The sequence below is a fragment of the Larimichthys crocea genome, chromosome VIII (assembly GCF_000972845.2).
Source record: "Larimichthys crocea isolate SSNF chromosome VIII, L_crocea_2.0, whole genome shotgun sequence".
Taxonomy (NCBI): Eukaryota; Metazoa; Chordata; class Actinopteri; family Sciaenidae; genus Larimichthys; species Larimichthys crocea.
In genome coordinates, this window is record NC_040018.1 from 13,084,181 (window position 1) to 13,206,076 (window position 121,896).

The 121,896-nt window shown below is 38.9% G+C and overlaps 4 protein-coding genes and 1 long non-coding RNA gene across 20 annotated transcripts; 2 read left to right on the forward strand and 3 right to left on the reverse strand.

The window, feature by feature from the left end:
• Positions 1-30,300: 30,300 nt before the first annotated feature.
• Positions 30,301-36,964, forward strand: btbd10b (BTB (POZ) domain containing 10b). 7 transcript variants are annotated; one of them, XM_027281709.1, is made up of 9 exons: positions 30,301-30,504; positions 30,936-31,087; positions 32,556-32,752; positions 33,916-34,231; positions 34,356-34,458; positions 34,615-34,735; positions 35,013-35,210; positions 35,299-35,409; positions 35,926-36,964. In XM_027281709.1, exons 2-9 carry the CDS (start codon positions 30,987-30,989, stop codon positions 36,255-36,257), a joined length of 1,479 nt encoding a protein of 492 aa, XP_027137510.1. In that variant the 5' UTR covers positions 30,301-30,504; positions 30,936-30,986; the 3' UTR covers positions 36,258-36,964. The 7 variants fall into 7 exon arrangements, with proteins under 7 accessions (XP_027137510.1, XP_019133076.1, XP_010743107.1 ...); XM_010744802.3 differs by having other exon boundaries at positions 30,489-30,582; XM_019277530.2 differs by having other exon boundaries at positions 30,489-30,582; positions 32,559-32,752.
• A 1,373-nt stretch (positions 36,965-38,337) lies between these two features.
• Positions 38,338-45,417, reverse strand: bmal1b (basic helix-loop-helix ARNT like 1b). The gene is made up of 11 exons (XM_019277514.2): positions 45,305-45,417; positions 44,024-44,175; positions 43,848-43,930; positions 41,854-41,946; positions 41,529-41,646; positions 41,071-41,211; positions 40,739-40,985; positions 40,465-40,571; positions 40,057-40,207; positions 38,859-38,878; positions 38,338-38,567 (listed from the first exon to the last, which is right to left on the reverse strand). The coding sequence occupies exons 1-11, from the start codon at positions 45,415-45,417 to the stop codon at positions 38,338-38,340; spliced, it is 1,455 nt and encodes a 484-aa protein (XP_019133059.2).
• Positions 45,418-50,465: 5,048 nt separating this feature from the next.
• LOC113746320 (uncharacterized) lies at positions 50,466-75,081 on the forward strand. 2 transcript variants are annotated; one of them, XR_003462740.1, is made up of 4 exons: positions 50,466-50,677; positions 74,256-74,314; positions 74,531-74,727; positions 74,967-75,081. It is a non-coding gene; the product is annotated as an uncharacterized LOC113746320 (long non-coding RNA). The 2 variants fall into 2 exon arrangements; XR_003462741.1 differs by having other exon boundaries at positions 74,531-74,718; positions 74,967-75,080.
• Positions 66,416-68,275, reverse strand: rassf10b (Ras association domain family member 10b). The gene has a single exon (XM_010744800.3). It carries the CDS (start codon positions 68,021-68,023, stop codon positions 66,638-66,640), a length of 1,386 nt encoding a protein of 461 aa, XP_010743102.3. The 5' UTR covers positions 68,024-68,275; the 3' UTR covers positions 66,416-66,637.
• On the reverse strand, positions 70,844-117,064 carry tead1b (TEA domain family member 1b). Of its 9 annotated transcripts, XM_027281394.1 has the most exons (15): positions 116,673-117,063; positions 116,061-116,212; positions 101,970-102,222; positions 85,302-85,366; positions 83,326-83,388; positions 83,173-83,235; positions 81,408-81,419; positions 80,385-80,516; positions 80,070-80,116; positions 79,905-79,966; positions 78,819-78,943; positions 77,317-77,490; positions 74,990-75,130; positions 74,736-74,888; positions 70,844-73,686 (listed from the first exon to the last, which is right to left on the reverse strand). In XM_027281394.1, exons 3-15 carry the CDS (start codon positions 102,124-102,126, stop codon positions 73,573-73,575), a joined length of 1,308 nt encoding a protein of 435 aa, XP_027137195.1. In that variant the 5' UTR covers positions 102,127-102,222; positions 116,061-116,212; positions 116,673-117,063; the 3' UTR covers positions 70,844-73,572. The 9 variants fall into 9 exon arrangements, with proteins under 9 accessions (XP_027137195.1, XP_019133070.1, XP_027137196.1 ...); XM_019277525.2 differs by having other exon boundaries at positions 83,173-83,388; positions 116,673-117,064; XM_027281395.1 differs by lacking the exon at positions 81,408-81,419.
• Positions 117,065-121,896: the final 4,832 nt, after the last annotated feature.

Below are 121,896 nucleotides of genomic sequence, written 5' to 3' on the forward strand. Positions count from 1 at the left end.
TGTATGAAGATAATAACAAATATGTAACCGTTGTGTGATTTAATAAAACTAGCTGGAGCCAGAGAGAGCTCAGAACTCAGCTGGGTGTGATGGTGAACAGACTGCGGAGTCTGTCAAAGCTGTGTTCTCCCTCTTGCAACAGGTGAAACTGGAGTACTTGTCTTTGTCTTCTTTAAACTCAATATCTCTCTGCTCTACATCAGGTCTACAGAATTCGGGGTGGTTTGAATCACCACAACATGATTCTGTGTCGGATTTCCTGTCTGGTGCGATCTGCTCTGTTGAAATTTATGAGGTTTAGCAGCGGCTCGCGTCAAAAATACAAATGCTACGGAATGCTTGCGCCGTGGCGTGGAGAGACGCTTCTGGGACGCTCCGCGGCGCGCCATGTGTGAGAGCTCTTATTGACTAGACTGGCAGCCATCTGCTCCGGTGACCGCGGCGCAGTGGTTTTAAGGTTGAAATTTGCAGAATTTTATTTCAAAAGTTACCAAAATAGTTGTGTGGGACATTTCTTTTACTAGAGGAGGTCTAGATGAGTTTATTTATGCTTAACTTAATCCATATAAAACAATTAGAAAATAACGTTGTATTTCTTCCTCTACAAATAACACCGGGAAGCGTCCCAGAAGCGGGGCTCCGCATGAAATACGAAATCTCTGCAGCACTCTGCCCGTGGATCTGACTGCACCTTTGTAGACATAAAAAAAAAAAAAACATATCTGTTAAGCCTGACTTTTATTTATGTCTTGATAATTCTATCATCTATCTTTTTTGGATTATAGGTTTTAATTTACAGTTGTCCCTCACTATAATGTGGTTCACCTTTTGCGGCCTCGCTGTTTAGCAGATATTTTTTTTTGTGTGTGTGATTTTGCATGCTTTTTTTTTTTTTCCGGATACTGTACAGTATGAACACGCATTGTGTTCGGCGTCCTGATTAGCTAAGGGAGTACTGTACAAAATGCGTTGTATGTTCTGCACTCGGAAAAAAACACCTGCACCAAGGCCTTCAGAGGAAAAAGCTGTTACAGCGGAGCGGCGCCAGGACAAAGAGGCACCGTCAGAAGAACTGTGAAATACAGTTTCATTTACTAATACAGTATTGTGTAAAAAAGTGTGTGGTTAGGGATTTTATGACCTTTAAACATGTATAATAATTGTAAAAAACAAAGCTGATAACTTTGCGGATTTCGTCTATTGCGGTAGTAGTAGTTTTATGTTTGCTTAATTGGTCCTTAATTATTATGTAATTGTTCTTAAACTTCTTTTGAGTTTTTTTTTTTTTTTTTTTTTTTCATCGTGGCTTTTATGTTTTATATTTGTATAGCCTAACTTTATGTATGTATTATCTATTCTGCTGGATTCTTCCTACCTGGATGATTATTTTATCTGGCTCTGTGAAGCACTTTGAGCTGCATGTTTGCATGAAAGGTGCTAAATAAATAAATAAATAAATAAGTTTTGTCTCAGGGTCAGACTGACTTTTGGACCATCTATGCAATTTCCTATCTGTCTGTTTTTACAGGAAATGTGTAAATAGAAGGAAGCAAATAGCAGTCTGCTTTAATGTTGTATCACTCTGCTGTTTCTGTTTAAACAGTGCATCTAGCTACACAAAATGTATTATTAAAATATCTATAAAAAAATATCTATACTTATTTTTGTATGTACAGTCTGAAACTGAAATATGCTTGTTTCAAAAACAAGTTTTTTTTCATTGGTTTATTAATTTTCATGTAAACTTTCATCCTTATCGGTGTCATCTTATGGCAATGTAAATGTTTCCAGGTCCTTGCACACAAACCATTCATCCATCCATCCATCCATTATTTTTAACTGCTAATCAGGGTCACAGTGGGGCTGGAGCCTATCCCAGCTGACTTTGGGCGAGAGGCACGGTAAACCCTGGACAAGTCGCCAGCATATCACACGGCACATAGAGACAAGCAACCATTCACACTCACGTTTACACATACGGACAATTTAGAGTCACCAGTTAACCTATTAAGTGAATTTCTTTGGACTGTGGGAGGAAACCAGAGCACCGGTAGTAAACCCACACAGACACGGGGACAACATGCAAACTCCACACAGAAAGGCCCCAGCCTGGTTCAGAGCCAGGAACCTTCTTTCTGTGAAGAGAAAGAGGTAACCACTGCACCACATGCTGCCCTTTAGCAACAAGTGGATTAATACTCTAGCTTTAGTGCAGGAAGAAGAAGTTAAGCTGATCAGGTATTATTGGATGCCAGGGATGTGGACGGATGTGGATGGAGTGGAGGGGGTGTTACAGTCAGACAGTAATTGATAGAGTTACCGTCTTCCTCATCTCTCTCCATCTTCCTGCTTGCTTCAGAAGGTGGTGGATCCACTTCTTTTTCAAGCATATCATCCTCACTTTCATACAAATCGGCCTCGCTGTCTGCCAGTTCATTCCACATGAACTTATCCTCTTCCTTCTCTTGACATGGGTCATTGTCTTCACGTCTGGATTTTTTGGCGCTTATATCATTTTTATCTTCCTCATCTCTCTCCATCTTCCTGCTTGCTTCAGGAAGTGGTGGATCCACTTCTTCTTCAAGTGCATTATCCTCACTTTCACTTAAATACAAAACGCTATCATCGCCACTGTCTGCCAATTTATTGCACCTGAATTCATCCCCATTGTCATGGGCTTACGTTTCCAATCAGTTTAAACACTCCCAGAAAACTCCAGGACACAGGTGATTCACTTCCACGAAGTTAACTCGGAATTTTGTGAAACACAGTACAATGAGATATTTATAATCATTAAGGAAGCTAAACACACAGTATCAAGGTAAATAGCACCGCTTAACTAACATAGCTGTGTAGCTTATATGAAACAAAAACGAGCTAGTAAAGACAAGCAGCAGCAAACATAAAGCTAACTTAGTTTAGCATAAACCAATTAGCGTCTTAACCAAAACAGACTGACAAACACATTTCCTAGGGGCATAACACCCGTCCTCACTCTTATCCTCATTCTCATCCTGATTCACATACTCAGACTCCGTAGACTCAGGTTCCCAGATTCAGGCTCACCTAGAAGTGGTTTGTCCATTTCTTCACAAATAAAAAAATAAAAAATATCCGCAAGCTCCGCAGTGAAATCCCCAGCACATTACAAACATTGATACAGACAGTAAATCTAAAATACATGAACACATCCTTTAAACAAAAGTACAAAATGTGTTTTTAATGCTCAACGTCAAAATAACGGCTAACGCTATGGACCTGTATGTACGCACACACACTCGACAAAACTTGACTAAACCTACTCAAAAACTAGCAGAAACTAAATATAAGTACTTTAAAATATGTAATCTAGTTAATACAAATAAAACAATTTACTTTAACTGTACAACATACCTATATTGAAGAGAAATAAATTACAACTGTAACAGTTGGTATTTCACTCGCGAGCGTTTTACTCGAATGAATGAGTACCGGCTTCCTATATGGAATATATATAAATATTATATATTTTATATATCGCAATATGTGGGCGGAGACCAAAGCAATCGATCCCGGAATGCAGATCCCAGATGATCCCGCCGATGACCGGTTACACTACAACCACGGTAATTATTAATGTATTAAACCGTGAAAGTAAAATAACAAGGGAAAACACTCTTTTATACTCTTTTTAACCATTTGACGATATTTTACTTAAATATTATTTTGACCATTACTAATCACAAATTCTGCTATATCTTGTTTTGTTTTTTTAACTTATAACATAGAGTACATATTTCAACTTGTCACACTTTCAATAAATTATCAGTGTGTGTCAGTTGTCGAAAGTAGTTACATACGTTGTTCACTGAAGACCGGTTGTTGCGGGGGTCCTAGTCCTGGGGGCGCTTGGCTGCCGCTGAGGAAGCCACCTGCACCATTAAATCAGAATCAGAAATACTTTAATAATCCCAGGGGGAAATTATTTTTGTTACAATACTCCAGAAAAAAAAATATAAAAGGTATATAAAAGATCAAATTTACAGTTAAATAATGTGCAACAATTGCAAATGTAATTGTCCGTGTTTGTGTCAGATTACAGAAGGGGGTGTATCTGACTCACTGACGGAGGCATTAAAGAGTTTAATGATTTCCTGTGTTGCTCTGTGGTGCATTTAAGAGAGAGGAGACTTCTGCTGAAGGAGCTCCTCTGCAGAGCCAGTGTGTCGTAGAGAGGGTGTGAAACATTGTCCAATATGGACGGAAACCTGGACAGCATCCTCCTCCCCCACGACATCACCAGCTCTCCTGATCAGTTTGCTTAGTCTGTTGGTGTCTGTGACCTTCAGCCCACTGCCCCAACATGTGACAGTGTAGAAGATCGCACTGGCCACAACAGACTCATAAAATATCCTCAGCATTGTCCGGCTGATGTTAAAGGACCTCAGCCTCCTTAGGAAGAAGAGCTTTGGCCCTTTTTGTAGACAGCATCTGTGTTTCTTGTCCAGTCCAATTTGTAATTCAAGGAAGAGCAGCAACACGGTGGAACTCCTGGCAAAGAAGGTCTTGGTATGACACCTCGACGTTCAGGCGGGGAGGGAAATCAACAACAAAGACCTGTAGAGAACAAAACACGTCAATTACCAAATTACATTTTCATTTAAAATCACGTGTTATAATTAATATACATTGTTAATTAAAAGCTCATACATTTAATCTTATTAGAGTAGCCGATGTACTATTACTAGTGCAAATACTAATATGACCAAAGAACAAGCAAGACATGAAATAAAGCGTACCTTGGGCCAGCGGTTCCTCACCGTAGTGGGGAACTTGGCAAAGTCGACGGCAGCTTCATCGGCCAGCAGACAAACTGCCTCAGGGATCCGAGGAAACACAGCATGTTGCACCTCCGTCCGCAGCTCAGAGGCAGAGGCCCCGGGTTTGACATGAAACCAAAGGAAAGGCATCTTTCTGGCATGTCGACCAAACCATCTACAAGGGCACGTAGATGGGAGTCTCCGACAATCAGAACAAACTGCAAAAACAAAGATAATTTATTTAGCATTTCTTAACCATTAATCCCTCTCATGATCAACAATTTCCTCATAAACTGGAAAATAATAATACCTTCTTGTCAGGAGACTGGGTCAACACGACCAATTTGTGCTGCCGCCCAGTGAAGGGTGAAGTTGACCATGTCCTGGCTGAGTGGTGGTTACCGGTGACGTAGCCTGTTTAGAAAAAGACAAAACCAGGAAATATCAAACAAGAATAACTCTTTTCTACAAGTACAAAAGGGCATGAAAGTAAAGTAATTGAAAAGGTTTTCACAAAGGTTTTCACAAATATATGAATTAATCAATAAATGTATTTATCATTGAAGGATAAAACAGGGAAATACTCAATTGCACCAAGGGTGGCACGCACATCATCCGGTCCCCACAGCAGTCTGGCTGGCAGCGACCATTCAACCAACTGATCACAGATAATTAACAAATTAAACAGTGACAGTGATGGAGACAGTGTGTCTCAGTAGAAACACTAGCGTGTTGTTTAAAATCAGTTTGTGTGTTTGTCAGTTGTGGTAGGAACATGCGTTGCTGACAGGAGATCGGGGGGCGGGGGGTGGTGTGTCCATGGTCCTGGACCGTCTCACCACTGGGATGGGCTCCTTCCTGGGCTCCTCGGCCTGGGGGGACACCGTCTGGATCGCCTAATGAAACATTAACACCAAAAAAAAAGGTCATAGCAGTTAGATCATGAACACCATAGTTAAAATGTAAAACACAAAATTTCAACATTTCCATGCAGACAGTTGTCACTGCAACATAGAAGTGCGTCTTCTGCGGAGGGGAACTGGATGGACTTGGCTCCTGCTGGTTGAGCTTCCTCCATCTCAGCTTCGCTGCCTCGGACCGCCTTCCCTTTCTGGGCGTCCCACTGGAGAGATTGCAAAGACAAAAGGCAAATCCTACAACTACAACCTAACCTAACCTAAAATACTGAATCTAAATCTACCTAAACTGTAAGGTGTAACTGAATGTACTCTAATCTAAATTAAACTAAAATAAACCTGAAATAACCTAGTCTTATTATATATAATATGTGGGAGAAAATAGAATAGTAATGTGACAGTGATGAATAGGAGTGATGTGTGCCTTTGATGAGACTGCTGTCAATGAGCGCTTTGAAAACCTTTGACCGTGACCAAAGAGAACCTGCAATAAAATTGATACACATCACCTTCGCACCCGAGGTAGAAGTGGACTGGTTGGAGTGTCTTTGAGGCTTCACTTTTTATTTGGCTTCAGGTTTGAGGAACAATCCGGCTACATTCATGATTTTATTGAGAATTATTTTCAGGGCATCCCCGTAACCATAGTAACTCATTGCACCAGAGAGGGAGAGATGCTGAATGAAGCCGTTTACACAGATATAATCGAGACAAAGTTCAGACCAGAGTCCCTTTTTTCACACATGTAGCACACATTTCTTCTTGTCAGATGTGTTCTCACGTGTTGACAAAACTTAACAAATCAAGTCTCAAAGAGACAAGCAGCACCATCCAGCATTTCAGACTATCAGAAGGAAAATGTATGTATGTTAATGGAATCATAGTGAGTTGTGACAGAGAAAAGGTTCAAATTATTGTGAAAGTTTGAGTTCAGTTGTTATAGATTATCTTTTCAAGAGAAATCTTCTGGCTGTGAAACCTGACCTCCAGTCCTACAAAGCCTGTTTGATAGAAGCATCCATCTCCTCTCAGCTGGAGGAGAAGGCCTGGGGACAAATGAAAATCTGTACCCCCTCCCAGTTTTGACCCCAGGTATTGTGACAGCAGGGTACATGGAAAAATGAAAGCTTACGTGTTTCTCTTCTGTGTGTTTCTGCCTGCGGCTGTGTGTTTTACATATTCCATCTTTAAGTCCAGGCAGAACACACTCAGCACATTAGATCATTCAAAACATTATTTGTTAAAAAGGGGTTGATTAGCAGTGATTTGTACAACAACACCACATAGCTACAAAATCAAAAATTAAAGTCTAAAGATAACATTTGCAACAGGGCGCGGGACCAGTAGTGTGTCCATGAGAGTAGTGGGAGACAATGTTCAGGTAAAATTATCAAGGAACAAATCTGAGTCCAACATTCCTCCATCCATCATTTTCCTTTCATCCTACCGGCCTTGCCTTGTGTGTGTTTGTCCCCCATTTATTGCTAGAATTACATAGGACTGGTGAGTAGATATGTATGTGGTAGCAGACCAAAAAAAATTAATTTCAGTTGGACATCGATCAATAGCTCTGACAGTCTCAACGAAAAGGTTTCATAAAGACTGTATTTATGCTATCCCAGAGCTATTGTACCATATCCAATGATACCCGTGTTCATGTTATTGTGTCCACCCTCTGTAGACATGACCATCAGCTACACGCTATACAAGATGAACAACAATTACTGAAAAAAATCCATGAAGCAGGACTCAGTCTCTACCTTTATCTGCAGTGATTTAAGCTTGTATGTCATTTTACAGCTGTCATCTTTAGCTCACGTTATACGTGAGCCATGCAGTGTTTACCTGCAAGCATGTCTCAGTGGCTGACAGTGATTAAAAATGTCTCTTTTATTTTGCTTCATGTGTTTTCTTTCAGATGTTTTCATCTTAAGCTCTAAAACCTCTGCTCCCTCCACACTTCATGCTCCAAATGACTGAAACTGTGAGTATGGTGCTAAATTACAAGCAGGGCTGTATCTGAAGAGTAGGTGATGGTGCCAAAAACACAAAAGCTAAATTATAATGTGTTGAAATGCTCAAACATGAGCTGCAGACAGAGGGGATGCGGATCGCTTACCCTTTTTTCACATTGCCACTGCACACACGTAATAATAATAATAATAATAATAATAATAATGATAATAATAATAATATTAATAAAAGGTGCATGGAGACATCCACAGACACCGACCACCTTGCGTTTGGCATATATTATTCAAAGGGTGCAAAATATTAAACTGAGGGTGCAATGCTTTTGCATCCTTATAGAAACAGGCCTATAATAACTGCACATTATGAAAAAAAATAGTATTAAAATAAAACATTCATATCAAAATGTAAAGTCTGAGCTCTTTGCTAGTTTGATAACATAATAGGAATACCATGTTGCTTTTCAGCTATTAGGAGCTCAAATCCTATGGCTGGTCAGGCAAACAATAATGTTATGTCGTTGCCAGTTGTCAATCAGTGTCATATTGAATCTCCAGGTAATGACTTTCTGACATCTGTCACTTTTAATGTCATTGAGACACTTGTTGACATGCTGTTTTGGTCTGTCCACTGTGACATTTCTGTGAATTTATGACATCATTCTGGCAAAGTGAAACCGAGCTCTCTATTGTGATAAATTATTGCATTTGGTTTGGTGAACAGTAAACTTTAAATTATCAGCAAGTCAAAACTGTTTATACAACTAGAGTATATGTTTGCATTTCTTTTGTAAGGAACTATTAAATTTTAAAATAGATTTGTTAAAGTAGAGACTAGGGCATGAGTACTCGAGTACTCATTTGAAAATTTACATTTTCTCATGTCGGCTACTCTCTACAATCCATGGAAGGAAAACCTAACCGCACCAACATCTTCGTCACGACTTTATTCTTATGTTAGATTTTATTTTTTATTTTATTTTTTCTGGCAAGTAATTCAATGAGTATGAGTACTCAAATATGGAAATTACTTAAAATGCACATCCTGGCAGAGACTTGAAAACTTTCCGGGGTTGCAGGGCTACAATGAATCTTTTTATTTGCACATGTCTGTTATGTTTCATGTGTAGCTTTCTCACATTATGCAAAATAAGTAAAACTTTCACTATGATGGATATTAAAGTCAGTTTAATACATTGCTATGCAAAGCAGTGTTCGATCCCCTTAAATCAATTCCTCTCATTAATGCATTATTTTTCTGCTCAGGTGGAAATAATGATTTTTTTTTTTCTGAGGATCGACTGAGATCTGTGAGAAAAGTGTTTGATTCCCAACATGGAATACAGGGTTGATCCTTCTCAGACATTTAAGTAATGATTTAAATGTAAAATGCATCATTATATTTAAGCAAGTGAAGGTGGAGTGTAGGTATATTATATATTTTTTATTATTTTTTTTCCCCCTAAAAGCCTTTGCACACACCACCTTTGAACAAAACTTTAAATCATGTCTTTCTTGACTTGAGGTCTGGAGGAAAGTTGTGGCCTCAGCTCAGACACCTTTGAGAACAAAGCTATTCACTGACAGCAGTGTGTGTGGGAGGCTGCAGTCACTTTGTGCATGCAAGTTTCTCAGATTTAATTCTTTTGGAGCAGTAAGGAGGCTAATCTCAAAAGCCAGGGTTCCCAGCAAAGAGAATTATTCACGTACACCTCTTAAAGATTAAAAAACTGTAAAGACATGCATAATGAATTTTATTTTATAGTCCAAGTGTGTGGTTGTCAAACCATAGGCTGTGACAAATTGGTGGGTCTCAGCAGATAACTTAGTGGTTCAAGCCATGAGTGTATAATGTATCTAATGCTGCATGAGCCAAGTGAATGACACTTTATGGAGTACTTATGAAATCAGGCCTGCTAGTATTACAAATGTATGCACAGAACATACTCTCGAGGTAGACAGGCATTTCTTATTTTGTGTCTTTCTGACTTTTGCAACCATCGCATGAGCATTACTGAACACCTACATCACATCTCCAGCTGCTGTAACAGTGTGTGTGGTCTTGTTCACTGCTCAATTTAGCTCTCATTATGTGAAGTCAAGCAGTGTTCAGCTGAAGTTGTTGGTGCAAGGACAAAACCTCTTACTTGAATGTCAGTAACACCGAAGAGATGGATGTGGATTTGGAGATGTCTGTGTTCCACCCACTCAGACGCTTTGGTGATAAACGGCTTTTCCACCTCCAGACAACTTAATGGGGGTCCTAAAGACTTTCCACTCTGGTGCTGTGGTCCGAGAACTGTTCTGCTCAGGGCTGTATAACAGGACAGATAGTGGTGCAGTCAGCTGAGAGACCATCAGACCTATGCTTCTCACTCTGCTTTTACGCCAGAGCTGGTAGGATTATGAAGGATCCTCGCCACTTCAGCGTTAGACTATTCTAGCTTCTATGTTCAGTCAAACGCTTCTGTAGAAAAAGAAAAAAACTTAGATGTCAGATCATCAGGATGGTGAACTCTGACCTCTGTACATGCTGAACCTTGTTGTCCTTTGCAATAATGTGCATTGCACTGCACAATGACCTTTTTTGCATAAGCATCTACAAAGGTTTATTATGATGTTCTTTGTCTTCTAATCTGTGACATATGTAAAAAAGAAAAAAAAAATGTATGTATTGAAAATGTGTTATGTTATATTTTTCCCCTTTGAAATCTATTCTTTATATTTTATTTCTTTAATTCTTAAGTCTGATTTTATTCATTTTCCTCAGGGGTATGCCACCCTGCATTCCACTACACATATTATATGTTCACGCAAGTGACATACATTTAGACATATATACATGTACATATGATTCTCAGATCTTGAATTTATGTAGTTCACGTTCTTCCATTTCATTTTTAAAATAACATTTTTATGGGTTATATTGCACTCACACACCAAAATAAAAATAAGCAGCCATGCTGTGTCCCTATATGCTCTCCAAGCTGTGAAATTGTCAGATCGTTATAAAGAGATACTTAAGTCTGCAAAAACTGTGCTTCTCCATGGTGAAGCTCAATTCTTTTATTCCTGTGTTTATGTTTTGGTCATTCTTTACCCCTCTAACTCTATAGACTACAATCTATCAAAACAATCTGATACAAACCTTTTTTTCACAGTTTCCAACAAAGAAAAACACTTTCAAACTCCACTTTAGACTGCAATTTTGTTGTAATTTACAGGTGAATTACTGTGTTACACCAAATGTGAGTGGCTTTCATCTACTTCTATTAAAGGCTGTTCAACTTTCAGCTGTCTAGTAAGAAAAGGATACTTTCTTAAAATACTTTAATTACTGGTATGTATATTCGGTATTGAAAAATCTTGGAAATCTTGGAAGTTCTCTATTAGAAGCAGACACTGAAACATATTTCTGAAAAATACTTTTGCATCAGACAGACTTAGTGGCATTATCTCGGGAGAACTCCAGGAAAGACATTTTATATTTTCATCCATGGTGATGTAAGTCTTATGCACAGAGCTCCTTCTGTACTCAAACTGTTGGGGACAGTTTGCCAGTAAGCTCTGTGGTTTATTCTAGTTGACAGTTCTGCAATTTATTTCAGCCTCAGCACTCATCTCTGTCACCTGCTCGAGTCTGCAGGTTGGGAATCACTACTTGTTAGAGCAGTATAGCATTGCCAGCTTTTTTTTTCTTTTTGGCTAAGCTCTCAAACATAAACTGCAAATAACCTCTCATCATTCTTTATTTCTGCTTCACCTATAAAAAAAAGACCAAACTGAAATCCCTGCAGCAGAACTGACCTGCACAGTTAGAGGCTAATTTCCTTCCAATACAGAGAAATGCTCTTTTAGTGGTAGTTGTTTTCTTTGTAGTGTGCACTTTATACAAGAAATATAACTGTAAAGGTTTGTTTCAATCTTGCTCACAATTTAGATAATTAAAGGCTTGTTACAGAGCTCTTATGGTAACCATAGAGACAGTTAGCAGTTTTTCATCATGGTTATTCTTAGCTATATTTGTACTATGAGGGAAACGTGTCGGTCACTGCTGAAACAATGGCAACCGAATGTTATAAATCACTTTCAGAGTCAGAGTCTGATTTACAGTATCGGTAACACTTGAAAACCGATGATTACAGTCCTTGACTCTGATTGGCTGAGCTGCGCTGGAAGCTGTTAAGATTAAGCAATGAACTCCAAAAGGGCGTGGTTTACAGTGGCTTCAGAACAGCTAAGGGTTAAAACCCAGTCTGTTTTATGTTCCAGTCACCAATGATGATTTACTAAGCTGCATTCAAAGCCATTGTACTTGGTGGACTAAGCATGGATGGGTGGTTGAAAGAGGGCAGGGTGAATTAGGAAGATGATACATAATAATGATAATAATAATAATCATAATAATTCATATCATAATAATAATAATAAAGAAACACTGAAATTAATGACAGAAACTGAAGAGTTGGAAAAATCAAGAAACACAACATGTGGCCAACATGTGATATCAGTTCCACATCAAGCTCAACAGGGAGCAGCAGCACGCAAGATACAAGTGAGTTTTAAAAAGACCCTCAAGAGAGCTCAAGAGCTGTGCTTGCTTTGTGTAGGAAATAGTAGAAGCTACAGGCCTACTATAAAAACTACAAAGGTAGATGTGATTTCTTTCTAAATACAATGGTGTTCGGTAAAGTACAGTATGCGGGTGTGTAGTGGCTTGGCTCAAAAGTAAATTTCATTGAGATAATGTCTATTCCATGGTGAAACCAAGTGAACTGATATCTAAGAGCTGTTGAAACTATGTGGGTTGAAAGACCAACATCAGAGAAAAATGTCAGTCCCTCCATTAGATGTTGTGTTAAGCTCAAGGACCAGCTTGGATTAGATGTCTGATTCCCCAGTAATACCAGAGGGTTTAATAGCAGGATTCATACCTGAAACACTCGTTATCATCACATATGAAAATGAAATGTTGTTCAAGAAACAAAAAAACACTTGACCTCTAATATCTGATGTGTACATGACAAAACATTTCTAATTCAGCCTAACATTTATATCTGTTATGATCACTCTACCCTTATGGAAATTAAACTCTTCACAACTCTGCCAGCATTTGTCTCATTTGAATGTTTAGTAATATCGTTGACTGACCTCCTCAAATTAATTTGGCAATGGATATAATTCCCTTTAAAACATTCTATGTGGTGAATTATGTGCCTCACAATCACACTGACACTAATAACTGTACTCGCAGTTTTTCATTTTTACACCCACACAATTGGTTCTTTTTGGCAGAAACGTGGGTGTAAGCATAGTAGAGTAGGCGAACAGAAAGATAATATGAATGACTTTAAATCACAATAATTTCAAAAACTATTTATATAAGTTGGATTTTAAAGATACTGAAACCATAGAAACCATGCTCATGTTTGTTTGGTAAATATGAAGCTAGTCATGGCTGTGTTTAAAGGCCATGTATTATACATTATTTAATCCAAGTAAAAAACAAAAAAGTTTATTGATACTGAAATACACAATACACTAGAGTAATTCTTGGCCAGACGCAGTAACTTTCTAGCACAACTTTATGTACTTAACCACTGGAAAAGGTGTTGTTTGTAATTTGTTTAATGTTCATGTTGGACTAACAATAAAGTTATTCAATAGACTACAAGTGTTGCTCAAGATTTGACCTAGTCAAAATGTGGTTGCCAGGCAACCAACCCGTTCAGCTCATTCAACTCCAACACTACATGACACAGTTTAAAGTGCAAAAGGTTTTGGTATCTGTAAATACAAAAAATATGTCACTTCAATTTATCTTTCTCCTCACTGAGTTTTTTAATTTCTTCAGTAAGAGACTGTGAGGTTAGTTTTATTTGAAGTGTAAAATGAATTCCGATTTATTGTGTGTCAGACGTCATTATTGAATTCAAGCACTCATCTTCTCTGGTATGAATAGAAGAATGGTCAGAGGTCTAAATGCATCTAGAAACGAAGAAATCTGATTTTATTTTATAGCTGACAATATGTATTAATTTGTAATGCAAGAAACATTTGCCCTTACATGTTTATATTTATTTATACAGACATACATATTTCTGATGACTATTAAGAAATTACACATATAGTTATTCAATCATATGCAGTACAATGGGGGAGTGTAAGCATCACATACATGTGCAGCGTAAGACAGGTTTTCCTTTTCTTGTTTTGTACTGGTTTGCACTTTTGTGGATGAACTGGGTAGTAAGAGTAAGAAAAGATCACAATGAACAGACATTGTTCTAAACTGCCCATAGCTCCAAGAATAACTAAAGTTTTGTTGTTTCCAAGTGAAAATAAATCACTTCTTCCCAAATATTTTTCAAACACCACAGTTCAAAATGGTCTGCTGCACAGAGAACCTTGGTGAATGAAACGTCTCTAAATTAGGCTGCCGTCGGTCCTTCACAGACCTTCAGAAGGTTATCCAGTCCATTCATGCATTTCATCTTGTCTCGACTATCACATAACTCCCTCTGCTCTGGCCAAAGCAGCTGCTGCAGGGCTCTGAGCAAACTCCAAAATACATGAGACAATTACTGCAGCCATTCTTCTCATATTAGTCTTAGGGTTAAATTCATGATTTAACTTTTTTGCATTATGTTCTGTTATATTTATGTAATTTTCAGGGCTTTGTGAATTCAACTTTTATCCTTGATCCATAATTGCTCTGTTCCTCGCCTCCTATTGTTGACTTGAAATTTTATTCAGAAAGTAAATAATTGCTTGATTCCTGCTTTAATTTGCCTTTTGTGTTCCATTCTTTTTCGACTATTTTGTCCTCTTGTTAGTCTGTGAAACAATTTATTGACCCTGCAAAGTACCTGGCAACTTTGAAACGTCTTTTAAAAAAGTGCTACAGAAAGAATGGTCTTATTTTTAGATATAAGTAAGATGCTAGTAGGTGAAAACCATTTAGTGCTACACTATTTAATGGAGTGTAATTGTAAAGCACCTTTCAACAACAAGTCAGTTCGAAGTGCTTTGTATAGGACAGAAAAGACACACAAGGGAAATTAAGGCACATTAAAAAGTCCAATGTGCACAATTTACAGGGCTGCGTCAGTATATGGCAGAAATATAATATAATATGCATAAGTATGTTTTATTAATGCATTACCACCTTTAATTATGATTCAAACAAATAAAATAGAACATAAAATAGGCCAAAACAGATAAAATAGGAGAATAAAAATGTCAGTGCCGTTGTAGTGATGTCAGTGCAAGATATGAGTAGTCCCAAATTAAAGAAAGACAGAAAATTCTGAAGCCCAGATTGTAAAAGAACTAGAGAGTTGCAACAGACCTCAAGTTTTCTAGTGTTTCCAGACATGTGTTGCATAAAAAATGAATGTTTCTTCTCAATGTTTAGTTTCTACTTTGGACAGACAGATCAAAAATGCACTTCACTTGGTAATTTAAAGTCAGCCTGTGTAAAAATTTATGACATGGACTTTGTGAGGACTCTAGCGGTTGTTCTATAAGTAACTGCAGTTGTCTGATCCACCTTTTGGTGACAACTGTAAAGAAAGTGTTATAGTAGTGACATCTTGGTCAATGCAATTTTTGGCACAGGGAGGATTACTCCCACTACTACTCTTGTAGTCACATAATTTGAATACTAAAATGCCAGAGGTGTCACAGTTGTCAGAAATTCCCAATATTTCTAATGTCTTGGAGGCTGAAGTGAATGGTGTTTTTCCCAACTTGTCTGCTCTGCCTGAATGATATGATGTGAAGGCAGCATGAGGCCCAGTGTACATACTGTATATAACAGTCATTTCTTGCCTGTTGCCCGTGGTATGACCTCTGTTTGTGTTCACACATATGGATTGTTGGATGATGTGTGTAAAAAAAACAGCTTCAATTTGGCAGTTAATGTGTTCTGGTACTGCAATACTGATACACAGGCAAGTGATTAATTTACAAAGCAATGTGTTTTCATAGATTGGTTCTCTTTTTCAAGTCCCAGTAAGCCTTAGACATTTTGAGGGGCAGTTGCTTTAACCTGAAATAAAAAAGCAACCCGGATAATGGAGCTTTGGTATAATTTCATTAAAAGTATCTCACACTTGGCCTTGAGCTTGTCGTTGCACCTCATCTTAAAGCACTTCTTCTACCATAAAATAACAGATTTTAAATCATGTCAACGCTACACTGATGTGTAACCAGGTAAAAGGTGCCTCTGTCATCCCCACTCTGTGATTCCTGGTGAAGACCAGGAATTAGACTGATGTTATATTTGTTTTGCATGTGCTACAGTAGAGACGTTTTTGAAGTTTTGTAGTTGATCTTTTCTGTCATTGTTTCCTTACAGTATTAAGGCGACTGTGATTGGTTGCCTACATCTAATCACACTCAGTCATCTGCATAAAGTTAAACTTTTATTAACATCTACAGGTGGAGCTCCTCAAAGTCTTTTTAAGATTTTTCTTTTGGCCTTTTGAGCCTTTATTTGATAGAGGCAGCTCAAAGGTGACAGGAAGGATGTGGTATCATTACCTGCAGTAAGGACTGAGCCTTTGAACATGGGGCTACAAGGATGACCTTTAAGTCTTGAGCCACACTAGGTAGTGTCAGGGTGTTATTTTAACTTTACCTGAATCTTTGAAAATTTTGTATGCATTATGTAGCTCAACTCTCTCTTGTGGCTTATAGTGCAGTGTTGTGCAGAGACTGAAACAAGGCTGCTGACCGCATTTGAATAGCTCATTGCTCATTTTTATGACATGACAGTAAAGTAGCCGCAGACTGTTGTGGGCCACACATTGTAACAAATGAGAAAATCATAGCTGCTTAACTCACAGACACAACTGTGGGTGAATCTTCTACCACGGATGTATTACAGAAAACAAAATTAGCAGCTTTCAAAAACGATTTTACTTCAAAACTTTCCACATAAATATGCAAATACATCTCTCCTTCTCCCTGTCTTTCTCGCCGCTTTGTTATTGTCCCTTTTAGTATTCACAGGCTGATATTTTTTCTTTCACAGAAGCAACAGAAGCTCCCCCAAGACACTCTTGGTTCAACATGTCTTTGACTGGCCTGCACACTATTTTATTAAAGCAACCTCTCTCTGCATTAAATATTCATTGGCAAGAAAGAAAAAGTTTCCATTCCCATTGAAAAGGATGTGTCAGGACTTTATATATGTAATTTTTGCACAGAGGAAATTTAGAAAAATTGTGCTTTGGAAAAAATGACACAAACATTTGTAAGTGAGGTGTGCTCCCCAAGCCATTTGAGAGGGATGCTCTGTATATTTAAGCTTGAAACACATCAAATGTGTGCACGTTAAAATTCAGAAATGTTCAAATGATTGAAACCTCAAGGCTCTAAATGATGAATCACACACTATGTGCTCTCAGCTTTGTTCAGTGTTGGAGAGGCCAACCAGACATTGCCAAACAGCTGTAATAAATTGGAACAAATCAAATATTTTTACATAGCAGTCATTATTTTCTGAATTTAAACATGTATACAGGCAACAAACTAGCTGCATTATTTATGTTTGACACAGTAGATTGTGATGTTGATTTCTTAAAATTTCTGAGGAAGTTACTGTGCATGAGAGGATGGAAAATCAATCTCATTTTAAATTGTTTTCCAACATTAAACACACTGATCAGAACCAATTACATTCTGGAAACAGTGTTATTCCATGAATTTCATTTGGACTCCCATGAATGTTATTTTGGGCTGTGAACAGTTTTTGTAAAAGATTTGATATGAAAATCAATATTTGATGCAGAGCACCAACGAAAACAGCCTAGATGTTTTTTCTCTCAAATAATGCAATCTGCTTTTGCTGTTGTTTTATTTATTTATTTATTTTGGAATATTTTATGATTAAATTGTGCTACTGTGACGCTGATACAGGTTTAATAACAGCACTTAAGGAAAGGCTGTAGGTAAGAGTGTGTGTGTGTGCATTTACCACACTGAAAATATATAATGTAATATATATTATAGATATGATATCATAATATCATATATATATTATATATATAGATTATATATATATAATTGCGATGTCAAGTGGTAAAATGTTACTGTACATAGTCCATACGTCCTTGGTGCAGACAATATATGTTAATCTAAACTTAAAATTGAAAAATTCTGATAAGGTGTGCCTCTTTTAACACCACCTCCAATTCACTCTAAGACTAAACTCACAACAGACGTCAACTTTTTCAGGAACACTTATTTGACACAGTGGTATCAACCTTCGCATCTAACTCTCAACAAGAAAGCAAAACACCTCCTCTGTTAACCAGACTTAATATGTGTCAGTAACACTATGAAGCACGTTATCCTTTAACAAACTCCTAAAAAGCCAGCATTTATGATTAGTCATTGCATAAGCCTGGAAATAGTAATTTAAATAAAAGTAATATATTTGCCTACCATATAGTCCTGGTTGTTATAGCTCAGTGTTGACAGTAAGAGGAATGGTGCCCCAAAAAATATATGAATAATAAAATAAAATTCTAATAACAAAATGTTTTATTATAACAAAATGACAAGAGACAGTGTGAAAGGAGTTGTTTGTAGTCATGAACCTACATGAACAATCACCTGACTGTGAAGCTCCACTTCGGCTTTACTGAGCTTTAGTTTCAGCTCATCTGCTGCAGCAGTTTTTGGTTCACTGTCATCAGATTTTCAGCTGTTTTCAGTGGAAAAGCTCTAAGGACCAACTAAACACGCTACCTGCTCAGTACCAAACAGCAGACAGACACAGTTAGTTACTAGTGGAGCATTAGCAGCTAAAGAGTCAGATATTGCCCTCAGGAGTTGGTAAAGAAAAATGATATTGGACTTAAAGTTCTTCAGGGGACTAGAGACACGACTTTAAATGAATGATAATGTTGCTCAGTGACTCTTGATAAGCGACTGTTAACAACTTTGCCCCATTGACACAACTTATTTCCAGTGCCCCAAGTGCAGATTTAAAAAAGAATTATAGAAAGGGTAGTTTTGCATCAATTTACTTTACATACATGCCCGTGATTTTTCCACAATCATTCTAGTCCATGATCAGCTATCTGTTATGCAAAACACACAAAGGTCATGGGATGTGGCATAATCAACAACAAGAGTACTTACATCCCACGAGCATCGCATAATTGATATATTTATGTTTTATCCCAAAGTATGAACTGTTGACTCTGTAATTAGTAGCTGCCTCAACAGGTATTTTCTCCAACAGTGATCAGTGTGCAACATCTGCAGCCTTCATCGCACACAGTAGGAAAAGGTGGGTAGGTGAGCCAACTCTGGCATTTTGCTTTCACAGCAGTGGCTCAGTTTGAGTCAGTATACATTATATCATTATTAACATTTAGGTGGCACAGATCCCAAAAAATATATGAAAGGCCTTTATTGGCGGCTGTCAGACCAACTTTGTGTTCATTAAATCAAGACTAAACTGCCAACTATATCAATCACCAGGCAGTTTATAATAGTCGGGTGTATTAATATTGAAGGAGGTTTATTTACACATTACATCCATTCAGATTATTTAAAAAGACTCCAGATTGAGTGATTCAATAAGTTGCACCAGCATTACTGCAAGAAAATAAACTCGACTTTGTAAATAGAGTTTTCACAGCTTCCTGGAAATGAAAGAATCCTGCATCGGTGTTGTCACCTGTAACCCAATGAAGAGGCATTTTAAGTGCATTTTTCTTTCAACAATCCTCATGGCCTTGGCAGCAAAAGCAGTGTTGTATTTAGCTGTTAAAGTGATTTGTTGTTGTTGTTGTTGCTGATACGTATGCAATACAATAGTTTGTATAGTAGAAAAATCAACCTCAATGTTTTTCTTTCCCACAAATGCATTCCAATGTGTCTGAGTATAACAAAAACATGCCACTGTTTATTACTTGAGAATCCAAAGCTATCAACACCAAATATGAGACTGGTACAATATCGCATGTATCGCACAAAATACGAAAATGTGTAGTCCAAAGACAGAGACAGCTAAAATTCACCACTCATATATTTATACACCTGGAAACACCTCTTCTACTTTCAATTCCATTTGCTCTAAAACCGTCTCCTTTCCTTTGTATTTCGTTCATATCAAACCACATGGGAACCTCCCGCCGAGTACCGGTACCTGGAAATGCTGGAGAAGCCCAGCAGGAGATGTTTTTCATCTAAAAGTAGATGCCAATATAGAAATATATTTGTATTCTCTATCCTGTTTATTTCCTGTTTTTACCCAAGACAATGCTGCTGTGACATATTTTTTCATGTCAAAGCTAACACATGCTTAACCCACATGACTCACTCTGACACTGACACTGTTTATCCTGTCCTACCTGGCCATATAGACCCAAAGTGAACTGGGGTATTTTAACTGAGCAAAAAAGAAGATGGTTATTTAGTTTTATATTATCAAGTACATTGGCTTTAAAGGAAAATACTGATAAATCTGCCAGTTTTTTATTTTTGCTAAATACAATGTACATAAATGTAAATCACATGTAAATCTGCACATTTTTATCATAACATGTAGAAGCCGATATTGCATGTACTTTACCAACTGGTTGCTTTTGTGCAAACATCCCTTGCTAGTTGGAGCATTTTCTGATTGGTTGTTGTGACTTATCTTTGTGTACACACATGTTCTGAAATCATCATAAATGTTATAACACCTAAAAAAGCACAAGTGAATTATTCCTTCGGGCGTTCTTTTCTACACCTGCCCCTGCTTGATATTCAGTCAATGATCTTGTAGATGATTCAGTTCTAAAATATTATGAATGTTATGTCAGTGCTCCTGCTAAGGTAAAGGTAATCCCTGGTATAATAAAAAAGCATCGTGGACAAATGTCACGCTGGTAAAAAGAGAGGGTCAAAAGGTTAAACACAGGTGGTGAAATACTAAGCCCCATGTTCATCATGACATCTATAAAGAGAGCATTTATGAACTGACAAACGCAGGGCAGTCTATCTTCTCTGATACTGTTGCCAAAAACAATAATGCATAATGTCTTATTTGCTCCTGCTGACAGGCTGACAAACCCTCCTGAGTCAGTCGCTTTTATCCACTAAATCACACATTGAACGCTCTCACTGACAAAATTGTAAAAAATTAGACAAGCTGTCAGTTCCTCCATATCAGGCATTGGGTCTGTATTGTCTTTCCATCCACTTGTAACTGATTCAATTAGCATGACACAATTTGATCCTGTCAACCACATAACCTTGGAGGAAAATATATTCGACTACAGGCCTTTTCTGAAGTATGTTTCACTATATGGCATCAGATCTCCTGTGAATACACAGCACAAAACACTTATCTCCTCTCAGGCTGTTTCCAACAGGTCTTGCAGTTATTAAGCTACTCGTAAAAAATAACAATCTAGACAACTCAGTAAGGCTTTTATCAAGGCCTCTCATTTTTAAGTAAGAACATTGAAAAGGCTGATTTCAACAGCGTTAACAACAAGCAGCAACCTCTGTGGCTGTGAAAAGAAGCCAAAGCGAAGTGCCAAAAAACGCAGTTCCTCGAATGGCTACTTGAGGCTTTGCACTTGGGTCTGAACCTCAGCAGTTAAGACCAATCACTGTCCAATGAATAACTACGGGCAGCTGTGGCATGAGCTATGGATTTGCTCGAAAACAACAATGGTAGCTGCTAAAGAGTTATATCAGTTATATCAGAATTGGAATCAGAGTATTTCTTCTTTGAAAGCAGCAGAGAACGACACTGAAGGCTTTTCTCGTTCTACTCCAAACTGGCTGATACGAGTTTGACTACATTGATCTGCCTACCATTTTCCAAACAGTTTCCAAAGTTGAGTTCCCAGATGACACCTCCTTCCTAATTTTTCTCTGGAATCCGGCAGAGGCATTGGCCAGAAGCACTAAACTTTAAACGTCACACTGGCTCTTCAGAAACCTATATGAAACATACATTATTCTTTGCTTTGCACCTTATCAGCCTTGAACAATATAAGTAGATCTCAGTGTTGCATTCATAACAGTTGACCAAGACATTACTAGACTGACTGGAAAACTGGGCTGGACTTTCTGTACTAAACAGAGTACTGAACTGGTGTGAATCACATTTGAAGTGACTACTTTATGTTGATCACCTCTGATCTTTAAAACTTAAAACTTTAAACAACCAGGCCAGACTCAATTTTAACACCTAATTACAAACCTTTGCCTTAAGAATATGTCAAGAATTAAAGGACTTGTGTCTCAGGGGGCTTTAGAAAAACTTTGCAGGTCTCTCTTAAAACTGGATCAGACTGCTGTAGCTGAATCAGAACGCTGCTGCTAGAGTCCTCAGTAAGACAAGGACAGTGGATATCACATCACTTCAGGTCTCAGATCTTTACACTGGATTCCTGTTAAAATGTTTGTTCATGAAGCAATGAATGGCTTAGGGCCAAACTCAATCTGATCTGCTGCTTTATTATGAAAGATCCAAATGTCTCAGATGGTTAGGTCTGCTTAATGACTCTAGTCAACACTAAACATTAAGAAGCAACATTCATTTTTTATGCACCACATATCTGGGACAAAACTTGAGATCTGCTCCAACTCTCGGTCGGCTTAAATCCAGGCCTTTGCTTCAGCATTTTATTAAGTTTGTACTGTACTGTAGCTGTACAGTAATTCTTTATTATAGTCTTTTATTTGTCTTTGTCTGTTGTTTACCTTTTTAAAATCCTATTCATGTCTGCATTTTTGTACTTGCTTCTTTTTGTTTCTTTTACGTCTTTTCTTAATGCCTTTCTGTCTGTTTTTTTCTGTCCTTGTTGTTTGAAGTGCTGCCTATTACAAAGGACAAATTAAATGTAGAAAATACAAATGTATGACCACTGAATGCACAAAGCTATTTCTGCACATTTATAGAACACAGCACTAATATAGAGCCCAGTGATCAAAAAGATAGGACTGACTTGAGGTGTCTTCACATAATTGCCATGGGTGTTAAATTTAGCCTCTGTAGATGACCTGGCTCTCCTGGATCTGCATGTGTCTTAATTCATAAAGTTTTTGATTGTTATTCTGTGTTTCAGCCTTTGGTTTTATCGTTATTACACTGTCGAACTAGAGCCTCCTGTTCTCATTATACAAACACCATTTTCTGTGTTTTTATTTCATTCTACCTTCTCACCTTTTAATCACCTATTTTAATCGAGCATAAACTCAGTATTGTTGTAGACATATTGATTAGAAGTAGTAAAGAACAAAGGCTTTGCCTGTTGAGGATTTACAGTTGATTTGGTCTGTGTAACTGAACTGGTGGATCACAGCGACCTCTTGTGGATCAAACCTATAATTATCATGTGCAGTTGTGGGAAAATATGACAACTGAGTATGTTGTTGACAGAAACATAGAACATAAACCCATTATCAAGACAATTGATGTGATGAATGTTTGACATCTCATACAGGTTGAGATCATTTTATACTCTAGGTTGCATGTACCCTGCATGAACAGTTACCATTGCATTGCTATTGTTAACAATGCTGGTCTTCTAAAGCTGTGTTATGAACAATAGAAGAAGCCAGATCTGAGAAGCTTCCGGGTGTGAAATAGATCTCTGTGAATGTCCAGCAGAGCATAACCAGAAAAGCATGTGTGCACGCTTAACTTCCACTTGATAAATAAAGCTGTTACAAAAACTAGAGCAGAAACGGTCCCTCTCATCTCCTGCACAGAGTTGCCACTGGCCAGCTTTTACCCTTTAAATCTCATTAACACGTGCTGTTCACCTCACAAAACCAAGCATGTGGAACTTTATTTTCAATTCTAACAGAAATCCTAAACTTTCTAAAGACACCAACTGAGTTTTTCCATCTGTCAGACAGTGCAGCGTAAGATGAAGATGAATGTGCTTTATCCAAATTCCAAGGATACTTAAATTAATATTTCACCAGTTTGGAACTGCACTACATCCACCAGATTTTTTCATCAGTCTCCGTCTTCAGTCTTCTGTAAACTTACTGTGACCTCACCCATTGGTTTGTGGACAGTTATTTTAAGGCCTTAAATTTGTCATTATGGTCACTGTCATCTTGGTTTTGCAGACCATATTTGGACAAGGGCATTCAGCTGGCGGTTGAAGTACTGCAAGTACTTAACTGAAAGTTAAACAATGCACTAAAATATGTTTCTGGAAACGTGAGAAACTTGTGATTATGACCATAAACTCATGAGGGAACTGTTTACTGAGGTAATAAATCAAGCGAGAATCAGGGTCATTTTCTCATAGGTTCACATACAATCTGCCTTTTTTGTTGCACCGAAGTTTGCAGCCCCCTGCTGGTCATTGGGAAAAAAATGCAGATTTAAAATATTTCTACATTTTCAGATACAGAAGCCTTGAACTGATGACACTGCCAATGCTTTAGCCTGATTGATGACGATCCGATGTCACATAAATTAAGGACATTTATCAGACTTTATGCGTCTCCTCACATATGCAGTCGTACTCCATAAGACCCGTGAACAGACTTGGATGTATAAAATTAGTGTTGTTCACCTTTAAGGGAGAGATGTTTGCTTAGTAGTTAATCAGAGATCACTTATCATGTAGTTTGAGGATGATGTTATGGAATTTTTTATCCTTAGGTTACACTGGGTCACATGTGGGCCTTGAGGTCCTCGGCAGTAGTAGTTGCTTGGCTTTGCTTTGAGAACAGCAGGTGCTATCTCAACACTGTGGTGGCCAGGGATGAAGGAACTTAATGTTGCCTTCCTAGACATAATAAATAGCTAACTGTTAATGTTCCATTAACATAAACATATAACAGTGGACCCAGACTAGAATGTGCTGAAGGTGAACACTAACAGGGGTAAAAACATTCCCTTTGACTATTTTTGGGCGTATAGTATTTGTGGTGTTATCTGTATGCACCAGCATGAGTTTGGCAGAATGTGAGACCAACTCAGGCACTTCTGATGAACTTCTGAGTGTCTCCAATTCTCCTCGGCCAAGCGTCAATAAATATTACAGCATAAGACATCGGAGGCTCCTGAACACTTTCTTCCCTCCTGACCTCGCCTTTGACCACTGATTTCAGCAATTCTCCTCAACAGATGAGGATGACAGTGATGATTATAATGATAATGAAAAAAACTGACCGGAGTTGGCTCCTGGCCCTGTGTTAGCACGATCTTTCTTTGTAGTCTGTGGACTCAATACTCTATGTGCACAACAGTGAAGGGATACTAACTACTAACTTGACACCACTACCACCTGTGCCGGGTAGTCAGCTGGACATTGCAAAAGTATGTGATAGATTGATGTGAGTGTGGGTACCCACATAAAATGACACTGACAAGACTGGCATAGAGTAACCCTGCAAACTTGTTTCATGGAGGAATAAAAAAATTTGGTTTGGCATAGAAACTGTTGAGTAGCTCCAAGGACTTGGATGTGCACACGTCTGAATAATTTATTGCTTCACACGCAATAAATTATTATCCAAACGGTATGATTTAGATATGTATTCTATGTGTTCGTTTGGTTTCACAGGCAAAGATGGGATGATGTTGACAATCTAAATATATCCTATTTCGTTACATGATATCTTCAAGTGAGGTGACCTCATTTCATGAAAAAAGTAACTCCATTTATAGATTTCTGGGAAAGTATTATATGGTCCTGGTGCCCTTTCATACCTTCAAACATACAATACAGAGATGAAATGGATCTGTCACTTGCTGGATGTACAGAAAAAAAACATACAAACATTACGGAATCATTATTAAAATGAATTAAACTGCTATTATTAACTCGACAGGTACGACAAACCAATGAATGAACAGGAAGTATCCGAAAATAAATTAAAGCGCTTTCAAAACCTGCATATGTATAGAGGCAGCCTATTTACAGCCCATAGACATATATAGTTCAAAGAGATGAGTCATTTTTATGTGCATTACTTTCTTTGTGACATGGGGGTGACCCAAGTTAATGATTTGCGTGCAATTCTTCCCATCAATCCCTGTCAAGTCCTCTTGCACACCAGCTGCATACCATTACTGAGATGGCTCACATTGTGACTGCATGAGGTAATGAGAGCAACTCGGTTGAGTATACTACACATGTACAAAAAATCTAGCCTAGTTGAAACCACGGGTGGTGCTGAGTGCTGTTTTCGTGCATGATGGAGAGAGCTGATAAAGACACAGGTCAGCATCAACCATATGGCCCTACAAGTACTCTACCCTTTTGTTTCTCCCAGAGGAGGACTAGCCTGTTATAACAACCGTACAGCCTTATATGGATTTCTGTGGAAGATCAGTGATGGTTCTGACACACACAGAAAATGCTGTTAAACTTATTTACTCAATATGTCTAACACTACTACTACTACTACTACCTATGGATGGAGCCACTTCAAGCTCTGTAACACAACCATCGAAATAAGTAATAACGTTTGAAAAAATGAAGGTGGACTGCTACAGTATATTCACGTGGGGACAGCTTAGTGTGCAGGAACCCTTAATGACAGAAAGATATAGGTCCTTCTGGGGCACCTATTCCTTCAGTCATAGCATAGCCATTCCTTTGCCACATTTAGAAAATGTCTTTCATGGTTACCTAATGCACCTTGTGACACTGTGACAAGGTGATCTTCTACCCATACATCATACAATTGCAATGCTACTCATTTAAAAAGAATAGGTTAACCGTATGTTTTTCAATGTACAGCCCTCTCATTCTCACTGATATAATGCCTGACTCTACAGACGGGGCCACTCATACTGCAATGTGTTTCGTACAGATGATTTATTTTAGAAGAAGAAACATGTACAGATTCAAAGTTGGCTCCATTTTCAGTACCAGAAAAACAATGCTTTATTTTAATTCAAATGTGAGCAATTACCTCATCCTTACATTTGATAATGACCAGATGCCTGTGAAGGTTCCACAGACAATGCAAGATATACAATCAACAGGTTCTACATTAGGACATTCAGTGACTGATCATTTGGAAAGTGTGGGAGAACTGTACGATAATCTTCAGAAATCCAATCAATGAGCAGGTGCAGTCTGACTATGAACATCCTGCACTGAATAGCAGTATCTATTTCTTCTTCTCTGGTTGAGAACAGCACTGGACTGGTCTCTGCTTCATACCCTTCGGGCTGGCCCAGTTGCACCTCTTCACGACCTTTAGATTCTTGCATGAGGTGAACCATAAAATAAATTGCTAATAAATTAAGTTTGACAGTCATTGCCATTTCAAAGAGTATATGTTTTCACGGCAGTCCCTGTGCATGAGACATATCTAATTAGAGCTATCCCGACCAATGTCTGTTTCACAGAGAGCAACATACAAAATCACATTATTCAGCATGAAGAATAAAATGTGACAAGTTCAAAAACAGTGTGACAAACAGGTCACTTTGCAGAGGTGTTGAAAGATGAGTTAGTAGTGAGTGGTGGTGGAGGTGGTGTCATGCAGATGCCTGTCCCCATCGATGCATTGGAAAAGTGACATCAACATCAACAGTGAAAATTGCTCATTGATGACTAGGGGAGGGCTACCCTGTATATAAAGGAGAGAACCTTCCTTGCCCGAAAGACTGATCAACAAGTTTGACTTCTTTGCCGCACTGACACAGTACTATCTCAAGAAAACCTGTCATACTTTTTCTTGGATATAAGGACAGAAAATCGGGTAAGAATGGCATGACAGTGGATGAGTATTTCAATACCATTGGATATGATCAAAGAAACACAAGTTTCATATTAGGAGGTGCTGAAATACAATTTCTAACCACTATTTGATTTCATTTGTTTCAGTTACTCAACATGTTTTCATTGAGGCACTTGGAAACATTGGTTCTGGTACTCTTCCTAGCCAGTTTACACATAGAGGCTAAACCACTGAGGTAGATTTTCTTTTTAGTTTGTAAAAGAGTGAACATAAATCGTTGATAATGACCAATTTATCCTATTCACTGTTGATTAAATTGTTTCTTGAGTTAAAAGTGGTATCTTCTACTTCTACAGAAAGAGAACCATCAGTGAGGTACAACTCATGCACAACGTTCGAGAACACAAGCAAGTAGGAGAAAGACAGGACTGGCTTCAAGGGAAGTTGAAGGACATAATTGTTGCCAGTGCTAAACCACAACATGGACAATCCGGGAATCTTAAAAATCTTTTCCCAAATGATGTTCTTGGAATAAACATGTGGAAGAGCTGAATACAACCTATCCTAACCTACTCTATACTGTCCTGTATCTTACCAAACAGAAGCCCCACTGAAGATCTGACAGTGAAGCAATTTTTTTCTAGCTGCTATTTTTTGTCTTTTTTAATTGTTTATTTATTTATTTATTTATTTAATTTTTTATGTATGTTTTTATTTATTATTTTATTTATGTTTTTTGTCAAGTTATTTTGTTTTTATTTATTACATGTATGTTAAATATTTAAAATATCTTTCATTTAATTGATTTGTTTACAGTCTTTTGCCATAAATAACATTCAGTAAAATTTTAGATTAAAGTCAAACTTGGCCTTCATACATGACGCTTTATAAAAAGTTAAGTATCATCTTCTTGTCTCCTGTTCAGGTGTCAACATCCATTATTTAAAATAAATGTTGTTTACTGTATTTTATAATGTGCAAATAAGGACCAACTAACCACCTAGTGTATATATTGTTTCCCTTGCAAAATATAAACATCCTTTTGTGTACTTACTTATAGGAAGAGGAATGATTTGTTTGCATTTTGGTTTTGATTGCCATGATCTCTTTTGCTTGTCCTTTGCTGGAACATGAGTCAGGTTGTCCTTCTCTGCTGCTCCTGATTTAAACAACAAACTTTACAAACTTATTTCTACATAACATCTTCTCAAAACTTCCGCACCTCACTATTTTCTGATTATCACATAAAAAGCTTACAGTTGTCTGTCCCTAACACTGCAACCTTTTTGTTTTTCTGTGTCCCTTTATGAGGCAAAGCCTGAAAAATGTCAACTCAGATGATTATTAAGTCAGTTATAAATAATTTCCTGTTAGTTTACAACATTTGATTTCCACATTAATTAATTAAATGACAATAATGTAGCCACTAATGTCCACTAAAATCCATTATGCTTATAATAATCCATAGTTCTCATTTTTTTAATATATACAACCATGTATATTGTGTATATATACATATATAATACAATATACATATATTTTTTTCATCCACATCTCTTTGCATGCCCTCAGCTTAACCCTTGCCCTCATAGATGGGCCTTCCCTATAATAAAGACAAGAAACTATAATATTTAATGGTAGTAGATCATTCTGTCTCTCTTTGAAACAAACTCTTAGTTGCCATTAGGGCTTTATTACTTGCTGGCTTCTTAATATCCATAACCTTATTTTGGTAGAATTCAAAATAGTCTTACTACAAAAGGTAAAATGTCATACTATTATATGCAGAGAGGGTGAGGCACAGCATGTGTTAGGAGGCCTCTCAGCATCAGATGGAGTTCAATTATGCATGAATTTTACCCCACCAACATCTATAATGTCCATCATTGTTAGCGGTATGCCTTCCTGGACACACCCACACAAAGAGCTTTGTTGTCTCCTGCCTCCCAACACGACATCATGCTCTGCTCACCTGCAGATGTCTTAAAGGGTTTGGCCTGTTTCACCTGCAAGCTTCCACAGTATTACCCTGCAACCCACTGACCAGGTCTTTGAATAACTGATGTTGGACTAATACAAGCCTATTGTTGGACTTGTCTATTATTTCCTATGTATGGCTCTTGCTTTTTTCTCTTCAAAGGTTTCTTCTAGGTGCTAGAGTTAATGTGGAGGTTTTTCTCATCAGAGGCCTGCGGCTGAGTTGGACACAACAACAACACTGGATGTGGTATTCAGCTTATTGCTTTAAAGTAAACCAGGCTTTCTATCATATTTTCTAATCAGCTGTGTGTCTATAGCATGAATGCAGACTGAAACCAGCCTGCTAAAAAGGTTTATATATATAATATATAATCAGCCCCACCATGACCCTGATGAGGATGATGAATGGATGGATGTACTACTATATTATGTCCCATTCAGATAACATAATTCAGAATCAGAAATACTTTAATAATCCCAGGGGGATTTTTTTTGTTTTGTTACAATACTCCAGGTATAGAAACAAACAAAAACAACATATATACAAGTAACCATCTATTAAGAACAAAATATAAATATATATATATGTAAAAACAATAATAAAATTGTCACTAGGTCTAAAGAAAAAAAATATTATTTCCTTGTAAAGGTAGTTATAATTTATAATTTGATTTCCCACAAGGAATAAGAACATAACTGTTCAATCTTTTTAGAATAAAATGATATATTATATTGAACTTTAACTCTTGTAATATGATAATTATTTTTTTTCTAATTTATATCAAGTTTATTTTCTTCATGGCTGTTTATATTCTATGTTGTTTGTGTGTTCATCATGTTTCATGTTTTTGGACTTACAAAGTGAGAGAAAAAAAAAAAAAAAAAAAGCAGACATATCGCGAGATCTGCCAGAGCCAGTCAACTCTCGATTCCCTTTTAAGGAAAACGTCAAACTCGTTCTACCAGCTGTTGAAAACAAATTCATTAGCTTCAGAAAGTCTTACATTTACAAACACAGTCCACTTTACAGAAAAAAATAAATAAGATAAAGTCTTTGGAAAGTTTAGCGACGGTTACATTTTTTCCAGCTCTGTTGCGTCAGCACGTAAGCCACCAACGGTCGTCACGTCGGACGTCAGCCGGGTGAGTGTTTTGAACGGAGATGGCTGGTTAGCTGGGCAGCGATTGGGATTACAGTACAACGGAAACGTAGCCGACTGGGTAGATATTTCTTTATATTTCGCCATATCTGCCTAGAATATGACAGCCCATATATCAGCGCTACGTTAGCTGTTCTCAGAGCGCTGTGTTAACGCTGTTTTTATCGTACCGCTAGCGACGTGTTAGCCAGCTAGGTAGGCTAACACAGCTAGCTGCCCTGCTCGTAAGCTGACTCAGTCAGACAGCAGCAGGATTTGGTCGGGAGGTGTGTGTGCACTGTCCGTCTCCTGCTTCGTTTGAGTCGACGGCACACTTGACAACACATGACAAACTATTGTGTAAGCTGACAACGAGCTAGCCCGTGGTTTGCTCAGGGGAGGGGGATCGCACTGACTTGTTGATTTCGCCATTAGCCAGATTATGAACGGTGAAAGATCCAGACCGGACTCCCCCCTGTACGGGTGATGGCAGCACGTCTGCAGTCATATGACAGTAACTCCAGTGACACCGAAAACTGGGAACGAAACGCAACAAGCCGACCTCGCAAACTCTGCAAGCACTCGAGGTGAGCCATCTGACATCTGTCTGTCAGACCTCATGAGACAAGTCCACAGCAGACACGTAGAGACACTCACTGTGAGGACACGACTGATGTCACGCATTTGGTACTCCCAATATGAGATTGTAACATGCATTGCTCAAAGGGATTTCAGATACATTCATGATCTGGTCTGTGTATTTATCTGTATGTTATGATGGGTAACCCTAAATAAGGTCAAGTATGTTTACTAATTGTAACAATCTATTTTAATACGACTGGTTATGAGTCAATTAGCACTGTTTTGTGGCAGTATCTGTGCTGTTTGTTCATCTGATTAAGCTCCAGGTGTCTTATTCACCGGATTAGCCAAAAACAGAGCTTCACATTTGGTTATTTCATCTGCACATTGTGTATTAGATACGTCACCCTGCCCGCCCTCACCGACCATATTGACAGCATCGTCGTGATTCAGGCGGTTCTGTAACAGGAAATGTATCGCAGCTCATCTGAAACACCACAGGTTTGAAATTTGACACAGGAGATGAAACAATGTGCAGAATACGTGACGTCTTGCCGCCTCTGACACACACAGGATGGCGGAGAAGAATAGGCAGGAAGAGCAGAGACGTGTGCGTTTGGTCTCAGGCCAAAGTTGGGGTGTACCTGTGTGCCTGTCATGTTTGCCTGTGGTCGGTGGCTCTGGTTTGTGCTGACTACTGTACACATCATAACACGGTAGCTGTGCCTCTCACCTCTTCCTTTTATCCCTTTTCGTGCAATGAATAATAGAGCAGCCCGACCAGTATACCGGTAGGCAGCTCATATTTGCCTACCACAGATATATCAGTATCAATGTTATCTGATATATAACCTATATAAAGCAGAAGCAGATGCTAGTTTTCATTTAGATCGATCACTCATGTTCTGTTTGTGTTTCCGATGTACAATTATTTCTAATTATTACGTTTTAAATTTACAAAGTATATCCCATATAGGTCAGGCTCTAATTAATAACTTGTCTGGTGCATTTGTTTTGCACTTGACTCAAAGTGCACTTCCTGCTATGACTCTGCTAACAGTGAGTCAGATTAAACATCAAAGGTGAGAGCCACGTGGCTGCATTCTTAAAGAGTCATTCTCTTATTTTCAGTTTACAAAATGTTGTCGGTCTGGTTGTTACAAAACTGTTTAGTCCCTTTTGGAGTTACAGTTGTATATTAATCATAATGTTTTATATTTCTCTAAATATTTTGTGTAATCCAGATGATGAAGATAAACAGTCTGACAAAGAGTCTATACCCATATGTTCTGGTAGATGTGTTAACAATCATACAGTTGTGTAAACATGTTTTTTTTATCAACATCTGCTCCTGTCTGTCCACAAGGAACTGATTTGCATGTGTGTCATAATAACTTTGCATCTACGAAATAAAAATATCCTGTGGCCTTGAGGAAGAGAAAGGAATGCTAAGTATGCTTTTGTCTTGAAAAGCAGCAGCCAGGCCCGAACATCTCGACTGGAGGCCGAACAGAGGAAGATGAGCCTGCATGGTGCCAGTGGAGGCTGTGACCGCTCACGTGACCGCCGCCGCTCCAGCGATCGCTCCAGGGACTCCTCACATGAGAGAGAAGGCCAGCTCACCCCCTGCATTCGCAACGTCACCTCACCCACCCGCCAACACAACAGCGGTGAGTGTGCGTGGAAAGAATAGAGGGCTTATATGGATGTCATGTTAGAGGTCCACAGCTCTTGGCAGCTACTGTTGAGAACAGCTGACTGCTTTTGTCAACCTACAGCGCAGACATGGTTTATATCTCTGCTGTTTTTGGCTGTGAATGGATCAAGTCAGCACTAATCCACCTGTTTGTGTTTAGTACATGACGGCTTGTAGTTGGATTGTATAACTACAAGACATGTTCTGAGTAGGGCCCTTTCCAGTTGGGTTGTTTTAAAATGTATATTACTAATAATGGGTAGTTACTCTGATGAATATGGTATGGTATCAAATTTGTTTGGTCAAAAATGTTTCCCATGAATACAAAAACCATCAAATCAAACTTAAAAATGATTGAAATGTTTAATTAAAGTGACATTACATAGAAATCGGTATTTTTGTAATTTTGTGTCCCCAATTTCAGAGTACAATACCACTGGCCTGAAAGTGGACAGTTGTACATGCGCATTTGTCATGATTACATTACTTATGATCAAAAACTAGCGAGTGGACAACTTGCAGCCACAGCAGCCAGCCGACAGCAGGAAGCCTCGGCATCTGTCTTTCAGTGTTTCATTTCACAGAGCTCTTGCCAGTGACATAAAAAAGTCAGTCCCAGATTTACTCTTGTCTGGCAGCCTCTTGCTTGGTCACGCTCTCCTCTTTTTCTTTTTTTTTCCTTAGCTCCTTGGCGTCTATGTCATTATCCAAGGCTGTTGTGCCTGGTTGCATTGTCAACTTGCCCAGCTCCACTTTTGACATGATACAGGTTCTGTCCCCCATCAACAATCACTTGCCACCAGGCATGGAAATCTGGTTAACTGGTTAACATATTGAGCTAACAGCAGCTACGTTTGCCTGCAGTTTACTTTACTGTCGATTAGAAAAGTCTGTAAATCACACAGTTGATGCACAGCTGAAGGACATCAGAGGGAAAACCATAAAAAAACATAAAATGTGATCCAGTTTCATCAAAATAAGTAAAATAGTGTTTTATAGTGTGAGAACAGAGACAGAGACCTGATTACATAGAACATGATTTTTTAAAATCAGTTTTTTCATGATAGAAAAGTTACACAATGGGGCTTTAGGTTGTTACGTGTTTCCAATTCAGATGTTCTGTGTGTCTGTCTGCAGACCGTGATCGAGATGGTGCCCCGTCTTCGAGGCCCAGTAGTCCACGGCCTCAGAGAGTGTCTCCTAGCGGCTCCAGCAGCAGCGGGGTGGTGAGCAGTCGCAACAGCAGTCTGTCCAGCACTGAAGGCACCTTCAAAGGCTTAGGAGTTGGAGAAATGGTCTTTGTCTACGAGAATCCCAAGGAAGGAGGAGCGACTGCCACTGTGGGAAACCGAAACATGAGGACCTCAGAAAGAGTTACTCTGATTGTTGACAACACGCGCTTCGTAGTAGATCCTTCCATCTTCACTGCACAACCCAATACCATGCTGGGCAGGTACAGTATACTTTGTCCATCATTATTATGTCTTACACCTTGTACCAACAATAAGGATTAAGTAATGTATGGATATGCATATAAATGTAGCTATATAAGCACTATGGAAATCCTCTTATTTCAGAATGTTTGGATCTGGAAGAGAACATAATTTCACACGGCCCAACGAGAAGGGAGAGTACGAGGTGGCAGAGGGCATTAGCTCCACAGTTTTCCGAGCAATTCTGGTCAGTCTCTCTGTCATTTAACATTTTCTCTCTTTATATCAATGATGGTAGACCTACCATCTTGTTTACTGAGAGATGTTTTAATGCACATTTCATCTTATGAGTTTAATGGAAGAGCACAGTGTTTGAAATGACTGCCTTCTGTCTAATTGACAGGATTACTATAAATCTGGGATAATCCGCTGTCCTGATGGAATCTCCATCCCTGAGTTACGGGAGGCGTGTGACTATCTATGCATCTCCTTCGACTACAGCACCATCAAATGCAGAGACCTTAGTGAGTATTTTCTGTGAAGCATTGAAGTAGTCAGTGTTATCCATTAAAAGTGTCCGTGTCCCTCAGCGTAACTTCATAAGAGACCTCGTCACTTTCACCCTCTGTAGTGTGACACAAGCTGAAAACATGTCACGCAGCAAAGGAATCATTATTATGTTATCTTATATGTGCTTGTCTGTTAAAGTACTTGTTTGTAAAGGGTGCTATATAAATAAAGCTGAGCCATTATGAATTTGTTCACATCTCCTAACTGATCATCTCAACCTCCACCTGATAGGTGCCCTGATGCATGAGCTGTCCAATGATGGAGCTCGGCGACAATTTGAGTTTTACTTGGAGGAAATGGTTCTGCCTTTGATGGTGGCCAGTGCCCAGAGTGGAGAGAGGGAATGTCACATTGTAGTCCTTACCGATGATGATGTGGTCGACTGGGATGAAGAATATCCACCACAAATGGGAGAAGAGTATTCGCAAAGTAAGTACACATTGTTATATAAAATACAGACACTTCCAACAAAGATAGATATGTGATTTAAGAAATGTTGTTTTGGTTGTTTTTGCAGTCATCTACAGCACAAAACTGTATAGATTTTTCAAGTATATCGAGAACCGAGATGTTGCCAAATCAGTTTTAAAGGAGAGAGGATTGAAGAAAATCAGACTGGGAATTGAAGGTAAGTTAAACACTTTTAATGATGAATGTGTTTTTAATCTCTCTGTCAGTGGAGCAAGCTTTTAGTGAAATGTTTATTATTCAGACAAGTCACAGCGTAAGGGGCTGACAGGAAAACTCCAGACACTGAAATCAAGCCAGAGCTTTCATTAAAGCAGTGCATAATGTATGAGCGAAATACTACACTGGAAGTAGTGTTTATTTTGAGCAGCAAGGTTTTTATGATAACTATCATCCAGACACGCTAATAGAGGCAAAGGAAAAACGCATAAACATGAGAGATCTGCTAGTTTGCTGCAAATTGGCTATGGCAGGAAAACTGTTAATATGTATTAAAAAAGCATCGGTTTGTTGGTGTCTGATCCAAACAATGAAATATACAGTGATGCTAAGGGAGTCAATTCAAAGCAAGTCAAATGTTTATGAGAACTACTTGAAATATCATGAGTACTTAATATTCTAGGTGAATTTGCTAACAACCTGAGCTAATGATTTGTCCACACTGTTCTTCTGCCAGGCTACCCTACATACAAAGAGAAGGTGAAAAAACGACCAGGTGGCCGTCCAGAGGTCATTTACAACTACGTCCAGAGGCCCTTCATCCGCATGTCCTGGGAAAAAGAAGAGGGTAAAAGTCGCCATGTGGATTTCCAGTGCGTCAAGTCCAAGTCCATCACTAACCTGGCAGCAGCAGCAGCAGACATCCCCCAGGACCAGCTGGTGGTGATGCACCCTGGCCCCCAAGTGGATGAACTGGACATCCTGCCTAATCACCCACCTAGTGGGAATCACTACAGCAACAACTACAGCAACGAGCCTGACCCTGATGCACCATCACCTGCTGTCTGAGGATACACTGATCCTCTTTCAATGCCTCTGCCCCTCTCTTACTCCTCTAGCCCTATTCCCAGCATGCTGCAGCATGGAGCGCCAGGGGCACCATAACCATATTGCCTTGACACCTCCTTTGCAGCCTTAGAGCCTCAAGAACCTGGTTGACTGTAGAGAAAGGAACGTGAGGGACATAAGACTGGTGAAAAGAAGTGTTCACTATTGTTTTCATTTTGTTTTTTACTTGACCAAAGGAATTTATTTTTCTGTTCGGGGGGGATCAGTAAAACACTTATTATTAACATTATTATTTACAATGTTATCGTACCTTAATTTGATGGTTTGGCCGAGCACTCTTATAGTGTTACTGTTTTCTCACAGGATTTATTTCACTGATAAGTTTGATTTTGATTCTCTTGGGTGGCCTAACTACTAAACGTGCTTTGGGGTGGGGGGGGATACAAAACTTGACGTTCTGGTCATGGAGAAAATCAGTCATCACCACTTAGTGTCATGATCTCCAGTTGAACTTCTCTCAGATGTCTTCGAATCTTGTAATTGGGTATGTAGTCATTGGCTGGATCTGATATGTGATGTTATGCTCCTCCCGCTGCCAAGATATTAAGCAGAGCACAGGCTGTTGTGGTAAGAATCTTTTTGTGCAAAGCTTGAAATTGTTGTTTAAAAATAAAACGTAAAATCATCAAATAAAGACATCAAAATAATTCGTTTGTGTATTGGTCCCTTTGATTGTAAAGCCTGTTGTCGTCTCAATAAGAAAGTGAGTGAGCAGTAATATATACTCAAGAGGGACATCTTAACCAGAATGGATCATTTCTTCACTCCACAATCCTTTATAATTTGTTTTGCATAATGATCAAAAGGGAGAGAATACCTGTGCTGCCAGTATGCATTTGCAGAGTCCACAAGCAATCTACACAAACAAGTTTTATATATGGTCAGGCCTTTACTTAGACTAAACAAATTAAAACCAAGCGATTTAACCCTAATAAAACTTGGCTTTTACTTTAAAAGATACAGATTATATCCTTTATTCAGTTAACGTGGAAGCAAAAACTAAAAACAGATTAGATGCTAAATAAAAAATTCAGTAATACAAGAATCAAAGATTTTAAATCCCTACACAAGCCCTGTCATACATTGAATAAATCAAGACACAGTAAAACATATAGAGGATCCTTGGGGGTAAATATTAAATGAAATAGTTTTAACATAACTCTTTGAGTTTTTATCTCCTCCAAACATTTATTATATTAGTATTTTTTCCTTTTTTACCTCGTCCTTATGGCAGAGAAGAAAATCGTTGTTCAAAATGTCTTGTAACAGTCAATCTCTGCATTTTCTAATGCACCGGGTACCAGAACACTTTCTTTCAAAGGTTGATTATTGACTTTTTAGTCATTATGATGGAATAGAGAATCTGCTCCAAGTTGCCCAATCCACTGGAATCATATGCCTCAGACATGATTTCTTTTTTTTACTATTGCCAGCCTGTTTATGACGTCAAACTACCCTGTGTGCCTACCCTGCTGGAAACTTGGAACAGGAACGAGTGATAGCACAGAGGAAGAAATGGTCTGAAGCTTTCTTTCAATGCCTGTAAAATTCTCAGTTTCATGTTGAAGCATCTTTCTACACAACATGGACTTAAATTCCATAAACACCATGACACTGCCTCCTAACCGAGCAGTACGTCTGTTACAGAGGATAAATATCCTGTTATAATAAATTTAGCCCCACATAGGCGGGCTTAGCAGATTCTTTCTTTGACTAAGAAACCTCAAAAAAACAAACACCTGTGTAGGCCAACTTTTTCCATAGAAGATATTGCTCAGGAATTAATAATTGATCAAGAATCGTCAGATATTGTCAGTTATAGAGTCCCGTGTCTTTGGTGCTTGAGGAGCAGAGCTGTCATCTGATGGTGCTGAATCGGAGCAGGTGTGGAGAAAAGTTATGACTTGCTGTTCCAGTGAAAACACTTCCCTCCCTCTTTGAGCCATGTCCTCCTCTCTTGGGCTTCCTGCTCCTCTGCTGCAGGTGTGTATGCAGGTATCCTAAGATGATGGCATACACGCTAGGCACAACTCTCAGCATAAACATCTTGTCCAGCCACCAGTGCTTCAAGAACATCCTCCGCAGCCTGAGCTGATGTTGTCACGTCCTGCGTCGTCCTGTAGTCATGTGCTTGGTTGTCTCTGTCCTTCTCCGTCCATACGTCCACCTGGCTGCCCAGAGCTGCAGATGCCACGGATGAAACTGCCTTCTGGCCCTCTGAGATCATGGTGGACATGTCCGTCCTTATCACTAGGGGGAGGTAAACATGGAGTTATTTATGAAAGCAACCAATCTGCAATATTTGATTTCACAGTTTTCATTTTTTATGCTCATATAATGAGCATTGCTAAGAGAAAAACATTTAAAATTTTACACTTCCCTCTGACCCTGAATTCTCACTCTCAGTTTGTTAAAACAATGAATTGAAACTCTATTTTTGCGCTGTTGCTTTAACTGTTTGACAACAAATCAAATAAAATTTTATTTGTATAGCCCAAAGTCACAAAACGCATTTGCCTCGGAGGGCTTTACAGTCTGTACAGGGAGTGACACCATCTGTCCTAAGAGAGAAAGAGAGACAGAGAGAGAGATAAAGAGAGAGTCCCCTGGCAGTCTAGTCCTATGGCAGCATAACTAAGGGATGCCCTGAGCCAGCCCTAACTATAAGCTCTATCAAAAAGGAAAGTCTTAAGTCTACTCTTAAAGGGGTTGACCATGTCTGCCTCCCAAACTCAGAATGGTAGTTTGTTCCATAGAAGATGTGTTTGATAGCTGAAAGCTCTGGCTCCCAATCTACTTTTGGAAACTATAGGAACCACAAGGAACCCAGCATCCTGAGAGCGCAGTCTTCTAGACAACAGCCAGGTAATTGAAATATGGGAAATAGTTATACCTCCGGATTTCCAAAAGTTCCTCTGCAATCATTCGCCCAATCTTCCCAGCGCCTGCCTTTGTACCACCAGAAATTCCAGGCACTGTTTGGAGACCTGGCTTCCCATCACCTGCAATAAGACATGGCTGTAAGATATCTTTATCTTCTGCTTTTGCTTTGGTGAATGAACACATATACTAAAGGGCTGTGTCATTATCACCTGGCATCAGTACAGTGGCCATTGTGCGAGGTGAGTCAGCAGACAGATAACTGCTTTCAGGTCTGTCTTCTGAAGGACTGCTTTGTCAATAAAAAGAAAGAGCAAAGAGGCATGTCTGTGTATCATGTCATAGCTAAACATATTTACTGGACTACTTAACCTATAGCTGTCAAACAGCATCTGCAGATATCCTGCTTGTATTCTGCACTCTGTCAGCCAGCAGATACTGAAGCTCTCTCTTCTTTATGTTAAGCCATGCTAGCCACTAGTGACTCTAAGGATGACATTGAAGGTCTGCTGGTTGGTCAGTCCACCATTTTTGCCCAAACTGAAATGTGGCATTCATGCTCCCCAGAGGATGAATCTCCACAGACTTAGATATCTCAACAATTATTTGATTGATTGCCATGAAATGTACAAAAGATATTTAAGGTCACTAGCAGATACACTGTACATCAATATAGTAACATGCTAACAAATAAAAAATAAACTTTATAATGTAAGACTGTGTGGCAATCTAATGCATCGTAAAAAAGTTACAACACAAAATGTAACACTAGAAACAGCAAATCAAAAGAGAATATTAAATAATAGGATGAAAAAACACAATATTATATTATAAGCTAGAAAAGGACAGTTTTACTTACCTGACTACAGTGTTGGTAGAGACAATGTACTCCACTTCTTTGGTCCAAGGGTTTGTGAAACTGAACCAGCGGCTTCTTAGTGTGATGAATGAGCCATCTTTTATTTTTAACCTGTAGCAATTCGTATTGATCTTCTCTCTCATCTTCAGCACTTACAGCAGACAGCGACAGAGGGGGACAAGGACAGGTAATGGATGAACCGTCCACAGGTAAGATGAATTACAACACGATTTTCACCCATTGCTCCATTCTGCTACAGAAATGGCAGCAAAGCACTGTAATTCCACCAGAGCAGATCAGACTGCCATATAATTACTCTACATGGACAGCAGTCCTATATTAATACTGTAGCTGTGTGCAACATACAGTTAATAAAGTGTAGTGTTGTCCCTTCTGTAAGATAAATACCTTGCCTGTGGCATTCTGCTAAATGAGCAATGTCATCTTCATGAAAGTATTCATAAAATGAAGTTCCCAGCAGCTCTTGAGGTAAATAGGCCAAAATGGCAGTGGCCCTAAGAAGAAAAAGAGCATGTTCACTGAGAATGGAATCTTATTTTATTTGAGTTATATTAGATTACTAATCTGAAACAGGACTGATAAAGTGTGTGCACATAAACATTAAATACAAGTTTATTCAAATCTATTGATATGAAACCAGATTTTGTGGTAAAAGTCTCACCTTTGATCTACAAAGACAAACTTCCCGTCGATAGCATGACGTGAAACAAACTCCATGGGTTTGACCTTGACGTGACTCTGCACTGGCTGTGAAACAGTGTGAGGATGCAACCGACCAACAGCCACCAGACAGCTTAAGTTACATCCCTCATTGTCCGGCTCATTATTTTCATCCAGATCCACCTCAGTGGGGGACCAACTTTTTAAGTAACCAGTGCTGTGAATGGTGCAGAAGCCCTTACGATCAGCTGTGAAGAAAGGAGAAGTGTTCAGGTGTCTTCTAAGATGATAATGCTACTGTGTGTGCACCAGAAATTCAGTAAAATGTACTACCATTTTTCTTCAAGCAGCTGGACAAAAAAGCTTCATCTTCCATACTGCGATTGCACTTCATCCTGCAGAAAAAGGAGCGTCTCACCCCAGAACAAAGTCTTAAAGAGTGTGCGTTGCCATCTGTCTTCACTAAAGAACCACCTGAAAAGGAAACATTTAAAAAGTTAACAGAGATGGCAGCCTGTAAATTATAGTTTAATTTTATAATGCTATGCAACACCAGTAAACTACAAGTACCAAAATATAGGTACAATGTCAAAAATATAAGATGGATATGGGAGCTGAAATATGTTGTTTAGGAGAAATATAAAAATAAATGACACTCTGGCTACATCTTTAAATATTTACAAGTACAGGTTTCTAACTGGGGTGTTTTATTCAGTGCTTATGTTGGCATATTAACAGAAATCATTTTCATTATTCCTCTAGTTCATGCTCATGCATTTACTGTAGATTACTTTTTGCATCAATGATTTTCTCTCGTAGTATGGTAACCACTGAGGACAGCTGCTCTTTGACTTTGCCAATGTCTTTAGGATGCAGGTAATCAAACAGACTCTGTCCAATCAGGTCATTCTGGGGACAAACAAACAAAATGCAGGAGGAGTAATCAGGGTTCAAGATGCAACATTATTATCTTGGGCCATAATACACAATTCAGTATCCACAATTTAGTTTAAAAATCATCACTAGTGAAGTCAAATGCGTAGCATGGTAATGTAAGATATACAACACTTTTCATGTATCATTCAACATAAAGGATTGATTCTCAACAGCACCTACCTGGCTGTAGTTTAGGATCTTGTACACTGATTCAGAAACAAACAATATTTTTCCTCGATCACAGTCAACAACAAACAGAAAGCCATCAGCTGCCTGTGGACAATAGAGGAGATTAGATAGAGAACTGGACAGACCAACACAAAGAGGGTTTTCATAGATTCTAACATCTAAATGAGCAAATCTGTAAAACATGAGGCTAGAGCTGACCTAAGGCTCGTAGTGGCACAAAACAAGATTGAATTTGTTGTGCGAATACACCTCCCTCTGATCCACTGATTTCCTAGCCTTGCATTGACAGTGTGAGTAGAGTAGTTCAGAGACTTTGACTGCAACTTTCTCCACCTTGTCTGAAAACAGATGCCTGTGTATGGAAATGTCATTTTGCAGTGTTTTTCTGGGTCTGCCCTTTGCTGTTTCACTCCATCCTCCAGACCTGGAACAAGTTCATAGTGCCCAGGGACATCCTTAAACACCAGCTAACCTGCAGAATGATCACATCTCAGCTACCTTTATCTGCAGTCTCAATCTTTTAGTCATTACCCAGAGCTGATGACCATAGCTGAGGGGGTGTTGTTGTTGTTGTGGGCTGCTCTGGTCCAAAAATGCCAGGACCGATTTTTTGTCCCAGTCCGCCCATGATTGCAGGTAGGTAGTCAAGTGTTTATAGGACACTCTGTGTTAACTTGCTTTCATGGCGCACTTTTCTGTTCTCACCAGCACCACCATTTCTCCACTGGAGCTGAGGTCTCTGGCAAATGAACTGTACACTACTACAGTTTTCTTCTCACCAGAACGTTTATTTGGCTTCGAAGTGTCATACCCTGCAGCTTCTCCGACCAAGTAAGGGGCTAAACACACAACACAACATTTCTAAGACAACATTGATTATTTCCAGTACATTTGGTCATTTGAATCAGTTTCCAGGTTTTTTCATGACTGGAAAAATAGTCTTGAAATTCACAGGTTTTCCAGGATGCAAGGAACCCTGATTACTTTAGGTGCTAAAGACTAATCCCTAGAATAATTGATACCTACATCAAGTGACTTTTCGCCACTTGGGGGCAGTGTAACAATATGTAAACAAAACACTAACACATTATTACATAAAGGTTAGCACATCAGCATAACATTAGCAACCATTTGGAGTCTTTAAGTGTTTAAGTCCACCTGATGAATGTAAGTCTAATATCTTATCCTTGTCCTCTGATTTTGGTCTCCACCAACTCCTGAGTGAATTATCCACCATGCTCTCCACGCACACATAAAAGGATTACCTCTGGCCACCATCTGCTGCCTCCTCACTTTAACTGACTAATCAACAAACCCTTCTCCTGAGAGAGAACCGCATCCAGACCAGCCTCTGTGATCCTCCCCATCTGTCCTACAAACCACTCCACCAAACATATTGGTCATGGTCCAATGATGGCTCTAAATTTAACCATCAAATTACTCTGACCATAAAAACTACATTACAAATAACCACTTGATTATGTGGCTTCCCTCTGCAGTTGTGGCCCTGCCTGACCTTACAGAATGTTTGAGCCATGGGTAACTATTATTCATTAACTGTGACAAGTAGAAAAGTAACAGCACCGCTCAGACAATGAAGTATCTGTGAGGATGCCAATGTCTGCTCTAATTGACTGTACATGGCAGTTATTTGTGGGCAAAGCAATATTGAAAAATTAAATTGCACACGCACATTGCACCAGAAACTAACCATTACTGATCAAGCCAAGCAAACAAGGGAGGGGTTCTCATCCCAACTCAAATAAAACAGATTCAGATTATGAGATGTGCTCTCAGGGTGTTTTTGAGCATACAAATGGCTCCTGTAGTTAGCAGTGAAGTGGGTGCTGTCTTCCACAGGGCTGTTTCTAATGGCTTTTTGTAGTACAACTAGATTTGCATGAATTAATAAATACTGTAAAAGAAAAGATTACACTCTTAGTAATACATACATTTTTCATTTTCATCCACGAAGGTAGACCTACCCTCTGTAATAAGTGTTTAAGCTCCTCATCTGGTAAGAATGCAGGTTTGTGATTAACTTCTGCGTAACGGTTGCCAGCAGAACCTGCTTTTCATGAGACAGAATGTTAATCATGTATTTAAACACAGATCATCTTCAGTCTTTAACTCTAACAATCATCAGTCATCATCCTCTCACCTCGTAACATCTTTATGTGCTGGACTGCCATACGCAGGACTGAGAGTTTGTCCAGTTTGCGTGATTTAGCGTAGGGCACTAATGATGCCAACTCATCTATGAAGCTGTTCATCTTGTCCCTACGTCTCTTCTCTGTCTGACTGTGAGTCCTCCTGTGACACACGAACAGTAAGGAGATCATTTCAATTCTTGTTTTCATCCTGTAAAGGTTCATGTGAAAACAAAAGCAGCTGTGGTCACCTGGGATTCTTATTGCAGCCTTGCTGGTTGCCACAGTCCCTGTAGAAAGGATTGATTAAGCTTGTTAGGGCTTGTATATAATTAGAATATTAAGTGACATTTTTTAGAGATCCAGCTCAATGTTTGACACAAAATAAAATGATAAAGTGGTGGATGTTAGTATCAAAGTCTATGACCCAAATGCACTTTTTCATTAGATGCCATTCATCCATTCACCCATCATGCATTATTAGATTATATACTATTTATAGTATACAGTGCTTTACATTTACATTTTCTCTGTGTGACTATGAAACACAGAGCAAATATACTAAATACTGTATTCTGATGTCTAACTGGTAATGTATGGTAATAAAACATGTTTATTCTGTTTGTCTTAAAGAAGATACAGCACGATTAAACTGATCATGATTGCAGATATTATTATTATTGCACAGTGGACAGATACTATAGCACACTACAGGGCTGACAGACTAACACATTCATGCCTATGGGCAATTTAGAATCAAATGATCTGAATATCTTTTGACTGTAGAAGGAAAATTAACTGAACATACAGACAAATAGAAAAGAACAGAGCTGAGATTTAAACCCAAAACCACATGCCATAAGAACATGCATTGTTTAAGTTGCATACTGTACATACCAACAACCACAGCTGAAGAACAAAAGATTTATATCTAACAAAATGTCTAAGGGAATGTGTTGTTCAAATCAGTTTAATGTACCTAAAAACCTCTTTGTTGACATGGTACAAGATCAGACATACTAAAAATAAATCTGTAAAACCTATATTCATCATTCAGTGTTACTTTTTAAGCACATTATCTTTAACTTTCAATGCACTGTAACTCTGTATAGTGTTGCAGCTTTGTGTGTGTCAGATGGATAGCAGATCTATAAACAAAGGTCATCTTACAACATTTATCCAAACAAGGTAACACTGAAACATCTAGAATAAATATGCAAACAGAAAGGAAACAAAAGCAACACTTTTGTACAGTCTTCGGGAGTAATGTGTGTGTCAGTAGACTGACTTACGGGTATATAGTGGAGCTTCCTTTGATTTTGAGAGTGAAGTTCTTGCTGGTTGCATCAGTGGAGCTGCTGATCTGGTTGGACACGAACCTGCTCGTCGAAGATGAAACATCCATGCTTTGATCTGTCCATATGGAGACGACTTCATAGAAGTACTGAAGGTGTTACATAGAACACAGTCATCAGGTCATTATAAAACTTGCCTCAATGTGAAAACAGCTGAGCACAATAATGGGATTTAGTTATCAAACTTAAAGCAGCATTAACAGCTGCAGCTCGCAGCATATGAGGCCTAGAGGAGGCAGACTCTCTCCACACATCTTATTCACCTGCTTGATAGTCAGTGCTCACACCTGAACAAGGTGGAATCAGGTGTGACATATATAAGAGGAAGCTGAACTTCAATCAAGATATGGTAAAACCCTTTAAGCTGAGTAATCTTAACTTTGTTGACTAAATAACGTCAAAAACACAATCAGACAGGGTGCTTACGTGTGTTTTTTTTAACTGATCAAAATCTGCCTTGCATAAAACATGATACATTTGATAATGACATTTAAGCAGTCTGATGTAACTGTCCTGTGAAAGGATCCTTATCGGTTATGTAAAAGTCTGCTGTTTTGTAGCGTATGTAGTAACAAGCTCAGTCTACAACTGAGTTGTCACTTACAATCAGTTTTTTTAAGGTAGAAGATATTGATTTAAAAAGTTCTTTTAGAAATACTTTTTCAAATATATTATAGTGGCATCCAGAAATAGTGAAATGGAGCATAACGTCAGCCTTAAAATAAACAAAACAAAGATGAGCAGAATGAACAGATGGCAGGAGTAATCACACACCTGTTTTCACATTATCAGAGTCAGTCATATGAGCTTTGTGTTGGCTCCGGGGATTAAAGCATAATTTTGTCCACCCAGTTTCCAACGAAAAATCCTCATATTACTAAACATTATAATCCCTCTTTTTATATCCCATCACTACATTGTTATTAGCCTGGTTCTTTTATTATTATATAACATCATCTCTGGTTTCGTCAGATCAAACTAAATGCGTTTTTAAGATATTCTTCTTCTCCATGCACTGCAAATGCGGGAAACACAAGCAAACCTAACAAAAGAGAACAAAATAGAGCTGAGACAAAAGTTTCTAGGGGAAATAAAAAGCCTCATGGGAACTGTTCTTGAATGCTAACAAAGTAATTGTTGTTTTATCTTTGTTAAAATTGCTCATGCAACGCGGTCCAGTACAGAGGTAGGTAGCATTTCTTTAGTGTTTAAACTGTTTGGCAGGAATGATTGAAGAGATCATCTATGAAAAACCTCATAGAAACTAGTCTAACAGAAACTAAAAGAGGAGATGATTAGGACTTTGGCTCCTGATACATTATATCATCATCTATTCCACACCTGGATGTTCTTCTCCCCACCCGCAGTAAGAAAATGGAAAAAGACGTATTTTTTAAATTGAGTACAATTGAGTACTCTGCTAAAAGAAGTTTAAATGATAAAAAAAAATAAAAATGCAATACTTGTATTAGGATGCAACACAGCTTTCTCCTCACCACCGGCAGCTCCTACAGTTTGACATTATTCAAAATCCCTATACTGTGTTTAACTGAAAATGTCATTGGTGTTGATATACCTTGTACATTAACTGTTATGGGACTCACCTACTCTGCACAATGTGGTTTAATAAAATTGTATTGATTGATGAAAAAGAAATGTCCCAGAAGAATGAACAGTCTCCATTTACTTTGATTTGACTCAAGGAAATTGCTTCATAAATGACATTTGAAGAAAAAAAAAAACAATCTCCAAAGAAAACAGCCCATCTTTGATAAGAAACAGAGCAGCTAATGCTGCAAGATCTCGGTTTAACTGGCCATCATGACTATTCGTTATTACTGTTTGTAGCAGCAGCAACAGTAACTTTTGTTTTTGCTGTTTTTGTTGTTGCTGAAAGAAGAAAAGAGAAAAAAGAACAAAAGAACACATTTTCAGCACCTTGATAATAGAGGTGACATAAGACAGTAATTCAACCGTCAAAAGGTCTGTATTGCCTTTCAAACATTGCTTAATAATCTCTTTTGGGCCATCGCCTCTTCTCACCACATGCTGGCAGTAGAACACAACTAAAAATCTCCACACTAACTAACTTACTATAAATTCTATTTATCCAAGAGGTTTAAAATGTGTAAACAAAGTATTGCTGGTAAAAAAGTGCTGATAAAAAAGTGTTAGTCAAACATACAATTAATATTTGAATAGGTTGGTAAGATATTGGGTTGTGCAAGGAACAGACATCAGACCTAACATAAACTGTTCTGATGTTCTGCTGCAGAAGATGCTGGAAAAGTTGTCACCTTATTTATTTATTTATTTATTTATTTATAATTTATAGAGTATCAACAGTGAAAACTGGTGTGTTAGCCCAAATCACGGACACAACTGAATATTTATGTCCTGTCCTCTTTACTAACAGTGATTAACAGCAATTCACAATATGCAATGATTTGCTTACTGTACATGTTTAAATGTATGATGCAAATAATTATGGGTTTGGAAACCGAAGTGAAAGAGCTGGACGATCATCCTCATGCACAGTTCTTACATTTCCCATTAGAGACAGCAGTGAGAAGGACTCACTTTCACTGTAAGTTTAAACCAGTCTTGTGTTGCCATTTGCAGTAAGTCCACTAGGAGTACTGACAGATGTTGATGTCTACTGTGAATGACAGTGACTCTCACATGGCTCAGAGGGTCAGTTATAATGTCCTCAGACACAATTACAGTTTGAAAGTAGTCAGACTTCCAGTCAGTCCAGGGTTACTGAGTTCAGACCAGCACATCTTGCTGCTGGGTTTCCCTCAGAAACCTCAGACTCTGCTGCATTACATTACATTACACTACATTACATTTATTTGACAGATACTTTGGTCCAAACTCATAGTAAGTGCATGCAACCAAGATAACATCTTGAGCAGTGTCAATGTTTAAGCCAAATCTCTTAATAATAATATAATGTATTAACAAGCACGAATATTGGGAACAAAATGTGAGATCTGAGACACGACAACCTGCTAAATAACTGAAAAATGTATGTGCAGTAAGTGATGAGACATCATTCAGCCCCATCACACACCTAATACATTTAATAATATGGAAAAATACATGATTAGATCAGCACAGACATGCATTGAATGAACAGGAAGAATGAGAGTTCTGTGCTTGATGACATTTACAGTACATCATCACGTTTGAGCTGTGGTATAAAATTGATCTTTTATCTGCAAGATAAAAACCTAAAACAGGTTTTGAATGTAAGCAATAGATTCAGGAATGAGTTGTAAAACTAATTGTTTGGCTTTTTTGCTGTTATCCTCCTCTTTCAGCATCTGGGAGAGGACAGGCTGTGGTGTCTTCTAATTTAATATAATCCAGGCAGAGAGATGTGAACATGCAACTTTATACCTTATTTAACTCCAACCATCTGCTCTTCTTCTGGGATAATGTGTCAGTGTACCACATATAGACATGTGTTAAATCAAATTAACAGTGTGTGGCCTGTTTTTAATGCAGCATTTTCCTCAATCCTAAAATAAAAGTCTTCTCTGTGATTAAATCAAATGAACGCCCACGTGTTGTTATTTACTGTATAGTGTTTCCCACAATAAATTTTAATGTTGTCCCTCTGCTTTTGTTTTCTTTCATTTCATAGTTTTATATTTCAGGATTAAGAAGAATGTAGAAAGTTAAATGTAGATTTTGGAATTATTAAAACAGTGTAAGAAGCTATGTGTATTCTTGCTAAAAAATTAAATAAATAAATAAAACAATAACATAGCAGCACAATGTGAAACCAGAGAAGAGACAGCGACACAAAAGGTCAAGTGTCTAATTCACAAAAGTAATTTGAGACTAAATGTGCTAATGGGGAGATTTGTGTCTGGCTGTCCCATATAAGAACATCCACCGATCAAAGGCTTGATACTCTGCTGCAGTGACCAGGGCATATTTTCACTCTTTTATATACTTTAGGATCAAAATATCATATTATTAAAAATGTCATCCCAAATGAAAGAAAAAGGTCTCATACATATTTTGTGTGTTCATTTTCACATCATTTCAGTGCAGCTGAACAGCTGAACAGCTGGACAGCTGTCCGTTTCTGCTGCAGTGAATGTTTTACAATATCGACCTGGTGTAGTATGTGTTGCGATGTTTGGCTGTACTCCTGATTGATTTTTTTGGCCACTTCACCTGCTTCACTGCTTCATTTTTCATAATTCCCGACCATCTCTTTTTGTCCTGCCTCCACATTCACAAAATTATAAAGTATAAATTCATCATGAGATTCCTGGCTGACCTACATAAAATAAAATAAAAATAGAGATTGCATATTCATTTGGTGCAAACCTTAAAAAGAATGCTTTATTGTATTCACGAAACCCAGTGCAACTGCTCCATCTGTCAGCAGTGAGTCATGAGGATCGTTTTTGGCACATCCAAGGGCATGTCGAGGTTGCACCGTTTGGTTTCATAGAGAAATTTGGCTCAAACTGGGATCAGATGATGACTAAACTGTGTTATTGTCTGTCAAAGTCACGCTGGTGAAATCTGTGTGGCTGTTGAAATAAGAGACTGAATCACATGGTTTATCTGATCAGAAAGTAGTCAAAATATAATCGTATGACTGCATGTTTCTGCCCACAGACACATTCCTTTAACATAATGAAATTGTGCTGTTGTGTTTTTTAAATTGTGGTACCTACAGACAGCCAGACAGAAGAAGCCAGTCAGTGGCCAGAAATCCAAGCATCTCTGTACCTAATTAAATCACTTTTAACACCAAGACAAACACGGCTGCTTTCTTTGGTTTAGGATTATGTAGCCTGCTGTGGTACAAATCTCATTTTTTTTTATTTTAATACAAAGATTAATTAATTGTCTTTGTCACATTAACAGACTTTTTTTTGTCACCTCCTTCGACACTTTCTTCAAACGAGTGAAACAGCGCCCCTCTGGATTGTAATGCCTATTCAACGTCAGTGGGCCTGTGTGGTGACTGAGGGTATTACAGGCCTACAGTCAAAACAATCTGGTGAAGTCTATCCAGGTGAAACTGATTAAACACTAATTATCAAACAGCTGGAAGTCAGTGAATGGACAGAGACTCTGGAAAGTAGGTTTGTTTGTATGACTGTCCACACAGAAAGTGAATTTATTAGTTAGCAACATCATTTAAATGAAACAAGCTCGCTTGTAGAGTTGTTAAATATTCCCGTTTTGACAAGTCAGCTAACAAAGATGGAGGGAGGAGAGGACAACATGTCAGGATGTGGAGCCTCCATGAAGAAGAGTTAGCTTTTGTCAAAAGTGATGAAGGTGAAATGTCTCTCTGTGCATTTCTTTACTGTACCAGGTCTGTCTGGTCACTGAGGCTGGTTTGTTATTGCTGCTCCCCACAAAGGGACAGAGCCTACAGGGCTATAAAGTGAATGTTTAGTCACTGTTGATTATCTGCGATTTGTGAGCCTGTGCAGAAGGTCTGCTGTTTGCTTGTGATGATTTATTTATCCTTGTTTTGCTTTTCAAGCTGTGCTGTACACTCAGGATGAGCTTTAATGACTAACTACTGAAGGCCTTGTAGGGTGTTGTTTTTCATATGTCATGCACATACGAGTGTACAATGGTATGTATTTGAAACGTGCATTGATAACTTTTAAACTTCTCTGTCTGTGGATTTGGTTTAGTTTATTATTTATTCCTTTGTTGGTAAAAAGGCAAATGTTCAGACTGTACACTTTGTTTCTGTCTGGCTTGTCTTCTGAATCCAGACATCCCAAGTCTCCCGGAAGTTCCGGGAGTCTCCCTGATATTAACAGTGGCTCCCTGATGCCCGCGAGCTAGGTAAAACATCCCGGATTTTGGATTACGCGAGAGAGATTAAAAAAAACGCGAGTGCGAGCATAAAGAAAAGATAGTACCTTGCGCATCATGCTCTGATTACTTTCAGTTACATTGCGCAGGCATAGGCGAGAGGAGGGGAGGGGGGTGAGCGCGTGAGACTGAGATACAATGAGCTACATGAAGCACCCGTGCATGCATTCAAGCGAAAACTCTGTTCAGCGTGTTCTCGTGTTCAGGGCGACTGGTTGCGAGAGAGAGCGCGCCGATTGGTTTGGTCAGCAAAATACACCAATAAGCTTTCTCCCCCGTCTCCCGGAAATGACTTTTTGGAACTTGGGATGTCTGTGAATCTGCTACATGAAATAAGCACTTAAGTTCAAGGGTCTATTTAGCTGGCCCCTCATAATATGACAGGCACTTGTCTAGTCTCTGTGCTAGAAATACCTCACTTCTACTTACTTTTTTGAATATGTCCTGAATCTGTCCTTCTACAGCTTATCCTTTGGACCAAAATAAAAACGTGACATTACAGTTCACTTAATATAAATCAAATGAATGCAGGTCAGAAAAACAGAAATAAAAGACTCAAAAGCCAAATTCATTAATATTGCGCTTCATTAAGTTTCTCCTTTCAGTGTCTAGTGTTTGGGGTTACCACTAAGGTCCAGATGACAACTCGAAATAGGCCCCACTTTTAATCATATTAGGGAGGTTTGCACTTGAGTGTCAAGAGTGCTCTGCTGTCAGCACATATTGATCTGACAGAAATTCCTCATTCCTTAGTTGTACGCTGAGTAGTTTTTTGAATGAGGGGCAGTCTCCCAGAATTTTAGGTTTTATTGTGATCTGAAAGTGGTCCTATAAGGACATGGACATGTTCTGTTTCCAGATTCAAACGAAAAAAAAAAAGCCATACAGTAAGAAGGGAAACTAAGCGGTTGGTTGCTGTTCTGTATTCACAGCTTTAGTCTGGCTGTAGAGAGAGATTTCTCCAGATAGTGGAGTGGAGTGCAGTCCTCACTTCAAAGACTGGACATATGAGTTTCATGATGCTTCTTTGATCAGACTGACCTGAAAGGGGTTAAGCCAAACTGCTGTATGAGTGTGGTTCTGGAGCTGGTGTGAGAGTAAATGTATTTCTGTGGGTCTGATTTGCTTCTCTATCTTTGAAATGGTGTCCAACAGCATGAAATTCACCTGGGAAAGGGTTGTGATTAGGGTAGGTAAGGAGAAGGCTTTGAAAGAAAATTGCACTTTGAGGTCTTATCCACAGCAGGGCTCCTTCTCTCTTCCATATCCACATGTACTTATCCTCGCTGTATTAGACTTTTCTGCACTGAGAGGCCACTGACACAAGGTTTTAAAAAATGTTTTGCTTTTTAAGCTTTACATATTGATGATATGCCCTTGATTTTTACTTAAAGTGCTTTGTTTCCTTATAAAGAGGCATTTTGCTTAATACAATGTAGGTACAAACATATATTGGTGAGTGTTCTGACTGAAAACAGCCCTGAGTTTAAATAATACAAGGACCTGTGTTGGTGGGATGTATTGTTTGAGGAATTGGTGGGACAATGAAATAAAATCCAGGAAGTCCAGTTGAGTAATAGATTTATGAATCTGAAGGATAATCAGACACCAAAGTACCAAAACTGTACAACTGTTCATAATATAACACAGAATTCATGTTACTAAGTAAACTCCCAGTAATGTGTACTAGTATTTGACTGGCAAACACAACACCATGGCAGATGTAGTTAAGGTTAAACTTTGTTGCAAGGTGACATGCATGTTTTCATTGGTGTGTTCCGCATCAGCACTGTGCTGCAGTCTTTATTTGTCAATGGTAATATTGCTGCTATTTGAGTGAAAATGAGACCTTCGGTCTTGAGTTCATTGGATTTACTAAGGTCTCAAAACCAGCAGTTAGAGACTGGATCCTCTCCGGAAAAACACCATCATCTGTGCTTCAGATTCCTGAAATGACTCATCTTTGTGTTCTGTTGTAAGGTGTCTGATGTAGACACTGTAGACTGAAGTTCACATCCCATCTACCCATAGTCAGCACTGGTTTCTTTTTTTCTAACCCTAATATGGCTTGTTCTTCTAACAGTTAATTGTATAATTTTAGAAGGCAGACACCATTTTATCTTTTGGTGTAAGGACACGTTAATCAGGAATTCGGAAAAGAACACACACTTCAGACCTTCTGACGTCTGACGTGACCGTTCAAGGTCAGATATCACCACTCAGTGTCGAGCTGTGTCTGGTCTGTTTAATTCTACAGATAAGTCAAATATAAATATCTGCTATCCAGTACCATCCCCTCCTTCCTCTGCGCAGTTAAAATGACAAAAGACATACATCATTTTTACTGTGTTTAATCTGAACTTGTTAGTGTTTAAGTTAATTAACATTTCTACATGACTCTTATGACGTCTTTATTTTTAAGATAAGGTTTATTGTGCTGAAGTAAACATGTGATCTTGTATGTAAGAAACAAGCTGAAAAAATATGTATTCCAACAAATCCTTGATATTCCAGTCTCACTTTACACAACTCAAAGTGTTGAAACTGTCTGTTGTTGCATGCTCCAAATGATTTTAATTAAGTTGGTCTGGTTGCATTGAATGATTAATTTGAATGACAAAGTGAAATAAATCAAGCTAGGTGTGTGTGTTATTGTCGGGTAGATGAAATTGTAAAAAAGTGATTCACACGAATAATCCAGACATTTTCTCTCATGCAGGTTTCTCATTCATTTATATTCTGAAACTGCAAATTACCAATCAACATGCAAACTATTTTATTTATGAGGCTGAGACAAAGTGAAAGGACAATCTAACTGACCAATGAGAAGATTTGCCATACACACTTAATGCCAACATGTTTAACAAGTCATATGTTTCTTAATGGCAACCAGCAACTCCATTTTCCATCAGCCTATTCTTCCAGGAGGAGAGGGGGTCCGTTAGTATGAGGTTAGGCGAAGAAAGTGCTCATGTGTTCATTATACCCAGTAATAATGGACAAGAGACCCCCAGCCTCCCAGACATGCAATATACTGTTTTAGCTGTGACCCCACTGCTGTTAAAGAGCTTTCAGCCCTCCTCCCTAAAGACTGAGAGTGTTTCTGTGTGACTGAACTCTGTTGTGGGCTCCCGTCAGCTGTTTCTAAATGCTAATCAGCATGCCTGTTATTCAGGGCCAGACCATCTGTGGAGCACCACCAATCGCAGCATAATTATTCTTGCCTTTACTACTACTTTGCTGAGGCGGTGAACACAAAAGAAATAAAAAAAAAAGCTTCAGTCCATTAGCATGCAAGTCAGAGGAAGACTGCGTGAGAGCTTTTACCCTCTCTCCTTTTTCTCTTAGTTTTTGTACTATGATAATCAAAATTATGTTTCAACATAAACCCAAACTTTTTATTCTGCAAATAGGACTGTTGGACCACATATACGCCGTCTTTCCTCTGGTAATGGGCACTATCTTCACTGAGAGTGTACACTGATTATCCATCGCTGGATGAACTCTGAGTAACCCTGAGTGACAGCAAACACGAGGATCAGTAGATAAGACGGGCAATAATTAGACCTGACAGTGACTGAGCTGACTGACAGACATAATCTGAATCTATGATCAGTGAACGTATGTGATAAACGATGTCCATGTGTTATGTAAAACCCAAATAAAAAAAATTAATGTTAAAGTTGCACATACACACATGTAATAGTTTATTGTGAGAGTTGTAGTTTATTGAAAACTGACAGTTTAGTTCATTTAGTCTCTTTATTGCCCTACATGGAAGGTTATTTTAAAAACTATAAAACACAGTAAACTAATCAACAAACAAAACAATATGCTCAGTATAAATTATAGTGAAATGTTTAACAATTATAACATGAGAAAGGGTGCGGGGTCTTGTGGGGAAATTGCTGAAGTCAAAGGTCAATGGTGAGGTCAGGAAGGAAGAAAGTGTTCAGGAGCCTCTGATGTCTCATGCTGTAATATTTGACGCTTGGCCAAAGAGAATTAGAGACACTTTCAAAGTTCATCAGAAGTGCCTGAGTCGGTCTCACATTTTGCCCAACTCATCCTAGTGGATAGACTTTAAACTCCAAGAAAACACCACAAATACTATACGCCCAGAATTTGTCAAAAAATGTTTTTACTCATGCAGGTATTATTGTCAGCATATTCTAGTCTGGAGACACAGATGTCTGTTTACACAGATTGTAACGTCAACAGCAAGCTATCTATTATGTTGAGGAAGGCAGCAATAGGTCTCTTCAACCCTGGCCACCACAGTGTTGAGATAGGCACCTACTGTTCTCAATCCAAGCCAAACAACTAATACTGCTGAGGACCTCAAGGCCCACACATGACCTTGTGTAACCTAAGGATAGAAAATTCCATAACACGGGGTAGATAAGAGACTGCTTAGCTGTGTGACTGTCAGAGGCAGTGGTGTGGTATATTTGAATTTAATGTAAAGGTTATATTTCACCAAGAAACAAGGATGACCTGGATTGGCTAAAATAGACAAAGAAAGGTTGCCGCTCACCAGTGATTTTTAGTCACCATAGCCACAATGTTGCTCCATAATGATCTTTGTTTGATTCCAGTATCAGGATTCATGTATCTGTTGTCAGATCAGTATCTGACAGTGTAGGCTGTAAAGATAAAGATCTTTTTTGTTACATGTGAGTGAAAAATAGACTTTAAACACTTTCCAAACATGTGGAATGACATGAGGTTTTTTTTAGCACAAAGGTTTACTACACTGCTACTATAAATATATAATCATTATTTTAAAAAAAAAGGATTGATCACCTGAATGCAATTCAGCCACACCTACACCTTTACTGCTATGAAAAAGGTCCATTCCAGGTATCGCAGGGCTTTTTGGTCTTTTAGTGTTTGTTTTAGCATATTTGGTACTATATATTATGTTTATGTTGCATTCTCATTGTCAGACAGATTTTTCAAATCGTGTACATTTCTGCTTCTGCCACAGTTTTTGAATACTTGTATTTAACAGATGCAACAAAACTTGCCACATCCTTGTAGTTTTTATCCTATTTCAGTCTCCTCTGTACACAGCATGTGTGTCTTGAAGAAAAGAAATGGTGTGACCCACAAAAGTACTGCAACACAATCCATTCCCATTGTATGTGAAACTGAACTTTCCCATTAGGTGATAAGGAGAGGGGGGGTACAGCAATTGTTCTGGAGAAAAGATCTTGATTTTTTGCCTAGAGCAGAATCCATTCACTTTTATGGGCAGGAAGATAATTCAGTGAATTTCAGAAACACCCAGACGTCTTCATGCGTTTTTCTGTAACTGGATACATCAAGCACGCCCATGAAATCCTCTGTGATGCACGATAAGAGACTGTCTGTGTGTTGTTGGAAGAGATAACCGAGCCAACATGCAGAGCTGTAATATATTTACAGCTCTCTTTTCTTCTCTTATGGGTGTGGCACATTTTGCCATCAGACAAACTGAAGCTGTTGAACACTTGTAAGATGTAATGTGGTGTATCACTACACTAAACCCTGAAACACTTTAATTAAAAGTTAACAGTGTCACCAAGAGACACCGGGCAAGGAGCCATGGAGAGCCAACTGAGACAAGCTTGGCCAAGAGGGAGTGTAACGGGAGCTCCTACAACAATACCCACCAAACAGACTTCTCTGTCTTTTTAGGTTCCTTTTTGTTAAAGCTGCTTTCCATGATAGCTGAATGGCTCTAGTGGTGGCAGTATTGACGGTCAGTCAGTGGGCCGGTCCAGCAATTTGGTCCAGACTAAAATACCTTGAATTGCTGGATTTCCAAGAATTATTGTAAAGAACATTCATGGCCCCTTCAGAAAACAATTTGACTTTGCTCGTCTGACTTTTTCTTTAGCACCACCAACAGTTTGACATTTTAGATTCAGAATAAAATATCAGTTCAGTGCCATGACATTTATTCTCCTGAATTGTAGTTTTTCGGCATCCCATCGGAGTCTTCTTCTAGCACTGACCTCAGGTCACGTTTTAAATTTCCAATATATATGACATTCCCATCAGCATCAGCTGTATTTTGCATTTAGTGCAAATTTGCAAATGACTAAACTGTGATGTTGAAGATCGTCAACATTATACCAGATGAACATCATCATGTTAACATTGTGATTTTTACCAAGTTAACATTGACCTCAAATTGCTGCTGTGTGCAGCCTCACAGAGCCACTAGCATGCCAACTGAAAATGTACATGCTAATGAACGTCACTGCAGAGGCATGCCAAGGTTGAGTTTCTTACATAAAAATGTCAGTGTCTGCTAGAGAGTGGATATGGAGTATTAAACATAAAAAATGTTCTGTCTGCTTTTTCTATTTGTCGTCTTGGGTGAAAACATTTTGATTACAGTACCTTTTTATTAATGTTGATGATATAAAAAGGTTTGAGAAAACAGCACAGTTTTGAGTATAATGTGCTGTTTTGCAAAAAGGAACACATTTTTCTCAGTTGTTTCACCCATTGTCAAAACATGGTCTCTTGTTTCTGACAAAGCATCTGAACAATGGGGAAGACCTAGATGTCTAGACATGTTTTGACCTGCAAATTACTAAAGAAATGCCCCAATGGACACCTTTGGATTATGTCGTATGTTAATTTACAATGCAATCCAGTGGTATGTTTTCTACTGTGAATGTGAAAATCTCTGTTTTTAATCAGCTATAACTCACATGTATTCAAGTCAGCATCAGACACTGTTCCCTCTGTAAAACCATGTTTATACCTTTCAAGCATTTGATTCTGAAAGCATAGATTTGGAGTAAAGTCATTTTAGCACATTGATATCCACTCAGTCCAGGAAAACACAAACTGCAAAATGTACTGAAGTTTGATTAATGCCAATAATCTGATGACAGCTGTCGTCTTTATGACAGAAGTTTGACCTCAGAAATCTTTACTGAAAGGAATTGTGAAACAGTCAAACAAATTCAATGATAGTAATTTCAATTCAGCAAAAGTCGATTCCATAATCTCTTTAAACATTTATCGGCATATGAATGCATAATCTGTAGGCAAGGGACCAAGATTTTGGCACCAGAAGTGTTCTGGTTTCTGTCTGTGGTCCAAGTGGTAATGCCCACGCATGTTTGATCAGGCTTTGGTTTCAACAGTCAACAGTGTGTGTAGAGAGCAAAAGAGGACAGAATTGGCCGAAATGCAATCTTGGAACCCATCAGCTATTGTTTTTTGCATTTTAATGCAATATCTGTTTATACAGAAAAGCAGAAATGTTCTTTTCTTGTCATAATTGTGTTTAAGAGTGCTAAAAGGACTGCAGAGGAACTCTTGGCCTGGATATCCAGAGGCTAAATCGTTAGTTAAAAATCAAATGGTAAATAGGGCTGTTTAATTATACTGAAATTGACTATAATCATGAAAATTAATTATTGATTTATATTCTGTCAATAATACATATAATGTGTAAATAACCCAGTACCTCTTAAATATTTCTGTTTCTTAAAACAGTATGTGGCCGTAGTGCTCATGGTTGCCAGTTACAGTTGAGTTACTGAAAAAGAGACAAAACGCACTTATATGAATTACTTTATTAATCCCCAAGGGGAAATTAATTTGTCTGTCAGCTCATCTGCCAATTGTAGAAGAATTAAAAAGTTAAAAGATCTTTTATATCTCTCCGCCCTGCAACGAGGAGAGAGAGAGAAGAGCTGTCCACCACTGTTACTTCTTTGGTCCATCAAGATGTAATGTAGTTGATGATCCGTGTTGTTCAGGATGGCATCCACCATACTCATTGTGTCTCTCTCTACCACTTCCTCCAGAGAGTCCATCCTTACTCCAATCACAGAGCCAGCCTTCTTAACAAGCTTATCCAGCCTCCAGCCGCCTGCTTTTTTCCCAAACTTCCTCCCCAGCAGACTGTAGCATAAAATAAAACGCTTGCCACAATAGACTGATAAAACATCTGCAGCATCTTACTACAGATGTTTAGAGATCTGAGCTTCTTTAGGAAAAAGAGCCGGCTCTGCCCCTGTGTTAAGGGACCAGTCCAGCTTGTTATCAAGGTGTACACTTAGATATTTATAGATTGTCACCACCTTGATGTCCACTCCACAAGTGTTCACAGGCTGAAGAGGGGGCTTGGACCTACGGAAATCCATGACCATTTCCTTTGTCTTTGAGGTGTTCAGTATGAGACAGTTTTTGTGACTTCAGTCACTGAAGGATTTTATCAAATCCCTATATTTGGATTCTTGTCCATTTCTTATACAAGCTACAATAGCAGTGTCATTCGAGTATTTCTGGATGTGGCAGGACTCAGTTATATTTAAAGTGTACTGTATACAATGTGAACAGGAATGGAGTCAGGGCAGTCCTTCGTTGAGCCCCCATGCTGCTCATTAATATCCCAGGAAAACAGTTCCCCAACCTGACAAACTGTGGTCTTTCTGTCAGGTAATCTGTGATCCATGAGACAAAGGAAGAATCCACACCCATATCAATGAGCTTGTTTTTTCATTTTTTTTTCATGTCTGCTCCAAAGAGACTGTGGGATGAATCATGATGATGAGTGATTTCACAAAGGTGAATTATACCAAAAGCAGCTGATCCCTTTTTGTGGGGGTTTTTAGCATAAGATTGTCCTACACTTTGTTACTCCACTAGTTGTGACTGAGCTCCTCTGAAGATGGTTATTGGAGGGTAATGAGCCTGTTGGTGACAGTTCTGGGCTACGTCTGGTCCTACAGGAGGTGACAGGCCTTGAGATGCTCGGAAAGAGGTTGTACAGTATCCCACAGGCTAGGTCCTGGGGTCAGAACCCAGCCTTACAGGATTAACACACCTGCCACAGGCACAATGAGGTCTAATGAGTGCACACTGGTGGCCCCAGTCTGCTAGCAGCAGGCCAAGGACTCTCTGAGTGGCTAACACCTAAACGCTGGTATTGAAGTCCTGGCTCTTGAGTCAATACCTTCATTAGTGACTTCATGGCAGCTCACTCTCTGAGGCCGAACAAAGGCTCGCAGGAACACAAAGTGACACATTCCAGGGATTAGAGAGCTGGCAGGTTGTGCCATTAAAAGAAGTCCATTTCTTTTCTTGACATGCAAGGAATTTACTTTGACAACGGGAAAAATAATAACTTTCAGTGTAATTAATTTGACAAGATGATTTTTTCTTCCACTCAATAGTTTGATGTAGTTTGAAGTAGCGTTTGACACAGTGTATGTGTTTGTTTTCTTGCTATCCTGTGGACTTTCTCTACTACACTTTGATTTGTCAGGGTGGTGTCTGAGGTTATTTCTGGTTTCTAGTATAGTCATATCATATATATATATAGTCATGTGACTTATAAATCACCACAAATTCTAGGTGCACAAAACAGTTACCACGATTAAGACAATTATTTAAAGGACCAGTGTGTAGGATATAGCAGCATCTGTAGGTATATGTATAGTTGCTTATTTCTACCACATCACCTCACCTTTTCTAACCGAAGGAAAGACTACAGTGGCCATGAAATGTGTTTTATAAAGGTCTTGTTAAGAGCCAGTGTTTGGTTTGTCCATTCTGGGCTCCTGTAGAAACATGGCTGTTCAACATGGTGGACTGGACCTGCGACACGTGTTGTGTGTATATATCAGAGAAATCAGGTATGTTATGCATATGGAAGTGACAGATGGGCTAAATTCGTCCATCCAACAAATTCTTGGCCCTCCAGTGAAAGCCTTTATAGTTTATATAGAAAGAACTGTACTGTAGTAACTAAGTGTTTGTAAATCCTAATAAACTTTGTAACAACAACCAAAATCTGTGATTTGTAGTTTAATCAGTATGGTGTAGAACATTATTACATTAGAGTGTGGATAACAAATTACAATTTAACTGTTGTGGTGCAACACAAAGAATAGAGCAGTCACAAGCTAATGGAATAAAAGTACATCGGCTCTTGAATGCAACCCTGAAAAGGTCTATGACTGTTTTATTCTTAAAAGAAATAAAATACATATATAAAATAAAACATTCCAATAAACCCTTACAGCAGCATCTCCACTGCACCCATAAAACTATATTGAACAATGCGGGAAAAGACTGTCCTACGATTGAATCTAGTTCATTTCTATTTAGTATTTCGGTATTTTAACCACAAGGACACCAGGAAGTTCTTCATGTAACAGAACTTTTACTGCTATAACATAATTGTTGTTTTCAATCTTTTTCTTCTTTCTTGCATAGAAACACAGCTTTCTACAGATTAATGCTGCCCAGTAACCAACATACTATTCTTTCTTTTAATTTGGCCTGCTGCTGAGAAAAACACATTTGAGGTTTTTACAAAATGTGCAAAAATCAGAGTATAATTGACGTATCAGCATTTATGTAAACACACCATCTGCTGACACGTGAAAGTCTATTCTTCATAGATATTCTTCAGGATGTCATTTCCTCATTTAGACAGAGCTGATGCATAGAAGGAGTCTCACAGCTGTTTGTGGAGTTGACTAAGGTGACATAATGATTTAGTGGCTGTGTAGAGACCTCTGTGGTACCACCACATGAAACCTGCTGCTCTGTCCATGAGGAGCCAGAGTTGGGGTGTCCTGCTGCTTAAAGTGTGCTTCCTTTCTCGACTGCCACTCCCCTACTGTTCACCCTCATGACCCCCACTCCCCCCAGCAGAGAGAGTCAGATGGCAGTAAAGCTTCAGTAGCTTTAACCTCTGATAACATGACCCATGAACTCTGTGATGACCCCAGAACAAAGACTGTGACATCTTCTTTGTTGAAGTCTGGCATGTTTTTGTTAGTGTGCACAGAAATGTGAGTTGTGCATGTTTATGTACATGTCAGGAGGTTGTAACAAGAGACAGAACCTTGTATATACTTGTGTAATAATGGCGACAAAGAGACTATCAGACAGAGAGCAATGTTCAGACTTATGACTGACATTCCTCAAAACCTTTTTTGTCTCTTTAATCAGGCCAGCACAGCAAAAAGCTTTAGAGGACACTTCAGATTCCTGAATTTCCTCTCAAGTGGCTCCGGAGTTCTGGGGACACTCCACATAATCAAAGCTTGACATTTTTGCAACCCCATTCAGCGATGTGGGAACACTACACACAAACTTCACCTGTGAAACAAAAGACAAAGAATGTGCTCATGTTTTCCTCTGAGAATACTGTACGTAGTATTATAGCTGTGCTTGTTGCATGAGTCATTTTTTTTCCCTATCAGGTCAGGCTAATTTATGTTCCTCTTTGTAACAAAGTGATAAATGAATAGAGAGCCACATGAGAGTGTCGAGCACGGGAGAGTGCAGCTGTGTGTGTCAAGAGGCAGGAAGGCTGCCATTCATAGGGCGTGTAATACAGTACTTCCCCTTGTTTGACAATGATGCTGTCCTAAATTCAAAGGACAAAGACACTTAAAGTGGCTTGTGTGTGTGTGTGTGTGTGTGTGTGTGTGTGTGTGTGTGTGTGTGTCTAGGTGTGTATGTGTGTGTGTGTACTCGCTTGTTCTTCTATCTTTGTGAGGACCAGTCTTGACAGTGAGGACATTTTAGTCTGTCCTCACTACTTCAAGCTGAAGAGTTTTCTTGTTTTTAGATTTAATGTTAAAAAGTTGCATGTGGTTGCATTGCTAAAAAAATAAAACATTGTGTGGTAGTACTGCATATAGATGGGCACTTAAACAAAAGTAATATTCGACCATTCTTTGAAGATCATCCCCCTCATGCTGGTAGTAGTCTCTCAGACATACATCCACACTTTGTGTTAGTGCTGTGACAGGGCTGGAGAACCTGAGCCAAAATGTACTTGGGAGTGTGCTGGTTTTGTGAAATTAAACTAAATTGGCTTGATTCAGAGCTGTTACATGTTACTAGAGTAGCATATTGGGCCAGACTGCTCCATTTTAATGAAGGATGGAAGAAAGACATTGTGGTGGCGTTCATAAACAGGTCTTCTGCAGCAGTGAACACAATACACAACCATCTAACTCTTGATTAGGCTGCAACTGGAGCATCTCACAGCAGCCCTCATGCCACACATGATTTACCAGTGTCTGGTAGTGATGAACTACAAAGGAAAATGTTTTTTATACAAGATTATAGTTGCATAACCCATAATTATTTTTTTCTTTAACATTTGTAAATCACAACCCGTCCCTAGTGCTGCATCAAACTCCACTCAGTGGAGAGTATGCCACTCTGTATTCTGGTTGCGCACAGAAAAGGAATTCAAAAGTTTTGTCCAGTACAAGGTTAAACTTTCCCCCTAATGACTAATAAATAGTTGGCATGTCTGTATTTAAGTGTTTTAGTTTGTTAAAATCTCATGTTGGAGTCTATATGAGCTACCTCATAAACATAAAACCTGTGTTTTCTGTTTCTGTCATCAAACTTAGTAACGTCATCCAATACACAATAAAACAGTTTGCTGGTTGCAGCCAAATGTTTTAATTGCTTGTTGTTTACAAGCTGCTGACAGGATGGAGAGATGTCAGGTTTCTGTAGGTCACATCTGCTGCTGTGGCAGTGGATTAACACAGCGGGATGTCTGCTCTGTGAGTTGTGGATAATATCTGTCGTTTTTCAACAAACCAAACGATGCACAACAAAATGTCAACACAAGCATTAATGTTTGCCTCCTGACATTTGTGAGTGTAAATGCAGGTTGTGAAAGCAGGAAGCACATGAGAGAGACATGTTTTAGGCCAGCGTTACATTTGGCATCATGTTAAATATTAAACGTCTTTACATATTTTGCCTTTGGCTATGAATATGCATTTTAAGGTTTGCGTTGCACAAATATTCTCAGCTCATGTTGCTGACAAAACACAAAAATCCATTAAGAGTTCTAGGGTCATATTTCGTTCTCAGATGTGCATCTTTGTTTAAACTTTGCAACTTGTGTATTTTTTTATTGTGCTAATTATTTCAAACAGAAATGTGAAACGCACGTCTGGATTATTGCACATCACAGTGATTACAAGAAGTGGCCTACCAGTAGTCTCTGAGGAGTACCAGAGTGAAAATATCATTATGATAATAAACAATGCTAAACCCATAACACTGCGTAACACAGTATATTGGGGGGTTGTACCCCAAATGATCCTCTAATATTCACACATATCAGAGTTATGTAACATTTTCTGGGCTGGTGTGTCACTCAGGTCACTGTATATGCTGAGAAAAGACTTTTAGTCATCGTGTGGTTTTGAATAATTCAATACACCTATTAAGTAGGTATACAGCTCCCAGGACGGAGGTAGTAATGTATACGTTTGTGTTGTCTTGTGTATCACTGTGTATTCAGGTATAAAACAAAACATGGGCGTGTTTATCAAGGGAGGAAACTCGAGACTGTTCTAATGCTGTATTTGATGTTTTTTATTCTCTAGTGCTGAAACGTTTGACAGTAAATGAATTCAGCACTGAGCAGCAGTATCATATTTTCTGTCTTCAGTCCAGATGGAAGGTGTTATTCAGTGACTGCAGAGAATGCCGGTTGTCACGTACTGGACCGCACTGTATATAAACAGAGCGTTTCTGTTTATGTGGAAGACCTTGGACGATGTCTCAGGGCTACAAATCAAACTCTAAACGTTGTCATCTGCAGACCACAGTGATAGTATGAGTGCGGTTCAGCCAATTCTATAACGGCAGCATTATGAAAGAAATCGACCACGTTTCATGACACAAAACTGAAATCACATTAAACTTGTGGCAGCATATGTGTCCGACTACTTTATTTGTAATTGTTTAGAATTAACCAACTTTATTTGGCACACAGTAAGACTAAAGTATGTTTAGGCTAAATGTCATATCATAATCATATCATAATGTCATATCATACAGCATGAAAGAATGCATGCATTAGACTGTAAAGGATATGTTTGCAGCAATAATTAGAGAAGTATAGCCAGGGTGATATTAAAAGGGAGGCACGGATATGTCTTTAGCATGGATTAATCCCATCATCTCATTACCAGTAACATTCTGAAATACCTGATCTGTGCATCCTGAGTTATCACTGTCCTCAGAGGGTCATGATATTCACTGGGCCATAGTCTCATTTCCATAATGATAACTGAAGATTCTTCAAAGGGCTTCAGTTAAATACCAATATATGAGGCCTGGTTTACTGACATGGACAGCAGTGTCTTGAGATTTATTTTTTGGCTGTTAAACAGAATCATTAATGTCCACAGAAGAGAGATTGATTGAGCAAACTAACAAAGATCAACTGAACTTCAAATATACCACAAATATGTGACAGAGTTTACTGGGTGTCAGGATCAGAGGGAGTGAAGAGTGAAGGGGAAGAGAGAAGAAAATCTTCTTCTTGATCTCACAGAATTACAGTCTGTCACAATGTCATCAGATGGAACGTAATCTCACAGTAAAATGACGGTGAAGGAATAAAGCGGTCTGACCAAAACCTTCAAACACATAATTGCTAAGTTGACATGAAAATTGTCTTTGCAGGAGTTTTTCCTGACACTTTGTGCATTTGAAAAGTTTGTTTTCCCCTCGAAGCTGTCGCTTTCTGTCTTTCACCAATCTAAGCCAGCATTTACTGTATTCTATTTCATTTAGGGGAAGTTAAGGATGAAACCTCTTTTAACAGATAAAATGTGGACGCTCTGTGTTGCTGTCCCAAAACTATTATTGACTCATGAGAAATATGTTTCTTGTCTAACAGAAGTCATTCTGCTTCAACATGCATAATCATGTGGGGAATAAAATGTCACATCTAATCATTTCTGAGAAAAAAAAAGGTCATTTTCAGTTTTCCAGTCCAGGACCTCCTATCTGGGCTTTGTGCCTCTGTTTTGACTTCACATATTATTATGACTTTATGATTCACAGCAATGAGGTTTTTCTTTATCGCTCGGTGTCTGGGTCACAGTGAAAGCTGTGCTGTTTTTCACAGAGTAATCCAAAGACCTTTGACTTTGTGTTTTGGCTGCTGTCTGTCTCTGAGGTGTGTCTTAGCATGGCAGAGGTTGTGGAAATGATCTGTTTATCCCACAGAGTGAAGCTGCCATATTTCATACTCTCATTTCATGTCATCTCTTGCATGCTGCAGGGTTTCAAACATGGCTCAAGAGTTTTGTTAGATATGTTTCTGGGTCATTGCAAAAAGAACAAAGGAACAAATGGACTTGGAAAAAACATTTATTTTGTGTCAAAATAACAACTTTATTGGTGAGAAAAGTAGCTCGAAAACCAGTTCAAGAAGGATGTTATAAAAAAATATAGGATGCCATACAAAGACAAGTCCACTTTAAGTTCACTGCCGTCCATGTGGTGTATTTGCCTTTTCTTCAGAGTAATGAGAATCCCTGAGAGTGTACAAGTTCTTTATCATAAGTGACCTTTACTGGTAAAATCCTAAACCAGTGACTCCCACACTGGCTGGCTGTCTGAGTCCTGACTGTGCAGAGAACTCAGGCCGGTGTCTGAGTCGTCGTCGTTCACACTGTGAACTTTGGACAGACCCCTGGCCTGCTCCACCCACTCGCTCTTCCTCTCCAAAGTGCTCATCATCCCCGTCTTGTCGTCCGCCCCGTGGCTACATCTTTCCTCACTGGCTGTCCCTTCCTCTATGTCCAAACTGTTCACTTTCTCCAGCAAATCCCTCATCTCCTTCTCCCTGGCCCCGCAAATCTCCTGGGTCAGCTCTAAATCGCTCCTAATAGCTTCTAAATCCGTGTTGAGGCGCAGACCGATGTATAAACTCGCATCTAACTGTGTCCTGATCCTCTCAGCTTCCAAAAGCAGCTCGTTTTCCGATGATGCGTCTGCCTCCGTGCTAGGGAGGGCTGGTGCGCCCTCGCCGGTGCTGCTCCGCAGCTCCTCTTTCCTCCGCTGCATCCAGCGGTGGTTCAGCTCCTCCTGCACCTGCGTGGTGATGGTGTCTATAAGGGCTTCCTGCTCCCACAGCTCCTCATGTAGTCTAACCACGTCCTCACACTGCCGGACATACTCCTCAAACTTGGCGAGATTCTCAGGTGTACACAGTTTGTCTCCCTCTCGGCCGGAGGCTGCAGCAGCATCCTCTAAATACGTGTCCTGCACATAATTAATCCCGTGTCTTTTGATTCTGTCAAAGTGCACCTCTGCCTCGCACCTCTCGATCTCTGCGTCCAGCTCCGAGATCCTCTGGATCTGCTGGCGGATCGTGTGATCCTGAGAAATAACAAGATGAGCCAAAGTCTCCATCTTCTCCGCAGAGGACGCGTCTCTGTGCGCCGCCCGCGCTCTCTTTTTATTATTGATCTTCTCCAACTTTCTGAAAGCTTTCCTGACGATCCGACGCTGTTTCTCAGGGGAGAAGCCACCCACGGGAGCCCGCGCGGCCCCCTTGGTGACACAGGGGCTGTGTTTGCTGAGCACCACACGCGCCTCTGCGCTCCGCGCGCCGTGGTTCGCCAAAGACGCCTCGCATCTCACCAACACAAACTTCACGTTGCCCTGCTCCTCTCCCCACGCGACCCACAGCCGCAGAATCTTGGTTTTGTTCGGTAAAATCCTCTCGAAACCTCTCCATTTCTCCACGACGCAGTAAGACTGTGAGCACCCTGAGAGCGAAGCTGTGGAGGGGCCGTGCTGCGAGTTTTGGTCTTCCACGAGTACTCTGATAACATCTGCGCAGGTTGTGCGCTTTGACAAGCCGGAGACGAGCTTCTCCTCTCGGCAGACCCACACTGAAATCTTAGTTTCGTCCGACTCCATCACGAATGACCGATAAAATGCACTTTTTATGAGAAGTGTCATTACAAGTCTTAGAAGAGATTTAAATCCGCATGTCTGGAGAAAAGCGCAGCTGCGTCTGCGTGCATGCGCGCTGCGTCCCAGACACGTCTGAGAAGTTTGCAGGAGGTTTGGTGCTCCATGTGTCCCTCTGTGCACTTTTCATGAGGCCAAGTCAAGGAAACTCTACTGCGCCCCGACGAGACTGCTGTGATCACATGACTGCAAGGAGCAAGTGTCAGTGAAGATGACTTCATATCAGCACCACAATAAAATCCAGCAAATAAAGTACAGTGGCTAAAATACCCAAAATACAATAAAATAATAAAAAAAAAACATAAAATGGAAGTTGTTGTTGTTGTTATTACTATTATTATTATTATTATTATTATTATTATTATTAATTATTATTATTAATTATTATTATTTTTAGGTCTTCCTCTTTCTCCAGACTTTTTGTTTCCCTTGTCTCTGTACAATCATGAAGTGAAGTCATACAGCTTCAGAAAAGAAAGCTCAAAAGAACACCTCGAACCACTCTTTCTGTTGACTTAATATGCAGTCACGTAATCTCAAAAAAAAAAAAAAAAAAACCTCAAAGGGTTAACAAACATTTTTTAAGATTTAAGCACAAATCATGCAGCTCTTTCATTTCTTTTTAGGATCAGATTTTGTACTTGAATTTTGAATCTGTAAACTGTAAAATATCAACAGTGAACTAACATTTCAAATAAAGAAGTACCCGTTATATAAATTCAGACAGAGGAAAAGGGGAGACACAAGTAGAGACATAAAAGTTTATGGTGAGGATGTGTCTAGAGTTGAAAACATTGTGCTAAAGGAGAATGGCTGAGATTACTTGAATGTTATAATATAATGATATAAGGGTCAGCTCAGACTGCTGCTGTGTTGACTGCTCTGTCCTTGATACTTAAAGGCAAGTGATGTCTTTTTAAAATGCAGTGTGAACAAATGTGAGCTGTTTGTTTATTATGTTTTTTTCCTTCTCATTGACTGCTTTCAGATTTCAGCCTTGGTGAGTCTTGAACTTGTGAGCTTTGATAGCAAAGAGAGCAAACCGCTCACTTCTGTCTCTGAGAAACGTCAGACAAACTTTACTTACATTTGTTGAGTTGTAAGTGCTGCTGCATGTGTCCCTGCAAATAAATCCAATCAAAAGACATTATAACTGATTACTTCAGTCAACATTTGTGGTATAAGAGGTGTGCCAGGATTTGCACATGCCACCTGTGGTGCTACAAAATTTAATCTGCCTTGTTCTTAAGGCTTTGGTGGATTAGACTTTGGTCAGGTACTTCTAGTCAATCTTTGCTTTAACCACATTACTCTTCAGTCATTTCATGCTGAGCACACACCATCAACGTGCACAAACCTCTTAATATTCAAATAATCAGTAAAATTGAATATTTTCTTCATATTATCTTCCTCCAGGTCCACATACACAGGGACACTACACATGTAAAATTTATATTCTGGATCTATTACAAGGATAAATGACAAAACTTTAAGTTAGTCAGGCTGAGTTATGGCCAATGAATTGTCATGTTATTGTAGCACCACCTACAGGTGAAATGCCATCAGACTGTCAGAGTTGAGCACATGCATGTGCACATAATATATATGGCTCTACAGAATCCAAGATCTCTAATTTTGATGGTGCCCTTCACAGTTTAGGAGGATTATTCAAAGTATGAAATGGTTAAAAAAAATGACCACATGGTGGTGTGATGTACTACTGTTTTTTTTTTTTCTTTTTGTTCTGAAACTACATTTATTTATTTGATTTATTTCAGATGTCCCGCAGGCAGACTTTAGGTTTTAACCCTTTCACATGTTGAATTTATACCAGCCTCTTGTTGGATGCAACAATCACAATTTTCAGTCTAAAAGTTGTGAACGCTCATCTGGATAGAGCATTACTGCATCCAAAACTACAGAAATCAGCGGTGGACAACAACAGAGTTATTAATGTTCAGTTCATCAGTTTGTAAACAGAACAGGGAAACGGGTTAATATTTCTGTTTTACGTGGATGTACTTTCATTACACATTAATAAGGTTTACAGGTGCTTTCATATATAGATTTAACTAAGGAAGTCATAATGCTTTTAATTAAACAATGTCTCCCTCTGGTGATGGTTTCGGTTACTACAGTACAATATGTATTTTCCCTATAGGGGCAGGTGAAATAAAGCAAATGACAACAGGCTCCATCAACTGTTGGTCTAAGGTTTTTGCACTTACAGTTAAATGGATGGTGCGTCAGTCTGTAAAACAGATAATCATGTCTGTAATGCTGCTTTCTGAGTCAATATGTTTGCTAAGTCAATGTTAATAAAAGTGATGACAGAGGAGGCAATATTTTCAGATTTATTTAACTTCAATATTGCATACATACAAAGTATCTAGAAAGCTACAAAATATCTACTATTAAGAAGGCATCATAATGTTACGGAGCAAGGACAAGACCATATGCAGAACACAGAAACATCGCAGAGCTTCTTTTCTCTCCTTTGCTCCAACACTTTTTACTGTCATGGATACGAAAAGATATCACACATCTGTACCAAGAAAAGCTAAGATATAATTTTGTACAAAGCACCTTTTTACAAAAACAAGTCTGCACATAAAACCCAAAGGTGTGTATGATAACTATACGTGAGCTATGTGAAAAATCACTTTAAAGCCACCATCTGAAAATGGTCATAAAACACAAAGGTACCAGTACCTACTCTTCGACAGAATTACAAATAACAAGAGCTAAACTGCTGATATGTTTGTAGCATGATTCCTCAATGTAGCTGATTTCTTCTTTTTACATTACTTTTTTTTTTTACATTTTTATTAACGTGTCCATTTTCCCTCTAAATGGTCCACCAGACATTCGTGCCATCGAAAGGCATCAGTCCTGCTGTTTTAGTGTTGAAATGACATGTCAAAATGTACCAGCAGTGCAGCAGCAACATCATTACCATCTTATTGGGCTTGCAATATACAGACAATGTCATCACAAAACCGAGTACAACTGTATACAAGTACAATAAGAAAACAGGAACATCTCACTAAGTAATCAATAAATGTGAACAGATACACAGGGTAAACATAAGAAAAAAGCCTATTAAAGGTCCACAGTGTCCACAGGACTGTGGCAAAATACTGAATGATTGAACTTTATCTGCATCCACCAGAGACATTGTCTGCAATTATTTAGAGCTTCTTCGGTTAAAATACTTGATGATGATTATAATGTTTTGTAAGAAACAGTAAATGTTTGAGTAGCTATGGTCCTTACGGTGAAAAATATTAACCTCGACGGCCTCGTCCACAATAGCAGTTGTGAAAAATGAGTTTCTCGAAGACGTTTCAGTTTTAACCACATTAAAACAATTTGTACTGTTAGAATTACTATTAAATAAATTTTCACCTTCTTGTTGTGAAAGATAATAAATGATAAAAGCTTGTGTCGGCCCCTGCCTCGTCGACATCACAGCTGTGTCTGCATCATCAACGGTAACATTGTGAAAGTGTAATGTTTTCTGTGGTTTTTCACATCGTGTGAGTGTGCGGTCGCAACAGAGAGGAAACCATGATGTCTCCAAAAAAAAAACAAAAACAAAACAAAACACTTGAACCTGCAAGTGTGCACGAAGCAGACGGCTGCAGTGTTTCTATGAGTTGACATCCTGCATGCAGTCGGCGGCTGTACGTTATCAGCAGGTCTTTCAGTCTTTGACCTCACGCAAAGAAATAGGTTTTCTTCAAATACATCATTTGTGAAATCAATTTACAATGTAAATAAAAATCAATATATCATTTATTTTACCAGTAACCAGCTTCCCCCTGCTGTCATTCCAACCCTTTTAAAAAGGCAATGTGGTGATTGGTTTCACTTCTCTCATTTTTGGTCTAGTAATATTTAATTTTTGATTTCTTTTTGATCTTTTTGAAGCTGGAAATTTTAAAACCAAAGGCACTTCCTTGCTACCAGGACAAAAAAGATTGACTGTATCTCTGTATTTTTGGTCTTTTACAACAGGAAAGGCAGTCAGTCTGTGTTTATAGTACACTCACTAAAAGGCTGATGTTTTAGGAACATATTACAGCGTTAGAGAAAAATATGACCTGTATTATAGCTGTTACTGTTATTATAACCTAATTTAACATAACTGTACTGCTGCTTGACGATGACAAAAAACTGAATTTCTAGGAGTGTACCAATTATACATGATTTCTCAGATGTGACGATGTACTAAGTAATATACCAGTGAGTTATTTTTTTTCCCTGTTTTCATCCACAAAACTGATTTTCGACCTAAAACAAAGGGTAATGTTAGAGTATATCCTAAGGCACTGTACATCTACACTTTGGCAGATAATATTGTGAAATCCTTACACAATGCAAACATATAAAGAGTCTTCCTGCGTAGAGATCACAGTTTTAGTGGCATCTTTTGGAGTTCACACAGCTATAACATGTTTAAGGCTGGGGATTGGTTTAGGCCACAGAAACATGTGAACATAGTGTGAAGGCAGCAACACTCTGGCTTGGAGTTATTACACCGCGATCCCAGAGGGGGAACGATATTCTGAGAGTCTTTCACGGGGGCAAAGCCACAGCATGTTGAACAAGGCCTGCTGTCTCAAGTGATTTATAGTGTTGGGATTATTTAAAATGTTGATCTAACGGGGGGGAAAAAAGAAGTAAGCGTCACTAAGGCAAGTTCAGGAAGGGGAACAAAGTGCTTTTGGACCAGATGAACGTCCAAGTCATTTTGTCTAAAACCTAATTCTCCTCCTGTCAGTTGTCAGAAATGACTGGTTTGCAGCAGAGAAATGCTTAGCAGGTGGTGAGACTTACTACATTTATGGAGCAGATGCAGTCTGTCTGTAGTATTTTCACAGCGCATTCATTCTTGTAGTGTCTGACACTCAGAGTGCTTCAACAGGGATAAATCTACGACTGAAAGCTGAGTTGTTTTTAAAGAAATAACAGTAATTTTGCAAATATTCATGATCGCTTACTACCAGCTACTGTCTTTGTAGTGTTGTTAGTTTGGTTTCTTTGGAAAATCTATTGGCTGTGGGTGCATGTCTGTATATCCACAGTATTTATGCTCACAAAATGATGAACTACAGACATACAAAACACACTCGAACGCATTACACAGACCACATTAGGCTGCTGATAGAAAAGGCCAGCATCCTTTTTTTTCTTAGTCTACATAACAAAGCAGAAAGAGACAGCACATATATTTACCAAATGAATCTAGTCAATTCTTTAAGAACGGCCACATTTATACCCAACGGAGACCAACTGAACATATTTTAAACAAGAATTCCCATATTTAAACATAAAACAACTGTACCGCAATTCACAGCTGCAGTCAAATAACAAACACTTTATATTAAAAACAAATTTATGACAACTGACTTCACCCGATACCATGACCAAAAAGCATTGTAGGTGTGACTTTCAGGTAGAGGCACTGCCACTTGTCTTGAGGTTGGTAAGTCTATGAAAAGAAGGGAGGGGGACAGGGAGTACAGAGCCTCTCATTCCTTTACCAGTCTGTAGATATGATGCTGGGCGCCGTGTTCACTGTTTGAAACTTCAAACACACACGCCATACATAGCAGCGTCTCCTGGGTGTCCCTGTTCGTCACCACCTACAGCAGGAGAAATGGACATAGTCATTTTCTAGTAGAGAGGTACGATCCTTGGTGTAATCTTTCAAAGTGTAAAACGACAAAAACAAGAATAGAATAAAAAAGAACAAGGTCCCGTTTCTCAATAATCAAAACATCTTACAAGTTAACGGCAATATAGAGAATACTGATTACACTGAAGTAATTCATTTAACAGTCTAGAAGGACAACGCATAAATGTGTTGAAGGACAGGTGTTAGAAATGTTTTTATGTGGAATCCTTCAGTACGAAAATGTATCTGATGTGCCACTCAGTATTGAGTGGAAATAAATTTGACTTGGGCTTACTCTGAAGCTGATATTAAACCTCAAGTCAAGCAGTGATTTTCTTTATTCAGTTAATGAAAATGCAAGTCATCATTTCTGTATTAGCGCTTTATCATTTTTAATATGAAAAGTGAACAAAACAAAATCCGTAAACACAAAATATGAACATGTTATTAGGCAGAAGGTAGAGGTCCTTTATGGCATTAGATGGGCCTTTTTGACGTGGCTAAAATATGTTTGTTTTCTGCTGACCCTGCCCACAGGAGGACATAACTCTGCTCCTGTCTGCCTTTACAAACTGGGGGTGCACTGTCTACTATAGGTAATACTCTGACTATAGTACCACTTCAAAACATTCAAACTATCCCTTTTAAGATTCTTTTGGGTCCTGGCTGCTTTTTTGCATCAAGACCCCCTACATAGGAGTCTCTGTCTTTTTATTTTTTCTCTCTGTAGCTGTGAGTGACCCTTTAAGACCCCATGTGACGGCTAATAACAGGGGTTCCTGCCCCCTCTTATCCTCCCCATTCCCCTGCAGATAATGAGGCTCCTCACACTGTGTTTCATCTTCTGTGGAATGACAGCAATGTAAGACCAGCGAGAGGAACTCATCTCAAGGCCGAGTCAACCCTACACCCCTTTTTTATGTATGTATGAGCCACCAACACACCCTGACAGCAAAGAGAAGAAGATTGAGAGTCCTGGAGAGGGATCACGCCCACTCAGGTCAGAAAGGTGATTACCAATAAGATAGTGAAGTTTTCCAGCACACTGTTCATCATATATTTCTCTGGCAGATGTTTTAGCTTATGGATGAAGTTGATCATGTATTCACACATGGGTGATCGGCTTATCCGGTAGACAAAGCGTCCGTTCTCAAACCGTGCATATTCAGTCTGAGGAAAAAGAGAGACATAATTGAAGTAATATGAGATGAAAGGCAACACACAACAGTAACTTGTTCTGATTCACAGCACGGAGAGACCTGAGCTCATACCTCAACTTTCTCCACCACCTGCTTGCCAAAGGAGCAGACCTTTGTTGAACATGTGATGGTCATGTTCTCTGAGCTCTCATACTGACTTGTGACTCCGTAGAAAGATCCAGTATCATCTTGAATGTTGCAGTTCAAGTCAGCCTGGGAGCCCGAGGAAAAAAAAAAAGAGCATTCAGTGGAGAAAGTACAGGAATACACAATATGCACAGCCATGAAAAGAGGTAAATATAGTGCAAAACCTGAATAAACCAGAAACCAGAATAATTCTGTTTCAGTGTAGACTATTGGCAGATAGACCAAACAATTAATTACACCTGGAAAATATTTTAAAGGCCCAGTCACATAATTTATCTGTAACATACCCGGTGAAACTTAGAACATAATAATCTGTGGACAATGTATATTAACCCCAAAACAATAAAATCAGATCAGTTCACAATTAAACATCCTTGATTATAGAACTCTTTATTTATTTAGAACATGGTTGCAACACATAAGTAAGACATTTGACAGTTGAATAAGCCTGTCAGTGCTCTCTGGTGGACAAACTAAGTCATGGAAACCCTTCTTTTTAAATCATCTCTAACCTCGTTTGGGATTTTTTTTGTGCAGCTATTTCTTGGCTGCCATACAACAGTCCCAAAAGAATCAGCTTTTTACTAGATTCTAATTCTGAATGAATCAAGTACCCCTAAAAAAGTCGACTAAACCACCGATTTATTAATCTGCTATCCTCCCACAATGCAGTGCACAAAGGAAATTAATGAGCTGCTCGCAGCTGAGATTACTTTTCTAAACCTGCAATATTGAATTTGTTTTGGCCACATGGGGACCAGTGGAAACAAGATGTTAACACAGTACTGATATATCTTCGCCTTTTAAGTTCATTTGGCCAGCTTGTTGCTGTTATTGAGCAACATTATCATTTATTTGAGGTCATTTTAAGTTTCTGGCCACCTGACGAATAGAAGTCCAGTATTAACTCTCTTTTTTTTTTTTGCTCCATTTTGGGTCTCTACCAACTCCTGAAGAAAATATCTCTTTGTTGCTCCTAAAATAGTTTTCATACTTTATTTTACTCAATGTTGCTGTTAATGTTATTATTACTTATTTAGTTCCATCAAGATTATTTTATGTATTTATTTACTCACATTACTTCCATAATAACCATTATTATTTATGTTTTCTATTCTTTTTACTGTTTGACACTATTTTAAATTGTACAAATTGTACCTGTATGATTATATGTGACCATTTAACTAAATTGAACTGAATGTTTAATTCAACATTAATTCTGAATGTTTGTCTGCTGATAACCCTAGTGAACATTATCACACTGTTTACATGCTGTCACTCTTAAATAAATAAAATATATCGTATTATATAAATATTATAAATAAATTATACATAATCATTTTCAAGATGTATATTAGTATAAAATGATGTATATTGTTATATAATATATGTATATTGTTATACAGTACATTAGTTTAGTTTAGTGTGTAGTATGGAATTAAGATACATTTCTGTACTTGGCCTTTTAAAGAGAGTCAGAATTTTTTAGATTTAAATGTGGCAGCTAAAAATGTTAAATTTTAAAATTTCCTTCACTGTCTGATCAGGGGCTGCAAAGATTAAACATGTACATCGCATATCAAATGAGAAAATTTTGGCCACATCTGAATATGCATGTTAATGTGTTCATACTGAAAAGAAGATTCTAAAGAGGATTAAATGAAGTTATGTTAAAAGACTGATTTACAAGGTTGAACGGGTCTGCTCCTGGAGGGAAGCCTTTCTCTGCCCTCAACATCCTGTTCATTATGGATACAAAAAGAGGAGACATCCTCCTACAACATTGTCCTCCTTCATTAAGCAAAGCAGTTATACATTCATTATTGTGCAGATTCTGTCTTTCATTTGAAATTTAGATTGGCCGGTCACTTCAAAAGGAATTTGAGGGGACTTGGTCCAAGTGCATACGGTCCTACTTTGTTGGCTGCCGCTAGTTAGCATTTTGCATCAGGCAGGAAATACATGCAATGTTTAAACAGCCATTAGGAGTGCAACCAGGTCACTCCATTGTTTGGAGATATTACATTGAATTAGTGAGTGCTTTGATCAAAAGCTCTCCTGCTATGCAAGTCCACATACAGCAGAGTGCATTCTGCAAACATTAAGAGAGCAATCTTCTCTGTGTAGACTGATTGCAACCAATCACTAAAGATGAACCTGAACAGACTGTTACTGAACAGGATTCACAATGTGCACAAAGTCACAATGATATTACAACTGCTGTAACAATGTGGCTGGCAAATTATACTCACCCAGAATTTTATAAGGAAGAAGGAATTCTGGGGACCTTTTCCGTACAGCTCCTTCAGTCCTCCTTTCTTTTCTGGGAATTTGTCATAAATCTGACGAATGTCTACCGACTCCAGCAGGGCGTCGGTGTAGGAATGATTTGTCTGTCCGATATGTACAAATAGGTGCTTGTTGTACTGAAAAGAGCACATAAATAGTATCAGAAACATACTTTGGAATGTGTTCTATTTCAGGTTGTGTCAAGAAAGAGGTCTGTCTGAATTTTAAGATTAGAACCGGACATAAAAATGATTTATCACAGTGTTCCATATCAATATCCAGGAAGTCATCAACACAGAAAGGTTTGCTGAAATAAAATGAAACAATTATGATGAGCAAGTGGTACCTGGAATTAGATTGGTAACAGTGAGAAATAAGCCGATGCAACATTGCTTTTTATTTGATTTTATGATGTACAAATGATATCACTCTGCTCCACTAAAGCCACAAACAACAAACGGATCCCCCGATTTGTATGAAACCAAGTCGGGAATGCTAGACTGCTTCACCCAAAGCTTATGACTTTATTTGATAGGCCAGAAAGCTATGAAACCACAAATTCTGATCCAAGATAGATCTCAACTATTAAATTAGGCAAAAAGGAACTGTAAAATGAGTCTTTTTCCCAAAAGCTAAATGGTAGATGAGCATAATTAAGTCTTTTGCTTACATGAAAAACAATATTTTGATATCAAAGGCAACTATAATCAACTATTATCAACCTAAATTGACAACATGAAATGTGCTTTGCTATAGAAAATATAAATTAGGTTTGTCGTATTCTATAAAGACGTTTCAATTGAGAATATTTGTTTTTTTCACAGCAACCTCAAACCCATGATGCATTGTGAAAAAGCAGAAGAGAAAGCATCAAATCAGAGGAAAACGTTTGATCCTCAGGTCCGTTGCCCTTGTCATGACTGTATGAAACCCTGTCATGTGGCACTGCACTTCAGTTTAAAAGCTCCCAGAGCAGCCCTCTCCAGCATGTAGCCCTCAGGGCAAATGCAACAATTTCAAGCATTAAAAGCTAAATGTAAGATTAATGGCTGTTGTCATGTGGTATTAATACCAGAAGAGATGCAGAGGAAAATTTGAAGAAACATTAAAAAGTTGCTGGAGCAAACAAGAAATGTGTGACACAGACTTGAAGCTGCTGATTAGTCAACTCGCACTCTGTGAGTCTGTGGAACGTCTCGCTGAGCTCAAAGTCTGCAGTGTAAATATAGTTTTGGCATGCTTTTTTAAAGGACCTGATTAATATACAGTCCTTCATTATTTCTGCAGGTTTTCATGCTGGGTGTCCCTACAGGCCAGGCTTCTCCCCTCTCAGCTTGTTTTGGCCTCCACTCAGCTGACTCTCTGCCTGGGAAAATGTCCCAGTGTATTCATGGAGGAAAGGACTGGATGATAAGGATGCAACGAGATAGCAATATTTCACGCTTTGGTATAATGCTTTACTCACTGAGTCTGGGTCTCTCTGTTGCTCTAGGAAGGCGGAGAACTCCACCAGTCGGAGTTTGGAGGTACCGATGGAGCGGCCCTGCCATGCTGGTGCCGTGGGAGCTGGAGCTGCTGTGGGCTCATAACCTGCAGTAAGACCACAATAGTAATAATAAGATATCCATCCTGTCTGTGGGTTTCTCTACAGCACAGCATGAAGATGTTCACTTTAACAAATGAAACTCTGATGTCATGAACAAGTACTGTTTGAGAGGCTTCTGTTGTCCTTATGATTATGATTATTATGATTATTATGATTATTATTATTAGCTTCAATTTGCTCATTTCAAAAGGAATTTGAGGGGACTTGGTTCAAGTCATACTTATTTATGTGTGTGTGTGTGTGTGTGTGTGTGTGTGTGTGTGTGTGTATGTGTATATATATATATATATATAATGTATTTATTTATTTTTTTTAAGCAGTCACATGGTATAAAAATATGTTAATGGCCAACAGATGATTTGGTTTCAGATCTGTTTCACACAAGAGCACCATCTAATTTCCAATCAATCCTAAAACCACAAAAAACTTTAGTTGGTTAAGAATAAATCAGTTGTCTGTGCATGTCTTGTGTTAAAAAGAAACCTTAGGTGCTTACAAATTAAAAATTTTCCAAACTTAACTGATTAAAAACTTCCACCTCTGATAATGATTTCATTTAGTTTTAAACCCACAGTGACTCTCCCCCGCCCTCCTGGAGCTGCACTGAAGATAAGGTGCTCCAGCAGAAATGTAAGTGGGTTCAAAGTATCGCAACGTGATTTTATTGTTGTGGCTATACTGTTTCACTTCTCTATTTGTTTTCCAATGACACAATCTGCCAGAGTGAGATTAAATGAACAGATTTAACAACTGAGGAGATTTTGAATGCTTTATACTAAGCACGAGAATGCACATGTAGAGATGCAGTGAGCTGCAATACATTGATTCATTCAGGTGGAGGTGTGAAAAACGAGCTGCATTTCCATTTTTTCAGATTCGGCAACAGTTGTAGAAAGTGTGATGTACAGTTTTCCTTCAAGGTTCCTTGAAAAGGTAAATTCTCACTTGAAATGGCTGTTGTGACTGCTGGCTGGATGGGATAGGCTTGTTGTGTGAAAGGCTTAATACTGGAACACAAAATGACAGCTTTATTAGAAAAAATTTCCATAGCATTATTTATTGCTTAAAAAGAATGAAGTTGTGTTTTTCTGACACCAAAGTATGACTTACTCTTGTGAGGATCCTGGCTGGCCAGTCGATATCATACCCTGCCATAACTAGATATATAAATAGACAACAAAGAACATCCAATTGTGAGCAGCTGTTAGCAACAAGATCAAAATATCTCTTAGCCCCATGTTCAGTGGATGTAGTTATCTTGACTACCATTCCTTTTGATCATGGGCTTATCTGATAGGGGCAGTTGTGCAAAGCTGTTGTGTGTAATGTGATTTGGCCCTGGTCTCGGCACGGTTGGCCCCCATGACTGCACTGGGTGAAGCTGGACAGGATGGATCAATAGTGGTGCGCAGACGAGAGTCTTACCCCGGCTCCAGGGAAGGCTGGGCGTGGGATGCCTGGTAGTCCAAGCTTGTTGTGAATAGCTGTGGCAGAGACTATCTGAGCCGAGGACATGGAGGCCATACTCTGGAGGGCTTTGTCCTTCACTGCTTGGTCCTTTAACAGCAGTCACAAAAGGTTTAGCATTCATGCAAGGGGGGGGGGGGTAGCAACAACCAGCCTCCAAACAACACACAAAGCACAGCTGACCTCTCACAACAGCAAGCAGGTTAAAAGAAGATGCGTCTACATTGCTATTTAGGTGTAGGCTTTTTTATTTAAAGGAATGTCAAACAATACTAACTGAATTCCAATGGCTAACAGTGGAATGCACTTAAATGTAAAAGTTGCTTGTGACTAAAATACTAATAAATAAAAAAAAAATCATTCAGCAGCTCTGCCTTCTATCAAGGCTGCATTTGTCTGCATGTCAAAACATCTAAACATTTTGAAGAATTTCTCAAGTAAACTGAAGGACACAAAGCCCACTTGGTTAAGAGTCTTTCGAAGCTCTTATTAGTTCCCTTTCTTCAGTCTTGAGCAAAGTGTTTTTAAATTATCAGAACAAATCTACATCAATTGTAAATTGATATGAATATTTAATGGAATAGTAATTCATAGAGAACCACAAAAGCCTGCAGAAGTGCACAACACATTGTATGTTGTTTTGGATGTACTTGTTTATTAATCAACATAATTTTTATATATATTTATTTAAAGTCACTGAATTTAATACTGTAGCAGAGCGCACACTGGGGCACACACACACACTAGCAAAATCATGCAGACTCACTGGTGGCAGAAGTTAAAAAGATAAGCATGCTGGTGGAGCACAGTCAAGCTACAGTATGATAATAGTATGATGACACAAAGAGACACCAATAAACTGGAAAAACACTGCAGCAGTGTCACTATGGCAGGAACACAAATACGAAACTAGCAGCTGAAGGACGAGGCAGCCCCTAAGAAAAGCACAAACAACATCGCAAACAGTAAACAAATACTTACCATACTTGTAACCTGAATGCAAACAAACATGGTTTTATTTTATTATATATTTGTAATTAATTCAACATTTGAAACTGTTGAAAAGTATGTGTTACAGCTTCAATCAGTGAAAAACATAACTGAATTTTAGATTACTAAGACAGAGTACAACACAAATGAGCAACGAACACTCAATAACAAAGGATCATGAAATTTGTATTTACAAATGATTCTTGATCTCTGGGGAGGAAGGGGAGAGAAGGGGCTGCGCTCTATAATGTTTTACAATATGATCAGTAGTCATCGCTCAAGACAAAACAGCAGGTATTTCTGTAAGCTGTTACTAAAATGCCACACACAAGACCAGAAACAGGTTTTTCATTGTTGTCCCCTTAAACGAAGGGCACACTTGTATTTCTCTTTGCCCCTGAACTCTAATTTTCTTTAAATGAGAAAAGACAGGGATTCATACAAAAGCTGTCTGTTTTTCTTCAGACAGCCGCCTGTGCCCTTGAAAGAACAGGCATTCATGTGGCTAGCTGCCTATCTGAGTATTTCGGTTTCTCACCGTAGACACACACACACACACACACACACACACACACACACACACATACACACACACACACAGATTAACGAGGGGTCATTAATTCGTGTTGAATAATGGAAGCAGAGAAAAGTGTGAAAGTCAAAATGTATAGTTGGCTCCCCAAGAAAAGAAGAAAGTGGCACATGGGCGGAGTGTCCTTTGATATACAAGCACTACTTCATAAAATACCTTAAATTACACATCAATATTACACAAGATTACTTCTTTCACAATGCTTTTCTCCCATTTTAATCTCCTTGTCTGAAAAGCCCTCTTCGGTGAGTTTAACAGATTTCACTTATTACTAAAATAACTGACAAGATCGCTCTGAAATGATGACATCTGAACTGGGAGGAAGGAAAGCGGCTGACAGCCATGGCATTGTGAGAGTCTGGAGTTATCAACAGACTGAAGCGAGAACAAGAAAGTAAAGAGGGAATTTCAGAAAGCAGCCAGCCGCCATCAGACCGATTTCGTCAGACGTTCAGCTTTCAGCCACTCACCAACAGCCAATGCCAGCATGCTCCCCGAATAAAATATTACAACATGTATAGGGTAAAAATTACAGCCTGATCAGTACATGATGCAGGCCTCTTTACTGGCTGGAGTTATCTTACTATGACCAGTACTGGTCACAAGAAATGGTATTAGCCACCCTAGTCTGACAATTAGTCGTCCACTAAAAGGTCTCAACAATTTAAAATGGTTTTCTATGAAATTTGCTAAAAACAGTCATGCTTATTTTTTTTATATAGTTATCAGATTTTTAAAATTCCTAATCCAGTATCTGTCAGGTTGTCGTATCATTAACAAACTAGAGTAGAATTTTTTTCCTGTGGCGTGCTTGATGTAAATCAAACTTATTATTTTTTATGAATGGAAATAAAAAGACAATACGTCTTTCCTATTTTTAGCCATGGAAATGATGAGCAGCCGCTCTCAAAGCAAAGGCCCTGTCATGAAAAGTTGAAAGTAAAAAGATGAAAGTGGACAGGACAGTGACAGCATGTCTGAGTACGGGGGAGAGATGGACTGAGAGGGTGAATGGAGGGGGTTAGAGAATCTGAACAGACTTCAGTCAGCAGAGGGATTTGGGTTAGAGGAAATCAGAGCACCAGGCATTCACTCTGTCACCACGGGAAACAGGAAGTTAAGACGCACAGCAACCAACAAGCCCAAAAGCAGAAAAGCGCATACCTTTAGCTTGGAATGAAACTCACGAGATTTCCTTCTGGCAAGAACCTGAATGTGACTAGACACCTGCGGGGTAAGGGAGGGAAGGAAAACAAAGGAAGAGCCTGTAACCATGGCAATGAAAAGCCCCCTGCAACTGGGCAAAGCCAGACGTACCTTAATGGCAGCTTGGATTTCTCGAACTTTCTTTCTTGCTAAGACCTGTATGTGACTAGACACCTCCATTAAAAAAGAGAAAACGGAAAATAAAAAAACAAAAAGTACAAAGTGGATTATACATTTCTTTGTTTAAAAAAAAAACACTTAAAGGAGATAATGTGCATAACAGAAGCATCTCCAAACCACACACCGAGCTAACAGCCAATAAAGCGTAATGCTGTGTGTTGTCGTCACTTAAGTGAACTGATTAAGGAGGATGCAGGCCCCTTTAGCACACATTAAGAGCACCCAGATGTGATCTGCTGTGTGCTGAATGAGAATTTGCTAGTCTAGTATTCTTACGGGAGCTGGGCGAGGCATTTCACCGGCCAAGTTTACCCCTGACGTTCACACCGTTCAAAATTATTTAATAATCTCACATGAAACATTCAGCAGTGTGAACAGCAGTTTGACAGAGGAGTAATGTGTGTTGATGACAGGTTTGAGGTTCTTCTCCAACACTGTTCACGCAAATCACATCCAAGGTGAGTTTTCTAGTGAAAATGAGGTGATTTAACAGAAAGAGCATCAAGTGCTTCCTCTGTGGGTAAATATTTAGATTATTTGCAAATTTTCTTTTCTGTTCGGGTGTTGAAAGAAAAATTCATCTGCAACTGTCCAACATCTTTACGTTTTGGACCATTGCTCAGACAAAACAGGATATTTTAACAACGTCACCTTGAGCTCTGGGAAATTATACGGGGCATTTTTCACTATTTTTGGCTTTTTTTTTTTTTTTTTTAAACAAAACAATCAAGAAAATCACCGGCAAGTTAACTGATCATTCAGTTGTTTTCATTTTAAGAGTTGAAAAATGTCAATCAGAATTTCCTAAAGCCCAACTTCACACACAAGTCCAAAAACCCAAAGCATTTACAATTAATATCATAGAAGATTAGCATCTGAGTGATACATTTACCTTAAAAAAATTATTTGTTCATCACAATTGTTGCTGAAAAATTTAACATTTAAATTTGTCCTCTTTGTCGTTTCATCTCTAATGAAAATACTTGTTAGTTGCAGCTCTAACATGAATAAAATGGTAATTACACACACATTGCACGGTATAACGAACAATAGAAATAGATGCGTGTGTTTATTGGCGTTGCTGTGAGTAAACAACTCTCTCTCCACTCTTTCTGATTCTGTGTCAAACAGAAGAGTCACAGAGAGAGAAACCACACGGCCTTTCTGCTCCAGACTGATCAATTCACACACACAGTGATCGAACATCACCATAGACACTGGCTTGTTTATCACTGTCACTCAAGTCAGCGGTCATAAAGGAAATTTCCTGTTTAGAGGGAAGATCAGTCGGTCGGTTGGTTACTGAAGCACCATCAGAGCGGCTCATCATCAGATAATTAGGAGTCAACTGTATACTTTGATTTTATTTTAGCAATTTAATTCTTCTGATTTACAGTTTGATTCAGGAATCTGAGCTGTGTGTGTCTCCAGTAGACAGGAGGCACTCTCCAACAAAGACTGCAGCGAATCCTCTCTGTGATCAGAGATGCTACCAATCTATTAAAGCCTTACCTTCCTATTAATAAAAGCTTTTACTCTGGCCAAGTGCACGGCCTCCATGACTTAGTCATGAGGAAGAATACTTGCTCTGTTGGATGCTCTCTTCATGATGACAATAATGCTGCTTCACTGTAGAAAATGTAAGGCTGTATTTTACGCTGCATTGTGTGTGTGAAAGAAGAACTACAACTACACTTTTTATATGCATACTAAGTGTGAAGTAGGAGTCATAATGTTGAGCCTGTCATAATCCAGGGGCCTGTTCATGCAACACAGCAACCTCAGAGGTTTCCTGGACAGCTAAGCATTGTGTAAATCTCAGTTTAAGTTTGTTTCTCTCCTGCAGAAACAAAGGCAGCACAGCTCTCCGACGCTCATGCCAAAGAGACATCTCCTGTAAGTCTTACCTGCTTCCGAGTCCTCGTCTTCCCGGTCCGAAGCTTGATGTATCTGGCTATCAGCTCATTTCGACCTGCACAGACAGGAAAATGAAAAACATGTTTTGAAAATATCAATAAAAAACATTTAGAGATTAACTCTGAACAAAACACTGAATATCAGGGGAGTAGTGTGAATTTTTAGAAAACAGATGAAACCCTCAGCATGGCATCAGGTCAGTAGTTTCAGTTATCGAGTGTGTAAGAGTATAAATTCTTCAGTCTGAACACTTCATCCCAGGCTGTTATATAGACGTGCTCATGGTTTCAGTGCTTAATTTTTCTAATATTAACAGGTGATGAAACAGCTGTTAAAAATTTGACTGACTGAGTGTAAAATCTGGAAGTATTTAATTAATACTGTTGAGCTCCAGAAAGTCAAATGCATACAAACAATACTTTTAAAATTTTGCAGTAGTATTGATAGATATTGATTAGATGTTGTTGTTTTACTGTCAGTATTGGAGAAATTAAAACATTTGTCTATGATGACTTTGCTCTTAACCTGTGACATGTGAGGGGCAGTGCTCTGTCTTTCTCACACTCACACTCACACTCACACACACACACACACACACACACACACACACACACACACACGAGACCCTGCTCTGCCCTTCTCTCCTTGTGACAATAAAGAAATAAGCACTCAAAAGGCTGGTTACACTTCACTGGGTCGATGTGTACAATGCTCGTTGCCACAAGTGCAACAAGTCTTCTGTATGTAAGAGAAACACAAGCCATCATTCCAAACATGTGAACAGGAGGAGATATAAACATCATCTGTCCTTTTAGAAATTCACAGTTTCAGAGCGCTCAGTGAATCATCTGGACATTTGGTCTCTACCAATGGAGAGGTCACGTTAGCTAACAATAACATTTAAGCAGTGCAGTTGCTAAGTTACTAGTCTCTGACGTGTTATGAAGTTAACTGGCTAGTTAATTTACCAACCTACTATGTTGTCAGGGTCCAATCAGGGTATACCTGCAGATTTTGGGTCAGTCATAAATTCCGTTACTCTTAAATATCTCTATGGACTGCAGTCGTCGTACTGGACAGTACAAGACAATAAAGTAATATTAATTTAGTTTTTAATTTGTTCTTTTTTTTCTCTTCAAAAATAACTAAGAGTACTGTCAGAAGTAACGGATTGATAAGCAGTATTGTAAGAGTAGTAGTAGTTAAACAAAACCCATTCCTAAATGAATAATGAATATTTAAGTCTGGATGACTAATGCATGGCTTCATTCACAATTGATACTTACAACATTACTAATTAGCCGCCATAAGTTCATTTCAAAGCATTTTAAGAAGTAGTCAGGGAATCACACACAAAGCTACACAATATGAAAGGTCTCTAATCATTTTCATCATATTTGGAGTGTATTTAAATCAGAAGGTCTGTATGTACGTTTCTATACAAACCAGATCCAGTTCCTCTGTGAAAACACCACGAGACATTAGCATGAAAAAAAAACTCTTTCAAATGAATCTAATTCAATCTCATTCTCTTCAAAGCCCGACGCTTTGAAAGGAAACAGACCTAGCTGTTCATACTATTACAGAAAATAATGGCAACTGAATATATTGGGTTTAAAACAGTGCAGCTCTGACTAAATTATAATTAAAGCATAGCTTTGTAGAGATTTCCAATTAACAGCGGCTCCAAACATTCTTCTGCCCTCAGCTCTGTTCTAATTGCTGTAGCAATGCACATGACCCCTGCTTAGCCCTTTCATATGGTAATAACATGCCGCCAACCAAAACTATTACACAAATTATAGGTAAGGAGGCACTCTAATTATGTGTCCAGCTGTAGCTAACCAATGCCATGGATCTGCACTACTGCTCTATGAAATGCACCAAACCCTCAATATAATGAAACATTTTTCTACATTCACTTCATTATCAATTAAAGGCCTTACTTTTGTTATGACACAATGGGACCACGATGTAGCACACATGTGCTAATGAGCCGTATCTTAGGTAATCAGAAGAAAAGGCATTTTCTTTTTACATCACGGATCACAGAATGTGACAGAGCGTTAAGAGTACGTCTCAAAAGGTTTAAAAGGGCAGACATGTTGCAGAAATCCACAGAGAAGAAAACACTTGATGGATATATTTCTATCTGCTTGTTGGTCTGGGCATAGCAGCTTTTTAATTAAAACCTCAAAATCACATTATGACCAGATATAGTAAGGCCATGACTAACGCTTAATATACAGTATGTTTCACTGTTTTGTCCATAAAATGTTGACAAATATTGAGAAATATTATATTGTCTCCAACACTACAAAACCCAAAACATTCAGTTCTTTGAGAAAGAGCTCCCTATGCACAGCTAGTAGTAGCAGTCAGGTGCATGAACAGATAGGGAGGATCAAAATCAACCACCACACCTTAATTATTCTCTGTGACTTTATTTGGAGCGAACAACGCGTTTCACCTTTAGCTTCTTCAGCCGAATTACCTGAGCACTGCACAGCGGTGTGCACAGCATAAATACTTAAAACAACCCTAATTTTTTTAGTTTTAACATATTATTACAAAACAACAAAAAATATATTACAGAAAATTAAATATGAAAAAAATAAAACATGACATGATAAATACATTAAAGAGTTAAATGATACATATTCAGTTTCTATCACAAGACACAAGACAACCAGGAGAATCTGCATCCAGTGAATTTTTGCCTCTTTTGCACCAAAGATCTACTATCTATTTATTCGTTTCATGTCTATGGGCTAATTAATTTCTCAACTGATTGTTTCAGCTCTACCACAGACTGTCTCTTTGAAACTGAAATTGAGTTCCTTTCCTTTTGAATTCCTCTCAAAAGAAGTGCTGATTTTAATCATGGAAATTCTTAGAATTGTCCTAAGAAAAGTGAAATGTTCAGACTGATTGTATTTTACAGGCTTTAGACCATCAGAGTAAAGTTAAACTGGGTGAAAGGTGACTTTAAATAAAAACACAGAGTATAAACCTGTCAACAACATGAGATCTTTGATACCTGCAGCACCTGTCTACGTGCCACACCTACACATTTCGTTGTTCAGCTGAGTGGAGAGAGGATTTGTTGAAGGTTGACCCCGAAGCTCTTTTCACACAACATTTAGGCGAGGCCAGCCTTAGTGAACCCAGTCACGTGACTTCACAGAACAAATAAACAACATCTGGGGATTTACAATTTCAGCCTGCCTGTCCGGTGCGCCTGCAGTGTAAACTTCACCAGATGAAGCGGGGGCTTCAATAATTCACACACTGTGGAAACATAACATGACAATACAGGCATTCATACAAACTCCTGATTCCTCGATCAAAGCACACAGAAATGGCCAGCTGAAAGCTTGCTTACTGGTGAATCATTTATTCTTTACACCAGGCTAGGAAAAAAAAAGCTCAGTGGGTCCTGGCTAGTCTGTATTTTCCCCTGCCTGTTTACACCGAAAAACAACAATTGCTGACAAAAATGACATTCAAGATTAAAAATGCTTTAGACACAACTGTCTTGTTTCCACCAGAAATTTATACGTTTCTCTACAAACTGAAAAGAAAGTCTTCCACAAACAATAGTTTTTTTTGAATGATAAAAAGTTGTTGAAGCTGATTCTATCATTCACGATACTAACCTGCAATTGATTTATCCTCACAGTTTGAGTTTATGTAAAATTTAATTCTGCTTTTCAAAAACTCAAAATAACTGCTGTGTTTCAGATTTTCCTCATGCCAAGACATTTTTGTCCTCTTATGATAATTCCATTTGCGGTGGGTTCACATGCCTTGGTGAAAGCTTGTGCGCTTGCCATTTTATCAAATCCACAGACAGCGAAGATCTCTCCTTGATTCTGCAGCACCAGTAGCACATACAGTAGCTGTGAACAGTTTTTTTTTTTTTTTTTGAAAATTTTGCAGACGAGTGTCACCAACACTGCTGACATTTGAAATACACTTCACATCTTACAGTATGTTTTACTAAATGAAGAAAAAATCAAGATTATTTTCCTAGAGCGGACCTGCAGTCAAGTGGCGCCACAAACACAGTAACAGTAATAACGAGTTTAGACGGACTGTAAACTCAAATAAGACGTGATTTTGTCTAACCTTGTAGAATATTATGAAACCAAGATATGAGCCTCAGATATTTGACCAAAACAGCAAAAGTTTCACTGTCTCTACAAAATAAATGTAGTAATAGTGGTTAGCACTGTCGCTTCACAGCAAAAAGGTTCTGTGTTTGAACCTACCAGCGGGCTTTCCGTGTGGAGTCTGCATGTTCTCCCCGTGTCAGTGTGGGTTCTCTCCGGGTGCTCCGGCTTCCTCCCACAGTCCAAAGACATGCAGGTTAATAGGTTAATCTATAGGTTAATTAGGGAGTCTAAATTGCCTCTAGGTGTGAATGTGTGTCTAAATGGTTTTCTCTACATGTTAGCGTTTTAATGGTGACACCCAGGGTGTAACCCACCTCTCGCCCAATGTCAGCTGGGTTCAGCTCCAGCCCCCGGCGACCCTGACAGTTTCTTTGATTCATACTGTCAGCCAACTAAACTATCAGTGTGTCAAATTAAATGTTCAAAATAAAATATTACAAACTGACCAAAAATAAATATACAAGATTTTTACTGACTAAAGCTAGTTTATATTGTCTATAATTTTCATCAGATAAATCGCCACTAAAATGTACATTTAAAAGGTCCAGTGTGTCAGATATGGCAGCAGAAATGGAATTTAATATTCACAACTATGTTTGCATTAGTGTAAACTCATCTAAAAATGAACATAGTGTTTTTGTTACCTTAGAATGAGCCTCTTATATCTACAGAGGGAGCAGGTACTCATCCTTGGGTGATTTTTGCTAGCTTTGCAGCCACCGTCGGCTCTCCTACCCACTTGGAAGGGGACGGTGAGGTGAGGGGCATTCAGCTGGCACAGCTGCCACTAAATCCTACACACTGTTTCTTTAAGTGAATAAACTAATATTTTTTTTAACTACGTACACTGTAAATGATACTTTAGTTTAATCTTTGCCCTGATGTCTTTTTCAAATGTAAGATCCACACTACAAGGGTCACTCAAGGGTCAGTTTCTGAATGTTGAAATAAGTTTGTAAGTCCTCCAGTTCCAGCGAGGTCAGACTTAACTCTTTATAGGCTGTTGCTGTCACTCAAACAGCAGGACAAGGATTAAATATTTATGTGGATTCTCTTCTGAATCTCAATGACTCAGACTGGATCTGCAACATATGAATGGCACTTCAACAGCAGCCCCACTTTCTCCAGACCGTCCCCAAATAGATTCCTCATTCAGTCAGAAATCCAATTTGGCCCTCAGCATCCTTTTTCCAAGGAACCTGGGACAGACTCCCTCTGTTGTGAATAACAATGGAGTGTATTGTCACAGCCCACTGTAGACCAACCTCAGAGACAACTCATCCAGAAATAACCTCCTAGAACCTCCCATAAGACCTTCAGCGTCTGAGTCAACTTTTTATGAACTAAACTCTACAAACAGGACAACACACAAAGTAAGGATTTCAGTAAAGATGAATCTTTAGACACTTAAAAAATTTTTTTTTTTTATAGCTGCTGTTTCTGCCACCCACAGCTACACCTCATCCCCAGACTTGCACCCTAAGCCTGTAATTAACAATTATTTTCATTATCAATTAACCTGATTTTTTTTTTGATTAATCAATTGTTTGCTCTCTACAATGTCATAAAATAGTGAAAAATACAATTTTCTAAAGCCAAAGATGTCTTCAAATAGTTTATTTTATCCAACAGTTCAAAATTCAATGTAGGTCATCAAAAGGTACAAAAAGGTTATTTTCAGTCAGGTAACACATACGTAACAGATGGCTACATTAACTTTTCAAGTCAAGTCTATTCATGTCTGACGTGAAAAGTTGCACTATATGGATTAAACTGGTTGTCCATAATCTACTTATTTGAGCACTGACAGTCCATAGCTTTATAGTATAACCTGTAATTTATAAGTATGAATCACAGTAACAGCCTTGCTTGAGTGTTATTATTCTTGGTCCTGCATTTTGCATTTTTTTAAAAATGTTACTCCCCACATTCCTGTCACTCTTCAGCTGTCTCTATCACATAAAGCTCAAAAAAGGCCAAAAAATTCAAATTAAATTTAAAAAATTAAATAAAATCTTCCCTGAGTTTGCAGATGAATTGAGAATTTGCTCCCTAGGACTTTAACCACTTTATCTGTGCCAAAGAAAAGAAAAAAGACAAATCCATACCGCAGATGGCTCATTTTTTTTTTTATCTTTCTGGATTTCCATAACAACTAGGTAAAACACAAAGCCTTGTCTTCACTGACAAAGCTTTTATGCACCTGTGTAACATAAACACTGAGGCTAATTTAAGTAATGGCATATTAAACAATTTAACTGGCTTGGTTACATCCTTTGAGGGGCAAGAACAATACTTCTTTGCTCCATTTTTTTTTCTTTTTCTCTTTTTAAAAGCATCCATTTCCTGTAACAGCACTTTTTTCTAATGCAGGCACAACCACAGTCACATCTGGCGCAGCACTCTGCCATGAGACGGCGCTGGGCCTGGAAGAGAATCAGTCAGCAGATTGCCTACATGTGTGTGGCTTCTACCACTCGGCTGTCTCTCTCTGCAGGGCCTGAGAGGGCAGCTTCACAGAACAGAGAGTACACATGTGACGCTGCCCGGACTCTCAGGACAGATCTGTCATTAACCCTTCGTTCAGTTCTTCAGTATTTTAATCAACACATTATAATATTATTAAACTGCACTTATATTGGAAGTGTTACAGTAGTGCAACAGGCTGGAGATGATCAAAAGATGACCTAGATAACAGCAACATGCCTTGTTTGCTCTGATACTTGTACGTCTTATATAATTTAATGCAAATAATTTTTCCTTGCTAGATTTAAGTTTGAAATGATTGATAGCAACTATAGAAAAAGTTAGTCAATGTTTTTCCCTTAACATTTTGAAACTACACATTAGAGATGTAGCAATTAGCTGATTTATCGACTGGCTGAACAAAAGAAGACATTCGATGATGTCACTTTTTGGGCTTCGGGAAAGAATGTTGGATATTTTTATTGTTTTCTGACATTTTGTATATATATATTTTTTATATATAGACAACACTAACTTCTAAAGCAAGCAGCTAATATCTAATACACTGCTGAAACAATTAAATAACCAAGAAGCAATTTGAAGATGTTATCTTGAGCTCTTTTCACTATTATTTATAGACTAAATAATTATTGATATATCAACAAAAAAATCATTAAGTTATTAAGATAGTTGCTGCCCAAATTGAATCACTTTCAACTATTCATAATAACACAAGGATCTTTCTGCAGGATTATTTCTCAATCTTTAATAAACATTTGATTTAGTCCGCTGGTACAAACCTTTAGATTTGGTTTCTTCCACTTTAAAGTTATGTAGACCACAGCCCAGCATGTGTTGTTTGTTTTGTGTGTGTATGTGTATGTGCGCGTGTATGTGTGTGTGTTTGTACGTGCTTGTGTGTGTGTGTGTGTGTGTGTGTGGTGGGCCAACACAATGGTCCCAGCTTTCCTGTCATCCGTGATAGATGACTCAAGGGTCTCAGGCAGACATTAGCATCACAATAGACTAAACCAACAATATGAAGGCATTCGTCCCAGGTTTTTTGGGAATAGCAGGCAGGGGCAGAAAGCCTTTTACTTGAAATATCAATGGGAAACCACCACTTGCCAAGTGGAGGAGAACCTGTGACTTGAAAGAAAACTGACAGCGCCCTTTTTGGAGGGAGAACACTATGCTATCAGTTTAGCATTATGTAGCCATTATATAGCCAAGACTATGCTGACAAATAGGTTTCTGCAATGAATAATTATCATGGAAATAAATCTGCCGTGGTGAGAACACAATATGCTAAGCTTAAACAATTACAGCTAATTATAAAATCTCTTCAGCAGGCCAGACCCTGCAGGTGTTTCCCGACACGTAGCTCCAACATCTCTGTTATCGCTTTACATCTTTTGTAATAATGCAGGTCAGCTCTACCGAGCACTCTGGGCCCTTCAGCACTAAAATGTCTTGTGGAAGTCAGAATATGAATGTCTGCTGACCATAACATCTGACTCCAGTCCACTATCAGCTCATTACAAGTGCTTTAACTTCCTGTACTGTTGAACCCTCGCACCGGAAACATGGGCCAATAATAAAGACTTCAAGGACAGACATTGCATGCGTGACACCACTATGATCACAAACACTAAAGCTATTCTCTATGACACAATAGAAATCCCTCCTCCTACTATAGCACACACACACACACACACACACACACACACACACACAAAACAATTTCAATGCCTGTGGGCTAAAATGGAAAACATACTTTAACCTTTAATTAAACTGGCTCCCCATTTGTGTATCATTTATTTGATCCAGGTCCTATTATGTAAATACAATAACCAGGAAGTAAATGTACACACAGAAATATAAAGTTTTTTACTGACCCATTATGTGTAGTGATGTATTTGGCTTTCAAATAATTTCACACTTTTATGAGTTAGTGGAAGGTAGTTATTATGGCAGATCTTTTCAAATACGCATAGCAGTCTTTTTAATGTCTCATAAAATTCTCACAGCCTCTTCCAGTTCTGGCTTCAAATGTACAAGGGTGTTCCTCCCATATCCACAGGAAACAACTCTATTCAGTCCTCATTTAGACAAGAAAGCAGGGATGTAAAAACAAGAAAGTCTATAATTAAGAGCAGTTCATTTATTTCAAAGCCTGAAAAAACTGAGTGGGGTTTTATGTGAATTGTGTGATTTCTTTCTTTCTTTCTTTTTTACATTTGATAATACTCTCTCTTTTACAACCATGACAGCATGCTTAGTTTTTTTTTATTCTTTGTCATGTGTGCTTTTATTTGCCCAGGAGACCACTGACTTTTGATCTAAAGGTACTGTCTACACGAAATGGTTAAGAACTCATATTTCTTTTATCAGCGTTTATCTGTATTAAAATACAAAATAGTACTACAGAGCACAAATCTGTCATTTTGTTTCACTGACCTACTTTCCATCTTATTTAGCACACATTTTAAACTAAATCTGTCAAAGAATTTGCAAATTGCCACAATTGTTACAGATGCAAACAGCTGGTGGAGCTATAAATCCAGTTGGGTGCCATTAAACCACAGCAGAAGAAGAGGACGCAATAAGATGTATGTATTAAAAGGTCTAGTGTGTAAGAAGTGAGCGGGATCTCTCGCACAGAGTCCACCATGTGGCTCTGATGTTTCTACAGTAGCCCAGAACAAACAAACACAGGCTCTAGACGGGGTCTTCTCCCCTACACACTTGAAAGGGAGAGTGTTTTTCAGTATTCACTGGTTGATGCCACAAAACCCTACACACTGGACCTTTTTGTAATTTTAAGGGAAGTATATAGTTTATATAGTTTTTATGCACAAATTGAAAACGTGCATAAAAACAGCTACTGTAACCTGCAAGTCAGTGTTTAAAAATCCAGCCACGGCACAATTAAGTTCTCTATGTAATGCAGTGTTCAACTGTAATTAACAGCTCTTTAAAAATCCATTTTTTCTCTGGACACCAAAAGAAATCAATACTTAACTTCAAATGACCTTATTGAGCTGGATAAAAGGCTTTATTGCAGGGGCTGGGTCAGGAGCGGTTGAGTTAATGTGTTAGTTGAACAGCGGGGGATTAAAGGTGAGGTGTTCTCTCAAAATCTTACAAGACATCACAAAGCAGCAGGTCACTAACCTGAGCCTTCCTGGAGACACTGAGAGGATTACAGCAGCCAACCTCTGCTGAACTGTGCCTGTATTCAGACAGGGCTGAGGAGGCAAAGACAGCCTCTTTATCACTCAGCAGGTCCAGCCCATTCTATTTCCTCTCTCCCCGCTCTACGCCTCTCAAACGAGACCAGAGCTGAAACCCGCTAGTCCCAACTCGCAATATACTCACAGGGGACCAATTTGCACAGGCAGCCCTTGTCTGAATCACTCTATCAATTAGGAGCCACTGTGTTTATCATCACATACATTATTGTAGAGGCTGGCCTGTTCATTGTGTTGAGGTGTGCCTCTCAGGAGAGGAAAAGGGATGAAATAAATGACCAGGGAGTGAAGCCACAGTTGGACAGGCTTCTGGACTAATCTGAAAGGACGGCTGTAATTATGAGTCTCCTGAGGAACTGGCTGTGTGGCAAGTCCAATGTGTGAACACGACGCTAACAGTCAGGAAGGTGCACTGCCCCCCTTCTCCACAACAAAGTAAGACACTGAGTCAAATCAATATTTTCAATCTCTCAGGATCAATTCGGCATCTGAGGACAAAGGAAGACATGTTAGCTGTGACCAATATGTATAAATGAAAAGTCAAACTTGATGGGTTTACGTTTTTTGGGTTTTTTTTTGTTTTGTTTTGTTTTGTTTTGTAAATTGTCAGTTGACTGAAAGTTGTAATTGAATCAAAGTTTGGAAAGAGGCATGGTCCCAAAACAGTTAAAAGGAAATGCTCCTGATAGTCACAACATAATAAACATGCAGTTATTACTACAACGTTAATAATGTGATATGTATTATTAGGGTCAGACCATAACACAGCATTGAGTATGATAATTTTATGGCTGCGGATAGAGTCTTCCTTTGTTTCCAGGGAAGCTGTTCAGGGTTGAGAGACCTTTCTCTATTCCACAAACAGCAAAGGAAGAGATGACTGTCTCTGTTCACACTGGAGTGTAGTCCCTGCGCTCTGGATGAGAGAATAACACTGGCATTCAGACTCCATTCATATGCTGATTACACAAAATGGTCCCATCAGTATGAGATGATCTCATCAGAATAAAAGTGTTTCATCAATGGAATATGATATAATCAGCATCAAACAGATGCTTTCTTGAAGAGAGCACGAAAGTGACACTGCATCTTTAAGAAGTCTCCCTGTGTTTTAGTCAAACAAAAGCAGCCAATTGGGAGCGTGCAACCTGAAACCAGAGGCCCGCCTCAGAGGGCCTCACACAGACCTCAGAGCAGGGACACACCCCATGTACTCCTGGTTCAGGCAGGCAGAGAGCCACAGCCTGCTATCCAACCATTCAGTGCAAACTCTTTCACACAGGCAGACAGAAAATCACAAACACAGACACTGATCATTTTGTCTGTTTAGAAAAATCACCGAAACATAATCAAAAATGTTAATCTGGGCAACACATTAGCATTGAGCACCATTTTTTAGGGTGATTCAGTACAACATTTGATTGAGGTTTCATCAGAAAGTCAACTCCTTTGTTGACTATGAAATCATTTCCCAGTAACATCTCATCACAGTCTGGTCAGCAGCATCACTACCGCTTCCTCCGTGAGCCCCCTCTATCACCGCTGTGTTCACGGCGAGCAGCCCTGTGAGGCGTGAACCCCCAGCAACATGAAGCTGTTGGAGCAGGAGACTCTGGAATCTCACACACGACTCACAACATGTTATGCTTGGTCACCATAACACAGGCACGAGTTAGAGCTAAAATCTGCCCCCGTGAACAGACTGCCATGAAATAATATGCACTTCAAAATCGATTCTGCTGCTCAGCAACAGGGGAGCTCTAAATGTAGATCCATTTTGGGTCCGACTCTCATTAATTGTACATTCTCAGACCCAACGAAACACAGATGGTTCACAGGCTAAAAAGGTATATAGGAATCGAATTATACGAACAAAAAGTGCGGTGAGACCTCGAATCTACCTGGATGTTTCTTTCAGCTGTTGTCCAAACGTTCTGACTAGTCTGCTGGGGCATTTTAGACCCTTGTGGGCATCTCGTCTCATTTGCAGTGCAAAACAACAGGTGCAGGAGGACTGTGAGCAAAAGGTTTGTTTAAAGAGACATAAAAACATATACTATTTGAATTACACAGCTGTTGTGTGTGCCTCACAGCCCTGAATAATGCATCAGTCCAAAATCGGCATGTTTCACGTCACCGGAGAGACAGGTGGACAAACTGGTACACCTTTTATACCTCATGTATGACGCTTTCTAGTGAACATGCTTATAAATGATGTGGACCGTTCATATGAGACCACGGAGGTCAGCGACTGTAGTTTCCATACACGTCACTGCTAAACGGCAGAATGAGACAGACAAGGTAGTCTGTTACATAAAATACTGTATTAACATCAGCAGCATTACCCAAAATCCTCGACCACAATAGAAGACACCTGTTGAATACAGCACTGTCTGACATGTGTTGCACCCAGTTCGGGACAAACACAAAAACCAGGTTGATTCGTACTTCTTGACCCATTCGCATCAACCGTAGGTGCAGGGTTGATCCTTTTGTCAGTGTATATATCTCCATAGCGACCCATGATGAATAAATAACCAGTTTGTCGCAACCCCAAACTCTTGAATCCTAATTCAAAATGACTTCTCCCTTCCCTCATTCATACCTGCATCAACACTATTTACACTTTTGACAGTTACTCCTTTTGAGGAAGACATAAAATAATTGGACTTTTTTCACTACCATGTGTGTGAAAACACGGTAGTCTTACACTGACAATGGCAGGGGAACAAATGAGGGATTATTCTGGAGGTGTGTGATGCCTCTCCTGCAATGAAGTTCCTCACACTCCATTCTGAGTGAATGTAGGTGACTCGGGGAGCCTGAGCTGATCCCAGAATTCCTCATTATCCGCCCAGCAGGGAGGATCAGGTCCGCTCGCTCTGTCTCAGAGCATACTTGGCCTGACGAGACGAGCCCCAGAGGAGCACAGTGCTGGGCCATCGGGGGCAAGCCAGGTCTGCTCATTATATCTAACTCATCTTTGGCATCTCTGCAAACCAAGTGCCACTTAGTTCCCACAGGAGGGGTCTGGGCTGGATCACTGACAAGATGGCAGAGCGAACAGCAGAATGGTAATAGGAAAAGCTTTACATCAAAAGACACATATGGACAGAGGTATAGTGTCCAGCAGTCCATCTACAAGGTGAATATTATAATATAAAGGGGTATTTCACTTATTTGGTGACAGCATTTCTTAATTTTAGGATAAATGTGCAATAAGGGTGTGACTGCTTCTACTCTTTATCAGATTTATGATAGGATATGATATGATAAGTGAATACATCTGCACTGTAAGTGTTTCAGATACAACTGGGGGCAGAAACAACAATGAAAAAACGACATGGGCGTGGTATAGCCTATGAATAGGGTATGTATTTACATATTTATTTGTGAGTAGATGGAATAAAAATCAGTTCTTCCTTTCTTTTCTTTTTTTTCAAACAGTAACTGAGAAAAATTCACCAATGTCATTTAGCTTGCGGGGCAAGTGCAAATACATAACTCAATGAATAAACATACAATTTGAGTGAAGCGTGTTGTTTCATTTATCAACTCTATTTCTGTGATAAATGAATGCAGCCTCGCACAGCAGGTGAATTATGCAAGTGCAGAGTCTTAGGCCTTTGGCTAGGGGCCAGTGCCCTCTATTTCCCTTCACTTTTTAAAATATTCTTCTAAGTAAACTCTGGGGCCATGGCAAGTGCCGGGTGATGCAGTCTATACAGATGTGATATCTTCCATTGCCTCACAGGATGGGCACAGTGCCAGCCAGTGCTGGTCTCAGCACATCCGAAACACTTCAGGTAAACACCACAATAAGCTAAGAAGCAGAAATTAGAAATTGTTTTGTACCGCAACACAGTTGCTATAGAGACTGTTGCTAATTAACTCTGCACTCTACCCCAGGATAACAAAGGGCTTAAGGGCACTCAGGGCGGCTCCTCTTGTGATGAGCTCTGTGTATGGAACACTATGCCATCCCCAGGGTCTCTCAACTACAAAATACCTGTCTCCTTGTAGCCAACTTTCATCTCAGATGCCACGAGAGGTTTTATGTGGTGTCTGTCTGTGGCTGTTATAAACCCCCTGGACCTGGATTACAGTGCTGTATCAGCCTCACCATGCTTAGCTGAACCCTTGCCCTCTTAAAAGACAAATCACTAGATGTTTTAGACAAATCAATCCGTTGTAGCAGCATGGAGGACCACTCTATTCGTTACTTGTCATCTCTGATGACATTCCAGTTAGCAAGTAGCACTGCACAAAACAGAGGCATCCTACAAAGAATACACATTCACATGTCAGAGCATCTTTGTTTTTATAGCAGGCACGCAGCCAAGGTTTGAATTTCATTCAATATTTGTCCAGTTGAGTTCTCTAAATAGTAAATCTGCCTTAATACATTTGATAGTTTGTATATCTTGGACTGCTGCACCCCACAGGAAACAGGATATGGAGACAAGATAGATTAATTAAAAATAATAATAAATAATAAAGATAAAAAAGCTTTTATTTACTATCATTGACTGTATCAGTATATGTCACAATTACACTTGGCCCACATGTGTGACCCTGAGCATTCAAATGTAAACCATTTCTTTCCTATGCCATTAATAAATAACATTTGATTTGAAAGTAGATTACAATATTTGCACACATTTGTTCAGTGACATGCTGCAGAACGGGGAAAACGTTACATGGAGTTACTCATGGGTTAAGTAGGGGAAAAAAACAAAACCACATGCCTTCACATAATATTGTCCTGCAGATATAGCAGATGTGAAAATTAGTTTTGCTTATTTTGAAACAGAGAAGAAGAAGAAGGGAACAAAAGCCACATCAGTGAGCATTTTGTAAGATTTGCTCACAAAAACAATATGTCAGAAGAATTGGGAGGGGGGGCACAGCGCCACATTCAGAGTATCAACACTGAGTTTGTTCTTAACACTGATGTAATCAAGCTGACCACTCCCTACAGCGACAGCCTTATTGTCTGTGATTTAGGGGATATGGCTGCAAAACATTTGGAACTTCAGAGTGAATGTACTGATTGTGTCCCGGTTTCTAGTGCTAAAATGTGACTGTGTATATACACATAGACTGTAAAAACGCCATCCACCATTTATTGTATTGATCCAATTTTAAACACTTAACAAACTCAATCTATTCAAAATAAAATGTGTAAAATGTTACAAAGTCCCAACAAACTCTGATATGTTAGTAGAGAGAACAGCAAACATAATTCTGTTTTTTGTACCTCCCTGATCTCTCTACAGCTTTTTCCCCACACAGACAGTAGCTGAAAAACAGGCAGACAGCACTATTGTCATAATTTTGCAACATTGAACCATGCCACTAGGTTTTTTTAGTTTTCTGTTTACACACTGGGACGTGAAAGAAATTCATGTTACTATTGTGTCAAACAGTTCTGGCTCAGTAAGGGTAGGAAAGACAACCCAATGACTCTGCTACTGGTGAGACAATGTGTAACCAGATACAGAGCACATCTGGCAGGACGAAATTCTATTCAACACTACAGTTGTCTCTTCAGCAGATTTTAAGGTAGATTCAAGACCACAAAAACAAAACCTTTATTTGGGTTTGTTTTTTGGGGTTTTGAAACAACCTTAAGCAACAATCTTTTTACAGTCCAGAGAAAGAAAACTTGAACGCACTTAGCACTGCTCATGTATAACTGTAGAAAAAACGAATTGTCATGCTTTAATCCACAGCAGAGGGACAGCTTCTCTGGCAGCCTCGCTCTGTATGGGGACGAGGGAATTGGAGGAAGAGACAGCAGGGAGGGTCCTGTTGTCTGAGCCCACATCTTTGTAGTGGCAGCTGAGGGGTTTCACTGCAACTCCTAGAATTTACATTTTGTTTGGCCGGAGGGGTCACATGACAGCTGCAAGCGAATGCACTGAGGGGCTTTCTGCTTTCACTTGACACTGACAGGCTATGAGACGGTCCAACACCACAGAGAGAAAATATTCCCTCTTTCCATGACATCACCCAGCCAGGAATGGGGGGGAAATGGAGGGAGGAGAGAGGGGGCACAGCTGGTGGCAGCCGCAGTACCATCTGCTACTGACTAATAGTTCATGCTGCTTTACTTATAAACTTGCACTTTTGTGAACCAGAGTAGTGGCTGTATGGTCACCGGCACAGAGCACATCACTGATACATTTGAGAAAGACAGTATTATAATATTAGATTACTCAGCAGAGCCTTGCATTTTTTCCTTTTTTAAAAGGAATACTTTGTCATTTTGTACGCTTATTCATGCGTCAATTTAAATGAAAAGATCAATAAATATGAAACTACAGCCAGTTGTGAGTTCATACAAACACGACAGGTCTTAAGGGGTGTTTATGTGTCAGCCTATTTCTTGGCTAGACACAGTTATTTCCTGGAGGCCATGAAATAGTTCCACACTCAACGCTCTGTAAAACCACAACTTGTCATTTATGCTTTTTTTGTGTGTGAATTAAACAAACCAGATATAACATGTTAATTAGCCAGCTCTGCGGGTCCTCACAGGTGGATTATGTTACCTCCAGACAAACTCTTTTCCCCTGCTTCAAGTCTTTATGCTAAGCTAAGCTACAGACATGAGAGTGGTACCGATATTCTCACCTAGCCGCAAGCTAGATTAAAAAAAAACACATGAGCATATTCCCCAAACTATTTCTTTAAGCTCCTTCATTTTTCACCTATTAGAAAAATATGCAATTGCAGCTCCTGCATCTGTACTCACCATACATCTTTCCCTCATCAGAGAGGATGATCTTCCTGCGTCCACAAGGAGGATAGATGGCCAGGGCCTCCTGGAAGCTCTGTTCAATATCAGGGCTCCACACCCCCTCTGCATCATTGTCTACAGGCTTGTCTGCCGAGTCGCTCATCCGCTCCATGTCCTCGGCAGGGCTCTCGCTGCCACTCCAGCTGCTGGGATCAATCGTGGCGGTTGGGCTCTCCAAGCAGAAGCCTGGAGCAGACTAGGGAGAGACCTGGAATTCCCAAATAAATAAACAAAACAAAATGGTCACTCTCTACAACAGAGCAGCAGACAACTGCTTCCAAAAAAGCTAAACAATACACAGTGTTAGTTGAGAGCACAATATGGAGCAGAAGTAGCCAAACAAGCTTGGGCATTACCAATACTGTTGTTGACTTGATTTACAATGTTATGGGTATAAACAATTGAACATTTTAATGGACTCGTGGAACTTCCTTCTTATTAAATCACAGGACACAGAGCATTGTTTAGAGATCAGCTACATGCAAAAAGTATCCCATGACTCTAAGTCCACAATTACAAGGCAGTCTGCTGGATAATGTGTATAGCCTTCTTTGGCTCAAGCTTTGTATTTAGAAAATTAATTCTTCCCTCATTCAGCTGAGCTGTGCTTCATATATTTTACAAGTTATAACACATACCTCATTAGTTACTAGTTTGATTCCTGGAGTGATAAATCTGTGTGGAAATGGAGGAGGATAAGTATCTGACACTCCCTCATTAACTCCACTGCTGGGGTCCCCTTGAGCAAAGGCATTTAGTCCCATACTGTGGTTGAAGTTGGGTTCCAGGTGCAAATTTCCGTCACTCTGTCATTGTGTAGCAAGATATTTCTTCGAAAATACATTTATGCTTAGTAAGTCTATGCTGCATAAATGAAAAAGCTCATCCTTAGAGCTCACGTCACAGGTGAGCCACAGCCATCAGACCATAAAGACATATAGAAAGCAGTCACATGGTTCCAGAAAGTAAGAAGGAAAAAAAAAGGCTGACCTGCAGGCACTGCATGAAAAGTACTGTTTACAGACTATGGCACAATCCAAGAACCAGTCCCCCCACTGTGCATCTTACCAAGCTGCTTGCACAGCTGGAGAAAGTCTCATCCTGCCAGCAGCTATTGATAAGACCAACAAGCTCCTGGGCAAATCTGCAGATAATAAACTGCATCATATTGCGGTGATGTCATGTAATCGAGCAGAATTCGTTGCATGTCCAGTAACATAAAACACCGGACTATCCCACACATTATAGGGAATGACTATTACGCACTACGACTTCATGAATGTACAGATGTGACTCATCATGGCATTTTACTGGGCAGCAGAAAGCATGTGCGCTGTAAAATGAGATTCAGCAGTGTTGCGGTCAGTGTACACTGTGTGGCCTTCATGAATGGAAAGCATTCTGCACATAGTGGCAGTAGCAGCCACAGAGTTCGACCAAGGATTTCAAGACACTCTGAAAGAGTTTATTATGTTGTTTAAATTACATAAGAAATAATTAATCTATTTTGAGATGTTCAGTGAAAACCTTCATTATGTTTAGTTTATACTATGATTTGAATAGCAGAGTGGTGGATAAGGCCCAAAAACAGACGCGGCAGTTATGTGCACACGGTTCTGTTTATTGTTTATTTGGTAAGTCCGCAAGTGTGTGTTCATGTGCTCACTTTTGTCTGTAAGTATGATCCACACATACAGTCTACACTAGCTCATGCATTAGAATATTAGAATGAATGTAAAAGCTTTCCCTAAACTTGCCAGATCCTCATCTGATTGGCACCTTTAATTTGTTCACACAAGGAAAAAAGGACACAGTTCACTCAAAGCATGTAAGACAAAACTGTCCCAATTATGGGGTAAATAAATAATTTATGCATGCAGTTAAAAAAGGCACAACAACTGAACACAGAAGCACGGAAAGATACAATGAAGGCACGTGATCTGTAAAGGCAGGTTCTCCGACCATACTCAGAGAGAACAGGATGAGCAACAAGTGCATAAGGCATCAATGAGTTGATATACTATAGCTATCATTTGACTACTATACTCATTTCACCACTACGTAGACGACACCCAATTTTATGTAAGTAAAAAGCTTGGTACCACAGATACATCATGTGCTGCCTCGCTGAAATAAAAGATACATGTTCAAATATTTCCTGCAGTTGAATGACTCCCCATAACTACCCCGTATGGCCTGAGCACTAGCAGCATTAATCATTTCTCCTCTTGTCAAGGTACCCAATCTAATATAGTTCTAGTAAAGAGGTCTGCAACCTTGGGCTCATTTTTGATTAGGGTTGTCCTTCGATGTCCAGATGACTAAAGTGGTGCAGATCTGCTTTGCTCAACTTAGACAGCTAACCAAGATTAGGTCATTCCTTTCATCTGCAGACTCCTAAGGTGTACTAAGAGAAGAGACCACATTACACAATTTTTTGCGGCTCTTACCTGTGAATTTTTAAAATTGATTTTAAGATGTTACTACTTATTTTTAAAGGCCTAAATTGTCTGACTCCTGTGTACATCTTTTTTAAATTATTATCCTTGTGATTATTATTAATATTTCAGCTGCATTTCTCAGCAGTCTATAGTGTATCAGCTTCACTCACTGTAGCATTATTGGTGTCAAGTGTTATTTGTTTTAACCAAAACACAGTAAGTACATGATGAGGCTGTAAGCCCTGTCAAACATTTCTGGGTGCACAATAGTTATGTGGCTGAATTAATCTGTACACACTGCCGGAGGACAATGTGTCAGGTGAGTCTGCCACACTAGGCCACACTGACCTCCGGTATTGTTAACATGCAATCAAACACGCACCAACGTGTCTACTGTATGTTATAGCAACTTTATCTCCAGTCTAGTTCAAGAATGAAACAGATTGGACCTTTAATTTAGAGAAAGAGTTTGTCAACTATCAAACTGTCTTTACCCTTAATTCGTGATGAGAAATACTTTTCATACGTTTTCATTTTTATAGTTTACTAACAATTCACAGAGGATTCTGTCTTTTTTAATCTCTTCCCTCTTTCCAGACAACTACTTCCTCCCTGAGCAAGATCCTATTCAAGCAGCACAAGCTGTCAGGAAGTGGGAATAGTAGCATATGTTTCTTCCAGCATGTCAGTTCATGAGGGGGAAAGGGGGGGATGGGAGCAAGCTGTTGGGGGAAAAAAAAACTCCCAGAGAGCAGAGAGCTTTTACTGAATTCCGTTTTTGTGTGCGGACTGCTGACACTGCAGAACGAACTCACAAACTGATGAGGGAGGGGAAAAAAATTCCCATTTCAACCACTAAAAGGCTGGGACTCTTTCTAGATGTGCTCCTCTCATCCCAACCAAATGATGAACTGTGCTCATAATCACTTCCAGCTTATATTTCCACAGCGAGATGGGGCTCTGAAGAAAATATTTGTTTCTTTCCTCATCAAGTCCAAAGACTGTATCATATTGTTATTTGCAAAAGATGAAATAATGTTAAGCATACTGTGACTTTGGAGAGTTTTTTCTCTAGTTGCTGCTAGATTTTTTTACATTTCAATAAAACCTGATTGAACAAAGATGTCTAGGCTAGAAGTACATTCTTTAACACATTTTAAAAACACCAAGCCAAGGCAAAACAAATATTACAGTTAAATTAAATCTGGTCTTTTATCCATAAGCTAGCGAACATTTCTACGTGTCCTTCTTAACCTCTTATTAATAATATGGATTTTTTCTATAAACACTGTTCTCCGTTTTGTTACAATATGTTAAAAGTGTTCGAGTGAGATGGTGAGCAGTCTCAGTGACTTTGTGGCTCTGTCCATCACTTGAGATTGATTTTCACACACTGATGTTTCCCTCCCTCTGCAGGTGCCTTCCTCCAACGCCACACGAGGACATGAATACTGTTACAGTAAAATGCAATGAATTATTAAACCTTAACTCCACCTACTACCAACCTATAAGTCCCTGATGTAAGAACCAATATCAAATAACTATTGTTGACTAATGCGCTCCCCTAAATTATGATGGAAACACTGTGTATTGACTTATTGATTGTTTGTCCCACCCCTACATGAAGATGTGTTGTGGAGCGTCTAGAGATGGAAGAACAAATGTCAAGAATCTTGAAGTAGCTAGATCGCTCAGCATGTCTCAAATCACTCAGCTCAGATAAACATTAATGCGTCTCATCTACAAATATGACCCCATAAACAATGTTTCTCCAGAGGACTTTTCGCTAATATGAGATCAAATGTGTCTTCGGGATGCTGATTATTATCTGAGGGAAAATGAAATCCAGTCAACCAAAACAAATAGCACAACAAACCTGGCAACACTGGAGAAACTGGAGACTTTCAACTTCCACCCTTCTCTCTTTAAAGCAACAATTGTTAGATTTGTGTATGATATATCATGTCATCTGAGTAATACTTCTTATCTTAAATTCAAATATGGTCAACTGTCCTTCTCCCTGATGCTTTTTTACACATACTTTGAACAACAAATTCATAAAGTGCTATCAATGCTAACACTGTTTGAACTGAAACATAATTCAGCTTTAGGTCAGTGGCAAATAACAGATGGTAAATGTGCAAACAATCATTTACAACATGAATGAATTTATGACATACGTAAAACGTGTGCAGACTAATGCAACAATTTACCATCCATAAATAATTTAGTGAAGGATTTATGCATTACTTGCCCTCATTTACATTTTCAAATTCTTCTTTGAAAAGATAAGCTACATGGTGTGTGCGATATAATCAGCAACCTTTTTGGGATTGTACCACAAGTAGGCCATATGGTCAGTGACGTGTGTCTTACAACTGGGAACAAAAAAACAAAAGACGAGTAACTGGATGGTAGAAGGATACAGCTCACCTGCAAAAAGTGGGGTACTGGGAGAATTGTAAATCCTGCTTTTGATTACAATACTCAAACTTAAGCTGATCAATTTTTGATAGAAAATTAACACTGTGACACCCCTAAAAAACAAGATATAAGGGATTTATGGGTTCCTACAAAAGGCTATGTAAAGCAACATGTGATAACTAGTTCTTATTTGTAGGTCCAAGATATGTCATTGTTTGGATGATGTATGGAATAACTATCATCCCATCATTTTTTCCATTAATTCAACTTCAACCTCAAAGCTGCACTGTCAAAACTACGCTGATGTTTAAGTGTCAAATTATTACCAAGATAATGTGGGATGTGGTTGAATAATGAAGGAGGAAATGAGTGTTTGCTTTGAAAGAGGAAAAGGATGTGGGGTAGGGTTATTCATGTGTGTACAGTAAATAGTGTGTACATACTTTTTCTTTTGCATACCAGAATCAGTAAACAGAAAATCAACCTATATATTGATCTATTAAATCTTTAACTACAGTATATCCTCTTGGGTCAAATGAAGCTGGGGGGGGTTGCTGACCTTTCTTGACTCCTTAAACAACACTGAAATAAAAAAATAAAAGTCATCCTTATACTCAATAGATATGTTTCTTTGCATCCAGTGACATCAACTGAATGCTTTTGGTGTGTGCAACATGTGAATAACCAAGCAGAGGTGTCTCTTAGTGCCGCAGAATCTGTGGACTAATTATGTCCATCAAAAGAAGGTGAATGAATGAATGAATGAATGTCACCCATAGAAACACTTGTGGCTTACAGATAATTGCATAGTTCTGTCTTTGCAAGGTGTACACCATAGAAATGGTCTTATTTGTAAGATGCGGGGTGGAGATGGCCTGCGACGCAGTAAGTGAATGTGGTAGCTAAGCAGAGTAGTAGCTGTGACATGGCATTATGGGAAATTACACTTACCGTGAGATTACATAAACCACTCACCAAGCTGGAATCCAGCTCCTTAAATTAAGAGAACCCATTTCACCCATCAGACAGAGCAAGGTAATGAAACAGCAGATGAGAGGTCTCAAATGTAATTTTCCATGTGGAGTTCTTTTGTGCCGTTATCTCAGAGGGTGCAATAATGATTCTGTGAATGACTTTTGTGCACCCCATAATGGCCCACAGTAGTTAAGGCCACAGTGTGTAAAACTATAATTACCATGTGATTTCAAAACTCAACATTTTCAGCATGTTGTAAAGACATATCCTGGCCTTTGCATAATTATAACAGCGATGTCAAAAGTATTCCAATTTGAGCCACACGTAACCTACTATGAATATTTACAATGACAGGCATTACTAGAATTCCATTTAGTTTTTGTCATTAAAACAAATTAATTACCTTATGAAAAGCATGTTTACGGAATGAAGCCTTTGACAGCACATCTTTGAGAACATGCAAAATACAATGAAGACGAAAATCTATGGAAGTGCTCTTTGAATGTACTTTATGTAGAGAGCCTAACCACTCAGAATAAAGTGCAGGCATGTGGCCTCCGTTTAAAATAAATCAAAATCAACATCAACAGGTGCGGCAATGAGTCCTAGCCTTTAATTAAAAAAGACACATTTTTGAAGCACATACTGCAATTTCATTTAAGAAAAGAAAATGGGGTGAGTAGTAGAGGGAATTTTAATTACCACAAAAATTAATGTTAAAAACATTTCCAAACAGATTACAGTATGTCACTAAACTACGAAAGAATGTCAGAACAAAACTATTGATTCTGTATTGGATTTTTCTTTAGGTTTCATGAATAAATCTACAGATCTGGAGTACAGATGAATGAATAAACAAGGTTTTCAATACCAATTTCCGAAGGTCCACTGGAGAGCCCAGAAAGCTTACTCGCGCTGCCTCTGTTATTGGCAATGGCCTTGTGTTTATTTCATGCCTCTTTGAACCGGCAGGCTTAGGTGCCGTGAATCTGTCTGATATCATCCCACTCAAATCTGAAGCCTGGATCCCACCGCCCAGCAACCATCAGGCCACTGTGGGATCAATCTTTGTTTGCCAGAGAATAGGATTGATTTACAGGTTCTGTCAAAGCAGCCCTCTCTACCTGCCTCAGACTGAGAAACAGGTAGCAACAACATGACCTGAACAACATCAGATACGTCTGCAGCCCAGAAGAGAGGCATAGCTAAAGGTCTGCCACTCTGAATAACAGAGGGAAAATTGACTGTGAATGTGAAGAGACACAAAAATAATCTTCTTCTGGGGGTGCATCCCTGTCATGCCAGTAATACCAAAATATATACATATAAAAAATACAATTTCCAATTCAAACATGAAATGTAATGAAAGAATAGAAGATATTTGCCTATCAAAAAATTTGCAGTGCATTCCAGACAGCGTACACCCATGTCACAGTGGTGTGGAGTGTGAGCGGAACACATAAAGCTCAGGAAATTAAAGCTGTAAATAAAGGTCCGTCAGATAAAGGATCTCCTGACAGTTATGAGAGCAGAGCAGGCCGAGGGCTGGTCGCTGGCTCATTCAGGACGCGTGCGGATGGGCATGAAAAAACAAATCACAGTGATGAGCATGAAGGCCACCATTTGCATTTGGCTCTGCCAATTCACACTGACTTTCATCTCTTTTCTTCTTCTTCTCTATCTATCATATATATTTATATATATTTATTTATATATACACACTTCTTTCTCTCTTGTTTTTTCACATCCATCTAGCCTTCTCTTTTTTTTTTCCTCTTGGCAACTTTCGCATATAACACTGGATTCATCTGTAATAAATAAAACAGCCTTTTAAAAGAGCTGCTGTGCAGCCAGGTGAAATTGACTAAATCAAATATCTTCTTTAGCAAATGTGTACAGTGTAATGTGACTTTACTTTGAGGAGGATAGTGGGTGTTTTAGGAATATATTTATATATTTATAAGGCATTATTATTCATTTGATGCTATACCAACATATTGTCTAGTTAAAGCTCTTGAATTGTCAAAAATCATAAATCTTGACCATTTAAACTTTTTAACAATGTAAGTATTTTAAATAATGGGAAATGTACTAAGAATGTTAACACTAAATTCTCAGGAAATTAATAAATGTCTGAAAACAGCGTGATAATTCATAAGTCATAAAAGAATTTCATGGGGCGTTGTTTGTCTTTTCACCTTTTTCACCATGTAGGGTTTCAAAATACTTCATACTAAATGCTAGTTTGGCATTGAAAGACGTTCAGACAGCTTTTAAAAAACTTTGACTTACTCATATTCTAGATCAAAAATCTTTCATTTAACAGAGCAAAAAGAAATGAATTTGGCAAAATGTCTTATTTTTCCTTTTTCCAGCAGACAAAGGTTCTCCTTGTGGGAGCCCACTTTTGTGGGAATGATCCCACAAAAGTACCAAAAATGTAACAATGACTTTTCCTGGTTTATCCAAAAGAAAAATCTATTTTGAGATCAGTGCACTTAGAAGAAAACCATCTCTAATTGGAATTTTTGGTACATTCGGTGGGTAATGAGAAATAAAGATCCGAGGCTGATATTTTTAGTTAGACACTATACTTGCTTACTACACTATACTTACTATACTAGATGCTATGTGCAGTCTTCATTGTAGCCAACACTGAAGACTGAACCCATAACCCTAACCCTAACTCATGTTAAATATTTGATCCAAATAGTCGAAAAGCCAGTCACCTTGATTTGTAACGCATCTAAACATTTGGTAGTTTCAAACTGCAAACATGAAAATACCATTAACTGTTTTTAAAGAATACATTTGGCGATATTCTTTTCATTATTGTCAACTAAAAGTATTTAAAGACTAAAACCAATAATGAACTGATCGTACTAACAAGTGTTACCTGTGTAGCCAAAGCCGGATGTAGCTGTGCCATAGAGCTCCATTGCTGTTAGTAAACTATTTAAAACATTTGAGCCTATCTTGCAAACACCATCTTCCTGCCTTAGATACTCACAAGAGCACTAAAGGTGCATTAAAGGTGTGGTAGTCATAAAAGGAAGTTGATTGTTGAGTCTCATACCAAGGTCATCAAATACCGATGTAAATGGGAAACACGGTGGCTCAAAGCAAGCTACATAATACGACAGGTGGCCTTTGTGCTACGAATGAGACTCAATTATCAACTGTCTTGAATCAAAGAACCAATCCAAAGCGTCGATATTTAAAGACAGGAAAGCATGAACATGTTGAACATGAACATGAGCATGCTGAGTTGTGTGGTTTGCTCCGTGACACTTTGTTTCCCATTAACGTTGGTATTTGACGTGATAGTGGGATTCAACGTTCGATTCAACGATCTTTCTCCAGTATGAATGAGCCCACCTTTAATTCAATACTGAAAATGGCACCCAGTGAGTGCCACAGACAGGAAGTCACAAACTACAAATAGAAGGACATATGACAAATTTTTCATGTTTTTATTGACAATAAGAAAAATATCGTATATCGGTAAGTTATCTTTAAACATAATCTCTAAAGAAAAAAATGGTAGAGTCCAAGATGTGTTGTTTGTTGACAGCACAGCTAACCTGTGTTAATGATCTAATTAGAAACCAACAAGACTCCTTGTAGAAAACGTCCACTATCTGGGTCTATTAAACCGACTAAACTTGGACAATACAGCTCTCCGTTGCTGTGTCCCGAAACGGATTCCAAACTAATTAACCGGGCACAGCCTGCATATTAATGTTGGGAGCTTACCCTCCAGTCTATCTGTGCCTCCACTGAATCCAGGGCACCTTCAGGGCAGAGAGAGCCTGCCTGATCTGTGTCAGCCATGATAACAATACAGCGACCATTGATGAAAGGTCTTGTGGGAATTTATTACAAGCAACGACTGGGGAATACGGTGCCAGAGAGACTGAATAACCCACATTTGAATACAAGCCACAAATTACACAGTTTCAGTAAATGAAGTGACTGTGTGCCTTTGTTCCACGGGTTTCCTTTCACTAGTGAGAAGCTGAACACCACTACCGCTACTATGGCCAGCACTGAAAAAGGAAGTTGTTGGAGCTGAGATTTCCTGCTTTCATTGTGGTTAAGAACTCAAAATGTTTATAGTGGTTTCAGAAACTGACTCATCTAATGATTCATGGAGTGCATATTGCTTTTCGTCTGTGTGTGATCATGAGGCAGCTCGTTTATTTGTCTTTTTATTCAAATAAGAATAGGAAGGGAAAAAGTACATGTTCTAAGCGTCTAAATAACTTCTGAGGCACTACACGTCAGTAATGAGCAGTTATGGCATTATGCTGTCTTAAAGCCTTTTTTTCCCCCCAGCACACATGACTGAGATTTCCATATGGTAAAAATTATGAGGTTTTAATATTAAAGTGGTACGACTTCAAAGGGTCAGAGGAAGAGCTAGATCATTTGGTGCTTTATGTTGAAGTGGAAAGCCTCAAACATGACTTCTTTTGAATGAACAGGCAAAGTCTGCAAAATAGCAGTAGACTCAAACACTGCCTTTCTTCGAATAAGTATTCACAAGGAGAAAAAAAAAACTGTAGTTGCACTTACTAAGGTGGTTGACAGGGCCAAAGTGCATTCGGTAGCTGGCAGTCATTTTATGGCTGCAGTACTGAAGCAGATTTACTTAGATGACGTCAGTGGCTTTGAGCCAGCTTTTCCTTTTTGGTGGTACTCTCCACTGGCCTCAGTGGGCCCTGCTCAAACTGCTGAGCAGCAGTGCATACTCTAAAATTCCCTTTCTAGACCAGGGTTTACCTCAGGGCACACACAGTCTGGAAGCCTGCAGGAGTGTCCACTTTTTTTTTTTTCTTTTCTTTTTTTTTTATAGCGTGCTTTGACCGAGGAGAACGCTGATGTTTTGATGTGTTTCTACCCCCTGCCACACATCACATCTAATTACGCAATTAATGACTCTGTGTCCAGATTCAATTACAGATCACAGATCTTTTTCTAGCCCAGGATTTTCATAACAAAATAATAATAATAATAATGTGTATTATCATTTCAATTAACATGTGGGACATGTAATGTGTTCACATTCCCATGAGGAATTTCACCAGCCCTTACTACAAATAGAAAACACGCCTTGTTGCACGTACATTTGTATTTTTAGTTTATTTCTAGCATCCATTTACAGTTCAAACATGCTATGCTGTCCATAAACAATGACAACTACCAACGCTTCTAACTCTTGACAGTAACAAATGTAACAATATAACCTGACACATGAAAACATCTCATCAAAGATCTGATAACTAAGTGTTAACAAAGATGCAACCCAAGACGAGAAATAAACACCAGTAAGCACAACTGACTGCTCACTTATGCAGTTACTGTATTCTGTGCAGAGAAAATACATTATAGTGTGTCAGATTCATTGATAACTTTCATTTACCTGTTAACAAATACATGAAATTCAATTCTTAAAATAAATGTAGCCTTAACCTCACATTCAAATTTATGATTTGATCAGATTACATCAGAGTAATAATCGATCTAATACTAACAGAATTAAAGTGCCATTTTTTAAACAAGACGCAATCCTGAGAAAATAAACACATCACTGCTCGAGGGCACCTGTTGCATGGAGCACGGACCAGGCAGGTGCTTCTCTCCAGCCGTCAGCTCTGAGTCTCACACACACAGACTGCAACACTTGATGTGTTATCAATCAAAAAGGTCATCCTGAAATTTAAGCTAATGATGATAATATGAGTGGTTAAAGGGACAGTATGGAGTCCTTCATTCTGACACTATCACTGTATCCTTATCAGTGCAGGGTTTCAGGCTTCATCCGAACACTAAACTAAATGGTACATCTGGTAAGTGTATCTCCCAATGTCAATAAACATTGTTGTATTCTGTCATTATTGTGTGCAAAAAACTGCATGAAATTCCCGGCTCTCAAGACGTCATAGGGAGGACAAATTAAATCTTTTTGCTTTGTGAAAGCAAAAGCAAGAATTGATGTTTGCAATTTGTTTCCTCGTAGAACAGAAAATCACATTTGACATTTCACAAATGTTTGGCCAAAATGCGGCCTATTGAAAGTCGACAATCCTTGAACAGCATCCAGCATGGACGGCTGAGGAAAAGAAGAGCAAGCCTAAGAAGTAACACAGTCGACTCTGTGCTTCATAAAAGCACATTATTCTGTCCACACTTCACAACAGATAGACTACATTCTCTGTAGTCCTGCCCTCAGACCTCAACAAGGCAGCGTGAAGGAACAAAACCTGAACAAACAATACATCAAAGTTACACATCGTCTGTGTAGCAATATACCATTCTCATTCAGATATTTACTAAAACCTGCTTCGATTTTACATGAGCCGATCATATATATATATATATATATATATATATATATATATATAGTATTATTGTGTCAGTCGCTAATTCCAAATGATCTAAAAGTATAGATCATTATAATATAATATAATCAGAATATATAGAAAGACGCAGGCTCGGTAATGTGCCGCGTTATGCTCTGTCAAAAAAGCAGGGGGTGTTTAGAAAGTCCTAGTTTCAGAGGTAAAGTCTCTTTCACTCAAACAAAGACAACATCCTATTCTTGCACAAATGTTATGCAGGCTTACATCCAACAGGTCCACTGGTTGCATAAGCTGAAAACAAAGCATCTACTTCTACCCCTAATTTTTTTTTTTTTTTTTCTTCCAAGCCAGCACATTTACACTGTGACTTGTCTGGGGTTACGCTTGGCTGCATTCAAACTGTTTCCTGGAACTTATAACAGCCCTTTCATGTAATTAAATGAAAAATGTTGTTGTGTCTATTTCATGTTGCTTTGTCTCTATTTTCTACAGAGTTACATGAAATGTTTAACAGCAGTTGACTGAAGGAAAAAGCATATTTTATGCTAGGAAAGCAGAGAAGGGAAGTTGTGCACTCGCCATAACCAAAAAACAAAAAGAGGAGAGAGGCTGTAGGTGCCGCAGCCAGAAACTTGTAGCAGTTGTAGTTGTAGTAGTGGCAGTAGCGACAGAAAGTGGATTTTGTTCAGCCTCCGTTTAAAGTGTGAGTCTTTCTACCGCATTGCTCATTTGTGCAACTTCTTCTGCTAAGCTCATTACAATACAAAAAAACAGCAGCTTTCATTACATTTAGTGCAACTGATTATTTTCCTGAAAGTCAATCTAAAACACAGTTGAAGCCGAGAGCTGTCAAGATTTAGTGTGACGAGGCAGCTGACTGAGATACTAAAAAGACACAACCGGAGAGAATGAATGAGGTTACATGAAAACTTATATATATATTTTTAAGTATAAAGACTCCTTGATTGAATCACAGCGGCATATCTGAGTTGTGTAAACTGTGGCCTGATGAACTGACTGGGCTGTTTGTTTGAAGCAAATCAAACCTGACAATATTAAAGCAGCAAATATTCAATAAAGTGTGTGTGTGTGTGTGTGTGTGTGTGTGTGTGTGTGTGTGAAGGAGGTGGGGGGAGAGGAGACTAACCAAAGTCTGGCACTAAATAGAAAGAGAAGGAGGGGGGGTATCTTTGAGTGTTTGGTACACCCACTTTTTAAGCCAACTTTACTGTTTCTAATGAAAGCTTTTGGCCTTCTTCTCATCCCTCTCTCTCCCTTTGCATAATAGCCTGTGTGATTTTCCCAGAGTCCTCAAAAAAGTTATGAGGATGAAATCATTGTAAGGAGTAAAACTTTGTCACACACACACACACACAGAGCTACACACACACACACAGCTGCTTACAGTTGAGGGGAGCTGAGTTTTAGCTGAGCAGGCATTTCCCAAAGTAGAGGAAGGAAAGGGAAGACAATGAAGGAAACCCCAAATAAAAGCCTCATAAACATCATATTTCAAACTCCTCAACGACAACCGAGACATTTAGCTTAAAGACACTGTCACGTTAGGCCATTTTAATACCATAAACAGCGTCCAAATGAACACTAAAAATGCATTATTTTTGTCAAACGGGTTGTTTTGGGACACAAGAGTAGTTTTAATCCACCTCGCAACACGAAACAATAAAGGAGTTTTGGCTAACCTTTCCCTCCGGTTCAGTTTCGTTAGAGTTACAGTAACAACATGGAGAGCAGCACACACACACACACACACACATACAGAGAGAGAGGCTGTTGGGAGAAGTAACAAACATAATAATAATAATAAAAAACATTTTACTCACACAAACTTCGATGGGCGTTTTTTTTTTTTTTTTAAAGCACCGTCAAACGTGTTGAAGCAACAAGTCTTCCCCCACTCTGTGTGTGTTTTCTTCCGAGGTGGTCCGAAAATGCTCCGGTGAAATCTCCCAACAACTCCCGGCTGAGCCGACAACTACGGAGGAGAGGAAAACAGCAACGTTTTCAACCGTCATCTTGTCCAAAAAAAAAAAATGTTATTCGTGTTGTTGTTTTTTTTTAGTTCATCCTGAATCCCGCTGGGAGTTTCTGATCTAACACAGGAAAAAAACAAGCATCTGAGGCTCTTATAGGGGCGTATGGTCGGGCTTCTTTTCAAAAAAATGTGAAAAATGTCAAAGATTTTCGCTGCTATGTCAAAGCCACAGTGCCTCAAAGTGAGCACCCTGTTGCAACAGCGACCAGAATCGGCCATCTATCTCAGCGATGGACACAGACGACCTAACGCTACTTCACGCCATGGGATAAATAAATAGTAAACACCCACATAAGCCAACATTTTTAATATTTTTTTTTTCCCAAAAGACGTCAACTAAACCCCCACGAACAGAAGTCTACAACCAGTTTGGATACCTGCAACTACCATTGAAACTTACCTCGTTATTGATATCTCATATAAAAATGTCCCTTTCTTTTGGTAATGGGATGTTACGGGGTATTTTTAATACTATGTCAAGTTATTCTGGTGTTTCTGGGCCAGCCAGGAAAGGTGTAGGTGAATCGCTTCGCGCACTGACAGAGATGCGAAGAATGCTCGGAATGAGAAGAGGAATGAAATGAACGCAAAGAGCGAGTTTGCGCCGGGGCGGAGCGAGAGGTGGCGTCATCCCGAGCCCCGACAGCCAGCCTGGGCAGCAGGCAGCAGCAGCAGGGGCAGGGAGGGTACGAAACATCCCGAGAACCGGCGCCTTCAGGGGCGCTCGGATTTTACAGCTTCACACGAGTCCACACATGTAATAGTATCGATCCAGGTGCAGTTTAAAAGTTGGTTTGCTTAGTGTATAATAGGAAAAGTCACAGCTGGATCCACACTGCTTTAATCACATCTGTGAGTATGAGATTCAATTTCTCACCTTTGATTTTTTTTAAATATTATTATTATTAGATTCAGCTTTATTGTCAATACATGTACTGAGAGAAGAAGAGGGCAGTATAACATCTAAACAGATGTGTAGTGCATGTACGGGCGCTGCCAGGAATATTGGGCCCCATGACAAAAAAATCAAATCGGGCACCCTCTGCGCAGCTGTTGTCACCACATCTCAAGGACCCAACTATCCCATCAAAAGCTTTACATAACTCTAATTAAAGGCTTGCAACTGTTTTGCGTCTTGTAGTTCAATACTAGTACTAGCAACTAGAAATATATATACTCAATGATGATAGTTTAATCATTTTATATTGGTGTTTACCTATTTTTTTGGGACCCCTGTCAGTCGTGAGCCCTTGGAATTGTCCTAACTTTTCCCCCCTATACAGCGCCACTGTGCATTCAATGTTGTGTAGTGACAATATTAGTAGATATATGCTAAAATATGTCCAAAATATATGAAGTAAGAATCAGCAATAGGAAAAGTGTAGAAGCAATACACAAAAAAATAAGCTATATGACATGTGAAATGTGATGAATACTCATGCTGTAAGGGCATATGTGTTTTTTTTAAATGCGATTTTTTTTTCTCACCGCTTCCTCTGATGGATTTAGTGACAAGACAACAGAGACATAGGTTTCACGTTTCACACGTCTATGTCTAAAATTACTTTGGAAAAAAATTGAATCATTTGCATCACATGAGATGGAAGTTGGAAAAGATTTCCACCTTACAAACAATAACACGGCATCTCAAGACACCATCACTGCCCGGTTACAAATAAATGAGCTACAGTTGTATTTAACGTTAATTATCTTGAGTAATGGGTTGACAAGAGGCATTCAGAAAATAAAAGGTCAGAGAGCTCAGAAGTTTAAAACAGTGTAATAAGGGTGCTCTTTACTGGGGAATATTAAAATTCAAAAAAGAAGAAAGGTCCAAGGCACTCTTTTGTCAAAAAGCCTTTAAAGCCTTTAAAGGCCTTAAAAGGCTATTTCATGCTTTCATTAATTATAAGTACATGGGCAGTGTTTATACATGTTAAAAATAGAGATGGGTACACACATGTAGCAGAGCAAACAGTCTTCTTTTGGGTAGAGAGGCATTACCTGATCTCCAGCTGCAATTATCATCTGAACTGAAACAGTATTAGAGTAAAAAACTAGTCATGAATGCAGCATAGCTAGATAGCATAGCAGTGGGAGTGTGGTTGATGTAAAAGATTCAATCAATTCAAAGAATATACCAAACAATGTGATTTGCTGTTGTGGTTTCTACATTGTCTGTCAATTTCCACTCTTCTTAACCACACCATGACTTCATTCCTCATCACTCAGTTCAGGGCTGCAACGTTTCCTAGGGGACGTAAAGGCAACAGCTGACTTCACAAGACTGCCCGAATTCAAACAGGAGAGAGGAGGGGAATGTGGAAAGCAGGCCTTCATGCAGGCTGGGCGTGGAGAAACTTTGTGAAGCTGTAATCACCAGTCTAAACAAACTATGGCCTCCGACTGGGTATCACTGTGAGAATACAGATATAAACAGATTCTTTGAAATAACTCACTTTATGTATTTTTCAACTGTACTATATTACATGTCATGCTGTTGATTAATGGCAAACTATAGCTTATATGTCTTCCTTAAAGTCTATTACAGTAAGTTTACTTTTAACAAAACGTTGTTATGTAACTAAGCCCACCTTAAAGAAATGACTCAGATTCTCATATTTTCAGAAAACAGCACATCATAATATAATTGCAACACATTTTCCACCAGTCCAAATAAAAAACACACACATTTATACATTAGATTTTTATAAAGGTTGAGTTTGCCAGCTATACAAGTATGAGTTCAAACACTTAGAGACAGAAAACCCAGTCAAAGACACAACCGCGGTCCTGTCTGAACAAGTCATCCATTAGAAGCCAGTGTTTTGACACCAAACTATCAAAAGAAAAGGATCTATAAAGATGAACGACTGCCCCTCTGAGGCCATCCATCAACACCATTTAACACCTGTCTGTGCACGTTGAGGTGAGAGAAACACAGCAAGGAGTGTGATTTAAATGTTCTTTATGCAAGACTGTAGTTCACTGCGTTCTTTACATTCTTTATGTTTTTTGAAAATCCACTTCCAAAGATGAATGCAGCAGTATGTACCTCCAGGTTGCTCAGATGTAACAGTGGTAATTCGTCAGCTGACACGTTAAAAATAATCTTTGTGTATCCTGAGAGCCCCACGTCACATGTTAGAAAAACACTGCAAGTCTTCAGTGTCAGTGCACCCAGTGGAGTACTGCATTTTGTAGGTTACTGAGTCAAATGATTACACTTAAATTATGGATATATGATTTGCTGATGTTGTTATCTCTGTGTTCACCATGCAGATATTGGTGAAGGAGGAAAGCCACCGAACTGTTTACACTGAAACAAATAGCTCACCCACCGAGCCCACCCTACAACAACACTGCTTATGCTCTCAGATGTTGTCTAACAGGGTGTGGCCACATGAGCGGTGCAGTGGTATAAGCTGTACAGGTGGCAAATGAGACAGCACGGATAAATGTGTCAGCGGGGAATGAGCGGATTAATGTGAGACAGAGAGTCCCATGTTAAATGCATGTTCACAGAAACAGGTGGTAAGGGTCCACACCTCTGTCATACACACACCACTGTCAGCTTTTTACCACAACGCTTTAACAGCAGCACAGATACTGTGTCACTTGAGTTCACTGAAAGCAGTATCTCATGGGAAGCATACATTTAATAGACTTATAAACTAGCTGTTCTTTTAAAAATGCAAGCCCATTTGTATGGAAATTTCAGTACTGTACGATTGACCGCATCCTTTCCTCTTTATTGAGCATGTCATACAACCAGGCAGATTACTTCACTGTATCCTGCTCTCAGAGTTTCTATGCAAGAATACTAGCTGGTCATTGATTTACTGTGCAGTAATTTGATTAAACAAATTCAATGTGGAATATTAAAATATAAACCTAGGTTTTAACACAGGGTAAATAGAGCCCACTTTAAGGCCTTCATCACATACCATGCTGTGCTTTAGTGGTGCATATCTTCAAACAAATTATTTAAAAAATAAAATAAAAATAAAACATTAACACACAGTAACCTTGGGAAATCACCTATTTTATCCTGTTAATCCAGACATGGAAGAACTCTCTCTTTGTTCATTATTAGAAAAAGAAGAAAACAAGAAAAAGAAACCAACAAACCCCACAAAATTACACTAAATTAACCAGTGTAACCAATGTGTATCTTAAAAAAGGACAAATATGATGTGGTTGCTGACATCATATTGGTGTCACGGCCCCTGAGCCGATGCAAAGGTGAAACCTAGGCCCCGATCGCTCGGATTACTGCATTACTCAGACCTGCACTCTCCTGTACTGCACTTACATTGCACTGTTTGTTCACTTTGCTCACAAATCTTTTTTTCACTAAACAGAACAAAAACAGGCTAATGTGTGCCATGAAATAGCCTTACAGTCGTTCAGGAATAACACTGTAATAACAAACATTTCCTATCTTCATGGCAGACTGCTGTTTACAGGTGCCTCTGATTTCATTGCTTAATAGTATCTCTTACTTTCATTAACTAATGAGTATGATGTCAACAGCAGGTCGTGACTTAGGATGGTGCTTTCTGGTGACAGCCTACAGCGTCTCCTTATGTTTTCCAGTCTCTCACCTTGAACCTGGAAAGTTTTGTCCTTTTCTCGTAGTCAGACTGGTCAATTAGATCCATTCCCAACAAATATATATTTCTGTTGTCTTCGGCTGCTGCTTCCAAGCATGCATCACCATCCTAATAAATCAGCTTTCTAAAGACTACTCCATACGTCTCACCAACCAAGCTTCTATTTTATGCTTTTATACATTTCTGTCTGTCATGAAAGTGTATTGTTTAGCTAATCTGCAGTATGCTATATATATCTTCTGTATATAGGTGTGTGTGTGTGTGTGTGTGCATGTGCAAAATTCTCTCACTAATGCCTTCACTCTGCTGTGTCACTCATGTTATTTTCAGCTGAGATAAAATATTTCAGAGGGCTCTTTTTTTGGGAGCCAATTTAGGACCTCTGGGACACCGTAGATAACAACAGCTTAATCATTAAATGCATGCTTCAGAGAAGACCAATCAGCTGCTCTAAACCCAGTGAAGCTATAGTTTCCCCACTGCAGTTCTCATTCCTGACTCCTGTGTTGATAAGGTTGCTTTGTGCTAAAGCATTGCTTTGATTTGAACCTGCTGCTCTAAGCCTCTGAAGGAGGCCATGGTGCAATAGAATTAACCTGCTTTAGTTCATTTTACTCCAGATCTGTCCTGCCACTGCCACTGCCTGGCCTGGTCTGGTTCAGCCTGGCCAGCAACCTCCTCTAATCAGATAGCAGTAAGGCCAGGTGCTTCCCTGGCTCTCTGCACTGACTGCTCAGCCAGCCACACTGATTCGCTTTATTCAGAGATAAGAGAGGGACTAGTGAGGGCCACTTACTGGTTAAATGAAAAGGAGTGGGGGAGCCCACATCAGCAGAGCTCAGAGCTTCTGATTATTTCATATGTTGTATTTGTGGCATGATGCCATATATGTTTGTTTAAACATATATTTAGTATGTAAAAATGTATCTGAATAAAACCCAAACTAAAGCTTGTATTCACATGATTCATAACTGCTATGTGTTGAATAGCTAAATGTCATTTCAGTAT

Bases quoted from the DNA above. Each gene is read 5' to 3' on its own strand.
- btbd10b (XM_027281709.1), top strand. From the start codon at position 30,987: ATGGCAGCACGTCTGCAGTCATATGACAGTAACTCCAGTGACACCGAA. The intron at 31,088-32,555 runs GTGAGCCATCTG...TGTCTTGAAAAG, and splicing joins AAACTCTGCAAGCACTCGAG to CAGCAGCCAGGCCCGAACAT. The intron at 34,459-34,614 runs GTCAGTCTCTCT...TCTAATTGACAG, and splicing joins CAGTTTTCCGAGCAATTCTG to GATTACTATAAATCTGGGAT.
- bmal1b (XM_019277514.2), bottom strand. From the start codon at position 45,417: ATGGATGTTTCATCTTCGACGAGCAGGTTCGTGTCCAACCAGATCAGC. The intron at 41,947-43,847 runs GTAGGTCTACCT...TATTGTCCACAG, and splicing joins TTAAACACTTATTACAGAGG to GCAGCTGATGGCTTTCTGTT. The intron at 40,208-40,464 runs GTATTTATCTTA...GTCTGCTGTAAG, and splicing joins AGCAGAATGCCACAGGCAAG to TGCTGAAGATGAGAGAGAAG.
- rassf10b (XM_010744800.3), bottom strand. From the start codon at position 68,023: ATGACACTTCTCATAAAAAGTGCATTTTATCGGTCATTCGTGATGGAG.
- tead1b (XM_019277525.2), bottom strand. From the start codon at position 102,126: ATGGAGCGGATGAGCGACTCGGCAGACAAGCCTGTAGACAATGATGCA. The intron at 79,967-80,069 runs GTAAGTCATACT...TTTGTGTTCCAG, and splicing joins CAGCCAGGATCCTCACAAGA to TATTAAGCCTTTCACACAAC. The intron at 73,687-74,735 runs GTAATCACCTTT...CTCCTGCTGTAG, and splicing joins AAAACTTCACTATCTTATTG to GTGGTGACGAACAGGGACAC.